Source organism: Malaya genurostris, chromosome 2 (genome assembly GCF_030247185.1).
Source record: "Malaya genurostris strain Urasoe2022 chromosome 2, Malgen_1.1, whole genome shotgun sequence".
Classification (NCBI taxonomy): domain Eukaryota; kingdom Metazoa; phylum Arthropoda; class Insecta; order Diptera; family Culicidae; genus Malaya; species Malaya genurostris.
In genome coordinates, this window is record NC_080571.1 from 250,957,536 (window position 1) to 251,101,714 (window position 144,179).

General features: G+C 37.0%; 3 protein-coding genes across 3 annotated transcripts; 1 reads left to right on the top strand and 2 right to left on the bottom strand.

Moving 5' to 3' along the window:
• Nucleotides 1-1,145: 1,145 nt before the first annotated feature.
• LOC131432879 (uncharacterized) lies at nt 1,146-13,780 on the bottom strand. The gene is made up of 6 exons (XM_058599437.1): nt 13,640-13,780; nt 13,280-13,576; nt 8,513-8,637; nt 8,342-8,454; nt 8,227-8,275; nt 1,146-1,323 (listed from the first exon to the last, which is right to left on the bottom strand). The coding sequence occupies exons 1-6, from the start codon at nt 13,710-13,712 to the stop codon at nt 1,174-1,176; spliced, it is 807 nt and encodes a 268-aa protein (XP_058455420.1). The 5' UTR covers nt 13,713-13,780; the 3' UTR covers nt 1,146-1,173.
• A 7,089-nt stretch (nt 13,781-20,869) lies between these two features.
• LOC131429440 (uncharacterized) lies at nt 20,870-55,878 on the top strand. The gene is made up of 11 exons (XM_058593554.1): nt 20,870-21,168; nt 33,583-34,095; nt 34,874-34,978; nt 40,888-40,975; nt 41,521-41,864; nt 41,931-42,083; nt 42,143-42,229; nt 53,350-53,696; nt 53,766-53,843; nt 53,907-54,219; nt 54,283-55,878. The coding sequence occupies exons 2-11, from the start codon at nt 33,931-33,933 to the stop codon at nt 54,628-54,630; spliced, it is 2,028 nt and encodes a 675-aa protein (XP_058449537.1). The 5' UTR covers nt 20,870-21,168; nt 33,583-33,930; the 3' UTR covers nt 54,631-55,878.
• A 6,554-nt stretch (nt 55,879-62,432) lies between these two features.
• On the bottom strand, nt 62,433-90,005 carry LOC131429441 (thioester-containing protein 1 allele S3-like). The gene is made up of 14 exons (XM_058593555.1): nt 89,861-90,005; nt 89,612-89,792; nt 89,188-89,550; nt 88,792-89,116; nt 88,437-88,726; nt 71,882-71,982; nt 71,574-71,829; nt 71,301-71,513; nt 71,188-71,230; nt 70,687-71,103; nt 68,088-68,381; nt 66,747-68,032; nt 66,533-66,686; nt 62,433-62,619 (listed from the first exon to the last, which is right to left on the bottom strand). The coding sequence occupies exons 1-14, from the start codon at nt 89,935-89,937 to the stop codon at nt 62,531-62,533; spliced, it is 4,089 nt and encodes a 1,362-aa protein (XP_058449538.1). The 5' UTR covers nt 89,938-90,005; the 3' UTR covers nt 62,433-62,530.
• Nucleotides 90,006-144,179: the final 54,174 nt, after the last annotated feature.

Consider the following 144,179-nt stretch of genomic DNA (forward strand, 5'->3'; position numbering starts at 1 on the left):
CCGAAAGTCGGATCCGTATCGGCTTTTCGGGGACTATTTAAAAAAATTCAAGACCTTGATTTGCATTTTAGTTTGTGAAAAAATGCAAGAAAATAATCGGTTAAGATCATAGATTTGCACCTATTGCTTTGTAGTTCCGGAATTGGAAGTTGGGTAAAGATGAAATTCAATAGCAGGCTATGTGATCATTAGATCTTTCGTTTGAATTTAAGTCTATGAGAATCAGATCAGCCATCTCTGAGAAAAGTGAGTGACATTTGTCATATACATATAGACATTAGTCGAATGGTATATGACACTCAGTCCTCGGTTATGTTGTTTATTTATACCCGGCTTCAAACGAGTTGCGGTCGTTTGCCGATTGTAAAATCGGTGTTCCCAGTGATTGCGTAGCCTTTCTATATGAAAAAAACAAAATATTTTCTCAAGATTAAGTAATTTCAAAAAAGCTGCTTCTTCCCATGCTACAGAGCTCGTATGTTTCTTATTTCGGTCATCACCCCGAAAGATACTTCCACATCTCGTTATCACCGAGCCACAAATTGAATCCGATATGGACAATGTTTCTGCTATAATACGAATATATAAAATTCTACCTTCTCTCAAAAACAGGCACGCGACCTTGTTCGTCGCTGCTGTGAAACTGATTTTGCACAGATGAGAGTATCAGTCACACCCCAGACACACCCTAGATCAAATTGCTTTCCGATTCGGTTGGTAAGTTTCGTGATCTGCAAACGAAGCTTGCAAGAAAATAAGTAGCAAACGAGGGACGCCCTGTTTTTGTCAGTTGCAAAAAGAGTGGATTCGAAAACTTATCGCGAAAGTGATTATGTACTACCGCGGCAGGATAAAAAGTACTGTTCAAGCAAATAATTGACAATGCAAGGACAGATTAATCGGGCGATTGCGGTGGAAATAATGACAGCAAAAACCAACATTGGTCAAGAGCATGGCTTATTATAGGTGGAAAAGTAGTTGCGCACTTACGTCGCTAATGATTGTTATTAATGTTGTTGTTCGTTATGTTGCGTTACGACCCTTGCTCTGGGTCGTGACATTGATACAGGCTTGACCCAGAATGGGAAATTATGTTTTTTTTATTAAAAAATATCTTATTTTTATTTATTTTTCCAATCGATGTTTCGATGTTTGTAACGCGAATTCAATGTCTTATGACCGGTTTTGATTGCAGCTCGTTTGGATGCGGACGCTGTGTCTCACGTGCAAGGTTTCGAGTTTCCTGTGCAGGTCTTCTAGACGAAATTTCCTAGCACTATTTGAGCGTCTTTCTATCACTTCTTCTGTAGTGTCATCCGAACACTGAAAAATGGAAAGAAAAACAAATTATAATTCCCTTTCGGTGCAACACTCAACGTTTGATACTGAACTGTCATCAAGAGCAAGCTGTCATCAAGAATCGTTACTGCGTTACTTTTTTGAGAGATACTACCTGTTATTATCAGTCGTCCTAAAGTGCTTCTGTGTTTTGAAAAATTGAAATGGAGTTACAAAAATCATATTTCACATACTTCGATTTGAATGGCTCTTTGCAAATGCTTTCAGTATAGCGAAGCATTTGTTTTACACGGATGAAGATTCGATTCGAGGTTGATTTTTTAAAACCTCTTTTTAATCCACTTAGTGATTTGATTATACCTTTCTCTTGTCATTCAAACAGTCTCATTATAACATAATTTTTTTAATATAACCTCTAAAATCAGTTAGGGTTGATAATTTCTGACAAAAAATCATTCAGAATCAATGGTAAAACTTCATTTTCAGCTCCCAGAATTCATCGTCAATTGAATAACCATACCTAGTCACTTGATATTTTGCTTGCTCAGTTTGTAGTGCCAAGTAGTCTATCTACTTCATTGTCTTCACTGTGGGTAATGAGCAAGTGCGAATGAATAGACATAGACATCGGTAACACAAAACTCTCTCCGACCATAATGATATATAGAGGGTGGCGATTCTCATTTGAGTTTTCAATTATCACCAGCAAGTTAAAATCGATAATTTCGACTGTATGAAATGTATTGAGATGTGTTTTGAAATAATAAAAATGAAAACAGAAAGAGGGAACAATCAATTTATGTTTATTTTGTTATTGATATTTCAGTTATCATGACTGGTTTACCTTTCATTCATTATCTTGAACCAATTCGAATGTTTACATGAACCTCACTCGAAGGCCGCTCTCTCATTCTACTGTAAGATATATTTTGTTACTTCAATAGATGAACTGAGCTTCGGTAGAAAGAGAAACTAATGAAGGACGGGATGATGCCTATTCGGTGCGACTGCGATGGGTGTGTGTTAGAATGTGAAGTTTACTGCAGTAGAGTGCTCGTCAGTGTGTGCACACATTCGAATTCAACTGAATTGAATGAAGTTTCACAGCATTGTTCAGAATGATTCGATTAGTTCACAAAAGCAGACTTCAGTGCATACGTCTTATATTCGCAATATTTTTGAAAGCAAAAGTATTAGCAATAGTACATTTGAACTTTATATTAAAATTGGTTCAGTAATCGGCGAGAATCGAGCGGAGCGAAAATAAATGCGTTTTGTCGGTTACGTCACTTATATCATTATATCTTCGGAGCTTGAAGCGACAGCAAATTCGCCTTCGAACTTGATTTAAGACCTTAAAGTAGAATTCGATTCAACCATCTCCGATAAAATTGAGCTGAGAAAAAAGGTCTTTTTGTTGGTAACGTCACTTATACCAAGCCGCAAGTGACAACCACTTGATCTTCAATCTTGATTCCAAACCCACGAGTAGCTTTCAAACGAGTCTAAGTTGGTTGAAATCGGGTTGATTACAACGTAGCCGGTATGTGAAAAACCCTTCTTAATCCACCTAGTGGTGCGATAGAGCCTTCCTCTTGTCGTTTAAATAGTCTCATTAAAAAAAACATTTGTAAGATTCTATCCTCGGTCATTAGTATTGCGAACACATCAAATAACCTAATAGCAGGTTTCAAATGAGTCTAAGTCTTTTGAAATTGATTTTTTTTTATCTTCGAGAAATTTTGTTGCAGTCATAAATACTGGAATCTGTAGGTTACGTCACATATGACATTTCATCTTTCGAACCGGAAACATTCCCCATAACCCTTCTAAATTGGATTGACATTGTCAGCTTTCAAATAAGTTTATCGAAATTCGTTGAGCCAACTGCGAGAGAATTCAGCCGATGAACAATGTGCGGTTAGTCGGTTACGTCACTTATACTATTATATTTTCAGAAACAGAAGTTTGGTTTTCGAACTTCTTCCACAATTTAATAGAAGCTTTCAAACGAGCCTAGGCTTGTTAAAATCAGTTCTGTCATCTCGGAAGAAATGAAGGGTACAAAAATAACGCGTTTTGCTGGTTATGTCGGTTATCTCCGGAACCGAATGTGACAGCGGATCTTGATCAATAGCCCAACAGTAGCTTTCAAACGAGCCTAACCCAAGTAGCAAACATTGTTCTAGTACTGAATTTATAAACTCTTCTCGCAACGATTATGCGATTGGAAAAGCGCACTTTTCTTGAATTATGTGCAACAAGTTTCTTGTTTTTTAATATGTTTCACAACAGTAATATTTGCTAAGTGGAAACTGGAGTTGAAACCACTCAAATGATTTTGTCGTACAGTTGAAAAACTGGTTTTTGAGTTGGTTTCACAAGCAGTAATATGAATGAATTCTACATCCCTTACAAAAAAGTGTTGAATACAGTGTCTAACATATCTAAAAAAATTACCGATCTGAAGCAATTGTGAAACATACCAATTATAACAAGTTTTAATTGTTACGTGGGAAGGTTGTTGAAATCGGTTAAGCCATCTGTGAGAAAATTGAGTAGTAAAAAAACAACGCGGTTTGTCGGTTACGTCACTTATGCCATTATACCGAAAGTGAAGCGATCTTCGAACTTGAAGCCATTTGATTTTCAAACTTGATCAATGGCCCAATAGTAGCTTTCATACGAGCTTAAGCTTGTTGAAATTGGTTCAGCCATTTCTGAGTAAATTAAGCAATAAGAAACAACGCGTTTTGTCGGTTGCGTCACTTATACCATCATATATCCGGGGCTAGTAATCATAGCCATTTGATCTTCGAACTTGATCATTGGCCCAACAGTAGCTTTCAAACGAGTCTAAGTTTGTTGAAATCGGTTGAACCTTCTCTGATAAAATTGAGCGATAAAAATATCTTCGAAAAGTACAAACATTTTTCTATCACGTCGAACTGAGTCGAATAGTTTATAAAACTATGGGTCTCCGAGTCTTCGAAAGTCGGTTTCTCCAGCAATTCTAATACCTTTCTATAGAGAAAGGCAAAAAGCACATATTAATTTTCGTTTTCTGCACGTTTCGCCATCGGCTCATCAGTTCTTTATGAAGTTTGAATCAAATTTCTATTACCGCCTATCAGTTCTATTTAAACCTCTAAAAAGCAAAGTCTTGGCATTACATTCCTTTTGTGGAATTTGGATTTTATGTTTCAACAGATTTCTCAGCCGATTCTTAGCGTACACAATCATTGCATGGCTAGTACTACGATTCTACTGACACTATGAATCCTTTATACCACTAGACAGACTTAAAGTTTATATTCTTCATGTAACACTTTAATAATGTATTCTTAGCATCTGTTCAGCGGATTTATTTGAACTGTTAGGTGGCACTGGCAGTTCACGTTGAACTGCTTAATCCTCTGATGAGCCAATGACGAAGTGTGATAAAAATGTATAATTAATAGTTTTCGATTTACAACGATTTAAGGGATAAGGCAATCATGCGCGTCAAAATATAGGACACTTTCAGAAACGTTGTGTGAAATAGTGAAATATTTCGAAAATTATTTTTAGTGTTTAATCAAATGTACTTGTTACATAATTCTGATAAAAAAGGCCTCTTCTTGACCAAGTTGCCGCGGCTAGTTTTCCATGAGGTCCAAAACGGGTGAACCGACTGTGTCTTCAAATTAAAAGCAGGAACAAGAACCAAAGTGTTTTATGTATTATAAACTAATATACCACGTAAGGGATTAAGAAAATACTAGTTTTTCGATAAATTATAAGCATATAAGTGAAAAGTTCAGTTTTTTGCATGAAAATTTCGTATTGTATTGTTAATAAAAAAGGTTAACAACGTATCAAGAAAGCCCTATGTGGTATACTAGATAATGTGTTTATAAAAGTCTCTTCAAAATATGGAAACAATCGATAAAAATTTGTAGCTGCTATGAGTTTGCCCGATTTTGATGGTTGGGTTTCGAGAAGAACGCGTTTAAAGTTGTCTCAAGATGCTTTAAACGCGGCGTAAACAACCAGTTCGAGATTCGTTTTGACCACAAAACATTTTTTCTCATTCTAGAGGGTTTGAAGAAAATTGATTTTTTGAAAGTTCCATGGTGGCATCGCTTCTTAAAGAGAAACAGTACAATTCCACTGAAACCTGAGTTCTTCAATTTACATGCCCAAATATCTCGAGAACTACTATGTCTGGAAAAAAGTCATCACGAGCAAATTTATTGCTTTCAATTAAACTCTTGTGTTTAAATGACAATTTTTCATCACATCTTCGAGGTTTTTCAAAAATTGTTTAAACACTCGAAGCGCGCATTACACTAAATGTCACCTTGATTGTTGTTACAATAACGAGCTAAAAATAACTTCTTCCTGGACGTAACTTTTGCACAATTAACGGCTTCCGAGATACAAAGATTTGAAGGGAGTACATGGAAAAAAATGCGTTTTCCCTCTTTTTAAAATCAACCTTGTTTCGAATTATTCTCATTATCCGTGCAAAGTTAATGGTGTCCCATACAGAAGATGTGTACGAAGATTCATCCAAGTCGATTATGATTTTACCACGGCCCTTATTACCGACGTCACGAACATACATGACGTCACGAACTACAGAGGCATTTCTATCCTTAGTTGCCTCCCAAAAGTTTTCGAGCGTATGCTGTTGGATATTATTTACCCGTCAGTAAAGCACATCCTCACAACCGATCAGCACGGCTTTGTCAAAAAACGATCAACTACTACGAATCTAATGAGCTACGTTTCTACTCTGATTGACAAGCTTGAAAAACGACAACAAGTTGATGCGGTGTATTTCGATTTTTCTAAAGCTTTCGATTGTGTTCCTCATGTACTCGCTGTTGAAAAATTGAGACGAAATGGATTCCCTGACTGGATAGCAAACTGGATTCTTTCGTATCTTACAGATCGTAGTGCTTCAGTTCGAGTCGGAACTGTACATTCTGATCCTTTCGATATTACATCAGGTGTTCCACAAGGGAGTCATCTCGGACCACTTCTGTTTGTGCTGTTTGTGAATGATCTTTGCAATGAACTGTCGTCGTTTAAAGTAATGTATGCCGATGATTTAAAAATTTACCGAATCATCACAAGCCTTGTAGATTGTTGTGCGCTACAAATGGACATTGAATGTGTCATAGATTGGTGTAATAGAAACGGCATGAGTGTTAATGTTAATAAATGTAATACCATAACATTTTCACGAGTTCAGTCTCCAATTTTATTTGAATACTCAATGATGGCGAATCCAGTCAAAAGAGTTTCTTCGGTAAAAGATTTAGGCGTAGTTCTCGACCGTAAGTTACGCTTCACCGAACAGCTTTCGATGGTTATTGCTAAAGCTTTTGCCGTCATGGGACTTATCAAACGCAACACTAAAGACCTTAACGACGTTTATTGTCTCAAGGCTGTTTACATTGCTCTAGTGCGCAGTATTTTAGAATACGGAGTTGTAATCTGGGCTCCGTACCACAACGTTCACATCGACCGGATCGAACGAGTGCAGAAATGTTTTGTCCGATTCGCGCTTCGAAGACTTCCTTGGCTTAATCGGCTTCAGCTACCACGTTACGAAGATCGCTGTGTTCTCATCAACTTACCCACGCTGCAAAACCGGCGGATATTTCATCAACGACTTTTCGTTTTTGATTTGCTTAATAATAACATCGACTGCCCCACACTTCTGGCAAGGATTCATATCAATGTTCCGGGAAGATCTTTGCGAAGAATGGACTTCATACGACGATCAGCTCATCGCACACAGTATGGACAAAATAATCCAATGGATGTTTGCTGTAATCAATTCAATAGAGTTTATCATCTGTTTGATTTTACTATGAACAAAGACACATTTAAATCGAAAATATTGTTAAGTTAATGTTTTTAGACTAGATAGATAATAATAAGTCTGTGCGATAGTTTTTACTCTAATCGAAGACAAATAAATAAATAAAAAAATAAATAAATAAACTACGCATAGTGAAGTGATCACTGTAGTGGAAAAAACTAATTTTTTCAACAAAATGTTGATGACGTGATGTTCATAATGACATCTAGTGCATCCAAGTAATTACTTTTGTCTCTGAAGCGACTTCCGTAATAAAGATTTACATTCACTTCACTCGATTTTCACCGTGAAGTGATACTGATAATAAGGGCCCACGTTTTCTGTTGCTAATTTAAGAAATCGCCCAGTTGAGTTAAAAAGTGAGTGCAAGCATTATCTAGTGATAGAAACGTGAAGCGAAATAAAACCTAAAAGAAATCAATTTTATGATTCGTTACTATTCCGAATACATTCAAAAAAAATCTGAACAGCTTTATGATAAACACGAAAACATTTCCAACTATTCGCGCAGACTGGCAAAATATAAACGTTTACTCTTACGTTCGAACTAATTTTTATTTGAAGGTTGACTGATGTCAGCTCAGTGCACCCGCTTAAGAAAGTGTAAAAACAATCCCAAATCAACACATTTTTAAATTAACCGGATGGGGTGGCATGCGATGACGGGGGACAAAAGCTGTTGCTAACAGCAACGCTGTTTGCTGAACAGCTCAAAAATGGTCTCCAGGGTCAAATCTTTCTGTGAGGGATTGGTCGTTGAGTAAATTCGCACATTCTCTGTCGTTGCAGATAGCTAACCAGAGATGACCTTCAAACGGTGGGTTAGGGTCACGCCTATACCGATGACGGTATGCGCTTGGTAGCAAGTTGACCGAACGATGAAACTCTAACAAGTCCGTCCAACCGTTCCTTGGGCCGGCCAGCCGAAAACATTTGGTTGTCCTCTGAAGTGCCACTTATTGGCCTACTGCGACGTGACTAATCAGAGCGTGAGGTCAATCGCAAGAGGGTCTAAACGAATGTCTCATGTCTTTTTGTACATATCTTACCTCTGTCGATGAAGTCACTCTATCGCCGCCCCTCTGGACCGATGACGATCTACCGGACAAAAAAACAAAACGTTGTTCAACACTAGAATTAGCTAAAATGTATAATGGTACTAACTTGTCTGCATCTTTGGCAGGGAATTCGGTTGCAAGGTTCGAACCGCGATAATCGGATCTTAAATTTTTAATTTCTTGTTGCAGCCGCTCATTTTCGTCTTCTAAATAATCTATCTGAATAAAAATGTAGTATCTATACCGGAGAATTCGTCTCATTGTTATATTAACTTACACTTTCTAGTTCGAACTCCAAATCATCAATGATGGCATAGGTACCGGACAAGTCCTTCTCTAACCGATCACATTTGATCTTCAGTTCTTCCCACTCTTTACTTTTACCGATGTCGGAAACTGTCCCTGCAAAAAAGTCATAATTATTCGCATAATGTATTGCAACAAACAGATAAAGATTTATCATCAATCGGTGCTTTTTAAACTCGAGCTATTTGACTGTAATGATACTGATATTGTCGGCGAATATATAATATCCGTTTATGGTGGACTGGAAATGTTGATTACAAGTTGGCCGTTGTGTTGTGTTGACCCGATTTTTATAGTTTGTTTAAGTTTATACATAATCGCATTTATTATCACAAGATATATTTGATGAATTACAGAGGAACGTTGATTCAACACTTTTTCCAGAGTTGATGTGTAAATATGTCTTTCATATATCTTGAATGCATTTTAATCAACTTGCTTCCGCTTAAGTGTAGTACTAAATACTACTGAATCATGACACCAATTTGATGAAGAAAATTTTGGAAAATTCAAACCAAATAGTTCTAATTTAATGTTCTTGGTGTTGATGGTAATAATGGGTCCCTTAGCCCAGAATAATTCATAATCGTAGAATTCGGAAGTTACAAAAATATTGTCCAGAAGACGCCAGATTTGTTTAGAAGGTTAGAAATACGTAAGATCGTATTCCGAGACAAAGATTCCGTTAAGGTGAAACGTAGCTGAGTTCGCGCGTCGCGTTTTTGATCAATTATTCAAAAACTAGACAGAATTTCGAAAAACCAAAAACGCCTAAGTTATCACAACTAAGTATTCTTAGAATTTTAAAATTTTTCATTGACGAGTCGTTATTGGTTTTTGAAATGTATAAACAATTACTGTTTTATTCACGATTTTAGAACTGAAAAATAGTGTTTGAAGTAAAATTTCACAATGAATTTAGAAAGGTAACTCAAAATGATAAAACTTTAACCGGAATACCCGAAATTTGGAAAGTTTTCTAGTGAATTTCATAAACTTTTCATTATATTCTATATTGCATGCGCGCTGCTGTTTCGAATGTTGGTTGTGTGAGAAATGCACCGTGGGGTCGGAGGCGTTATATCGTGAGCCAAAACTATACATAAAAAATGATACGGATGTATGCATTGGATTGTGTGTTGAAATTACAACGAGTTGAATACAATAAAATGGGTATTATAAGAAATCGTTCACTTTTCAAAGTATTGATGTTTAAACTTTAAAATGTAAGTAATATCCAACTCTGTTTAGCTCAATGCATTGATGTTGCTCTGCTGTGTTATATCAAATAATAGATATTACTTCAGATTTAGCAAAACTAAAAATTTAACCTACACAGGCTGGAATGGATACAAGCGAAGTATTATTCGTTGATTTAGAACATTGAAACATATAACATTCATTATTTCAATTACTATTTGGTGCTGATAAAGATCTATGGTTGTTACATTGTTAGCAAGTAAGCAGACCCTGTCAGCTTAGAGCGAAATCAATCTTCAGTTCAGCAACGCCATCGCACGGCATCACATTCAAAATATCATGTTAATTGTATGGGTGTACAGTGTTGCTATTTTGGCGCGCACGAATTTGGCATTTCTTCTCTATACTTCTATGTAGGAGATTCGATGCGGACTCACCTGATGATTTGTTCGGGAAATGTGGAAGCTGGATATCTTGTTAATATGATGTCTTTGATATTAGTGCATACATATCCTCATTATTATCAAATATAAATACTAATGGTTCATAGTTCTAGTGTAGGGGAAAGGTGGTGACTAGTGTGCACCTAAGCTTTGTGGAGTATTACAAACAAAATATTACTTTTTTGAAAATCGTAAACATGTCTACGGAAGCTTGCTTTACAATATCTCAATTGAACGATTACCATTATCATGTTGCTTACTAGCATGGAAGCTATATAATGGTCGTGTTTCATTCCTAAAAGTGCGCAAGGGTGAGGTAATAGTGCGCAGTGATACACAATGAATTTTCCGTAATACTCGAACACTCTTCAATAAGTTTGTTTAGGTAAAAAAAACAGTTACTGAACCAAGAAAAACGTGATGAATTTAACAGAGAAGGTGAAATGTAGCCGAATGAAGCTAATAGGGTTAAATCTCAACGATTATTGCAAGTTAACATTAACAATAAAGATTGAAATGAAATATATTCAAATTATGAAATAATAACAAATCTATTACGAATCAGTAAAAGTCTCTTTTTACAAGCCAACAAAACGTGTGGTAAGCCCACTGCGCTCAATCGCTGAGAATATTGCTGGTTTCTATGTGTCGGTTTAGTCTGTTATGCTTTGTGGGACGATTCGTTCAACGCAAGGGATTAAAATTTAGCGCGCATTTCACCTTTGTTAAGTGCTTTTTTAGACAACTTTTCAGCTTTAAAATATTAAACACTCATATCAAGTCCAATGATCCAATTCGTTTCCATCTTTGTCTTTTTCGATAGAAAGGTAAAAGAATTACAGAAAAAACGAACCTCGGAGATCCATAGTGTTATATACCAATCGTCTCAGCTCGACGAGATCGGAAAATGTCTGTGTGTGTGGGCACATTTTAAAGATATTTTTACCGCTCAATTTTCTCGGTGATGGCTGAACCGAGTTCAGCAAGCTTAAGTTCGCTTGTAAGCCACTATTAGACCATTGATCAATTTTGAAGATTATATGGCTGTCACCTCTGCTTCCGGAGATATTATGGTATAAGTGACGTAAGCGACAAATCGCGTTGCTTTTATCGTGAGTACGACTTACTCTATTATGGGGCGCCTTTCCAAAATTTACCTGTACAAGAATGGATAGAGCTTAATCGTGAATATCGAAATATTAAATATTAAATTGAATATTCAAATTGTTAAGATTTAAGCTAGACCTTCAATCACAGAAGATGACTTTTCAGTCCAATTGTATACATGATTTGGTTATTACTATTGAGACATCATTTGCTTCTGCAATTCTGTGTTTTTTGTGTAGGGAAAATTGTAAACCTACTTGTAATGTGTAATGAGGTAAGTTAAGTTTTATACTAAATTATCAACTAATGCAGAGAGGGAATCGATTAAATTGAAGATTGCATCGATTTTTGTCCGAATATTATCTATCTAATGGTTCTAGATTTGTGAGTCTGTGTAACTCATTTGTACTAAACCAGGGAGAACAATTCAAAATTATTTTCAGAATTTTATTCTGGATCCCGTGGAACGTTTTCTTTCTGGTAGAACATCAACTTGATCAAATTGGTGCTGCATAAATTATGGCAGGTCTGATTTTTTTTATGAAATAATAATTTCTTATTGGGACAGTGCTTAAAATTGCTGTTTATAGAGGATATAAACATTTAATATAGGTATATTTCACTTCGTCTGGATTAATTCTATGTGATTCTGGAAAGTGAGATTTTTATCATACGTTAAATTAAAATATATTACTTGATCAGTTCATGTCAATTCTAAAGCATTCTATGACGTGATTACTGTTTGGTTTAGGAAAAGAAGCTCTGGGCTTATGATCTATGATTTTGCCGCATTTGGTGTAATTTTCAATTCAAATTATGTCAGTTTATAAATTAATAAAAAATTGATAAAAAAATATGAATTGTCAAGTTATTTGCACTTTAATATAATAAGTACTCCATTGTTCATAAAACTTAATTTAAAAAAAATTCTTCATGGGGGGGGTTGAAACCCCCAAAACCCCCCCCCCCCCCCCTGCGCACGGGCCTGCAGGTAATCACTGAAAATATTTAAGCTTCTCGCTCTTAGATTTCTACTTGTGGCCAACAGACTTCTATCGTCACAGAAAAGAAATTCCTGACAGCCAACGGATGGATTTGGAAGTATAGAAGTGGAAATCTTATACAAAATTGAAGCTACGCGTATCTACGAAACACGAACCATTTTTTTGCTCGGGCAGCGAATCATATGTCGCCATGGGTGCCAAATATTTTAGCTACGCCACTGATGAGTAGTTAAATGTTCAAGACGATTTCCAAACTGTTGTGGTTAAAAATCTTATTTATGTGAGACATTATTCTTAATAACATTTTTTTTCGAAAAGTTTACTTATAGAAGAAAGTAAACTAATTGCTTGATAACTGAATATTGCGGCTGGGTTTTAATCGGGTTTCAGAATAAAAATAACTTTAGCGTTATCTATCTCTTAGGGAAGTAAGGTAGTTGTAAAGCCAAATGCTTGTTGAACATTTTAACCTAGAGTCTCATCTATTAATCGGGAAGATTCTTCATAAAAATAGGTTAACGGCTAGAGAAGTCTTCTCAGTTTCAGTAGTCGTTTCATATAAGAGAACTATTAGTTGGAGTGAAATCTGTCTCTGTTTGATATGAAAATATGTGCTTTCCAAACTATTTTTTTTGTGGTATTGATTCTTAGAGCCGAAGAAAAGATATTGTATCCGATGTTATCGCAATTTTTTTATTGAAAACCGACTAATCGGCAAAATAATATGGCGACTCTACTGATGAGATGACTATTGGTATCATAGCCCTAAAAGGAATTCCATCATTACCAGGAGCCTTCGTGATTTTAAGTTTATTAATGATTGACTTAATTTCATCAAAATTCGCTTCAGTCATGTCATTTTTTAATAATACTTGAGTTGAAATATTCAGTGAGACATCGTTTTCAATAGGACTCAAAACGTTCAAATTAAAATGGTGGACACTTACACCTTGCACTCTTATAATAAAATTTGGTTCAACATACCGATAATTTCTACTGGCACGTGCGTAATTCTCCTCGTAGATACAGCCGATTTCAAACTATGTCTCAGAACTTTTGCTTCCTCTGCAGACTGGCTGTACCGATCCAGCAGCATTCGATGTCTTTCCTTGTGCTTCTGGTTGGCCACATACAGCTGTTCCCGTACGGAGGTTTCTTTTTCAAGTTGCATTTTGTATTGCAACGCCAGCTCCGATAGTTTGCGATTGTTGTTTCTGATCTGGTCAGCTTCCATCTTCAGTGCTTGGTTTTCAGTTTCTAGTTCGGCACTGCGAGTTTCCACTGAAGATGATAGCGTACAGTGGAATGGTTATTCGTAATGCATGTTTCATTCTCAGTACTTACGGTAATCGTTTCTCCCAATTAATTGTTTGATTTTCCTATTCAGCCGTAATAGGTCCTCTTCGTGTTGCTGCATTTTTATATACTTATATTTTTAGTAATGAAATTGATATCAAAATCGAAAAAATATATTGGCACTGAAATTGGTTTGTCTCATTATTTTAATGATAAACTTTGTTATCTTTAATAGCTTCGATTAACTGATAAGATGGTACCGTAGGCGCCATCTGCTAGAGAAAAGCGCAAACATACTGTGTGAAAAGTTGCAAGCGACTTTTAATACAACATTGGGTTGAAGTGCTATAGTAATCAACTGACAAGGGCGCAAATGAATGTATTAATCTCTTGTTTAGTTTTGTGATAACTAAGCTGATTCCTTGGTGGAAAAACAAATAGGGAACAGTCGGCAGCCTTGCGAAATTTTTCACTTGACAGTTTTGTTTAAACTGTAAATGAAAGGTATTTAAAAGTTCCACACTCTGGCATTTTACTGTCCCACATTACCTTTCCACCACCACCTGCGGTAACAAGATTCTTTTGTAATTTATACATAAAACTTGAACTTGAAATTATGTTGACATATAATCCAAGGCACCTTCCATGGCGGGTCCCTTGGGTCACAACTATCATAATTGTTTTAATTGATAGAGCTGAATAATATCGTTTTTTGTAAAAAGAAAAATGATTTAGGTGGTATTTGCTCACAAATTCTTATTTTAAGTAGAATTATTATCGTAAATTATGATGTTATGAAGTTATGAAATAAAGATGAAAATAAATCTTTATTTGAAGCGAAATTGATTTCCCCATTTGACGCAATACACTCACTCAACGTTTTTTTTTACTGATTTTATGGTGGTTGAGGACTTCTTTCGTCTTTTGTTAGAAACGCACATTTCAGGGCCGTTGTTAATTTTCTCTGTTCATGAGCAGTGGACCAAGGCACTGGATTGTGAAATCTAGGATTTGTATTAATCGAATATGTTATAAACAGATTTATATGATTTTGGCATAGTACTTGAAAAGCTGGTTTGAAATTTTGGACACTTATCATCATGTAGTTCAAGATCCAAGATGGGGAGTTTTGTATGGGACCATAAGAACTTTCATTTTAACAAAGACATCATATTAACAAGATATCCAGCTCTCACATTTCCCGAACAAATCATTGGCAACATCCTTTTTTTTGCGAGCAATATGTATTCATGACCAGTTTATATAAACATGTGGTAAATAATGTTTCATTAAAAATTCAAATCATGTCTATATTCGAAAATCAACCCATACAAAATGCAGAAAAAAATCAGGTTCAGATTCGGAACCCAGAAATAGGATCCAGGTCCACATTCACGATTCAGGAGTATGCATCGGAACTCTGTCTGGAACTTGTTCAGAATCCTGAATTCAGGTTCAGAATTCAGATCTAGGCTCAAATACAGAATTGAGGTCCAGAATTCTGATTCAGGTCCAGAATCCTGCTTCCCGGTTCAGATCCAAAATTTCTGTCAGGAATTCAGACCCAGAGTCTAGTTCTGGGATTAGAATTTATGTCCAAAACAGGTTCATGTTCAAAATTCAGGGCTCGAAAATCTACGAATTTCTGTCGAAGTTCAGGACCAAAATTCATGCCCAGAATTCGGATACCAATTTTCGCTCAAGAGCTCAGGTTCATGTTCTGAACTTGGTACAGAATTCAGATGAAAAATCAAATTTCTGGATCTAGTTTCAGGTTCAAAAAATCTTTCAGGAGCTGATCTGGGATCAGAATTCTGGCCCAGAACCAAAGTCCAAGTTCAGGTTGAGAATTACTTTCCAGAAACCAGATGATGCAGGCAAAAAAACCTATGCTCCGTATTCAAGTCCATAGATCCACAGTTGAGATCCAGCATCTCGTTCCAGAATCCAGGCTCAAAATCGAAGTACCTAATTTATGTTCAGAATTCAGATCAGTAGGTCATGTTCAGAGGTTAGGTCAAGTTATTCAATTCAAGTCCAGGTTTTACGGACCCGAATAACCAATCGGATAAAATATCCACAATAAAGAAAATCAGGTTCTGATTCGTTTCAGATTATGGTCCGGAATCCAGGTCTTGAATTCAGATCTTGGTTTAGAATTCAGGTCCAGAATCTCTATACAGAATGAAGATCCAAAACTCAAATCCCGAATTCTGGTCTGCTTCAAAATTTTAGCCCAGAATACAAGACCCGAGTTATGTTTCTAAATCCAGGTTCAGGTTCAGAATTCTAAATCAGGATCAGGTTCCTGGTTCACAATTCTGGTGCATTTCAAGCATCTCTGCCAAATTTTTAGAGTAAAAATCTTGTTTGGAATCCTGAATTCAGTTTCAGATCAAACTAAGAAATCAGCTTCAAGACTGGAATGCAAATTCATGCTCAGAATCAGAAACCTTTTCGGGTATCCAAATCCAGGGTCCTGGTTCAGAATCCTGGTCTAGGTTTAGAATCTATGTCAATAACTCAGTTTCAAGTTTAGAATTGAGGAGTTCTCAGGTCCAAAATCCAAACCCGGTTCACAGTCCAAGTACTAAATACTTACACTTTGATCTTAGCCTTTAGGCCGAGAAGCGATAAGTACTAAATACTTGTTTATAATCCAGGTCTAGTATCCAGGCTCAGCTTCAAGACTGGAATGCAATGTGATTTTACATAAATGGAGCGTCGCAGTTCACGCAAATTTACATCGAAGAACATTTAATATTGTGTCTAAAACTCCATGCATGAAATTCGTTGAAATAAAAAAAGAATACTGATAGCAACCGCCGCGACTTGAACCAAGAATCATTGGATCGCAAGTACGTCTGTTAATCGCCTGAGCCACAGAAGCATGCATCTGCTTCGTTGGTAAAAGGTACATTTAAATTCATACAGTCGCACCTGCTAGCAGAATGCAAGTTACAGTCGAAACCAGTAAAATTCAAGCTCATCTATCTATCATTTGACAAATTAGGTCTTTATGAATTACATCGTATGACGGATTAAGTCACCTGTAAAATTTAAATTTTTTCGGAGTGTAGGTTCAAAGTTTAGTTTCAGTAACTATACCAGAAGTTCAGAAAACAGAAAACCATGTCAAAGTTTCCAATTCTGGTCCGGGTTCCAGAATCACGGTTAAGGTATCTGTCAGGAGTTTAGATTCACAATCTAACTCCAGGTCTAGAATCCAGATCCATGTTCCGAATCCAAGTACTGAATTCTGCTTCAAGTTCAGGATCCATATTCGGAAAAAGAATCTCTGTCAAGAATCCAGGTTCAGATTCACTATTCTATATCGCTTAATTACTACTGGGTGAGAGGACTTGTGTTTTTTTCTAATAATTATAGAATCTTCTTCTTCTTATTTCTTTGTATGGTTGGAAAGGTTACAATGACCATACATCCAGCGGTTTCGTTTATAGTTACATGGACTTTGCTGTTTTTCACTACTGATGGTGTCTCGCGGCGTCGCACGACCGAGCCACTTCAACACGAAAAAACTTTCTTCTCGCAAATTACTCGATTTTATAATGTACTATCTGTGAATCAACTGCTTACACGTTGAAAACTCCACAACAGTCTTTATCACCAAAACTTCATTTTTGGCTGAATATTACTTGTGGAAACTCGTCGCTTGTGAGTCGAAAAAAAAAACAGTGTCACCTCAAATAAACTGTTTGATTTAAAATGTTTTCGTTTTTGTCTCTCACACTAGAACTAAAACCAAAACCAGAAATGACTCAAAAATTTACTTTTGAGCAAGCACTCAAAAAACCACAATGTTATCCAAATACGCCACAAGAAAACACACCTAATGCAGAACTTCTCCATTCAGTTCGTGATCGCATCTCATCCGACACAGTCGGAAATCGTTTACGGTCGAAGCAAAAGAAACAAAGACAATACAGTGCAGTGAACAATAGAGTGTACGGAATGGTCAAATACGATTTAACAAAGCCTGAAACTTGGCCTGCAAGACAGAATTCAATTTGTATAGATTTCAAGCGTTGCAAAGCTAGACCAGCAGCAAATGGAATTGAAATCTCACTTAGAGAACGAATGCATCTAGACGCTAATAATGTAAGTGAGATTCAATTCAACAAGGCGTCTAACTGTGCGTAGATTATGTTTAAACGTGAAAGCGATGCAATTGCATTCGCTTCGGTTAACAATGAGGTGCACAGCGTTGAGTGTAAAAACATTAAATACATAATTCCTGTGCACATGGTGGACAATGCCATACAAGTACGCGTGCATGACCTTCCCCCGCAGACCAGCGATCAGTGCGTTCGGGAAATCATGTCGCAGTACGGTGAAGTTCTTTCCATCGAAAGAGAAGTATGGCGAAATTTGTTCAAGGTGGGACACATCCGTGTAAAACGCTGATTACCTATGAAAATCAGCTGGTTACATGTCAGTTTTGTGAACAACCTGCACACTACGGTAAACCTTGCACTGAAACTGCGAAAAGAACATCTTTAACCAAAGACAAGGTCAGCCGTTCAACAACGAAAACTAGTGAGCGTAGTTCTCCTGTTTTACCATCAAACCAACCAACAACTGCAACCAATGTACAACAAGGCGCTTCTACAACAACTAGCAACGAGCTCAAGACTGCTAACAACAAGGAAAACAAACAGAAGACGGAAATCAACAACAAAACCACCGATGCGGCAATGGAGGACGAGACGAGCCACGAACAAAGTGCCCCTCAACCCTCGCAGGAGGGAAATGGAAGCTCTTCTCCACCTAGAAAAAGAGTGACAACGAGATCCACTTCAAAAAGTTCTTTATTTAAAAATTCGGCTAATTCGGCCACGTAAAGCTTGTACGCAAATAGGCCTGAATAAAAATATCTCTTAAATAAAAAAAACTTCTCCATTACCCAACAAAAAATACAGTCTGACAATTTCGACAATTTCACATGCAAAAACCTATCGAACCATGCATGCAAGAACCTTACCAGTCGATCTCAGTGGAATTTTCATATATCTTGAAAAAATGACCATGAAATACATGAAATGTTCGAAATCGAAAAAATAATTTTGATGCCAAAAAGCTTAGAATTGCATGAAACGTCGAGATTTAGTGTCATCTCGAAGAAAATCAAAATAAATATCAAAAAGTTGATTTTTTCAAACAAAATTTTTTTTAGATGATTTTGTGATGTTTCTAAGTCCCAGAAAGTTGATTTTTTCAAAATATATTTTTTTTGAGATGACACTAAATCTCGACTTTTCATGCAGTTTTAAGAGTTTCGGCATTAAAAAAAAATTTCGATTTTGGAAATTTCATGTACTCCCCAAAGCAAAGTCCTGGCATTACATTCCTTTTTGTGGAATTTGGCCTTTCTGTTTCAACAGACTTCGCAGCCGATTCTTAGTGTACAAAATCATTGCATGGCTAGTACTATGGATCCTACTGACACTAAGAATCCTTTCATGTACTCCCCCCTATGATGCTTTTGCAAGATCGAAAATTTTCAAACCTTAACCGCCAGGCAGCACCTCTTACGCATGTCCGATTTAGCTCAAATTTTGCATGAGGACATTTTTCAAGGTGCTTAAACTTTTGAGCGCTAGCGCTTCACGAAATTAGAAGTGATTTCAAAATATTGGCACCCTTATATGTATAAGAGCGGTAAAAATCAACGCGTTTTGTCGGTTACGTCACTTATACCATCATATCTCCGGAACCAAAAGTCACAGCCGTTTGATCTTTGAACTTAATCAATGGCCCAAAAGTAGCTTTCAAACGAGCCAGGGTTTGTTAAAATCGGTTCAGCCATCTCTGAGAAAATTGAGCGCGTTCAAATATCTTCTAAAAGTGCACACACACACACACACACACACACACACACACACACACACACACACACACACACACACACACACACACACACACACACACACACACACACACACATTCACAGACATTTTCCGATCTCGTCGAACTGAGTCGAATGGTATATAACACTATGGGTCTCCGAGGCTCCGTTCAAAAGTCGGTTTTTCCAGCAATTCTAATACCTTTCTATAGAGAAAGGCAAAAACAAAGTAAGCAAAGTGGCGTTTTCGTTTTTGAACCTACATGCGGGCGACTCTAACTCCGAGTAAAACGTACACGTGGTATGCGCTCTAAACAACAACTCACAAAAAAAAAAGAAAAAAAATAAACAAATTCGCATGGATGTCGTGGTGCTACGCGATTGGAGTCTGATCTAGAGCGACCCCAGGTTGCTAAAACAAACAAACATCAAAAGTTTGGGCGACTCTGGGTCAGCTCTCGGGCTGCTCTGATCAATAACCGAAAACGGTATAAGTTTCTATGTCGTTCGTAGTTAGTTCAAATTTGAGATTGTGCTGCCAAATCTGATTACGATTAAAGGTGAAATTTGTCTACAAAAATATATTATATTTTAACATTTTGAGGTTTTAACCTTCATGTCATTCGCCTCTATGACATTTTATTATATTGATTTGGGAAGCTTTATATTTTGATGTATGTTATTTTGTATTACTAGAAGGCGAACTAACAAATTTCATTATTCTTGAAAATTTAGTAGTATGGCATAAACAACAAATCGCTTGAAGGAAACAAGATTATTGTTATTATTTTAGGAATTAGGGTTGATTGATTTAAGTTCTTAGTAAACTAACAGTTACAGAATCACGTGTATCGGCAGTGTATAACTCTCGGATAGCATCCCGTAACAGTGACGAAATGTAATTCATGGCATTTAGTTTTATTCAGAATAAATGATTTTGCTTTATTTATAAGACTGTCCCAAGAGGTATGTGAATCTGATTTAATTTCCAGATTTATTGAAAAATTCCTAACCCAACACATAAAAATACAGAATCTGACATCATTCAGTCTTTTGGAACGATTGAAAACAGTTTCTTGAATCGGTCAATTGACGGTAAACTTGGTCCTGCGCAGTCTGGTCTCACAACGCTGGCTGGTATGTTTTTTTTTTCGGTATCACACCGTCAACAGCGCGCCTTCTGGCCGGCTATTTCGACCAGGCAAAACATAAACATTCCGTCAAACTGTTATCATCGCATCCCGTCTTCGGGCGCAGGGAGTGAGTCCATGAAAATACCAAAACAACTACCGAAACGAGGCATGGCACACCGCCGGGAGTCTGCGCCTTGTGACGTAAACATTCGATTCTTGTCCCGTTCCGGCACTCGGTTCATCTCCGTCTTCGGCCTGTTGGCACAGGATGTGTATCCTTTGCACAAAGGAAGTGTGCTGAGTTATATCATACGCTTCGCACGGGCTAGTCACGTCAAAACATTGTTCTTCTTTCTACAAAAATATGGCCGTCGGTAGTTTTTTACGATTCCGATACTGTTGGTGAAGTGTTTTACGGCTGAAAACTTTTTCGCTTTTGCTAAACAAAACGTTTCGGAGTGTATGGGAATTCTGGTGAGGAGTTTTGCAAAAGAACAGTGATATTCGTGGGAATTGCAGTCAAGTGTTGTGAAAGCAGATTTATCAACGCCCATTTTTCACTGTTCTGTACATTAGTGGTAAGGAAACTGAATATATTTCTATTTCATCTGGAAGCATTAGCGAAAAAGTGATTAATTATTTTGATTACGTTGCTGCCCTGTAAGGATACAAATCGATATTTATTGTCCCGCAAAATAATGAATGATTTCATTAGAAAATAGCATACTAATGTGTGTGTTATATTTAGGAAATAATGAAATTAACTAGAAGGCGAATAAATTACTTAACAGTGGTAAAAAATTAATTACAAGTTAAAGCCCTCTGAGGGCTTCCTGCTGATCGCTTTATCAACTACGGCTCGTATCGTTCGGTAACAAACGATTTTTCAGATTATGTAAACTATTCATAACACGTTCCGGTCGTTGTGTGACTTGTTTCTCTTCTTGAGTGATAACTGATTGTGATGAAAGGGAAAAATTCCATTCAAGAGAAATTGAAATACATTGTTTCTTTTTGCCTTCGAAACAGGACGAAACTTAGCCATGACCTATATTTTGTGCAGCCTCCCATGACTAAATAAAGCGAATAGAATTTTGGATTGCATCACCGAAAAATTCATACACTAGATACTGCCAGACCAGATGGGTTTCTCCTACCTGTGATGTAATAAATATACATGAATGGGAAGTAAGGGATGCAACTCTATTGTAACTCCGGCATACGAACTAACTTTGTTATCAAATTCTGTCTCTGTATATGTTCATAAACATTGTTTAAAGTTTACATTGCTAGTATTTAAATTGGATTATTTGTCTTAGATGCTAAAGGCTTCTTGCTCACATTAGCTTTTGCAGTTCAGTAATTTCGCTATAGAGCAATTGAGCAAGAGCTTGAGCGACCACCCCTAGTTGCAACTCCGTTACTGATAGGGATTAGCTGAAATTGTACAGAGAATTTCTTGATGATCAGACCTGGAACTGGCAAATCTTCCTTCTGGAAACCTTAGAGTTCTTTGATCAGTACCGACAGGCCCGAATGTAGATCGCCTAAGGAATAGGAAGAGATGTTAGTCTAATATTTGTTGTTGCTAGCGGCTCTATAATTTACTGCGCACTCTACAAGTGTCACTGTAGAAGGATATTTGTTAGTATAAATTTCAGAAACGGTAGTACTGGCGCAAAATTTAGTATTTTCCGGTTTCAAGATGCTCGGATGCTTTACAAAACTCACAGACTTCCCGTTCACTTAACAATATCCGTACCAGAGCCTCGGAGAGTCTTGATTCACAATTCTTATTCGTGGAAACTGAAGGTATGATTTACCTTATGATAAAAAAAGAACCGGAATTTTATTAAAAAACGAAAAATTTCAATTTTTAATAAATTTCTTTATTATCGCCTTCATAGTACTCTCCTCCTGCGGCAATACATGCATGCCAACGCTTGATCCAATTTTCCATACAAGTTTTATAGGCCGCCGAAGGTATGGCCTTTAGTTCATGCAGCGAATACTCTTTTATGGTCTTTATGGTCTCAAAACGCGTTCCCCGCAATGGCAATTTGAGTCTGGGAAAGAGAAAAAAGTCATTATCGTGAAATTCAGCATTTTCGGCACCAACCGAGAAGCAGCGCGTTTCAAACCCAAAACATCAGTTAAAATGTGTTCGGCTGATCCATAAGAGATGCCCAACAACACAGCAATCTCTCTAATCGGTACAGAACGATTTTGCAACACGATTTGCTTTGCCGATTCAATGTTTTCTTCAGTAACAGATGTTGTTGGGCGGCCAGGGATCTCATCATGATCCAAGCTTGTACGACCACCTTTGAAGCATTTATACCACTCGTATGCCTATGTTTTTCCTAGACACGATTCACCAAAGGCCTTTTCTAACATTTTCAACGTTTCGGAACACTTAAATCCATTTGCAACACAAAATTTGATGCACGCACGTTGTTCTAATTTTTCATCCATTATAAAAATCGCCACACGAAAATTTTTCAACTTCTTTGTATAGACGCCAAACAAAAACTAATCGTACGATATGCGTCAAAATTTGACAGAATGTGTATAAAAGTGTTGCCAACGTTGAGAGAACAAAAGTTTACCGATTGAACAAGCGCGGGAATTTTAAAATGAAAATTCCGGTTCTTTTTTTATCATAAGGTAAATGCTATCGCGGAACGAACTAAAACTTCCCTGATTATTGCCCGATCTAGGTATGTTATCTCTATAATTAACATTGTAATATTAACGGATCGTCGCGATAGTTGGTTTTTATCATTTAATTTATAATCTTGAAAGACAAGCAAGAACAACATAGAAGAAGAAAACAATCTATATATGTACACCCAAACCTCCATTTACGTAATAATCGGGACTTCGTAAATCGAATTAAATATGACTTAAAAAAGTTTACGTTATTTGGAATTTTCAACGTAAAAAAAGGTTTTCCCTATGTATATATATTATTGGGTATTTGTAATATAATGGATAACTATGGAACAAAAATTAGTAGTATTTGCAGGAAAAGGATGTTCTAGGTCGCATCAATTTTCAAGATGGCGACTTCCGGTTCATCGATATTCGTGACAAACCATCAGAATATGGGAATTTTTGGAACGGGTTTGATGAGTAGATGTCGGAAAACGATGTTTGAGGCGGCTCTGAATTCTAAAATGACGACTTCCGGTTCATGGATAATCCTTGAAAACCCTCACAGTATAGATATTTTCGGAACGGGTTTGATGAATTAATGTTGGAAAACGATGTTTGAGGTAGTTCTGAATTCCTAAATAGCATAGCCATCATCCAGTTTTTTATATCCAGAATTTCACTTTATTATGGCACTTGTTTAGCAGTTACAACAGTCTTGGTAATTTGAAACTGATTTTTTTGGTATTTTAATCTTTTTTCTACTAAAACCAGCTATAATTTAGATCTCCCGCAGATATTAGGTTACTGCTTCAAAAATGTAAGCTCTGAATGAAAACCGTTCCGAAAATATGCATATTGTGAAGGTATTCGAGCAATTCAAGAAATATCGACACAAATTGTTAGGGTTTTCAGGGAATAAATGGAAGCCGCCATTTTGGGTTTCAGAACGACCTCAAACATCGTCTACCTACATCTACTCATCAAACTCGTTTCGAATATACCCATATTGTAAGGGTTTTCAAGGAATATCAATAAACCGGAAGTCGCCATCTTGGAATTCAGAACCACCTCCTCAAACATCGTTTTTCGACATGTACTCATCAAACCTGTTCCGAAAATACCCATATTGTAGTAATTTCCATGGAATATAAATGAGCCGGAAATGATTTTCATTCTATGCAAACACCTCTTTTTAAGAAGTAGGTTCGTAAAAAAAGTTTACGTTATTTGGGATTTTGTTCGTAAAAAGAGTTACGTAAAACGAGGTAACGTAAAAAAAGTTTACGTAAACGGAAGTTTGGGTGTGTATATAGGGTTGTATTAGCAAAGTCCTGGTATTACATTCCTTTTGTGGAATTTGGCCTTTCTGTTTCAACAGACTTCACAGCCGATTCTTTATGTACAGAATCATTGCATTGCTAGTACTATGGATTCCACTGACACTAAGATGTAGTAAGAGCATCTAAAAGGGGAATGTAATGTATATAACGACATAACTCTGAATGTACAGAACGGATTGCCACCAAATTTAGCACAGGTACTTCTTGATCTTCAGAGATTGTTATAAGGGTATTTTATACTGGAGGAAGCGTTGCAAGTGCCTTTAATAGGGCAGGGTCATGACAAAATTTATCTAATTTGACGAGAATCGATATTTTTAAAGATCATAGTTACTTTTTGCACAACATCAATGTTTTTAATTTCGAAAATCGATATTTTCCGACAGGCACAGATATTAGAAACAATTTAAAGATAGTCGAAAGGATATTTGAAAGATAGTAAGTGTCGCTAATGAAGAAGCTGGAAGTTAAATTATTTGTATATATCGGCAAAGTTCCTTAACAACTCAGTAAAGTATCACCAAGTTTGGCACAGGCACTTTTTTGCAATTCAGAGGTGGCCATAAGAGTATTTTTTAATTTATCGAAGTGGAGTTTGTAGCAAATGCCACTAAAAAGGGGTGTTTATTTTAAAATGATCTTATTACATATACATAAATATACAGCAGCTGCTGTCAAATTTTCGGCAATCACCAACACTGGTCTCAAGATCTACTAGCGGAACCAAATGAACCAATAAGTATTGGTCTTAAGTTCTACTAGCGTAACCAAATGAACTATTAAGATTCTTGCTCTTTGCTAGATACACCACATGCAGTTAATAGGCGTATTGGTAATGTCCTTGGGCATCCAAACACTACCTGGAGTTTAGGTTTTAAAATCGATCAGCGTATCCCATGACAAAAGCGGAATTGTGGTATACATTGTAAATATTCTAGGTAACTCAAAAACTACCCGAATTTCTGGCATTCAAATCTGATGATATTCCGTCATTAGTGCTGAAGAAATGCTGCAGAAGTCTCCTTGTACCTTTGACAAACCTTAATCTCTCCAACTTGGATTTTTCCGAATCTTGGAAATACTTTTTCGTTTTCCCGTTTATAATAAAGGCGATAAATCCCATATTTCGAACTATCGAGAAATTACCATATTCATATATCATCCGATCATTACAAGCGCAATACAAAGTTGATGCCATCTGTACGGATTTCTCTGCTGCACTCCACAAGATTAACCATCAAATTACTATTGCAAAGCTCGACAGGCTAGGAATTAGCGGCTGCTTTCTCAATTAGATTGGATCATATCTGACTTAAGTTACTGTATGACCGTGAAAATTGGCGACTGCGTTACTTCATTATTTATCGTGAGATCCGGCGTTCCTCAGGGAAGCCATCTAGGACCGGTAATATTTCTTTTATATTTGAACGATCTGAAATTTTTCATTGCAATGTATGCAGCTATCATTTGCCGATGATTTGAAGCTGTTTAATCTTATCAAAGATTTGAATGTCCTAGATTTCTTGCTGTCACAGTTGGATGTATTTTCTAACTCTCGTAAACAAATCACAATAACGTATGATTACACTATTTTGCAAACGGGAGACATCAGTCAAGGATCTAGAAGATGTTATTGAGTTCCAAACTTAGTTTTAAAGATCATATAGAATATATACTCTCCAAAGCATTCAAGATCTTAAGTTTTATATTTCGAATTAAAAAAATATGCTTGAAATCGTTATTTTGCGTTCTAGCTCGCTCTACACTGGAGTATACTGATGTTGTGTGTCATATACCATTCGACTCAGTTCATCGAGCTGAGCAATGTCTGTGTGTGTGTATGTATGTATGTGTGTGTGTGTGTGTTTGTGTGTGTATTTGTCAAATAATCTCACTATGTTTTCTCGGAGATGGCTGAACCAATTTTGACAAACTAAGATTCAAATGAAAGGTCTTCCGGTCCCATACGGAATTCCTGAATTTCATCCGGATCCGACTTCCGGTTCCGGAGTTAAAGGGCAAAACAAAAAACGTAAATTTTTTTTCTAAACTGGTCTCAAAACTACACAAATCGATAGTCATTATCAGTAGGCATCTAAACAAACCGATTCCGGCTACTCGGTTCTCGGTATCCGGTTCCGGAAGTACCGGAAATAGTGGTCATATATACCAAAACGCATCTCACTCACTTTTCTCAGCGATGGTTTGATCGATTTCCACAAACTTAGATTCAAATGAAAGGTCTTCCGGTCCCATACGGAATTCCTGAATTTCATCCGGATCCGACTTCCGGTTCCGGAGTTAAAGGGCAAAACAAAAAACGTAAATTTTTTTTCTAAACTGGTCTCAAAACTACACAAATCGATAGTCATTATCAGTAAGCAACTAAACAAACCGATTCCGGCTATCCTGGTTCTCGGTATCCGGTTCCGGAAGTACCGGAAATAGTGGTCATATATACCAAAATGGATCTCACTCACTGTTCTCAGCGATAGTTTGACCGATTTTCACAAACTTAGATTCAAATGAAAGGTTTTCCGGTCCCATATAGAATTCCTGAATTTCATCTGGATTCGATTCCCAGTTTCGGAATTATAGGGTAAAGTGTGTTCAATATTGTACACTGTCACTCAAACCGGCGAAACAAAAACCGTAAAAAATGTTATAAACTGGACTCTGAACCGTTATTCTCAATCTTAGGGTCAATTGAAAATTGTTATGGTCCTACCAAATATTACTGCATATTTTCGGATGCAACAAACATTTAAATCATCATTTAGATTTTGTACGTCATGTTAGTTGGTGGTCGTACGAGCCGACTTTGATTATACCGGTTCTCGGGTTCCAGTGCCGGAGGTGCATATAATAGTGAACCCACTTCGTTTTCTTAAGGATGACCTACGCAATCAAAGCACTGTTTTATTCTGTATGTTATACTAGTTAATGCACAAACAATCTCTTGGTTTCTTTCAAAAATCGAAGAGAAAAATTTTGAATAGAATACCACAATATTATATGCACATCAGAAAGGCATCATTACACCACTAGGTGGATTAAAACAGGTTTTTTTTTATTCAAAAGATATTTTTTTATTCAGGCCTATTTGCGTACAAGCTTTACGTGGCCGATTGAGCCGATTTTTTAAATAATTTTTTTTTGAGTTGGATCTCGTTGTCATCCTTTTTCTAGGGGGAGAGGAGCTTCCATTTCCCTCCTGCGAGGATTGAGGGGCACTTCGTTCGTGGTTCGTCTCGTCCTCCATTGCCGCATCGGTGCTATTGTTGTTGATTTCGTTGCTAGTTGCTGTAGATGCGCTTTGCTGTACATTGTTTGCAGTTGCTGGTTGGTTGGATGGTAAGCTGTTAACTGCAGCTGGTGTACTTTGTTCTATAGGGGATACGTTGGATGGTTTCGTTGAAGGGGATGCTTCACTGTTGTTGGTGACTGTTACAGGTGTACTGGGGTTGCTTGGGGTTGGTGTGAAGGAAGCACCGTTGTTCTTTGGTGTAGTTGTCTCCCTGTCCAGTTTATCACATGGCTTACCGTAGTGAACAGCTTTTTGGCAATATTGTCATGTGGCCATCTGATTGTCATAGGTAACAAGTGATTTGCACGGAATTCTTGTATCTTGACCGAAAATCACATAAGAAGGTATAGGCTTCTTCAAGTGTATGCGTAATAAACGTACGCCATTTACCGGGGAAAAAATTCTTCCATTTTTCTTTTTCGATAGAGAGAATCTCTCCGTATTGGGACATAGTTTTGCGAATATAAGAATCGGTGACGCTTGAGTGAAGATCATGCACACGCTCTTCTATAGCACTATCATCCATATATACTGGAATGTTGACCTAATGTTCTCGTGCTCCACATAGTGCACATTGTTATTGTCTTTTGAGAATTGAATTGCATCCAACTCTTTATAAAACTGGATGTAAACAACATTATTCGTCTTATTGCATTCAAGTAAATGCACACGTTTAATGTCAAGCTGCATTTGCTCCTTAAGCAAACTTTTAAGTTCTCGTATCGAAGGTCGAATTTTGCACTGCCTGAAGTCAACAACAATTGTATTCTTTCGTGTCGGCGGTAGCTTTTGTTCGTTTGGTTCACTCATTTCCGAGGTCTATTGTTCACTACACAATACTGTACTTGGTTTCTTCTGTCCCCAACGTAAGCGGTTTTGTTTTATCGACTGACTTGGATGAGATGTAAAACCGAACTGATAACTATAATATGATATGATAAAATTGAACAATTTTTCCCTTCAACATCAACAATGTTCGACTTGAAACAAAATTTTGGTGTAGTCAAATGAAAAAAATATATATTATTTTGGCTGATTCTATTGTTGAAATGAACGATCTATTTATTACATGTCTACCAAAGATGAGTTGATGTTATCGGCAATGTCTATGTTTATTCAATTCTGCTATACCTTTATATCAAGAAAAAATTGGTTCAATTTATTTATGATCTTTTTTGTGTTTAGATACAACAAAGACAGATATTTAAATATACCATATTAAGTTTATGTCTTATAAACCAGAGCAATTTTTTTCCGCGTGTATAAACAGCATTTTTTCTCTCTCTTCTAGAATTTGTGCGCGTTTTGAAAGTAAAATTTGATATGCTTGTGGGTTTTGAACAATCAAATGCTTGGATTGATTTATTTATTATTTGACTGCAAAAATTTTGACCGGACTGATGAAGCACCAAAACATTGGATACTAATTAAAATACCTGGGCTTCATTGTACACTACACTGAATACTAAATACACTAAAAGCTGTTTTAGTCGCGTTTTACTCCAATGTTGATTTCATTGTGCAGATTTCAGATTATGCTTTGAAATTCATCGGTGTAATTTGCGGTTTAATACTTTATCAGAATTCCTAGTGCTAGAACTAGCTATGGATTTTATGAACCATTTGCTAGTATGTGTCGCATATTCAACTCTTGCTCCTAAATAAAAAACAACCTCCTCCTCTCTTGCTCCTAAATAAAAAACAAACAAACAAAGACCTATTTTCACAGAGGCTCTTGAACGACTGAGAATCCCCTAGAAACAGATCAAAACAGACAACTAAGCAATATGCAACTCTATGAATAGCAAACAAAAAATAGACTTTAGCCCTTGTGGGCGCTGCTATGGCATGGTGTAGTCGCTAAGGACAACATTGTGAGTACCGGGGGGTCTCGTATATCGCGGTCCACCGGGGGCGTGAAAAGCGAATCCGCGATAAACGGGACCCAGAGCATATGGGATTTCGACTGATTGGGGCTGTGAACGGTTATCTCGCTTCGGTCGACAGATAGAGCTATACGATCTTCGGCAAACTTATTGTAGATACAATTCGGTGTATTTCGACAGACAATTAGTTGAGAACTGCTCCACCAGGGGCTCTTTGAAAAGATCATGAAATAATTCATAGGTTTACAATAGAAAAAACAGTTTAAACATGAAATATCGCGAGTGTTTTAGCATCTGGAATCTTTAAACAACTTTCGAGAGACTCAAAGTTTATTAACAAATTAAAAGTATATTTCGAAATCACTCCATCAGATGGAATAAGTGTGCTTGCTATGGTACAACTTTCAATATCAAAATTATGCTCTAGTGTGAAAACTGAAAGATTTAGAGTTGAAATTTCTCTCATTGGTAACCCTAGTGTGTAATTCAGGGTTGGAAATAACTGCAGCTCAAGACTCATGTTGACTTATTAAAATGAATTCTTCGAGAGGGTGTTTTAGGGTTTCGATAATCATTAAATGAATGAGTTTTTATTATATCTACAAGGTGGTCTTCTGTAACTAACAATCAGAATTGTTTACGAGAGTGATGTTTTCAATCAGATTTTCAATAAGTTGGTGAAGGATAGACAAATTGAAAACTGTTTTACTAGAAGGTACTAGTGAGCTACTGGAGTATTAGGATGAATATCAACATGAAATCTGAGGAACTTGATAGAGTGAAGCTCTTACTTCATAATAAAGTGACTATTTACATAACAGTTCGGCTGAAAAGTTCGTATCGTTTAATAGAAACACACATTTTTTTGCCAAAATTCGTTTTTATCATTCAACATAATTGCCATCAGAGGCGATACAGCGATTATAGCGATCTTCCAACTTTTTGATACCATTTTTGTAGTACGATTTGTCCTTTGCCTCAAAATAGGCCTCAGTTTCAGCGATTACCTCTTCATTGCTTCTAAATTTTTTACCAGCGAGCATTCTCTTGAGGTCTGAGAACAGGAAAAAGTCACTGGTGGCCAATTCTGAAGAATACGGTGGATGAGGGAGCAATTCGAAGCCCAATTCGTTCAATTTCAGCATGGTTTTCATCGACTTGTGACACGGTGCATTGTCTTGTTGAAACAAAACTTTTTTCTTCTTCAAATGAGGCTAGTGATGGTTTTTCCCTTTTCAAGGTAGTCGATGAAAATTATACCATGCGAATCCCAAAATACAGACGCCATAACCTTACCGGCCGATTGTTGAGTCTTTCCACGCTTTGGGAAAGTCCACTCAGCTGACTGTCGATTGGACTCCGGAGTGAAGTGATGGAGCCATGCTTCGTCCATTGTTATATATCGACGAAAAAAATCGGTTTTATTTCGATATAACAGTTCCATACACTGCTTAGAATCATCAATTCATTGTTGTTTTTGATCGATTGTGAGCTCACGCGGCACCCATTTTGCACAAAGCTTTCTCATATCCAAATATTCGTGAATAATATGTTCCTCTGATATCTTTAGGGTGTCAGCTATCTCGATCAACTCCACTTTACGGTAATTGGAAATCATTTTGTGGATTTTTTTCACGTTTTCATCGATAACAGCCTCTTTTGGACGTCCACTGCGTTCATCGTCTTCGGTGCTCATATGACCAGTACGAAATTTTGCAAACCACTTACGAATTGTTGCTTCGCCCGGTGCAGAGTCTGGATAACACTCATCAAGCCATTTTTTGGTATCGGCGGCACTTTTTTCATCAAAAAGTAGTGTTTCATCAACACACGAAATTCCTTTTTTTCCATTTTTTTCACAATAACAAAAGTAGCTTCACTCAAAATGCAATATCTCTCAAACTAATAATCAGACAGCTGTCAAATTTATACACGTATCTTTTGAAGGTTGGTACTAACTGAAAATGGTATGGATTTAATTCTAGTGGCGCCCTCTCATAGAAACGATACGAACTTTTCAGCCGATATGTTAGTTAGATATAATATTAATGTACATAAATCGTGACATGTATTGTTTATTTTATTTAATTATATTTAAATTTTCATTTTTATTGAAGCATAATGAAGCGAAAATCTCGCTCATCATCAGGCAATAAATCTCTTCATTTTTCATGTCAACGAATTACGATAGCTATAACTGATTACGATAGCTCCTATAATTGAGCCTACCACTTAAGCACTAGAAAGGCTGTTTAAAAAAATTTGGGAACAATGAATAAATAGACGTTACATTTAAAAAAAATCCGTAATCAGATAATGCTGATTGAATTTTGAGGAATGGATGAGATTGAATATAACGAGAGTGAATGTTAAAATTCAGTTGTTTTTAACAAGTGAGGATAATCAGCTCGAGATTGTAACAAAACGGCCTAGGAAACATTTGGGCGAACGGATAAAAATGGCAAGTCGATAAATTTATAACGCTTCTGGTGGCTGGAAAAATTGTATGGATCCCTCTAAAGGAGACTACAAAGAGTGGACCGGAGAAGTTTATTCTGAGTGGCTTCGACGCGTTTGATGTCGAGTTAACAATATGCAGTCCAAACGATAGCACTATTTTCAATAATTGCGCGAATCAGTTCCCAATATATAGCTCCTAAATTATCACACATTTAAGATATGTGGTAATCTACGTTGTATTGAGCACTAGCGCATATGCTATACGGAGAGGACAAATTTCATACTAAAACACCCCCCACTATGCAGTGAAATATTTTCCAAAAAACTCGTGTAAACGAAACGAGTATTCTGATAGATACTGTAAACATTACGGTACGCAAGCTTCAACTGGTAGAGTGATTACTTTTAAATACATTTATGTTTTGTGCATAATTTATGTTTTGCTCAGAAACTGGTTCAGGACCACCACCTTTCCAAATAATCAAAATCGTAATCCAACTTTATGGTATTAAATGCAATATAATTTTTACATGCTTTTTTCAATGCAGTTCTGGTGAGACAGTTCTCAACTAATTTTAATTAAAATATCACTTTTAGTCTTCTCAAAAACAACAAACTCTCCTAAGACAGTACGGCTCTATACTATACTCAATTTATAAGAGTTTTCAAGAAATGTTGATGAATTGGGGGTCGCTATAAAATAAAATTTCAAAAATTTACATTTCAGGTTTTATGTACTTATCATTATATCTAGCAATACTAATAGTCAAAACTTTAACATAAAGGTCGAGTTTCACTCTCTCAAGTACCTCCGATTTCAGATGTCGATAGCTTGTTCACATTAATACTCTAGTAGCTTACTAGAGCATCCGCAACAACAAATACCGGCAAAACAGAATCCGCGTTGTACGAGGCCCCACTGTAGTTGTTGGATTTTGGAACATCTCTCACGGATTTCTATAGTTTAAGAACATATCCAGATAGTCCTAGATACTTTTGGATTTGGACGTTGTTCGTATGTTATTTATAATTAATCAGATGGAATTGAAAAAAGTATTTTTGCGTGAAAATTGTCAAATAACGCTTAACCATGGTAAACACTTTGAGAAGTAGTAGTAGTAGTAGTAGTAGAAAGGATAATATCTACTAGTACTAACATTTACATTGCCATCCAGCGGCATGTTATTAAAATAGTAGTGAATTTATTATTTCTGGCCAGCAGTTTGAAGAAATTAAAAATAAATGACGTTCCTGTTATCACAATCAGCTTCAAATCGCAAATGACAGGCTCCACCTAACAACATATCCTCTACTAATTTTTGCCGTATCTTTTGCTTCCAGAAATCGGAAATTCAACTCACTACGAAATGCTGTTACCGTCGCCACTGTTTCCCTTAGTGCGGTCACGGAGAGTCACGTGCTGCAAGTCTCCCCTGCGATAAGAGGGCCAGCACAGGATAATAAACCGCTACAGCAATAAACCCACCAACCGACTTTCCGGTGGAGACATCCTTCCAGGAAGCGCACCGACTACACCGCCAATACCCTATCGGTCGACGACGCTTCTGTACGGTCTGAAAGGTTAATCTTCGACTACAGGTTCATCCTTCTGCATACAGTGTCGCTCAGAAGCCCACCCGAACCATCGTCCTTCCCGGTGAGGCGTACTCTCGATAAGTGAAAGATACGATGTATGGCAGCGGGAGCCCCCCATCGAAACTAACGGGGGGCTCCATGTCATCTCGGTCGAAACGCGCGAAGAAAACCCCTTGGGGTGCCCGGGAACGGGCCGGCATGAGCTTCCTGATCGTGATAGCGTTTTTCGCCATCTTCGGACTGATTATCCTGACGGAGGTAAGTGTGCGATGATGACGCAGCTGTGCTTGAGCTGTGGTTATTAGAAATAGTTGGGCGGCTCGCTTTCGATGGAACTGTTTAATAAGGGGCTCAAATATTTGCATTGAATTAAGAATTTAATAGCGGTTTCCTTGTTAATTTGTGCACATATGCAGTGGACCAGTTTCGCTGAATGGATTCAGTGTTGATTTTGCTTGATGAAATTTTCGTGGAGAAGATTCGAACTGAAGCTTTTAAATTTGGTTCGGTCTACGAGATATAATTATTAGCCTATCATATGAAATGTGCTGACAATTTTATATTAATTTTACGGGGCGTGAAAAAAATGCGAATCGATGGTTTGATAATCACAAGCACTTTACAGTCCACGTCCACCAGACCAGTTTGCCATTTGTTCATGCCGTCATGAGCTATGAGTGCCAATGACATAAACGTGTCAGAAGCTGAATTCGCTATTGTGTAGGCGGAGGTCCCCATCGAATCGCAATCGGTGGTCTTTATCACATCACGGTTCCATTTTCGATGGAGCTGATATAGTGACGCTGAGCCCCTGATAGGATAGCAGTTCCCCGCTGCGCTAACGTTCGTTACGCGTTCGGACAATTGGTGGGTTGATGAATTTGGGCGAATCTCTTGGCTAGCGCAAAATAATGCGGTATACGTGAGTGGTTGCACTCGAACTGGACCGCATGCTGGCCTGGCGTTTGCTCATTCCATCCGTTTTGTGCGATAAACTGTGCGGTTTCATACACTCGCTAATTTTATTCTCGTTTAGGTGCTGATGATTGATGACCGAGGACGAGGCGGAGGAGTCATCGTTCGCCATGGCAGCAGTGGGGGTCGTTTTGGAGAATCAGTACCCGACTACGATGATGTGAAGGTAGGCCCAAAGCAATGATTCCTAATCATGGTACCGGCAATGAGTTTTTATCCATGTACTATTTACTGACATTTAAAATTAAAGTAGGGTCAAGCTGTGCGTTTAATTCCTCGCTTTCAGATGATTGGAAGTTCTTCGCAATACCATATTAATGGTCGTAATGGACGTTTAATTTGAAATAAATTTTTCATATACGCTAATTGTAACTGGAACTGTTAATGAAGTGTAAAATGAGCGTTCTAATTCGAAATACCATTGAATTCCATTAATATTACATACGTCAACATACGAAGTATAACAGACGTAATAAAGCTTGCTTCATTTAGAATTGGAACAAACTTTTGTTCATATTGCGGCGCTCCTGGTGGACGGATTTGGAAGTTCTTTGCGCCCACGTGTCGGAAATTTTGTCAGCTTCACGTGTGATTTTTGACATTCCTCAAATCGACTGTACTTTGTAAACAATCAACATGGAAGCCGAAAAAATTGTCTGCATCTAGGCTAGCTAAACAGCTGAAATTGACCAGAAATACCGTATGGCGCGTTATCAAACGGTATAAAGAAAATTTAACGACGATTCGGAAGCCTCAAGCTAATCGTCGGAGTGGAACTGTCGATCGGGAACTGCGTGGTAAGATTTTGAAGACGATTAAGAGTAATCCTAATATGTCGGATCGTGATTTGGACAGAAAGTTCGGTACTACCCATAGTACCGTGAGGAGAACTCGACTCCGGGAAGGAATCAAGTCGTATCGAACTAGCAAACAGCCAAATCGGACAATAAAACAGAATAGTGTGGTCAAAATTCGTGCTCGGAAACTATATGACCAGGTGCTGACCAAGTTCGACGGGTGTCTTCTGATGGACGATGGAACCTATGTCAAGGCTGACTTCGGGCAAATCCCAGCTCAAAAATTTTATCTGGCAACGGCTCGGGGCCAAATTTAAATTTGTTTTTGCCGACAAATTTGCAAGATAATTCATGATTTGGCAGGTTCCAGCTGTTCCAAAAAAACGAAAGTTTTCGTTACAAATAAGACAATGACATCGGAACTATACCAAAAAGAGTGTCTCCAAAAACAAATTTTGCCGTTCATTCGATCCCACGACCATCCCGTAATGTTTTGGCCAGATTAGACCAGCTGTCACTGCAGCGAAGTCGTTCAAGAATGATATGCAGAGAAATGGAGTCCAGTTTGTTCCGAAAAACCTTAACCCACCCAACTGCCCCAGTTCCGTCCTATTGAGAAATACTGAGCAAGCATGGAGAGGAGACTCAAGGCAAAGGGAAAGGTTGTCAAAGACATCAATCAGATGACGACCTGGTGGAATAAGATAGCTAAAACGATGGACGAAGAAGGTGTGCGCCGCCTAATAAGCCGTGTTACAGGAAAAATTCGAGAATTTTTTCGAAACCGTGACGAATAATTTTATCCGTATTTTTTCTTAAAAGTATGAAGAAAACGCTACATTTGTATAAAAAATATCTTGAATTCAATAATAAATAACTGAAATACAGGCAATTGTCTTTGTTCCGATTCTATCTGAAGCAAGCTTTAATACAGATAGGTATTTCGGAAGTTAATTACACCTTTCTTCAGTGATATTATTTAGAAGTCATATACGTTTTTGCCTTTCTCTTTAGAAAGGTATTATAATTGCTGGAAAACCCGATTTTCGAGCGGAGCCTCGGAGACCCATAGTGTTATATACCATTCGACTCAGTTCAACGAGATCGGAAAATGTGCGTGTGTGTGTGTGTGTGTATGTGTGTGCACTTTTCGAAGATATTTTTACCGCTCAATTTTCTTAGAGATGGCTGAACCAATTTTAACAAGTCTAGGCCCGTTTGAAAGCAATTGTTAGGCCATTGATCAAGTTCGAAGATCAAATGGCTGTGACTTTTGGTTCCGGAGATATAATGGTATAAGTGACGTGACTGACAAAACGCGTTGTTTTTTTACCGCGCAAGATGTTCGGAGATGGCTGAACCTATTTTAACAAACTTAGGCTCGTTTGAAAGCTACTATCGGACCATTGATCGAGTTTGAAGACCAAATGGGGAGTACATGAAATTTCCGAAAACGAAAATTTCTTTTGATGAAAAAAACCTTGAAATTGCATGAAACGTCGAGATTTAGTGTTATCTCAAGTCCCAGAAAGTCGTTAAAAAAAATTCGAAATGACACTAAGTCTCGACGTTTCGTGCAATTCTAAGACTTTTGGCAACAAAATTTTTTTTGCGATTTCGAAAATTTCATGTATCCAACCCCCGCCCCCCCCCCTCTATCGTGATTTTCCTAGATATAATGAAATTCCACTAAGTGGACTAAGAAGGATTCTCATATAGATAGGCTATACAATCACTGCAAAAACCAACTTTTGAACCGAGGCCCGGAGGGCCGAATGTCATATACCATTCGACTCTGCTCGACGAACTGAGCAAATGTCTGTGTGTGTATGTGTGTGTTTGTGTGTGTGACAAATATTGTCACTCACTTTTCTCGGAGATGGCTTAACCGATTTCACAAACTTAGATTCAAATGAAAGGTCTCATGGTCCCATACAAAGTTCCTGAATTTCATTAGCATCCGACTTCCGGTTCCGGAATTATAGGGTGATATGCACCAAAAAGGGGGACATAATGCATTACAAATGTGAAAAAAAATGTCACTCACTTTTCTCGGAGATGGTAGAATCGATTTTCACAAACTTAGATTCAAATGAAAGGCCCTACGGTTCCATACAAAGTTCCTGAATTCATTTGGATCCGACTTCCGGTACCGGAATTACAGGGTGATATGCACCAAAAATGGGAAAATAATGCATTAAAAATATGAAAATAACGTTACTCACTTTTTTCGGAGATGGCTAAACCGATTTTCTCAAACTCAGATTTGAATGAAATCATTTAGATCCAAATTCTGATTCCGGAAATACAGAGTGATATGCATAAAAAAAATTGAAAGTAATACATCAAAAATGTGATAATAATGTCACTCACATTACTCTGGGATGGTTAAACCGATTTTAACAAACTTAGATTCAAATGAAATATCATGCCAATCCGACTTCTGGTTTAGTAATTACAGGATGATATATACCAGAAATGTGAAAATAATGTCACTCGTTTTTAAGATTAGCATCACTGTTCTCATACAAATAGGCAACACAAATGTCAAGCACTAGGTTGGCAAAATGATGCCGACTGACATAAGCACTGAAGAATGCTTTTGTGAATTACTCTAATCAATCTGAATTAATTGGTGTCAAAATTAGTGTCCAAAATTATTTAATAAAAGTATGAAATATATTTTCATGAGACTGTTATGAAAGAAGAGAAAGGCATTATCACACCACTAGGTGGATTATGAAGGGTTTGGTCTTACTAATATAGAAAGGCTATGCAACTGTGAAAACCGACTTTCAAACCGAGACCTGGAGGGCCAAGTGTCACGTACCATTCGACTCAGTTTGTCGAGTACGCAAAATGCCTGCGTGTGCGTATTTGTGTGTATACGTATGTATGTGTGTATGTAACGTTTCTTTGCACTCACTTTGCTCAGAGATGGCTCAACCGATTTTTACAAAATAAGAGTCACATGAAAGGTCCTATAGAAAACTCCAGAATTTCTTCTTGATCCGACTTCCGGTTCCGGAATTACAAGAAGATTAGTGTAATTAATCCACTTTTAAACTACTTACTCACTTTTATCAGAGATGGCGTGACCGATTTTCACAAACTTAGATTCTTATGATCCCATTAAAAATTTCTAAATTTCATCTGAATCCGACTTACGGTTCCGGAATTGCCGGAATTACACAACACCGCTTCTACGAATGAAGCACGCTATGTGCGATTTCGGACACGCGATAAAGGAAGGTAATGAGAAATGCACCATTACACTAGTCCTGGCATTACATTCCTTTTGTGGAATTTGGCCTTTCTGTTTCAACAGACTTCGCAGCCGATTCTTAGTGTACAGAATCATTGCATGGCTAGTACTATGGATCCTACTGACACTAAGAATCCTTCCAGGTCGGGGCTCGAACATACGACAACTGGCTTGTAAGACCAGCGTCCTATGCATTGAACCGCCAACCCGGGACAACCATTACAGACAACCATTAAAAACCGGTTTTAATCCATCTAGTAGTACCATTACACTACTAGGTGAATTAAAACCGGTTTTTAATTTCAGTTATGTCTTAATCCGACGAAAATGAAAATTTAGTGATGAAAAATAATTCAGCTATAAATAAAAAAAGATTTGTTACTTAAAATATACTATAAATTCTAAATGAAAAATTAGATCGCTGAAAACTAAAATATACAACGCGTACCTTAAGGGATCATTCATAAACCACTTTGACTTATTGGGGGGAGGGAGGTGTTTAGTAAAAATCTACGTTTGTTTACAAAGAGAAGAGGAGAGATTTCGTCTTAAATGGGGCTTCTAGCTTGTGGGGTCGAAATCATGTCATTTCTTTTAGAATGTTTTCTTCAAAATTTTGTATAAGATATGCAATCGAAATTTTGCACAGTTGCTCAAAAAAGTTTCTTCATTATGCGTATGTTTTTTTTTGAAAATCGAATATTATAGAGGGGGTTAGTTTAAGATTGGAGGTTAGAGAAACAGCTTAAGCAAATTTATTCAAACTAGTTTTACACCATAAAGCATCATTTGAAGAATATTTAGTATATTTCCGTAAAAAAATTATATAGAAAAATAAGGCGGTAAAAGAGAATTTACAAGAATTATTTGAAATCAAAAATGTTCTTGAATTTACATAAAGTGCGCAATCTTACGCTAAATTTTCCGTAAATTTTAAGGTGAAAAACTTCCAAATATGAAAATGAAAAAAAAAACAGTCATAGGGGGGAGACATTTTATACCAAGAAAGTATGTTACAAGTTTGAAAAGAATCGCATACGATCGAACGCAAAATCTGCTAGCAAGACGTTTCAAGTCGAAGCATACTGTTGAATCTAAGGTGGGGCACAATGTCCGTACAGTGACTGTTACAGGCGCGTAGCCAGAGAAAATTTTCGGGGTGGGGGGGGGGGGGTGGTGGTTTAGAACATGGTGATAAATCAACACATGTACAATTTATATCACAATGTTTCCCATGGGTTATAATTTTTTGTTTCGGGGGGGGGGGGGGGGGGGGGGGGGTTTGAACCCCTAAAACCCCCCCCTGTGTACGCGCCTGGACTGTTATAAGAAAAATCGTATAACAAAGAGTTGGCTTTGTTTCTCTGGATTTTTATTCTGTAAATAGAGACATAAGCAGTACTACAATTAATTTACTAAGAAGCTACCGAGCATTAGACGTTTTATACGGTTGAAATGCTTGTTTAGTCGAATCAAAACCTTTCATCGAAGGGCTGCCAAATGATATTTTAGGTTTTCTCATTTTTTACCGCACACGACAACTGTCAAACTTGCATAGCAGAAAGAACTTACAAAAAAAAATAGTGTAAGTGATAAAGCTTTTGTGTAGAAAAGTCTTGAATACTTAAAAAAGGAAGGGGGCGGTCTGGCCAGCAGGGGCGCTTTTCCTACCGTCACTAGAAGCTGCGGAGTAAAAAACGTAAAATAATTTCTAAACTCGTCTCACAACTATTCCAATCGGTAGTCATTGTCCTGACGACCTGACAAATAAATTAACGACCGATAGTTGTAGTCATAGACTCAAAATTGGATCTCTTTTCTTCAACCGACTTTGACTGTACCGGTTCCCGGATCCCGGTGTAAAACATATGCATAAAATGTACGAATGTGTCCATGCTTCCTTTATGGAACGAATTACCCTATTAGATACTAGAAAATGTAGTGTATAACGAAAATACTATACACTTTTAGATACGTTTAACTAACGATAAAATTACTATTTCTCCTGTGCAGGACGATTATTTGGACGATACAGGTATATTTGTGCGGGAAACGAAATTCGGCAGTGCAGCAATCAAAAATCTTCTTAAAAACCAGAAAGGTATGAATAAGCATATTCTAGTGTAGAATAATTTTTAACAAGTAGATAATCTATTTCGAATTAATCGTAGTCGTACAGTCGTATTTTTTTTTTCAACAAAACAGTATCTCGTTCTGACTAAAGGAACAAACAGCGGACTTCGAGTTGAAAAAAAAATTGAGCGTCGATTAATTTTTTACCTAAAATTTATGCTGAAATGTTCTAGAGATTGGTATTAAATTTGATCGGTCGAATATCAATATTGATATGATTAAAAGTATTTTAGTCTGACATGATACTGTTACAGCATTATAATCAAATTTGAATGAATAAATGGTTTTAAATAATCACCAAATTCAAACAAAAAAAAGCATACAATTCATAAAAAGCATGTAATATAGCAAGTTACATTTTTAAAGGTTCAAAGTTGAACCAAAAAATGCACTGTATTTACCAAATTCCAACTAGGAAATTCACTCATTCTAGCGTAGAATAGTCATAGTACCTAACTAGAACTTTCCCCCCGAATTTGCTTTCTCTTGATGATGCCATGATGATGATGGTAGACTCTAAATTGTCCATTGGAATAACCGTACAACTAGATCCGGCAGAGCAACGAACCCCGCCCATCATACCGTGGGGTCAGATGTTACCATCGAAGACGGAGCAAAGCTTACCCAAATACCCGGTCGATATGCGTCCCACCGACGGATCCTGGGAAATCGTCAACGGAACCCGGTACAAGTTTTTCGTTTTCTCCGCCTACTACGATCGACGTGACGGAAAGCTGGTGCGTGTGATCGGAGCAACGAAGACTCGTGGTCCGGAGAAGGTGTGGTGCCGATTTTGGTATCAAACAGGACTCAACAGCACCAAGTTCCGATCGGCGTCGGTAATGGCGAGAGTGAAGGTAAGTTTGTCTACTTTCGCAATAATGACCCAAGTAATTTCGGCCTATTTTTGCTTCATTTCACAGATCATTCGAGAAAATTGGAATTTGAAATACAGCGCATGCTTCATTCTGTGCCCGATTCGTGGTCCATTTCCAGAGATTCCGTATGCTGTTAGCGTAGTTAGCAAAATAAGAGCCCCGCCGGGAAATGTTCTGTTGCTTAGAAATACCGATAACGTAAGTGCATTGTCATGAAATTGTAGTGAAACTGCAACTGTTTAGTTGTTCATTTTTAGGATGCAGATTTCAACAATCGAACGTTCAGTAATATTCCGAACAGCATTGGAGTTTGTGTGAAACCTCTGCATTTTAATTATGATCAGGTAAGTGAGGAACTTTCGTTAAATCAGATACCAAATTTTTCTACTGACGGAAGCAGGATTGGTTTTCTTCGAGATTTGTCATGAGGACATTGAATAAAACTATTGATTTTCTATGATTTGTATGATTGATACTTTATACTTTTTACGGATGTTGGTAAAGTTTTACTGATTTTCAAACAGCAGAACATTCAGTAATCAGTTCATGAAAAGTTTCATTTGCGAAATGATCGGTAAAGTTGCATTTAACTTTGATCTGTTATAATTCTAACGTAAAGTATTGTTCATCGTTCAATTCCGACATTCGACGAAACTAACAGAATAATCCTCAAACATATAAACGTCTTAATCTTCGAAGTATTACTGTTTTTATCTTCTTTTTTTTTGGTTTTTGTTGTAGATCTTTAAAAGGGAGGAGCTAACTAAACATTTTTTCAAAATAATTAATCTATTCATGAATGGTTTATACTTGCAATCTTTCTTTTCTTTCGATTGTCATCGTTGGTGTTTCAATTTCAGTAGAATATGATGTCTTCAATCATTTTATTAAAGTGCTGGAATGAAAGGTTGATATAGGCTTACCGTCAGGAATCAGTATGATCTATTTTAGTCTTTCTTTGTTTATTTTTTATCGTTTATTTATAAACGGCTTTAGCCTAGTTGTGGTCGTTCGTCGGTTTTAGTTTTTCTCTTATAGGTAGAAAGGATATGCAATCACTGCACAGTGGTCCGAAATCAGAAATTAACGTGACAAAAATATTTTCACTATTAAATATTAGTTTTTTTGTAGTTAGCGTCTTCACAAAAGTTGTTTATAATCAAATGGCGCTCCTTTTGATAAAAAAAAGTTACTAGGGTGGTCTCCTTAATTAGAATGAAATCTGAAAACTAACTTTCTTAATCGAACTCAAAAATGATTTTGTTGTACAATAAAGTTGTAGAAAATTTTATTTTGAACAACTTTGCTAAAAACACCTCTCTAGCTTTTCATTTGATCGAGTTACATACATTTTCCCGAGTGGGTGGCTCCTGAAAAATCACTTTTTTTGTTTTAACTTTTTTGTGAAACGTTATATGGAGAAGTTGTTTTCAAAAGAGTTGTTGAACTAATTATTGCGCACAATTTGCAGAACCAAGCTTTTTCATATGAGCTACCAGTAAAAAGTTATGATTGTTTTTTCAGCAAAATATAGTCAAGCTTAAAATATCAATATTCATTAGATGTCAGATCGATAAAAATATATCCCTATGCGGTTTCTGAAAGGTCATAATATAAGTAAAAATTCAAGAGAAATTTGGAAGGGTGTTATTTATTTAACTTGTTTCAATTAGTCTTGATAATACCCTAAAAAACTCAAAAACATTGCATAACTGCATAACTCTTTAACGTATCAACATACTTTCTTCAGCAAAATAATAGTATCAAATTAGTTCTACAAGTGTTCCATACACCGTCCATTCGAGAAATGAGACACACAAAAACTATAACCGAAAATAGATAGAAGAACAAATTTTAATTAACTAATTACCAAAATAACTGATTCAATTAATTTTGATTCCGTTATCGCAATAATCGTATCGTTAACATTCAAATTAAAATATAGGACTACAGTTAATGGTGGTTTGGTATGTATTGTATAAATAAAACAATGAGTTATTTTAGTATCTAAAACTAAATTTGCTTGTTAGTGTAAGTCTTCTGAACTTCTCATATTTTGTTTGTTCGACAATGCCAAGATAGGGTCTAAAGTTAACAGCTTGAAGTTTTTGAAGATATTTTTAAGATTAGTTAAAATAAGTTAAAAAAATAATACCCTTCCAATTTTCTCTTAAATTTTTACTTATATTATGACCTTTCAGAAACCGCATAGGATATATTTTTATCGATCTGGCATCTAATGAATATTGATATTTGAAGCTTGACTATATTTTTATGAAAAAACTATCATAACTTTTTACTGGTAGCTCACGTGAAAAAACTTGGTTCTGCAAAACAACTCGTAGATCTTGCACCACGGTATCCCACCGTTACATAATGCCATCGTTATCCGTGAACATTTGGCTATAAAAGAAACGAATACCATTCAGCAACCGCCGAATTCATCTGATTTTTCTCCCTGCGACTTTTTCCTATTCGGGTGACTCAAGAAACTGCTCCGTGGAACGCGTGGAAGCACCCAAGATGAGATTATGGAAAAATCGCAGATGGTTCTGATGGCCATACCGAAATCTGAATATGATAAATGTTTCGAGGATTGGATCAAGCCGTCGACACAACCTGCCACTCACTTTTAAAACTGTATCGTAAATTTAACTACCCCTCAGTAACTCGTAATGTCAAAATGAGATGTTGGGGAATATGTTTGGAACTGGCAACACAGGTTGATAAACTGTTGATTTTAGAATAACGATATCCCCTTGGTTACGTTTGTTGTTCAATTGAAAAATGTGAATAAAACCAAACGAATCAATAAATATTTTACCGCGGTTTTATAGCATGTCGCAAAAGAAGAAGACGAAATTGCAAATATAAATTAAACTGGTTAGCTTATGTTCCATTTAACAGTTTTTGTTAAAAAGGCTGCAAAATCGTCTGCTTATGCGCCTATGATTGGAAATCTAAGTAAGTGGACGACCTTTATGATAGGAAAATCAACAAAAGGAGATGAAATTAGGGCAGTGTGCCTTATTAAACACATCTTTAAATGAAAATAGAGATGAAAAATAAGTTAGCTTGACGAATTCTTCTCTTGAAAAAAGTCCATCTTTGAAGTCTATCAATTCTGTTGAACAATGGAAAAACAATGGAAATAAAAAAAATGTTAAAGCCATCCAATGGAAATAAAAAAATGTTAAAGCCATCCAAATTCAGTCATTGAAATCACGACACTCGAATTTGATACGATCGAATATGGTTAATGATTTCACAAAATAATAACAAAAACTCGTACGAGAGAAATAAGACGAAAAATTAAAACGATCTAGACGACTTAGGTCAACTTAACTAAAATACATTCTTAGTGAAGAAGTATTTTTGATATGACAAGGTCTTTCTTGAGTCATCTCTATATTTCAACGAATAGATTCATAAAACACAAATAATCCAGATGTCCCTCTAATAACCGTAATTCGCCTTTGTGCTCTTGTCTCTTTATTTTTTAATCTAGCCAACATACTTAAACCGGTCTAAATCGTCCTAACGTCGCGGTTAGCATTCTTCATAACATTTTTGAGTCGCAGCATGTAATCGATTGACCGAAAATTTATTTATTCATATTTCTAGGGTACCTTGGTAACTATTTTGTAGCAACCAGAACAGTGTTGCTTAAGAATTTCATATTTATCATTAACAAGGGGTCGCAATATTTGAGGTTACAGGCGGTAAATCGCTCACGGATACCTTTAATCCGATTTTCCTTTGGAGTGTCTTGTATTTTCAATTTTATGAATCAATTCCGGGAACTCTTTGATCAAGGTAGTATTCTTGCACAGGGCGATGTATTCAAATAAAAATGTTTGTTTTGTTTGTTTTATTAGTGGCTTGAACTGCGCGATGAAATGAATTGCAACGCAATAGCTCTAATTAGATGAGCGACTTCCATCTACTTGAACGGACTCACGTGTTTTTAGTTTCCTACATAACTGCTTTCTTAGATTCTGCCCCTTTACACAGAATTCAGGAGCAAGGGACTTATTTTGAAAGCGGGTAACAATTCATCGCCATGCATCAACGAACAGGAGTGTAACATCAGAACGTTTAGCATTCATTGTACAGTATCTGTTTTTGTATTGTTCTTCGTCAAGGCACAAATCTTCGATGAACATGGGAAACGTGCCATCTAAGCCATTATGTTCTGATTACCAAATCACCCAATACCGCATAAGCCTGGCAAAACGTACTTACGAAGCGCACTTGCGTTCGAGTTTTTGGTCTGGAGTTAATATGCGCGGCATGTACGGAACCTCACACTCTTCTTGGCACCGGAAACGATATGTCTGCCAGCGGAAATTTCGCCGTAAACATTCGACTGTCACTGCTCACGATTTCCATGCCGCCAGCATTGCATATCGGAATCTTAACGCTGTCTTATGTTCTTCGGGTCCAATCTGACTTGCGTCGTAACCCTCAAGGATTTTGGAATTTCGGTAATTCTAAATGGAAAACATCAAATATACCTTCTAATGTCTATAATGAAGAAGTGACAGCATCTTGTATAGCGTTGTGAACTGTTCGCAAAGCACTTTACTTCTGCACACTTAAAAAAAATCCCTGTGATTTTACATCTTAAAAGATGCACATAAATAGAGCGTCGCTGTTCACGTGGAAGAACATTTAATATTGTGACATGAAATTCGTTGAAATAAAAAAAAAATACTGATAGCAACCGCCGCGACTTGAACCGAGAATCATTGGATCGCAAGTACGTATGTTAATCGACTGAGCTACATAAGCATACATCTGCTTGGTTGGTAAAAAGTGCATTTAAATTCATACAGTCGCACATGCTAGCAGAATGCAAGTTACAGTCGAAACTAGTAAAATTCAAGCTATTCTAACATTAAGTCATTACAAATGAAATTTTCCGTCATTTGACCAATTAGGTCTTTATGAATTACATCGTATGAGAAATCAAGTCACCTGTAATATTCAAATTTTTTTGGTGTGTGTGTTTACTTCCTGCTCAGCACCCAACTCTGAGTTGACCCCAGCATTAACTACATGTTTCCAGTGTTCAAAATGGAGACATTATTTGAAATTATCGTCAATTAATTAATCCTCCGTCGAATCGCTAGCTGTTTCAACTAACGAGCATGGCAGTTAGTGCTCGCATCTCATCCGACACAGTCAGCGTTGCCAAGTTGCCAGATTTGACTGGCAAATGCCAGATTTTTCTCGCTTTGCCAAACACTCAAACTAACCAGATCTTTTGCCAAGATTTTCCAAATTTTCCCAGATTTTTCAAATTTTCTCAGATTTTCCAAATTTTCCTAGATTTTGTCAGATCTCACTAGATCTTTACGGTTTTGGCCTGTATACGATAGGTGAGGAGACCTTTTTTTGGCTCACTGTAAATGAAGCCCGGCAAAAATTTCATTGTATATAGTAGACCCAGACAAATCCAGATAAATTTTTGAGTATTGACAGATGTTTGAAAAAATAACCTGGCGACTCGGGACACAGTACAAAATCGCTTATAGTCGAGACGATAGAAACAAAGAAGCCAATACAGTGTAGTGAACAATAGAGTGTACGAAATGGACGAATACGATTTAACAAAGCCTGAAACTTGTCCCACAAGACCAAATAAAAATTGTATTGATTTCAAGCGCTGCAAAGTTAGACCAACAACAAACGAAATTGAAATCTTACTTAAAGAACAAATGCATCTAGACGCTAATAATGTAACTGAGATTCAATTCTACAAGGCGTCTAACTGTGTGTACATTATGTTTAAACGTGAAAGAGATGCAATTGCATACGCTTCGGTTACCAACGAGGTGCACAGCGTTGAGTGTGACAACATTAAATACACAATCCCAGTACGGTGAAATTCTTTCCATCGAAAGGAAAGTATGGCGAAATTTTTCCCCCGGCATCCGGAATGGCGTGCGAGTGGCACGTTTGCATTTACGTAAGGCAAATCTATCATACATCATTTGTGGTCAAGATGGGACACAACCGTGTAAAACGCTGATTACCTTTGAAAATCAACAGTGTCAGTCATGTCAGTTTTGTAATCAACCTGCACACTACGGTAAACCTTGCATTGGAACAGTGAAAAGGACAGCTTCAACCGTTAGCTAGTGAACCTAGTACTTCTGCTTCAAAAACGCTTCCAATATCAAACCAGCAATCAACTGCAATCAATGTGCAAGGCACATCTACAGCAACGAGCATAAGACTACGAACAACAGCGAGATAAAAACGGAATCCATCTATAATTGTTCTTGCGAATCATACGCATTTACCAATGGATCAAGAGTGCCACAGGGTAGTAATCTGGGTCCCCTGAATTTCATACTTTTGTAACTAGATTTTCTCTACGAACACCCCTTTGTGGGTGTTGAATATTGTCGCATTAAAGATCCTCTCCCATTAGTCGCAGCTCGATGTGTCGGTAGAGCTATGAGGTTAGGGCAGGTCTGCAACAAAAGTAAGGGAGAGAAACCGGTGAATCTGCGTTCACCCAACAAACGCACGGCGCACCCAAACACTCTTCACGTCTAGGGTGAAGACGCTGATTTGAGTTGTGACAGGTATCAGACTCACCTCCTCCGTCTGCTCTCGTTGGTACAGGACTCGTCGTGATGGATACTGCTCTTAGCACGTGGTTGAGTGCCGACACTTCGACGAAAATATACGCTATTTTCGCCCCACTATCACTTCTTAATGACTGGTACGAACTTCGCGGTCAACGGGCGGTGTACGACCGTCCTTCGTTTGCGATTAAAACACTTCCGGAAAACTAAATGAATAGAGAAAAGACTTTAGACGAGGAATGCTTTTTCTCGATGTTCACTCTCTTACAGTTCACTCTAGAAGATCCGAAGATTCCCAATCTCGGCTTGATCTCCCTGAACCGTATCGCGCGTGATCGATCTGTCAACTGACAGCGGTTGACGTTTATGCCATCGTAGAATCTGAGACAAACCACTAACGGCAGCTGATGATGGGATATGGGGATGCATATACCGCTGACAGACATGTGATTCTCGTACAATGATTTCTGTACAACGCTGTACGCGTACAACGGTGAGGTGACAGACATGTTTTGCGCACAGAATGAATATACAGTGAAACGAAACAACTAGAAACTTAGCTTAATGCTCCGATGATCGATAGAAACCAAAAATTTTTGCGGTTTGATGTGTATTCCTAGTATTTGATTCATGACATATATAATCAATGCCACTCTGAATTATTAAACTAGTTTTATGTGTGAGTGTTCATCGGATGACAGTTTCACTCATATCACATTTTATTGTTTTAATGTACATTTATGACACGGTTGGTTTTGGGATACTGGACTTTTCCTCCATTGTTTAAATGTAATTAGCATTAGGGAAAATTTGATGTCCATAATTTTGATGTTCTACCGTAACATTCACTGACATCAAATAAAAATGGAGGAAACATGAAAGGCTTTTAGAACTAATTTCCGGAACAGTAGCACTATGTTTCATGCAACGAAGTTGAGTTCTTCCAAAAAGGGTATGATTCACCAATTTTTTTTTGTCGACCTTTGCAAAATCCACATAATCATAATTTTCTTTTTCAACTTTTATATAAGAGCGCGTAAACTTTTAACATTGAGCCTCATAATAGTATCTAAATCTATGATAGTTTTAGTTTTTAATTATCAGAAATGGCATGGCACACACATTTTCAAGAAAAATGCTATCAACGTAACAGTTTATTCATTACGAAATTTTCATAAAAAGGATTATGTTTATCATAAAGCTGATTTTAAAACCTTCTTGAATTTAAATCATTCCGAAATAGATATGACATAGGTTTGATGCTTCATTTTTCTTCATATCTAAAAAATAGTCTAGTAGGTTGGAGTATAATCTCATAATGGTTTTATTAGGAGTTTGAGGAGTTTAAAGTTGTTATGCTATATTAATGAAGTAACACTGAAAACTACTACAAGTATTTATTATATTGAATTTGTTACTTGTTACGTGTTCTACTTCAGTTTACCCACACTGAAAGACATGATTCGCTGTTCTCTATTCATACCCGAAATAAGACTCTTTCTAAGTAATTTAATAACAAGTTTTCTTTCTATCCAACGGCATATCGATATAAGACAGAGTAATTAGAAGATTTAGAGTTTCCAGAAGTGAATATATAGGATCAGTATGATAAATGGAATTACATTCAAAATATGAATCATTATGTTTTTAAATTCATTTCAACAAAAATTTTACTTGTTATTGAATAGAAAACAATTATTTAATAGTGCTGATTTTATGTACAAATATGAATATATTGTTTTCCTTATTTGTATTTCAAAACTTCACCAAATTCATGAAGATTTCTTGGTTTTACTGCTTTTTGAAAATATGCTACAACGTTGATAAAGTATATAAGTTTTATGTTGCTTGTTAGCATTTTAAATTTTTTTTTTCAAAATAAAACGAAGGTTGTTTACTGTTCGATACTCAGAAGAACGAAATATTGTTTCGTGAGTTCACCATCGCTCGCCAATGGCGCTGGTAGCAGTAAACAGAGATGTGATTTTGCACAGTACAACGATAAATGACCGGAATCATCGTTGTATCATGATGCTCGCGTGATACCACCGTGATTCAGGGTGATAGATATGTGATTTCATGGCGTACACACGGAACGACCGAAATTAGCTCTGCGCCTAATTCGTATTACTGTTTTTGAATTAGTTGATTTTAACAACAAAATTTCCAAAATAACTATAAAATTAGTTAAAATTTAGAATTTACTGTGCTGAAAAAAATTCTTATTTTTAGAGAAAGTGTTTAGTTGGCGAATATTCTGGACACAAACCAGCAATATTTCAATCCAACACGAAATTCTCATTGACAACTAATTTCGTTATTAAAATCAGAAACTTTGATTCTATTTATCTATCACCGTCATTACTGAAGGACAGCAGTGTCAAAGCAAAACAATCCATTAAAAAGCTAAAAAGGACAGTCTTATTGAAACTGCTTGAAAATTGTTTTGATGTTTTTCGCATGTGTTCGATATATTTTTATTTAAATTTCTAAACCGATATGTAAAAATGTCGTAAACTGTTAGTGGAAATCGTATTTATTCAGAATTAGTGCGCACTTGAAGCGATTGTGCGTAATAATTAGTTTTTACGCGGAACCGTGAAGTGAATTTCGAATGTTTCACTCTAATTGTGATGAAGGTTTTTGTATCTTCAAACCTTCCGAGCTGCGCCGTCCGGTGTACTACTTATATTCGGTTTTTGTTTTCCGAGTGCTCAAAGTTTTCAGTGAGAATGAAAAAAAAACAGTGATTTAGAAGAAAAAAAATTCAAAAAGATGTTTATGTTTCGTTTATGTCTTTTTCTCCAATACAACATCGTATTTATACCTGCTAATATAGAAAAGACAACCGCGTCTGAAATTTTGTCGGCAGTAGTGTGCCATCTAGTGGCTAGTAGTCATTACGGTGTTACCGTTTCGGTGACAGGGCGCCATGTAGCTGCAGATTGCAGAAGCCAATTCAACCATTCATATTGGTTGAAAATAACATTTTATTTCTTTAATTCAACTAAAAAATTAGTTGAATGGAAATAAAATGTGCCTTAGCTAAGAAATGACAGCACGTTTAATTTGTGAATTCAACTAAAAAAAATAGTCATTCCAACAAATATTTTATTATTATTAAGGTAATGAGAATAAAAAATCTAAATTAGCAAAAGTAAGATTTTTTTAGTTGTCTCAAAAAATAACTAACTAAAATCAGCACATCAACTAAATTTTTCGCGAAAATGCTGATTTCGGTCGTTCCGTGCAGTGATCCCGATATCACATGTCATAAGCATAAGATCGATTGGATGGGAATAGGATCGTGAGTTTACGGTTTTGGCTTGTCCTTGCCTGCCAGTCACCTCCTCGTTGAATCCACCGAAAGGAGATTCAAGTGCCTGAATGCACCAGGCAGCACCGAGCGCTGAGCTAATGATAAACTCGTCGATCTCCTCACTCAGAATAACTACACTTTTTTTGATGATGTAGCTGGAGACTGGATGTAAACTCACATTTGATGACGATCTCAAACTTTATTTAATTGAATAGCTTCGTGGAATGATGTCGCACAAATCAGCTAATCATTAGCATCGGTAAATACGCTGTAATGACATTTCACAGGAAGAGCGATCCGATCATCTTCAGCTACAGCATTGATTGATTTAGATTACCTTTAGCTCCCATAGACGAAGTAAAAATATTAAGAAATTTAAGCAGTGAACCTGATGTGGACCCTTACTTTAGAGTTCATATTTAAGATGTGTCTACAGGGTCCGGCACTCGAAGTGTAACCAATTAAAAAGGCCATAAATTCAGTTTGGAAAATTACTTTTACTTAATTCAAAGTACAAAATGTGTAAAAATAATACAAAATTCAGAATCAATTCACTTTTGCTCGATATGACCACCTTTTGTCTGACTTGATGACTTGAGAGAGCGAAGGAGTTCCTTCGTTTGGCCGAATGTGACTTGCAGGTCTTTTGGCCCACTCGCGGACAATAACTTCTTTCAGCGCCTCGAGACTGGTGTATCTTTTAGTTCGGACTTTGCTCTCCAAAATGGCCTAAAGAGAATAATCCATTGGATTCGCATCTGGTGAATTCGAGAGCCATTGTGTGGACGTGATGAAGTTCGGAACGTTGTTTTTCAGCCATTCTTGGTTCACTCGAGCTTTGTGAGACGGTGCCGAGTCCTGCTGAAACGTCCATGGTCTGCCACCGAAATGTTTGTCTGCCCACGGCTTCAAAGCAACCTCCAGAATACTTTCCCGATAATATGTCGCATTTACCTTGACGCCATGCTCGATGAAAACGATTGGAGAGCGCCCATCTGCGGTTACAGCGGCCCAAACCATTATCTGTTGCGGGTGCTGCCTCCTGGTGGCCAATCGATGACTCAAATTCTCGTATGAACTGTCGGTCAAGTACACCCTATCGTTTTGAGAGTTTACGAATTGCTCAATTGGAAAAATTTTCTCGTCAGAAAATACAATGTTCGGAAATTGACCGCTTTCGGCCAAACGAAGCAACTCCTTCGCTCTCTCAAGTCATCAAGTCAAGGCAAAAGGTGGTCATATCGAGCAAAAGTGAATTGATTCTGAATTTTGTATTATTTCTACACATTTTGTACTTTGAATTAAGTAAAAGTAATTTTCCAAACTGAATTTATGGCCTTTTTAATTGGTTACACTTCGAGTGCCGGACCCTGTAAAGATTGAAAAAAATAATGCAATTTCATAGATAAGTGCTAGTTAGATTTCACCAATACTATTTTTGCAGGAGCTCGCAATACTAGACATATTAAAGTTATTGAAGTATTAAATAGTTTAATTTAGTCAAAATAATCAACTTGGTAATTGTTTTGTTTTTCCTTTGCAGGCCATTTATTTACTAGAGTTCCTGGAGCTGAACAATCTGCTAGGGGTGTCGCATTTCACATTCTATAACCACACGATTGGGCCAAAGGCTAGCTGCATTCTGCGGCACTACATCAGTGGCGATTTGCCGCCACTGATCTTTCCACAATCTAACACAAAAAGTCACCCTTTGAGTACCGACCCTAGCAGCAGGAATGAGGTGCTGCAGAACGACAATACAGCGTACCAGAAGCCGAAGATGACTGTAAATATTTTGCCATGGAATTTGCGAATGCGATCTCAGAAGGAGATCCGTACCGAAGGGTTGTTTGCATCATTGAACGATTGCCTATACAGGAGCATGTACAGGTACTTGAGCGCAAAGATCCGGATGGTAATGAATTGTAAACTAATAATTTCCTCTTCCTTTCTTTCCAGATACTCACACGTTGCACTAATTGATTTAGATGAATTTATTATACCACACCACAACGACACTTTAATCGACTTAATCAAGTAAGTCCCGTTGCCGTTGATGTTTTGCAGGGGTTTAACCTTCAGTTTCTTTTTTTCTCCTAGCTGGCTTTCCAAGCGAATCAATAGCAGGAACACGGGAGCTTATTCGTTTCAGAATGCTTTTTTCTATTTACAATTCGCTGACGATAATCTCGTTTTCGAGGATAATTCCGAGCAGGCCAACCTACGGGCTGCACTTACAACGCAACGAAAGACGAGACGCCGCTCGAAGCTTCATCCTCAGAAACAACGCTCAAAGTACATCTGTCGCCCGGAAGCAGTGATTGAGGCGGGCAATCATTTTGTATGGGAGTTTTGTCCCGGTCGAGGATCGCTCAATGTCCCTGCCGATGCAGCGATTCTGCATCATTACCGAGTATGGCTTTTGATGTCAATGCTGAAAAGTGATACTACTTCATCGGTTTTCCATTTTTTTCAGGTATGCGAATTCGGTGGCGATGACTGCATCAAATCACCTTCGGTAGTTGACCGAACAGCTCATCGTTACTCCAAACGATTGCTGGACCGGGTCGGAACTGTTTACAACTATCTTAAGGATTCATGCGATCTTCCAGAAATCCCAAGAGCTCCCACGAAACCACCACCGACACGAAAAAAACAGCTCAAAGTACGAGTACCAATCCGGCCGGAATCGCTTGCAAGCTCTAAAGCTGGCAACACTGTAGATAGCACTAAACTGAATGCCAGCAGCTACCACAGCAGCAGTAGCAATAGGAGCACTTTCGCCGGCTCCTTAATAAAGGTGATATCGAACCGTCGTGTTTAATGGACAATTTCGCGAGCAATGAAGACGATGTTTTTATACACAATGGCATAGACGAAAGAACAACTCAAGAAACTGGATTGTTTGTTCGAATACTTTTATTGGAATATCCAGTAAAACTGTTGCCGTGGTTTTATTAGTAGCGTATAGCTTGGGGGAAAAATATTACGAAACATAACGAATGGTAACGACACAATCTTTAATTTTATAACGAAGCAGAAACATAAAATACGACAAATATTATTAGCTTCTAGCCAACGGGTAGAACGCCTCTTCAGCCTACTGCGATTATAGGCACAATGCTCACTTGTAGAACATTCCTAGGGCGGTTGTATGCAATTAATGGCCTACTATTATATTGCTTATTTGATCACTTGTTACACACACTTGATGTAACGTACTCTTTATTCCAAACCATTTATGTAATGAAGCAAAATCAAAAATCAACTGTTATCACATTGTGTTCAACGATTACGTACCATCTTTGTAAGAGGATCGATGATGTTTGAGAATTTGAACACGGAAGATTTTTGCAATAAAATCGAAGATCTCGATGTAGAAATGAGCTCCACTTGCTTGTCTATTGAAACCATAACCATATTCAAGAATACTACAGCTAAATAGAGGAGAAATAGAACACGGCATATCACTACATTTATGTTTTAGCTTTAGTTATGTTGTGTGCAACTCGCGTTTCCGAGCTGCAAGGGGCTGGAAAATCGATAGAAGACCACAAACACTTCTTATCAAATCAAAGCAAGCATCTGGGGAAGATGGGGCAAAACATAACATTTGGCCAAAACGAGGATTTCAATTTTCAGCTGTAGAATACTAAGCAGTTTTTTGATAATGTGTTGGTGCATAACAAAATGTTTGGTAAAGAGGAATATTTTTTTATGTTTTAAATAGATTATACGCGAATTTCTTTGTAATTAACTGAAGATATTGGTTAAAAGCAATAATAAAAAAAATAGCTCTTACGATTCTGTAGTTATGGGACGGAGATAGTTTTTGTTTATCAGTGTGTGTTGCCGCCATTTTCCCTACATGCATAATACATAGCTCAAAACAGATACTATAACAGAATAGTTTATGGAAAACACGAATTAAACGGGAATGGTCGCATGTCAAATATGTTGCATAGCATGAATTGATGCAATTAAGGTGCAAAATGCATATGGCTAGTGGGCTATTGGAATGTACAAGGAAATATACGATGAACATTTTTAGAGGAAGAAATCATAACTGGTTCGATTCATTCTAGGATATCACAAATTTCCTAACGAATACGATTGCGCCGCAATGAAGGTGCCTTAAAATATATTTGTATGTAATAAAAGTAGATGGGTTATGTCAGAGACATAGCTGAATGACGTAAATACGAATAAAGTTAACACGTATTTCCACACTTCCGAATATCTAAAATCGAATATTGAATACCGAAAAGTTCTTCATTAATTAATTTTCTGATATTAAAAGTCAACTTCGCAGACTAGAATGGATGAAACGTGTTCATTTTTACATTGTATAGGTATTCGAACCCTGTTGGTAACGCGAAAATGAGTTTTTCTCTTTGTTACTAGTTGATACTAAACATTTTAGCAAAACTACAATTTATTTTATTATTTGTGGTTATTTTATCCTACTGAAAATGTTATCACAAATTGCGGATAATATTTCCGATAGCATGGAGAAAAAATTATGTTGTAGGGTTAAGTACCATAAGAGATTTTCACGATTGAGTTCTACCCATTTTTGTGTGGGGTAAATTTTGAAAAAGCGCCCATAGTAAAGTAAGTTGTATTCAAGACAAAACTGCACACTTGGTTTCATCGAAGATGGTTGAACCAATTTCCGAAAATAGCAAACCAATTTAAACACTAACTGTCAAAGCGTTTGTTTGAAGCCAGCCCTAAACCTACTATGGATCCTACTGACACTACGAATCCTTCCAGGTTGGGGGTCGAACATATGACAGTTGGTTGGTTTGGAAGACCAGTGCATTATGCATTGAGCCGCCAACCCGGGTCTTAAGCAGGCGCGTACCCAGAGAAAGTTTCCGGGGGTGGTTTTCATAATATAGGGGAGACCGGGGCTTAATTGGACACTTTTTAGAAATTTGAAAAAAAGAGCAGCCATTAAAATTAGGTTCTTAATCAAGTCATCTCTACCGCATCATCTTTAAGCGTATTATTTAAATCAATCCATATATCGAATTAATTGCAGAATAAGATATTTATGCAATCTGGTTTAACCACGTGTCCGGTCTAGCCCCTGTCTCCCCTAATAGTTTCTTGAGCTTTGGGGGAGGGGTTTGAACCCCGTAAATACCCCCTCCCCCTGTATACGCGCCTTGTCTTAAGTATGATAAACCTTTTGTTTTGCATAGTTTGAGTGACCAATTTGACTGCATACTGATTTTTTAACATGGTGAATATATTTTTTGGAAGCATATATTTTCAAATCGGTGCAACGCAAAAACTGTTCACCGAAAAATCTGATGCCCAAAAAGAAGTCATCGGAGACCAATTTGGTACTCTAAAATATATACCTTGAAATTAAAGTTGAATACTTTAATACCCATCACATGTTGTTAATTTTATTAGTGTTCTGTCAAAAATGAAGAAGCTACTGCTAAAACGGTTAGGAGGTCTTGCATCTGAACGACTTCACTTTCAAAATACCTTTTCTGTAAGTTTCCATTTACCTACTCGTTTTTACACTCTGTTGAATAGGTACTGAGCTACTGAAAAAAAATCAATTTGAAGGTATTTGAAAAATTTTAAGTTGTTGATGAAAAATCGTCATTGGAACACTAGAATATGTTTCTACCTTTAGAAGTTGCTCATTGTGACGTTTCTGGTGATATTCAAAGAACTCAAGTTATGTTGAATTGCGTAATTTGTTTTTAAATTGTTGTAGCTCAAATCCGATAGAGTTAGAGCGCGTCGTGAGTGAAAAATTTTCAATCCGTCAAAATTTTATCAATAAAAATTGTTTCCGTCGGTTATTGAAACATCTAAAAAAGTGAATCGGTAGGCTCAAATTTACACGTTTTTCGGTTTTCGAGGTGTTTGATTTTAGTCCGAACTACTGACAGGATGTCGTTTTGCGTGTTTACAGCGGTGAAACGGATTTCAATTACGCGTTTTATTTGATACAACACAATATTTTGGTTGGTTTTTGCATATTGAAAATAATTTTAATAATTATACACATACAAATCAATCCAACATGCTTCGAGGAATTGAATATTGTGAAATAAACATTACTCAATTATTTAGTTTCAGAGAATCAAAATAAGAGCGTGGGCATACAAGAATTCTCTGGAAAACAGATATTGTACGTAATCACTGAACAGGTGACTTTTGTATGACTATTGAGCGCCGTATGCACTCGTAATACTACAACTTGCTCATCCAAAACTTCCCCGGAACAGGCCTTAAGGTCTACCAACGTTACCGATTACCGATGAGAGTTTCTTGATTATAGTCCATACTCGTTGTGTCTCGATGAATAGATGGAATCATTGTGATGAATTATGAAGAGATGCTGGCTCATCCAAAACTACCTGGAGTGTGAAATAGTGAAATAACAAGATTTTTGTACACGATCCATATTCGTGATATCACACGTAAATTATAGTCTTATTGCGAATGTTCTAAGCCATCCAAAAACTTCCTGGAGGTCAGGCCTTAAAATCTACAATCTCTAACAAAGTGCATTAACGAACTTATCGTTCTCGTTCCATGTTCGTGATACCACATGCAATTAAAAGGATTATTGTGTTTACTCCAGACCATACAAAAACTACCAGGAGATCAGGCTTAAGGGCTGAGGCCAGTAGGTCGCGTAAAACCACGTGGCTTGCTGTGCGTATTACATTTCTCTCCATGCTCTCTCGCAAATGTGCAAAATGACTCTCGATGTGGTCGGGTTGCCAAGAAAGTGAGCGTGAAAATAGCCCTCTAAAATGCCCTAAAAATCGCTGGTCTTAAGATCTACTAGCGTAGCCGTAGACAAAAATTCGATTCTCTGGCGATAGCAGTATGAACAGCATTGAAAAAATATACATAAACTGCTGGATGCTCATGTAAATCTTAAGACCTGTTTTCACGGAAGTTCTCAAATGACTGAGCACATTCCTGGAACGTACATATCAAAATAGACAAGTACGAAATGTATTGCTCTGACAGTATGAACAGCAAACATAAAACAACTCAGGACAATAATCTAAGTAAAGCTTGCTTCAGATAGAATTGGAACAAAGACAATTGCCTATATTTCAGTTATTTTTTATCGAATTCAAGATCTTTTTTTTATACAAATGTAGCGTTTTCTTCATACTTTTAAGAAAAAATACGGATAAAATTATTCATCACGGTTTCGAAGGAATTCTCGAATTTTTCCTATAAAACGGCTCATTAGTTTGCGCACACCTTCTTCGTCCATCGTTTTAGCTATCTTATTCCACCAGGTCTTCATCTGATTGATGTCTTTGACAACCTTTCCCTTTGCCTTGAGTCTCCTCTTCATGATTGTCCAGTATTTCTCAATAGGGCGGAACTGGGGGTAGTTGAGTGGGTTATGGTTTTTCGGAACAAACTGGACCCCTTTCTCTGCATACCATTCTTGAACGACTTCGCTGCAATGACAGCTTGCCAAAACATTACGGGATGGTCATGGGATCTAATGAACGGCAAAATTCGTTTTTGGAGACACTCTTTTTGGTATAGTTCCGATTTCATTGTCTTATTTATAACGAAAACTTTCGTTTTTTTGAAGCAGCTGCAAATGCCCTGTCAAATCATAAATTTTCTTGCAAATTTGTCGCAAAAACAAATTTAAATTTGGCTGGAATATCCCCCCGAGCCGTTGGAAAGTATTATTTTTGACCTGGGATTTGCCCTAAGTCAGCCTTGACATAGGTTTCATCGTCAATCAGAAGACACCCGTCGAACTTGGTCAGCACCTGGTTATATAGTTTCCGAGCACGAATTTTGACCATACTATTCTGTTTTATGGTCTGATTTGGCTGATAGCTTGCTCGATACGACTGGATTCCTTCCCGGAGTCGAGTTCTCCTCACGGTACTATGGGCAGCACCGAATTTTCTGGCCAAATCACGGTCCGACAGATTAGGATTCCTCTTAATCGTCTGCAAAAGTTTTCAAATATGCTTATACCGTACGATATCGCGCCATACGGTATTTCTGGGCAATTTCAGCTGTTTAGCTAGCCTAGATGCAGACCACAATGAATTTTCCAAATAACTGTGCACAATTTTTTCCCTTCTTTCGGCTTCCATGTTGATTGTTTACAAAGTACAGTCGATTTGCGGAATGTCAAAAATCATACGTGAAGCTGATAAAATTCCCGACACGTGGGCGCCAAGAACTTCCAAATCCGTCCACCAGGAGCGCCACAATATGAACAAAAGTTTGTTCCAATTCTGAATGAAGCAAGCTTTAGTTCTTGAATCGTGGATACTCAGATGGTCCTAGATACCTTAGCGCAAGGACGTAGTAAGATTTTTTATGTTATTTATTCTAAAATCAAATTAAATTTTTCGCAAAAAATACCACATACTTAATTTAAGTCCTCCGACTCTGCTCGTAAATTGAGGTTTCAGTGTATATATCCACAATCTAAATTTTAATATACACAGCAAAAAAATATGGTGACGCAAATCCACATATGACACAGTTTATTGTAACGTAATCCTTGAAACGACTGAATTGAACAAGAAAGACGTGTAACGACTGAATTTAACAAAAAAGCAAACGTGTAAATTTACATATTTAGCGCTTAACAATATGTCAGAATGCATTGAATATAAGTCGGTCTCAGAAGACGTAAATTTACACGATTTTTTCCTAAACTCCTTAACTACCCATATATTTACTTCGCGACCCCTATGAAAGAGAATGATGAGTCGTCGTCCTTTCGGAAAGCAGTAGAAACATCAACAGTTCCTCTCTTTCTTACCTTTTATCCTTCCCTGTGAACGATGAAGAATGGGGATGGTAGGCAATGGTGGCTATCATGGTTTTGAAATGTTCAATTTGAGTTGAAATGGTATCAATTTCCAAAATGATTTCCTAAGCAACTCTTGTTGGTCAATCGGCAGAAAACAGACGCAAAGTTCACACAATTAATGTGACACTTTAAGGATATTTCTATAGTGGTTCAAATTGAACTGTTAGGCGTAGATGGCGGTTCAATTTAAACTGCCTTAAGCATTGAAGAGGCGATGGCGGAACGCGAAGCGATCGAAACGAAATAAGTACTTTTTGTACACACCAAAAAAGCCCTAAATGGTTTTAAGTCATCTGCGTAGGCTTATTTACATTATGATAAAAAAAAAATAAAAAGAAAAAAATAAAAATCATTTTAAAATTCCCGCGCTTGTCCAATCGGTAAACTTTTATTTTCTAAACGTTGGCAACACTTTTATACACATTCTGTCAAATTTTGAGGCATATCGTACTATTAGTTTTTGTTTGGCGTCTATACAAAGAAGTTGAAAATTTTTCGTGCGGCGATTTTTATAATGGATGAAAATGTAGAACAACGTGCGTGCATCAAATTTTGTGTTGCAAATGAGTTTAAGTGTTCCGAAACGTTCAAAATGTTAGAAAAGGCCTTTGGTGAATCGTGTCTAGGAAAAACACAGGCATACGAGTGGTATAAACGCTTCAAAGGTGGTCGTACAAGCTTGGATTATGATGAGATCCCTGGCCGCTCAACAACATCTGTTACTGAAGAAAACATTGAATCGGCGAAGCAAATCGTGTTGCAAAATCGTTCTGTACCGATTAGAGAGATTGCTGTGTTGTTGGGCATATCTTATGGATCAGCCGAACACATTTTAACTGATGTTTTGGGTTTGAAACGCGTCGCTTCTCGGCTGGTGCCAAAAAAGCTGAATTTCATTCAAAAACAGCGTCGTGTTGATGTGACCCCTCATTCATCGAATGCATCATAACTGGTGATGAGGTGTGGATCTATGAATATGACGTCGAAACCGCACAACAATCGACCGAATGGCGTTTCGAAGGGGAGCCGTTGTTCTAAATTTTCATCCATAATAAAAATCGCCACACGAAAATTTTTCAACTTCTTTGTATAGACGCCAAACAAAAACTAATCGTACGATATGCGTCAAAATTTGACAGAATGTGTATAAAAGTGTTGCCAACGTTGAGAGAATAAAAGTTTACCGATTGGACAAGCGCGGGAATTTTAAAATGAAAAATCCGGTTCTTTTTTTATCATAAGGTACATCCAGCTCTCAGAAGCAACGCCACTTCGTTGAAGAATAATACCAATAGCAAGGGCCCTAAATTACTATCTTGTGGGTCCCGGGTTGGCGGTTCAATGCATAGGGCACTGGTTTTACAAACCAGCTGTCGTATGTTCGAGCCCCGACCTGGAAGGATTCGTAGCGTCAGTTGAATCGTAGCTGGTTCTGTACAGCTACTGTATAGCTACAGCTAGCTACACACTGGAATGTGAAAGCCAACAAACTCGTTGTAACTGATCTCTTGGTCCAGAATAGAACCACTCACAATTATCTCGAATAATGTCGACGACGCTGAAAGGCTGGATATTCCGCGACGTCGATCATCACTTTTATAAATGATAAACGGCTGTTTCCATATGCAAGGGAACCTAGCTTGCTTAAACAATTGATTGAAAATGATAGTCAATGGTTTTGGTATCTCTGTTATCTCAAACACTGAGGAGCGTTCTAGAAATCCAACGTTATAAAAATAACAGTTTAAAATGAGTAGACGATGGGAAGAGTTTTTCAAGAAATTTATTTCTTTTAATATAGTATATATAGTAGTATACTTCTTTACCTGCAATTCCGTGTACACCCAAAAATAGTGTTATATTGTTAACATTGCAAACTAAGGCAATCCTCATCCTCACAAATATCACACAGTTGCATGACTTTTCCTTCGTACGGCTTGATGCCAAAGCGCTCTGTAAATCAATTAAAAACATTTGTGATTTTTTTTTCATAATTTTCGAATGGATGGTTTTATCTGAAAAATTCTAACAGATGAATTCGTGCAAGAGCACTGTGAACTAATAGATAATTGATGTATTGTAGGTGAACGTAAATATTATGTTTATCAGAATTATTTTGAAAGATGTGCTCAATGAAAATGACGTTCAGAAAAACGTTTGAACCGTATTAGTAAAAACATCTATTAAATTTCAAAGTACCTCATACAGTTCCAGTCAGAAATTGTCCGTGAGAAAAAGTGTAGAAGCTTGGAATTTCTTATACAGTGTATCCTGTGTAATAAGAGTTCTCGAAGGGAAAAAGGAAGGGAACTGTCGTAAAAGTGGTTCGATGGGCAGTAAAATAGCCTGGAAAATGTTGCAAAAGTTCCAGAACCGTCCCAACATGTTGATTCAAGATGCCGCTAAAAAGTCCAAAGTTTAGTGTAGGACTTACGTCACATTCGTTTATTTTGTTTTCAAGTATAAGTTTCATGTACAGAACTTTAATAGAAATTGTCGAAAAATGTCAGAATCAGCTGATTAGGAATTTTCATCAATGTTATTGGTGTTACAAAGGAAAAGGGTGCACTTTAGAAACAAAACTTGTATTTTATGATATTTTGAAAAACCTTAAAAAAAAAGAAAAACCGGTTGAAAGGTATTAAGATCCCATAAAACTTTTAGTTTTCTAACTAGATCCGACTTCCGGATCAGGAGCTACAGGAGAATTGTGATAGTCGATGAATTGGTAAATTTTATCCGATTACGACTTCCGATTGTGGAATTACAGGGTGATAAGTTTAACAAATTCAAACAGTCTTAGAATATGACGATACCAAAAAAATCTTCAAAGTTGGGATTCGAACTGTTCCAATTAATTCGTCATACGAATCGTTTTGGGTTATGCTGGTCTCTGAATACCGGTTCTGGAAGTAACAACTAAAAACTCTAAAGTGGAACTCACTTCGTCATCTCATCGACATGCTGAATCGATTGGCACACGTTTAGATTCAAAGGAGTAATTTAATGGTTCCGTACAGTTTCTTTTTTCGATCCGACTTGCAGTTCCGCTGTTACAGTGTAATGGGTGATTGAAATTTCAAACAGTGCAAAAGTCTTAAAAATTTGTTTAAAATTGAGCTGTTTCAATTATATGTATTAATTTATAGTTGAACGAACAGAATTTTGTTATGCCGGTTTCAGTTTCCGGTTCCAGAAGTCCTGAAAACAGCAGTCTCTGTTACGGTTCTGCAAAATATTTTTTTTTGATTTCGTTTCCTAAACCTTTTTAATTTGCACGTATAGCTTTTAGCACGGAACTTGGCAGCTCAATTGTTCGACTAGTATGCAATATCGTGGCATTTAGGAAAGATAACATAATATAATGTACAGTTGTATAATTAAATCGATTTCAACTGTTTTAAACTACAATCACTGTTTTTGCAATGACTGAGTGGAAACATATATTGGAGAAGTTAAACGAATGAAAAACCTACAGAGAAGAAGATTTTTTGGAGAAAGATACGCTCAGAGACAGGACTCGAACCTGCGTACAAGTGCCATAATAAAGTGAAATTTTGAATATAAAAAACTGGAAGAGATGGCTATGCCATCTTGGAATTCAGAACCACCTCAAACATCGTTTTCCGACATCTACTCATCAAACCCGTTCCAAAAATACCCATACTGTAAGGTTTTTCAAGGAATATCAATAAACCGGAAGTCGCCATCTTGGAATTCAAAACCACCTCGAACATCGTTTCCTGACATGGACTCATCAAATCCGTTCCAAAAATACCCATATTGTAGTAATTGCCATGGAATATAAATGAGCGGGAAATGATTTTCAATGTATGCAAAAACCTCTTTTTCGAAGTAATTTCGTAAAAAAAGTATTCGGGTAATTTCGTAAAAAGAATATTCAGGCGAAAAGCACATGCGGCTTTATAAAAAAGTATCATCTCACTGCTAGGTGGATTAAGCACGTTTTTATTGACAATATTTTTTGACGAGTTTAGAACAGCCCAACATTCTCATTCTACTGATTAGCAGCATACTTTATGATCAAAAAAGAACCGGAATTTTATTAAAAAACGCAAAATTTCAATGTTTAATAAATTTCTTTATTATCGCCTTCAAAGTACTCTCCTCCTGCGGCAATACATGCATGCCAACGCTTGATCCAATTTTCCATACAAGTTTTATAGGCCGCCGAAGGTATGGCCTTTAGTTCACGCAGCGAATTCTCTTTTATGGTCTCTATGGTCTCAAAACGCGTTCCCCGCAATGGCAATTTGAGTCTGGGGAAGAGGAAAAAGTCACACGGGGCCATATCTGGAGAGTACGGTGCTTGGTTGATGATATTGGTTGAGATTTTGGCCAAAAACTGCGGAGAAGCGACGCGTTTCAAACCCAAAACATCAGTTAAAATGTGTTCGGCTGATCCATAAGAGATGCCCAACAACACAGCAATCTCTCTAATCGGTACAGAACGATTTTGCAACACGATTTGCTTCGCCGATTCAATGTTTTCTCAGTAACAGATGTTCTTGGGCGGCCAGTGATCTCATCATGATCCAAGCTTGTACGCGTTTATACCACTCGTATGCCTGTGTTTTTCCTAGACACTGACATTTTCAACGTTTCGGAACACTTAAATCCATTTGCAGCACAAAATTTGATGCATGCACGTTGTTCTAAATTTTCATCCATTATAAAAATCGCCACACGAAAATTTTTCAACTTTTTTGTATAGACGCCAAACAAAAACTAATCGTACGATATGCGTCAAAATTTGACAGAATGTGTATAAAAGTGTTGCCAACGTTGATAGAATAAAAGTTTACCGATTGGACAAGCGCGGGAATTTTAAAATGAAAATTCCGGTTCTTTTTTTATCATAAGGTATATAAGTCGGATCCGGTTAAAATTGCACAATAGCTTTTGAAATAAATTTAAACCAAGATTTGAGAAAATTTTGAGAAACGTTCAACTATTGCTGAGAAATCGGAGTGAGTTCCGTTTTTGAAGTTTTTCTTCAGTATTATTGGTGCGTTTGGAAGGGGAAACTGGAGACTAGTAGCCCCGAAGTAACTAACAAGATCTGCTAACTAGAAGAATTTACTATTCAGTTTCATGAAAATTTATACTTATTTCCGTCATGAATTGTTGAAAAGTGCTCACGAAATTGAAATCATGTAGTTCCGGAACCGGAAGTCGGATCGGAATAATAGCAGTTTATGACACCATGAGACCTTTTATTTCAATCTAAGTTTTTGAAAATCGGTTGAGCCATAATTGAGTGATATTATTTGCACGTGCACACAGACACACACACCCACATACGTTTGCTCAGATTGTCGAGCTGAATCGAATGTTTTATGATATATGATATATGATTTAAATTTTTTGAATCGTTATAACTCGGAAACGATATTGAATGTTGTCCAAGACGAAGTTGACGAAAATCAATCGACCTTTCTAAAAAATTTGAATGCGTTTTCAGTGGTGTGAAAACTATTTTTTCCAATGTTTATTTTTAGGTGTGACCGACCGATTTCCAATAATTTTTCTTTTGACACCATTTTTGTACAATTAGGTAATAGCTTTTCGAGTGACAACAAGTTGAAGAAATCGCATTCAAAATACTTTTACACTTGAAAACCAGTTTTGAGTCGTATAGGTAGCTTTATTCGCGCAAAATATATGACTTATAATACTGAAAACGGGTTCAAAGTTTCATTAAAGTCTGTTGACTTCTCAAGTTGTTCTTTTGCACTATTTGAGTTTATAGTATGTTCAATATTTGGATGTAGATTAACGATAAATATGATTTTTTCTAGGACACACAGCAAAAACGAAGAATATTGTCAAAATGGGATCGTACCTTGGTCATAGTAATCATACACAACGACGTGAGCCGGTCTGTGCATAGCCACTTTCAATCGTCTGTAAGCTGTGACAGTGAAGCAACTCGGAGTGTTTTCTAATTTATTGTAGTAAACTGCTACGCAGGTGGCATCGTACAATAGATCGATTCGCTAAAAGGATAAATAAACTACTTAGTAGTGAAAATGTTTCTGCGCTAATTTTAGGTTTACCTGGATTTTGCTGTAAGGAGTTAGGTTTGTCACGGCGTCAACATCCGCGTTGAATCCACTGGGAAAATAGACCTCGACCAGAGCCATGTTGGTCTCTCTGAGACTTCCTCGTTGTATGAAATTGACGCACACTTTCAAGTGCTGCACGAAATGTGTAGTAGTATCAAGCAATTGCACGTTTAGATTAAAACTTGGCTTAGCTTGTACTAGATTGACATGGTACTGATAGGCCACCTGAAGCACCCCATTGCCTATACCTTCGCATCTAATGTCCAGCGATCGAATGTTATCTGGAAGAATAGTTTCCTGCGGTAACATTGATGTTTCGCTGTTGACATCGAAAGTTAACAATCGCGCATTCCTGTTTTGACTTGGATTTACTACCATCACTCGGTAGTTGTTTCTATGCGTGGTCATTCTAGCGGCAAATTTTGCTAATGCCTTTAGTCCGACGAAAGTATCCTGTGTTCCTCGGAATCCACCCTGACCGAAACGTTGCTCATTCAACCAGCGCATTATTGGAGTTGCATCCGCGTAAAAGCCTTGTTGCATGTAAGCGAGAAGAGCATAGCCAGTCACTTCGATACTGATCGGCTTTCTGTCCCAATACCGTGTCCTAGAATTTCCATCGAAAATAGAGACCTCCACAAGTTTGTCCATGAAAAGGGAGGTTTTTGCATGATTGTTAAGTGCGAGTGCGTATGTCGCTAATGCCACATCGTAAATGTCGGTAATACTATCGAAATTTTTGACCAAATACGTTAAGGTTTTATCGATGGTTGTTTTGTACTTTTCGGAAATATCTTCGTTTTCAAGAAAAGCAATCAGTACATAAGCAGAGATGGAAAAATTATTACTGGCCAGCCCTCCTTGAATATCTTTACTGAAAACGGTTCCAACTTCAACAAATTGCCCATCCGGTTCTTGAATGGCCGCCAACCATTGGAAAGCTTTTTCAACAATCGCCTTATCGATCGTAATATGCTTATCGGCTATTTTGAACGATTTCGCTACGAACGCTGTCAGAAAGGTACTACCGCCGTCATCGCTTGCTCCCCAAACGCTGAAAGAACCATCGGAACGTTTGTACTTTAATTGATTCTGGTAGCCACTTTGCAGATAGTTGATGGCGCTGGTCTTCAAATCTTCCGCCACCGTCCCACTCTCCACTAGGTAGTCCAATATGACAACATTTGGAACAAAATTTATCATGTTTTGTTCGCCACAACCCGTCGGTAATCGAATCAGTGAGTGCAGATTGTTGATTAATGGACCCAGTAAATTACCTGAAATCAGCGGTATTAGATGTTATATCCTGCTGCTAGAACCGGTGAAGCATACCTGACACCGAGAACACTATTTGCACGGATCCGGGAACGGCCTTTTTCGGAATATTCAACGTGATTGGGAAATGTTTTGATTCATGATTGTTGAGTTCGATAAATCTGGCCTCGTTGTCTTCGTACAGGTGACTTTCCGGTACGACTCGCAACATACGCTCCACCGCATCAGTAGCCTGTGGACTAACGGCTTCAATCTTGATTGCAATCTCTCCGATCTTTTTGGCTTTGATCATGAATGAAATCGGTTTTCCGTTATTCGTTGGAACGGAGATCGTCTTACGGCGTCGAGTGTCTGTAAATGAGTTCATATAATTGGAATATTATTATATTGCTTTGTGATGTCGGATTCATCGAATTATTCGATTATTAAAAATCAATTATTCAATTTTGAAAACAAACACAACAACAACAACAACAACAACAACAACAACAACAACAACAACAACAACAACAACAACAACAACAACAACAACAACAACAACAACAACAACAAAAACAACAACAACAACAACAACAACAACAACAACAACAACAACAACAACAACAACAACAACAACAACAACAACAACAACAACAACAACAACAACAACAACAACAACAACAACAACAACAACAACAACAACAACAACAACAACAACAACAACAACAACAACAACAACAACAACAACAACAACAACAACAACAACAACAACAACAACAACAACAACAACAACAACAACAACAACAACAACAACAACAACAACAACAACAACAACAACAACAACAACAACAACAACAACAACAACAACAACAACAACAACAACAACAACAACAACAACAACAACAACAACAACAACAACAACAACAACAACAACAACAACAACAACAACAACAACAACAACAACAACAACAACAACAACAACAACAACAACAACAACAACAACAACAACAACAACAACAACAACAACAACAACAACAACAACAACAACAACAACAACAACAACAACAACAACAACAACAACAACAACAACAACAACAACAACAACAACAACAACAACAACAACAACAACAACAACAACAACAACAACAACAACAACAACAACAACAACAACAACAACAACAACAACAACAACAACAACAACAACAACAACAACAACAACAACAACAACAACAACAACAACAACAACAACAACAACAACAACAACAACAACAACAACAACAACAACAACAACAACAACAACAACAACAACAACAACAACAACAACAACAACAACAACAACAACAACAACAACAACAACAACAACAACAACAACAACAACAACAACAACAACAACAACAACAACCGACGACGACGACGACTAGTATGTCTGTGAAAAGATCTTGCGTTTCTTTCGCATGTGCTCAATGAAGTCTAGTCTTTCTTAAGTGTTTGTGGTCTGGACTTAAGGATGCCATGTAAATCGCTTGTCACCTACAATCATCAACTAATCACATACCACCGTTTCCAAAATCATTTCACAACAACTGGACAAGAAGTTATTTGCACTCCAGGATAACGATTCAACGCCCAGCCCCAAGAACCCAAATATGCTATGGGTCAGGGTCATTTAGCCGAAAGCCATTTCACCAAAACCCCTTTTGCCGAAAGTCATTTCGCCGAAAGGGTGATTTCGTCGAAAGAGTAATTTTGCCAAATTTGCATTTCGCCGAATCTTTCAATTACCTTAAAATCGTTATTCGAATTGATTAAAAATGGTTTCAAATAATGAATTCGTTAGTTGATGTCTAATAATGGAAGGATTAACAAATCTAATTCGGGACTACTATTGAGAAAATATTCAGCAAAAAAATAACCGTCTCCCCAGAAAATATCAACCGGCTGTCGGTGATTCCGAATTCGGGATTTGTACGATACGAAATGAAATATGATACTATCGAAGTCTTAGAACTTATTACACACACACACACGTCTGTGTCTGTGAAAAGATCTTGCGTTTCTTTCGCATGTGCTCAATAAAGTCTAGTCTTTCTTAAGTGTTTGGGGTCTGGACTTAAGGATGCCATGTAATTCGCTTGTCACCTACAATCATCAACTAGTCACATACCAGCATTTCCAAAATCATTGCACAACAACTGGACAAGAAGTTATTCGCACTCCAGGACAACGATTCCACACCCAGCCTTAAGAACCCAAATATGCTATGGGTCAGGGTCATTTAGCCGAAAGCCATGTCACCAAAACCCCTTTCGCCGAAAGGGTGATTTCGTCGAAAGACTAATTTCGCCGAATTTGCGATTTCGCCGAATCTTTTAATTACCTTAATATCGTAATTCGAATTGATTAAAAATGGTTTCAAATAATGAATTCGTTAGTTGATGTCTAATAATGAAGGTATTAACAAGTCTAATTCGGGACTACTATTGAGAAAATAATCAGCAAAAAAATATCCGTCTCCCCAGAAAATATCAACCGAAAAAAAAATTCCGAATTCGGGATTTGTACGATACGGAATGAAATATGATACTACCGAAGTCTTAGAAAAAATATTCGATTACTTCGATTAACTTAACGAAACTTATCCTTAATTTTGCTGCCGAATAGAAGCCATTATGCTTACGATCATCGGAGGAGCTTTCGACGAACTCCATCTGGTCATGCCTGTTGTACAGTGCTGTCATGGTGTCACTGAGGAAGTTGAATACCGTCGCCTGTATGAGTGCCACCTCACCTCGTTTGATGGAATAAGGAATGTTTACAATAATGTAGAATGACTGTTTGACGACGAACGACTGCGGTTCGTTCATCAGCCCCAGTCCGAGTGTTGGACTTAAGGCAAACCCGGTCATGGTCCACGAGGTGATTGTGTCCGGAACTGTATCCTGAAAAGTGAATGCGGAATGCCTTGAGTTCATGGTAAAGTTTCTCCACATCCATGTTTCCGGAAATTCTGTCCGTATGTGAACAGCTTTTTGGGCTCGCCTTGAAGATAAAGGAAAATTACTCCCGAATCTGTTGAATTGGCTGCGAGCGGAGGCTGGAAGAAGAAATAAAAAAAAAAAACATTATATAAGTAATGTAGTTCTTTGGTGAATAAGTATGAGTATTTCAAAAAACTTACGAAAATCAACCTCGGATGTAGTTCTTAGGAACAATCCCATAGTCTGTTGAAGTCATTTTTCACTCATGTTTAAATATACTCGACTAATGAAATACGAATCACATCATACATACATGGAAAGGATCAAACTCGTTAGGCTCTGTAGCACCGTACAGAGCGAGTTCCCGCAGCACATCACTTTTGTCGAAACCATTGCCAGCTCGCCCCATCAGAAGTACGCTTTGATCGATCCCCGCAAATGCGACGTACGAATCGTTACTTCCTTCGGCTTCTATAGTGATGTCCTCGCCGGGCCGGTATTCTTTTTTGTCCAGAAAAAACTTAAACTTTATTTGAAAACAAAAATCACAATTCAACCGAAGTCTGTTACATGTTATTCCACTCACATTGTTGGTGAATACATCAAACTCTAGCTCCAAATCATCGTAAATCAAAAATTTGATACTAATGTATGAAACGATCAGCTTAGCCTTCGGTGCCATTGGTGGCGTAAGTTTCAATCGGAATGTGTGCTTTTTTCGATTTCGGATCGTTTCATGACCATGAGTTACAACTTTACCTCTCGAGATGACGATGTACGACAGATGATTCATACTTTCCGTACAAGTTACATCTATTGCAATCTCTTTGTTGACACGGACCCTGGAATTGATCGGTTTCTATTTACATTCTACCGTCGAATTATTTTACTTACGCAGATCTGGGCTTCAACGCAATTCGAATGTAATGATTGCTTTGTGATTGAACACCATCAAATGCTTCGATTGCTCCATAGTCGACCGTGTCGTAGTTTACCTGTTTGCAAAAATGTGAGAAACGGGATCTGAACTATATTTCAATGTTTTATTTGGATAGACTAAGACTAAGTAGATCGTTAAACGATGAGATAACAGTCGCAGTACGGAAATTTGTTTTCATCGAACAATATCGAAAACGAAAATGAAACAGCAACCACCCCAGCAGTACGATTGACAACAACAACAACACTGATGATGAACCGATGGATGAAAAGACGAGCCGCAAACAAAGTGCCCCTCAACCCACGCTGGATGAAGATGGCTCCTCTTCCCAAAGCAAAAGGGTGACAACAGTCATGCCAGAATAAAAAAAATATTAAATATAAAAAAAACCTGTTTTAATCCACCTAGTGGTGTAATGATGCCTTTTTCATATCTCACATATTCTCATATATACCATACGGTCAAATGTTAACAATTTTCTGTTGTTTCGCATATATTTTTGGGATTTCGTTATAGTTATTGTGAATCTTTGACAATGCTTACTTTTCCTCGGTCATTTGTGTGGACTATACAAGGGTAAAGCCCTATTTTAATTCTCCTAATGGTGTGATGGTGTCTTTCTCATTAATCTTGCCGGAACCGAAAATTCTTGCTTGTGTTTTTAACCCCGAGCTTTGGTGTCGGTTTTTGTTTCCTTTATAGTGTGTACGAAATCGAACCCAACACACTGTGTGCTTTGTTCGTAGTGGCGGTGTTGTGTTTTCATCTTCCGTACCAGCGCATGTGCGGTTTATTTGACACTCATAATCCTGTAATTTCGGAACCGGAAGTCGGACAGGTATGAAATTCTAGAATTCTTCGAGAAATTCAAGAATACGGCATAAGGCCTTTCATTTGAAACTGATTTAGCAATCATGGAAATTTATGTTCAAAAACCGTGTTCAATTAAAACTGTTTGTAGAGCACTTCATGAATTTTTTGTTGCACATAATCGTCCTTCTGAGACCACCATAAAGAACGTAATTACCAAATTTCGATCTACATTTGGATGCCAAGCCATCGACAAGAACGAGAAGAGTGCATATGAGAAGAAAATATTGCTGTCGTTCAGGCCAGAGTCGAAGAAAACGAAGATTCATCGATTAATCGTCGTGCGCAAGAAATTGGACTTCCATCGATATTATGGAAAATTTTTCGTTAAGATTTGTGTTTGGTGCCATACAAAATTGAAGCCACACGACCATCGTATGCGTCGTGTATTCGCCGTAATCCACTTTTTTACGGCAGAATTCTTTTCAGTGATGAGGCGCATTTTTTGGTTGAATGGATACGTCAACAAGCAAAATTACTGTATTTGGAGCAAAATAATCCATACGCCGTTCAAGTATTACCCATGCATAAATGATGTTGTTTGGTGAATCATCGGTCCTTATTTCTTTGAAAATGAGGAAGAATGACGCGTTACCGTGAATGGGAATCGATACGAAACCATAATCATTGAACTTTTATTGCCAAATCTTCAACACACGGACGTGAACGAAATGTGGTTTCAACAGGATGGTGCCACTTGTCATACTGCGGCCGAAACAATCGACTTATTGAGATAACATTTCAACGATAACATTATTTAGAGAAATGGACCGGTGAAGTGGCCACCGTGTTCGTGTGATTCGACGCCGCTCGATTATTTTTGTGGGGATACGTTTATGTGGATAAACCGGCAACGATTAATGCTTTGAAAACCAATGTTCAAGTGTTATTGCTGCAATACGTCCTCAAATGCTTGAAATAGTGGTCGAAAATTGGACCTCCAGAATGACATTTGTTAAAAATAGTCGTGGCGGCTATATGGCCGAAATCACATTTAAATGTTAAATGTCAAAACCGTTTCATTATTTGACATGTGTTTTATTTAAATTTCAAATCAGCAAGCTCTTAAAAACATCCTTTACATGATAGTAGTACTTCATGGTCGACATACAACCTCAACTGACTTAGAACATGAAATGTGTAACAACGTAGATGACCACTCCCATGCAAGTCACAGTAGGAAACAGAGATGCCAGATTTCGTACATAACACATGGATCAATAAGTCCCGAGACTAACAATGGAAACAACATTTTTTTTTGCAAAATTTTTTTTTATTCATCAACATAATCACCTTTTAGGGTGATACAATGGTTCCAACGTTTTTCCAATTTTTCAATACCATGTTTATAAAAAAAATTATCTTTCGCTTCAAAATAAGCTTCAGTTTCAGCGATGACCTCCTCATTTGAGCCAAATCTTTTTCCCTGAAACATTTTTTTAAGATCAGCAAAGAGCCAGTAGTCACTGGGGGCTAAATCTGGCGAGTATGGGGGGTGGGGAAGCAGATCAAAGCCTAATTCGTTCAATTTCGCCATTGTTTTCATCGACTTGTGGCAGGGTGCATTGCAGCAATCGCGGCACCCACTTGGAAAAACACTTGGAAAAAACCTTTTTCATGCTCAATTTTTCATGAAGGTTAGTAAATACACTTCCATATGATATGTGTGTCATCTCAGCAATCTCACGGAGCTTCACTTTACGATCTTTCATTATAATTTTTGTCACTTCACTCACATTTTCCGGTGTAACGGCTTCCACAGGTCTACCCCAGCGTTCCGCGTCATTTGTGTCGGTACGATCACGTTTAAACTCGGCGAACCATCGACAAATCGTTGCTTTTGATGGACAAGAGTCCGGATAACATTTTTCAATCCATTGTTTCGCTTGCACGGTGTTTTTACCCATTAAAAACAATGTTTTATCAAAACACGAAACTCGGTTTTTTCCATTTTTTAAACAAACTACAAAACGACTTTACTCTAACCTGGATAACTCAGCTGTTTCTGGTCGGATCAACATAAAATTTTGACCCGTTTCAAGCAAAGGTTTGTACTCTAGAAAGACGTGGTTACTGGTTTACTACGAGCGCCATCTCTGCTTTAGTCTGGGGACTTATTGATCCATGTGTTAGTGCTGCAGACATTTTTTGTTGTGCAGACTTTTGCAGACTTTTGAAAATCGAGTATATCGCAGACTTTCGTCAAAATTTGCAGACTTTTGAAATTGTCGCGACTTTTTTTTTTTGCTCGCCAAGTCAGTTTAGCGTATCATACTTTATAGAGAAATTGTTGCCAGCAAGACATACTTGCTAACTGCAGATTTATTTTCGGATTTTTTGCAACCCTGTCTAAAGATATTTGAATTTTTTACCTGGCATCTCTAGTAGGAAGGGATGGAAACACTTTTTCCTACTAGCGTCCGAGGAACTTTCTGCCGAAAAAAATCAGCATTTATCGCTCATGTGTAGCCGATCATGAATAAAACGATATATAAATTATCAAAACACAGAGGAGTCTAATTCCACGATATTTATATTTTTCCAATACACCCAAACCTCCGTTTACGTAAACTTTTTTTACGTTACCTCTTTTTACGTAACTCTTTTTACGACATAAATTCCAAATAACGTAATCTTTTTTTACGTTGAAAATACTTCGTAAAAAGAGGTTTTTGCATACAATGAAAATCGTTTCCGGATCATTTATATTCCATGGAAATTAGTACAATATAGGTATTTTCGGAACGGGTTTGATGAGTAGTTGTCGGAAAACGATGATTCTGAATTCCAAGATGGCGACTTCCGGTTTATTGATGTTCCTTGAAAACCCTTACAATATGGGTATTTTCGGAACGGGTTTGATGAGCACATGTCGGAAAACGATGTTTGAGGTGGTTTTGGATACCAAGATGGCGACTTCCGGTTTATTGATATTCCTTGAAAACCCTTACAATATGGGTATTTTCGGAACGGGTTTGATAAGTAGATGTCGGAAAACGATGTTTGAGGTGGTTCTGAATTCCAAGATGGCGACTTCCGGTTTATTGATATTTCTTGAAACCCCTTACAATATGGGTATTTTCGGAACGGGTTTAATAAGTAGATGTCGGAAAACGATGTTTGAGGTGGTTCTGAATTCCAAGATGGCGACTTCCGGTTTATTGATGTTTTTTGAAAACCCTTACAATATGGGTATTTTCGGAACGGGTTTAATAAGTAGATGTCGGAAAACGATGTTTGAGGTGGTTCTGAATTCCAAGATGGCGACTTCCGGTTTATTGATATTCCTTGAAAACCCTTACAATATGCGTATTTTCGGAACGGGTTTGATGAGTAGATGACGGAAAACGATGTTTGAGGTAGTTCTGAATTCCAAGATGGCGACTTCCGGTTTATTGATGTTTTTTGAAAACCCTTACAATATGGGTATTTTCGGAACGGGTTTAATAAGTAGATGTCGGAAAACGATGTTTGAGGTGGTTCTGAATTCCAAGATGGCGACTTCCGGTTTATTGATATTCCTTGAAAACCCTTACAATATGCGTATTTTCGGAACGGGTTTGATGAGTAGATGACGGAAAACGATGTTTGAGGTAGTTCTGAATTCCAAGATGGCGACTTCCGGTTTATTGATGTTTTTTGAAAACCCTTACAATATGGGTATTTTCGGAACGGGTTTGATGAGTAGATGGCGGAAAACGATGTTTGAGGTGGTTCTGAATTCCAAGATGGCGACTTCCGGTTTATTGATATTCCTTGAAAACCCTTATAATATGGGTATTTTCGAACGGGTTTAATTAGTAGATGGCGGAAAACGATGTTTGAGGTGGTTCTGAATTCCAAGATGGCGACTTCCGGTTTATTGATATTCCTTGAAAACCCTTACAATATGCGTATTTTCGGAACGGGTTTGATGAGTAGATGACGGAAAACGATGTTTGAGGTGGTTCTGAATTCCAAGATGGCGACTTCCGGTTTATTGATATTTCTCGAAAACCCTTACAATATGGGTATTTTCGGAACGGGTTTGATGAGTAGTTGTCGGAAAACGATGTTTGAGGTGATTCTGAATTCCAAGATGGCGACTTCCGGTTTATTGATGTTCCTTGAAAACCCTTACAATATGGGTATTTTCGGAACGGGTTTGATGAGCACATGTCGGAAAACGATGTTTGAGGTGGTTTTGGATACCAAGATGGCGACTTCCGGTTTATTGATATTTCTTGAAACCCCTTACAATATGGGTATTTTCGGAACGGGTTTAATAAGTAGATGTCGGAAAACGATGTTTGAGGTGGTTCTGAATTCCAAGATGGCGACTTCCGGTTTATTGATGTTTTTTGAAAACCCTTACAATATGGGTATTTTCGGAACGGGTTTGATGAGTAGATGGCGGAAAACGATGTTTGAGGTGGTTCTGAATTCCAAGATGGCGACTTCCGGTTTATTGATGTTTTTTGAAAACCCTTACAATATGGGTATTTTCGGAACGGGTTTGATGAGTAGATGGCGGAAAACGATGTTTGAGGTGGTTCTGAATTCCAAGATGGCGACTTCCGGTTTATTGATATTCCTTGAAAACCCTTATAATATGGGTATTTTCGAACGGGTTTAATGAGTAGATGGCGGAAAACGATGTTTGAGGTGGTTCTGAATTCCAAGATGGCGACTTCCGGTTTATTGATATTCCTTGAAAACCCTTACAATATGCGTATTTTCGGAACGGGTTTGATGAGTAGATGACGGAAAACGATGTTTGAGGTAGTTCTGAATTCCAAGATGGCGACTTCCGGTTTATTGATATTTCTCGAAAACCCTTACAATATGGGTATTTTCGGAACGGGTTTGATAAGTAGATGCCGGAAAACGATGTTTGAGGTGGTTCTGAATTCCAAAATGGCGACTTCCGGTTTATTGATATTCCTTGAAAACCCTTACAATATGGGTATTTTCGGAACGGGTTTGATGAGCACATGTCGGAAAACGATGTTTGAGGTGGTTTTGGATACCAAGATGGCGACTTCCGGTTTATTGATATTCCTTGAAAACCCTTACAATATGGGTATTTTCGGAACGGGTTTGATAAGTAGATGTCGGAAAACGATGTTTGAGGTGGTTCTGAATTCCAAGATGGCGACTTCCGGTTTATTGATATTTCTTGAAACCCCTTACAATATGGGTTTTTCTGGAGCTGGTTTAGTGCATATTACGTAGAAAATAATGTTTGAATATTAGTGGATTGCTGATCGTATCCTATATTGTTATAATATTTTCGAAATGGGAAGAGTCGCTTAAAACAAACTATGTTGTGCCTCTAAAAATCACGTGATATACTGTGAGTCCAAGTGTTTCACTATGTACTCCAGTACTTTCACACTTGATGAATAAAAAATTTATTGTAATCCGTTCAATGAAATGTAAAATTATATTGGCTATATTTTGCAAATATTATTTAATTTAATTCTCAATTTATTGAATAGCTAAGGTTTTTTATTGATTAAGTCATAGTCCTCCATTGATACCTTCCACTATCTATATATGTAAGACATGGTGACTGGTAATAGGTTTTACACCCGAAAAGAGGTCATAGTAAACCTTTTATATAGCCAAAATTTGTTTAGAAAGGTAGGTCCGAAAATCATCCTCAATGAGTTTTTGCCAAAATCAATTTAATTATTGTGTTTACTCTCTAATACGGTCGTCGACGTTTCAAACATATACCGAACGCTTTTGGATGGAAAACTGTGGTTATTTAAAAATAGAACTAAAATGTCTTAGTTCTTCATTAATCGAGCTGAGTTGAATGATATATAACGATAAGTGTCTCCGAGCTTTAAACAAATTTTTATTTTCATTCAAATCTATATTCTTTCTATAGAGAAATGCAAAAATAATGGAACGTACACGACTCAACAGTGATCAAAATCGAAATAGATGTTGAATATGGTTGACAGTGCCAAACCATATGATGTACGTTTTCTTAAATCGGTCAGTCTAAACCGGAGCTTTATTGTTTAAGTGTAGTAAATGTACTTGTGAGATTTCCGACGTCTACTCATCAAACCCGTACCGAAAACACCCATATTGTAAGGGTTTTCAAGGAATATAAATAAACCAGAAGTCGCCATCTTGGAATTTAGAACCACCTCAAACATCATTTTCCGACACCTATTCATCAAATACGTTCCGAAAATACTCATATTGTAAGGGTTTTCAAGGAATATCAATAAACTGGAAGTCGTCATCTTGGAATTCAGAGCCACCTCAATCATCATTTTCTGACATCTACTCATCAAACCCGCACCGAAAATACCCATATTTTAAGGGGTTTCAAAGAATATCAATAAACCGGAAGTCACCATTTTGGAATTCAGAACCACCTTAAACATCATTTTCCGACATCTACTCATCAAACCCGTACCGAAAATACCCATATTGTAAGGGTTTTCAAGGAATATCAATAAACCGGAAGTCGCCATTTTGGAATTCAGAACCACCTCAATCATCATTTTCTGACAACTACTCATCAAACCCGCACCGAAAATACCCATATTGTAAGGGGTTTCAAAGAATATCAATAAACCGGAAGTCGCCATTTTGGAATTCAGAACCACCTTAAACATCATTTTCCGACATCTACTCATCAAACCCGTTCCGAAAATACCCATATTGTAAGGGTTTTCAAGGAATATCAATAAACCGGAAGTAGCCATCTTGGAAATTTATGCTGCCTAGAACATCCTTTTCCTGTAAATACTCGTAATTTTTGTTCCATAACTATCCAATATATTATACATATCTAATAATACATATACATAAGGTAAACTTTTTTTACGTCGAAAATTCCAAATAACGTAAACTTTTTTTACGTCATAATTCTATTTACGTAGTCCCGATTATTACGTAAATGGAGGTTCGGGTGTATTACATTTTCATTTATAAATAGGAGAGGCCGGGGCAGAAATGGTCACTTTGAGTGTAGTACAAAAAATAGTTCGGTTCATATTTTTTAGTAAAGATCAAAATTTAAACGTATAAAAAACTTATGAGTGAATAAGTTGATTAACAGTCTGGCTCCGGTTAGCAGTTCGCGGTATGTGAAAATGCTGTCACTTGACCACACAATCCGTGTGAGCTGATGAAATCAGTAAGTTTTTGAAAAACTATAAGTTTACGACTCAGTCCGAGTCTAGTGAACTTATAGTACAAAATCTAACTTTTAGAATGATAAATCTCACTTTCACATTGAAGAAATCCAGACGAAGTGTAATAAATATATTAAATGGTTATATCCTCGTAGGGTTAAGCGGGGTGAGATACTGCTCTGGGAGTGTTGGCACATTTTCGTGTTTTTTTTTTTTTTCCATAAATACGTTTATTTCTTAAGGCAGTTTACATAAGTTTTTTTTCGCCGTAGCATCACTTTTACATAATATTCTTATCCTAATTTAATTCTAACATAGTCACAACGTTTTGAATTTATTAAAACATATTCTCTTATAGCTTAAATATCATCTTAGGTAACTCGTCATTAATTATGAAATCTACTCGGAAATATTATTTGAACCAAACGATTAACTTCTATATATTATAAAATAAGCTGTTATTTTCAGACATTTTGTTGATAATTTCATAAACTGTTTCGAGTTTGTTTGTATCATTACATAATTTTTATTCTAATTTAGCTATTGGTTGAACTCATGGACGCAGCTGGGATCAGAACTAAGTCTTAAAAGGGGCCTTTATTAAATTGAAACTCCAATTTTCTTTATGAAATGATAAATAAGTTTCATGTATGAAAGGTCACGACAAGCAAGAATGTCTCGAACTGGGATATTGGATAGTTTACCTTGGGTACGCAAAGAATTTATTAGTTGAGATCTGACATCACGATACTCCACGCATGTCCAAACGACATGATCAATATCCCGATAACCTTCTCCGCAAGCACAATGATTAGTCTCGGAGAGCCCAATTCGAAGGAGATGTGCATCTAACGTGTAGTGATTGGACATGAGTCTGGACATCACACGAATGAAATCCCTACTCACATCCAGTCCCCTGAACCATGCCTTTGTCGATATTTTCGGAATAATTGAGTGCATCCACCGACCCAGATCATCTCTATCCCAAGATGCTTGCCAGCTGGCAAGTGTTCTTTGGCGAGACGAACTATAGAATTCGTTGAAAGCAATCGGTCGCTCATAAATTTCACCCTCAATAGCACCACGTTTGGCTAAATTATCGGCTCTTTCATTGCCTGGAATGGAGCAATGAGCCGGGACCCAGACTATAGTAATTAGATAATTATTATTCAATATGTCGTTCAGACACTGTTTTATTTTACCCAAGAAAAACGGTTCTTTTTTGCCAGCAGCGATTGAGCGAATGGCTTCAATTGCACTCAGACTATCTGTGAAGAGGAAATAATGGTTTGGAGATAATGTGACGATTACACTCAAACTATAATGAACTGCTGCTAGCTCTGCTATATAAACAGATGCAGGTTCTTGAAGCCTAAATGAGGCCGAAACATTATTGTTGAACATACCAAACCCTGTCGCTTCTTCAATTCGCGATCCGTCTGTGTAAAACATTTTCTCAGAGTCTGAGCTTACTTGAAAATATTTTTGGAATTTCCGTCGAGCGTAGATGATCCGGGATTCCACGCACTTCACGCTGCATGGATGTATCGAAAAATAAAGTTGAGTCAGGGGCACTTAGGATGCTGACACGGATAGGAATATATCTTGAAGGGTTGATTTCCTGTGACATATGGTTAAAATATACTGTCATAAATTTTGTTTGAGATCGAAGCTCGACTAGTCGTTCGAAATTATTAATTACCATGGGATTCAGCACCTCACATCTTATTAGCAGGCGTGATGAAAGCTCCCAAAATCGATCTTTTAATGGAAGAACTCCCGCCAGAACTTCAAGACTCATTGTATGTGTCGAGTGCATGCAGCCTAAGGCAATTCGCAAACAACGGTACTGAATTCGCTCAAGTTTGATAAAATGAGAGTTTGCAGCGGCACGAAAACAAACGCATCCATATTCCATCACTGAAAGTATCGTTGTTTGATACAATTTTATTAGATCTTGCGGATGAGAACCCCACCAAGATCCTGTTATTGTTCGAAGAAAATTTACTCTTTGTTGGCATTTCGTTATCAGATACCTAATGTGTCCTCCCCACGTGCATTTGGAATCGAACCACACCCCGAGGTATTCAAAAGTCAAAACCTGTTGGATCATTCTTCCCATCATATGAAGCTGAAGTTGCGCGGGATCATGCTTTCTTGAAAAGACGACCAGCTCTGTTTTCTCCGCAGAGAATTCGATACCCAGATGAACAGCCCAAACGGACAATTTATCTAAGGTATCTTGCAATGGTTTTTGCAGATCAATAGCTTTGGATCCAGTAACTGAAACCACGCCATCATCTGCCAATTGCCTTAGTGTACATGGGGTTATGAGACAGCTGTCAATGTCGTTTACATAGAAATTATACAGGAGCGGACTGAGGCATGAGCCTTGCGGGAGACCCATGTAGCTAATTCTGAATGTTGCCAAATCGTCATGTGAAAAATACATGCACTTCTCTGACAAAAGGTTGTGCAAATAATTATTTATAACCGCTGGAAGTCCATGTTGGTGGAGCTTGTCTGAAAAAACATCAATGGAAACTGAATCAAATGCTCCTTTAATGTCTAAAAATACAGATGCCATTTGTTGCTTTTGAGCGAAGGCAATTTGGATGTCAGACGAAAGTAATGCAAGGCAATCATTCGTCCCTTTATTTCTACGGAAGCCAAACTGAGTATCTGACAACAAACCGTTCGTCTCGACCCAAGTGTCGAGACGTCGTAGAATAATTTTTTCGAACAATTTTCTGATGCAGGACAACATCGCAATGGGTCTATATGAGTTGTGATTGGAAGCTGGTTTCCCCGGCTTTTGAATGGCGATAACTTTCACTTGTCTCCAGTCAGGCGGAACAATATTTTGCTCAAGAAACTTGTTGAACAATTCCAACAAACGTCTTTTTGCGAGGTCGGGCAGATTCTTCACCAAGTTGAATTTAATTCTGTCCAACCCAGGGGCGTTATTGTTACAAGACAAGAGTGCTATAGAAAATTCCATCATTGAAAATGGGTTATTAATAAAACCATTATTTGGAGGAGATTCCCGTATAATGCTTTGCGTAGGAACAGAATCTGGGCAAACTTTCCTAGCAAAGTCAAATATCCATCGGTTCGAGTATTCATCACTCTCATTGCCCACGTTACGATTCCTCATTCGTCTGGCCGTATTCCAAAGAGTGCTCATTGAGGTTTCTCTTGACAAACCTTCGACAAAATGTCTCCAATAGCTACATTTTTTGGCTCGAAGTATGCTCTTGTACTTGGTTTCTAAAACCATAAGTTTTTCAAAATTCTGAGGAGTTCCTCCTCCCCGTTTTAGAAACGTCTTGCAAGCATTTTGTTTTGCGAGTTTAGCCTCTGAGCACTCTTTGTCCCACCAGGGGTTGGGAGGCCTTCTGTTAGTCGTTGGCCCAGGAAAGCGTTTAGTTTGGGATTGTTCTGCTGCCTCCAAAATCGAACAAATGAGGAAGTCATATTCTTCAAGTGGAGGGAGCTCTTCCATTGAATTCAAAATACTAGAGATTCTACTTTGGTATTTAATCCAGTCGATATTTTTTGTCAAATCATATGGAATACTAGCTGAATTAGCAATACATTTGTTACAGCTAATTGGAATGATGATTGGTAAATGATCGCTACCGTGTAAATCAGGCAATATTTTCCAGGTGCAATCTAGTCGAATTGATGTTGAGCAAAGAGATAGATCTAATGCACTTGGGCGTGCAGGAGGTCTTGGGATCCGTGTCATGCTACCCATATTTAATACCGTCATGCTAAAATTGTCACAAATGTTTTGTATTAAAGATGATCTGCTATCATTGTAAACGGAACCCCACATCATTCCGTGCGAATTTAAATCCCCCAGAATCAATCGTGGAGCAGGAAGGGCTTCAACCATTTCATTAAGCTGTCGCTGTCCAACTTGTGCTTTTGGAGGAATATAAACCGAAGCTATGCAAATATCTTTGCCTTTAATGTTTATTTGGCAAGCAACAACTTCTATACTAGAAGTTGAAGGGATGTTTAATCTATAAAAGGAACAGCATTTCTTAATTCCCAAAAGCACTCCACCATACGGAGAGTCTCTATCGAGACGTATAATGTTAAAATCATTGAAATTTAAAGCTATGTTTGAAGTAAGCCATGTTTCGCATAAAGCAAATACATCACATTTTTGACTATGCAATAAAATTTTAAATGAATCAAGTTTTGGCATGATGCTTCGACAATTCCACTGCAGGACAGTGATTGTATCATTTGCGGCGGGTGATAAATTATCCATCAAAAGATACAAAACCTGAGACAATTGGCCATTGAGCTGATAACTGCTTCAAAAAATTTCTAGCTATTGGAAGGAATGCCATTATGAGAGTCTTTAAGGGTTCAGATATATTGAATGCTGAGAAAATCCATTCAACAATTTCCGAAAACTTCAGTAATCCTGTTGGTGGCTGTGAAATGGAGCCCACAGGATTATTACCTTTTTCTGTGCTAGATCCTGGATTGATTTGTGAATTTGACAAACCAGGAGGTACAGTCTTTGGTTTTGACTTTTTTTGTTTAACACGGGGATCTTTTTTTGAAGATGAAACTTTAGGTGTCTTTTTTGGTAATTTGGAAGAAGACTTCTTTCTCTTAACTGACGCTTGGGTAGTGATAAACGAATTACCTTCACTATTTTCGTCAGAGTCAGAGTCCTCTGTTTCCTCTAGATTTGAAAACCCGTTTTCGGTTTCCAAAGGGGGGACATCAATGACCGTTTTAAGCATTTCTGCATATGTGCGCTTAGACCGTGCTTTTAAAGAAAGCTTAATTTTGTCTTTGTGCACTTTAAATGCAGTGCATACTGAAATATCCTCATGAGGACTTTCCCCACAATAAATACATTTTTCAATTTCCTTGTTGCAATCATTATCTTTATGAGGTCCTTCACACTTAATACATTTTGGTTTATTGCTACAGTAAGTAGCTGTGTGTCCGAATTTTTTGCAGTTCGTACAATTCATTACATTTGGAACAAAAAGCCGAACAGGGAGGCGAATTTTATCGACATAGACATGGGACGGCAACGCAGATCCGGCAAATGTCACTCGAAACGAGTCTGATGGGCGATAAACTTTTTTTCCCTCTTCATAAACTACTGAGTACAGTTGTTTGCACTCCAGTATTTTCACACCCTCAAGCATAGAGTTCTTGAAACGACCAACACCATGCTTGAATAAATCATCTACCGAAAGACTCGCTTCGGTAACAACACCGTCAATTTCGACATCTTTGGAGGGTATGTAAACTTTATACTCTTTAATGAAATGTTCCGAAGAGACAATATCATTCGCGTGTTTCAAATTATTTACCACAACACGAATTTTATCGCTATTTACTTTTATGATCTCTTTGATTGAAGAGTATCGTGATGTCAAACCTTTAGAAATTTGGTAAATGTTTAATGGCTTTGATATACGTCTAAAAAAGACTATCCAAGGCCCAGAAGAGCTCTCCTGATATTTTTTCGTTCGTGGGGGTATAGGATTCATGCTAGGATTTACGTCCATGGATTCATCCATCACATTAAAATTTTTAATTAAACTTTAAAATAAAAAATGAAACCAACACTACACAGTACTCAATCAAAAGGAAGAGAAAAAACTTCTACCTTGAAATTGTTGTCTATCTCCGTTGCACTGCCGTGTAGATCCTCGTTGCTCTAGATGTTCTTGTTGGATGCTGATTGTTGGATGTGATGCTACTGCTACCTGACATCCAGCACCACTCGATTTCCGATTTACTTTTGTCTTCGCCAGCTGCAACCAGCGCAGGTCACCGGTGTATACCTGCGTGTTGTATGGCAGTGGAAAGACCGAATTGTCTTGTCTCCTTCTTCCTTGTGCTCCGCACCGAAATGCTTCTGCACCGAAGTGCCTTCGCACCGGTGTGCCTTTGCACTCTCCTGCTTCTATGTGCCTTTGCACTCTCCTTCTTCGATGTGCCTTTGCACTCTCCTGCTCAGCACTTGTGGCTGTATATTGTGGCCTGGGTAGAGCTTGGGAAACGCCCTTTGTTGTTTCCTTCACCAGCTTGGCCCAGCACTAGGACTCTCTTATGCAGCACGATTTTACGTTTTAACGGCTGCTGCCTACAGGTCTCTACCTGTAGTTCAACCGTTGTCGTATTTAACGCGTGTAAACCAACCAGCGTTATTAAACTGTACGCTTCTATACACAACCTTCTCGGTTGAACGGCTATTACTGAATGACATTTTCGTGTTAGTAGTTAGAGAAGTGCTCTAAAGTTATGGGCGTCAGTGTGAATTCTCCGTGTAAGACAGGTGAATAAAAGTAGCGAATTATATTTTATCATGTAAATATTTATAATCGATAGTGTATTGCAGTGATCGAAATATTTATTTCGCGCCACGTAAACGATGGTATTTCATGCGAATGCCATGTTAAGATAAAGACATAACTTTTTTCCGTGACAAATAGAACGTTCTCGAAGATATTTTTCAATCACGAGGAAAGGTTTTTCGACGTGAATACGTCTTACTTTACTATGGGGCGCCTTTTCAAAATGTAGCATATGGGTGAGTGATAATTTTTTCATATCGTTTATTTCATTTCCTGACCTGACATTGCAGTTTCTCGTCCAAAATCCAAGGCTAGAATTGAGATCCAGAAGCCTGGAAATGAAACAGAATTTCAGAACTTAGTTATAATCTTGGATATTGTAACCGAAATCTGGGACTGAGGCCAGGATCTTGATTCTAGAACTTAAAACTAAATTTCGGAAAAGAATTCTGGACTTGGATCCGAATTTTGACACTGAATTCTAAAACTGAAATTGAAGTTCAGACCAGATTTCAGTTTCAAAATTACTGTCCGAATCTCGGTATTCATATTTAAAATTGAGTTTTAAGTCTGTAGTTCCGACCGAAATTCAGGACCAGAAATGCATTTAACAATCCAGTTTCAGAATGCAGATTTAGAATTGGGATCCGAAATTCAGTATCACAAAGTGGAACTTAATTCAGGAATCAAATTCTGAAGATTTTTAAGCTGAATTCTGGATCTGGATTCTAGAACTGAATTTCGGGACTGAAATCTGTATCGAAATTTGAAAACCGAATTATGGATCATTTTGTAACAAAAATTTCAGAGTTCAATGCTAGGATTCAGGCTCAGAATTTATTGCAGAATTCAGAACTCAGTTCCAAAATTCTGTTCCAGAGCACAGGTTCAGCATTAAATTCCACAATCCCAATTCAGACGTCATTTCTAGAGTTCAGTTCCCAAGTTCAGGTTAGAAATCAGTTAAAATTCCTGAATTCCTCGAACAGTATTCAATTTTTTTTACTATCAAAGTAACCATATATTTTATTCGTATTCACGTCTTCCGGCTATGTCACTGACATTACCCACTTGCTTTTTTATCGTCATTTGGACCAACAAATCGATAGAGACGCCGCACAAAAACTATGAAAGAGATGCCGCCTTTTCAATATGTCCAGTACTCAAAAAATCGATCGAAGAATGTTTTGTTTCAGATTTATAGTATGCAAAATATAAAAAGAAGGCTAGTGTGATGCGAAATCAATGGTCACCCGAAAATTTGGATTTGCAGCAACGAAAAGTATCAAAGAAGGACAGTAGACATTTTCAATTTTTCTTCTTTTCAATTTTTGATGTTACATTCTGTGAAAATGGTTAACGAATAACAAAAATTTATTCACAACCGCTTTTTCTTCAATCAAGACCGAGTACTTCTTTTTTGCCTTACCCATCTAAAGTTTATCCACAAGTAGCATCTCACCCTAAAAAGCGGAATGTCTCAAAAAAAAAAAGTTTTTGTGGCTAATAATTGTTCTCCGAATAAATATATTGAATTAATAGATGATGTTCAAAATTTCAGTGCAACCATGTTCTATGCTGTACCAATTTGGTCAAGATGTTATACCACTAGGAAGAAAACGTTCTACGGGACTCACAATAAAATTCTGAAAATGATCTTGGAGCGTTCTCCCCGGTTTAATGAGTAGCACAAATATCAAAAATCTAGAATCATTCGATGTAATGTCATGTAGTATTCTATTCAAATAATGTCGCTGTTTCTATTATTGAAGTTGAAGTTTGTAAGTTCTCTACATCCTCTCACATTACAAATTATGCAAATTATGTCCTAATGGTAATAACCAAACCATGTATGTAATAGAGCTGAAAAGTCACCCCTTGTGACTGGACACCCTTCTTAAATCTTAACAGTGTAACATTGATTCATACTCCAACAGTGAATATTAAAAAAAAAGATTTCGACGTTGAATTAGAAAAGTGATTGAGCTTTGAATCGAATCAACACCAAAAGAGATGAGTTAAAGCTAGTGGTACTGAAAAGAAGTTTCATTTTCAGAAGAAGAAAATACGGTGAAATGGTTTTCCTGTGCAGAAAACGACTGACACTGAAATGTGCAGGTTTGTTATAGATAAATACGGGCACATACCGAAATTTCCAAACGGTCCGATCTTTCCGGTGGCTGCAAAACTAACGCCGCTTTACCTCGTCCGTTGAGGCTCTCCACAAGCGTTTGATCTTCACTGTATCCCTCACCCTCGTATGCGACATGAACTTCAATATTTTTTTCTTCAGCAACCGGTTGACCGTAGTGATCTGCAACCACTATTTGAACGAGAAATGGAACCCCTGGTCGGAACTGAGGAGTGGATGCAACTGCGGATATGTTGTACGGGTACAGGAAAACGGGTATTGACTGTGTTATGTTCATGGTGTGATCTGCAACATAAAACATATCATCACTCTTAGTAGCATATGTTGTGTAATCGTGATTTTGAACTCACTGGTAAAAGTCTCCGTAACTTCAACTTTAACAATTACATCTCGAAAGCTCTGCGAGCTGTCTTCGGTTTCCAGTTCTTTTTTCAGGTTGAACTTAACAGTGCTAGTTCCAGTTATCGTTGCGGTTTCCGAATAATCTGGTTTATCATCGTCTTCGATGTATAAGTGAACATGAACTATTCCGTCAACTGGACTTCCGAACGTATAATATGATTGAACGGACACTATAATTTGTTTTCTTTCTATCAGTAGAATTTCTGCTGGGAAAACCTTGACAAAAAACTTTGGAAGCACGTACTCGCGGACTTCGATTTGCCTCTTGACCGTCTACAAGAAATAAAAAGGGGAAATCGATTCAATATCTGAGCGCATCCCGTTAAGGATATTCGTTCTCTTACGCTTTCTTGTGTGTTTACCGTCAGCGTCCAATTACCCAGCACTGGTGAAGGTGCTAGTAGCACCTCAGATTCAAATACTCCACGCCAAAGCTGGGCGTATGGCCACTGTCTAATGGAGTTATCGTTTGAATCTATCAGACCAATTCGCACACTTTTGATGTTGGTTACAGGTCTAGTATCGGCATCCACAACCACAACCCGGAAGTGCATCGTATCTCCCGGTTTATACACCGGTTTGTCTGTTTGTATAAAAACGGATATTGTTTTCTGCTCGTACACCAGATCTACCTCCTTGTTGAAGTTGAAATCTTGATCAATACTTCCAATTGACAACCTATAATCACCCTCAACAATGTTTCCAACCTGCGTAACGAATACGAACGAGTCTGAGAGTGGAGAATAATTCAGTCAGTGCCAAACAAACCTGAAACGTGCCCAACTTTCCGGATCTTCTATTGATTGCAACTGTCGTTCGCTGAAACACCCCAGAATTGCCTGGTCCTTGTAGTGCCATGGCCAGGCGAATGTTACGGGTTAAGGAATTGCTGAACACCACCGAATATGTTTGGTTAGGTCTTATCATTTTTGGACCGATCACCGAAAGCCTGTAAATTTCAATGTATTCGTCGTGAGTATTTACAGCATCCTTGAGAAACTTACCGAACCAACGAACCCCTGAGCACTGCATAATTTTAGCCACAATCCGTAGCCAAGTATGAAATGGAAAACCCATAAGTAACGAAACGTCATTCTAGAGACACTGATTATTTGTTTTCACTTGAATGGAGTGTTTTTTAATACGCGTCTAAATGCAGAGAGAATCAGCGTTCAACTGATCTCTGAACGTTCGAACGAAATACGAGAAACATGCTTATCAAGTTGAACGCTCAATGAATGTGTTCATGCATTACTGGGTTAGGTTCAGGAATGGTTTGTTAGATTCATTCTAGTAGCTCTTCTCCGAATAGATGGAACAAAATATTTGAAAAATAAACCATTATATCCAGGTGAACATGATTGACAAGTAGAGAAACGCAGCAGTAATTGTTGGTGAACAGTACTTCCTTTGGGGTTTTTCCAATGTACATACTGTTCAAGACAAGTGAATCCGCTTATCGTTTATTCTAGTAACAACAGAAAGCTGCGGGTAAGGCAATGTCCTAATAATATTCAAACAACTGAAGGATTTCAGAAATGGAACAGGGTATCGATTTGACAAACATTTATATGTGTTGCTTACTGGCGAAAAACGATCATAATTTCATGTTGCTCAAATTGGCAACCTGTTAATTTATTTCAAAGTGCTTACGTGTTACTGCTAGGGTTATTTCCCGACAAAATGAAACGTCCTTCAATCCGCGTACATTTTATACCCGATCATCAAGCCCCGACAAGTTTACAACGAAAAGCTGTTTTAGTAGCATGCGCTTATATAAGTCTGGTCTCGTTAGTAGTTAAAATATCAAAATTTCCCAACAAGTATCAACAAGAGAAACATTTTAGATACGATATGTTGATCGGATATTCAGTAAATTTTAAAATGATAAAACCTGAAATGAGTCACATGAGAAGTTGATTATTTACAGAGTTTTTAATCGGCTGAACTTGCTACTGTAGACACTTTGAACGAGACTTTCTATAAAACACTATGAATCTCAACTAATGAATAAGTGATGATTTCTGTGATTGACAGTGGTGAAGATTTAGATTGGTTGGATGTGGAGTGGATGTAAGCTGTCAACTTTAAAATTATCTCTGATGCTGCTGCATACTTAATATAATTTGAGCCACGAATTTAGGTTGATTTGTTATCAAAAATTCATTCAGATTTTTCCAATTAGTTCAGAAAAGCGTGATTCAATGCTCACGCCAACTCAATAGTTGCTTTGAAGTCTAGGCTGGTTAAAATCGGTTTAGCCATCTCTGAGAGAATTGAGCGGTAAAAATAACGCACTTTGTCGGTTACGTCACTTACACCATTATATCTCCGGAACCGGAAGTGACAGTCAATTGATATTCAAACTCAATTCACAACCTAATAGAAGCTTTCGAATGAGCTAAAGCTTGTTGGAATCGAGAAAATTTAGCGTATAGAATAAATTTTCGAAAGATGCACACCCATGCACAGACATTTGTCGATTTCGTGTTACAAGTAGCACATGTAACTTGTTCTTAAAAAACGTGCTTAATCCACATAGCAGTGATATGATACCTTTTATATCAATTCGCATGTGTTTTTTTAATGAATATTCTTCGGTGTTTTAGTTTTCATGACATTATTTTAATCGAAAATCGGTGTAGCCGAAGTCAGTTAAATGTACCTGAGTAGCTTTGTTTCAAAATGTTTGAAAATCAGTGTAGACATCTTTGAGAAATCGTAGTGCGAATCAAATTTTTGGGTACCTTCCGCATCGAAAACTGAATATCACTAAATCTGAAATTAGTTTATTTGGTTATCGACTATCCAAATCTGCTAACTCGATAAACCTGATTAATTTATGTGAAATAGACATTTTTATACCAATCACCCTGTATCCCCGACCGAATGTTATATCTGACTGAAAAGCAAGATGTTTTACAGAAGCTTAAAACTTTTCATTTGAATCTTAGATGATTCTTAGATTTCAATTGAATCTTAGATCGGTTCAGCCATCTACGAGAAAAATGAGCTACGCAATTTTAATTTCGTTTTACATATCATCCTGTAGTTCCGGAACCAGAAGTCGGATCCAAACATAATTCAGGGGCCTTGTTTAGGAGCATACGACTTTTCATATGAATTTGAGTTTGTAGAAAACGGTTGAGTCATCTCCGAAACAAAATGAGTGAAAATATTGGTCACACACGCATTTGCTGATCTCGACGAACTGATTCGAATGGTATGTTTGTGTTATGTTCATCCAACAACTAGTTTAAATCAATATAATTATGGAATTGCTTTCAACTCGAAAATTCTGCCATCATCTGGTTCACATATGTCATATTCGAACGACTGTGTTGCCAAAAACGAACCGTGCTAAAATCGATGTACACAGTCTTTTTGGTACTTAGAAACAATTGTATGTAAAAGTCTAAAAAAAACTCGTGTTTCACGTTGCTCCCAAACATTGCTTTGTCATACAGCGCTCAAAACTCCTACTGCTGGAATAGGAAGTCGCTTACACAAAAATGACAATATTTCCGTTGAAAATGAACGGATTTAAACAATCTATAGCTTGTTGGATAGCTATTATTGTGCGGAATCTAAGACTGGAAACATATTCTGTATACAAGGTCAAGTGTGACAGATACTGTCAAAAAACTGAAAATTTTGACATAAAACTTCGTATAACTCAAAAAGTAAACATCCGATCTCAAAACCATTCAACAGCGTTCAGGGTGACGAGGAGACCTTTCATTTGCGACTAGTTTGATCAAAATCGGTCCAGCCATCTCTGAAATCTCGATCTCTTAGTTGACAACAAACACACACACACGGACATTTGCTCAGTTCGTCGAGCTGAATCGATTGGTATATGACACTCGGCCCTACGGGCTCCGGAATTTTTTTCTGAAAGTTTGAGCGAATTCTATACCTATTTTCTATATATATATATATATATATATATATATATATATATATATATATATATATATATATATATATATATATATAAAAGCTAAAAATAAAACAAAACAGAAGCTGCATAATGGTCGCATGACAAACACAACGAAACAAGTAGTATTATGATGGTGACAATGGAGTCAAAATAAAGTTAGGAATTGACATCTCATCATACTAAGTTACAATAAGTTCCAACGTAACTTTTCGGTAATTTAACTCTTTACGACGTGCTCGCATTGACTGTTTTAGTCGCCAACTGGTCACCGTAAAAAAAATATGACAATGAAAAAGTGACACACTACAAGACAAAGTTAAGTAATGATTTCATATCAGTATTTTGAATACGGTATTCGTTGTGATGCAACAAAGAAATACAAATACAGTATCGGTTGAAACCTTCGGTACATCATCCCGGACAATAATATTGAATGAATAAGAAGAATAAGTAGACAATTATTTCGGTTTAAAAAAAAATGGCTTTAGTTAAATTTGCGCTTACACGCAAATTTTTTGCCGGTACATGTGCGAAGCAAACTTGGGAAGTACATTCTCTCAACCAGAGAGATTATTTCTATTCTTTGTCACGGTAGTGTATGCATGGAAAAACTTTTGCAAATGACTACAATTATGCCCAGGGAATGAAATATTCAGCAAATTAAAAAAAAATGCTATTTTTATATATTGCGATGGGTCAACTGTTTAAACTTGGGTATATGAAAAACTAATATTAATCACAAAAACCTGTTTTAATCCATCTTGTGGTGTAATGATGCCTTTCTCATATCAATCATACTATCATATATAATACTGTGGCATTCTTCAAAATAATTTTCTTCGATTCTTAAAAGAATAATCGAAATCGGTTTGTTTGGCCGTCTACTATTATAAACTATTAATTCGAGAATATTTGAGGTCGATTTAAATTTTTTTTTTTACGGTTTTCCGCCCTTTTCAGTGATGGTAAAAAATGTTTAACACGCTTTACCCTATATTTCCGGATCATTTGAATTCTAAGTTTGTGAAAATCGGCTCAGCCATCTCCGAAAAAAGTTGGTGAACTTATTTTCACATTATTTTGCACATGTTACCCCAAGTCGGATCCAAATACTATTCAGGAATTTTGTATGGGACCACAAGACTTTTCATTTGAATCTAAGCTTGTAAAAATCGGTTCAGCCATCTCCGAGACAAATGAGTGTACAAAAATGTTACTTACACACATACACACAGACATTTTGAGTACTCGACGAACCGAGTCGAATGATATATGACAATCGGCCACTCTGTTTTCACAGTGATAGCATATGTTAGCCTTCATATATGTTATATGAGAATGATTAAAATAAAGATAGTAGATATGAAGTACAAGATGTTTAGGCATTGTTTACAATCAATTGCGTGAGCGGCTCAAAAGTTTACATTTATATTTTTTGCATAATTCATCTTTTCGAATTTATCAAGATGGAAGATCGAGAATTATTCGATGGATCGACGAAATTCATAGACAAGTATTTTAGGGACGAATTCGTACAACAACTCAACCAACGAGATTGTCACGTATTTTCTATGAAAGAATTTAATCTAACAGTCTCATCTTCGTATTTTACTCTCTCATTTGTAAATAAACAGTGAAAAGAGTTAAAATTTCTCATCTCTCGCTTCAGCAAAAGAGAGTGTCAATGTCAACGTCTCTCGTTTTTCATACGACAAGACGAAACCAAAATATCATTTGCATGAACATTTAGTCGAATTTCAATTGCCATTTTATAAAAAAGAGTTTAAAATATGATAAATCAAAGTTATTCTACTATAGAACCTCTTTGACAACCAAAACAACTGTAGATACGAGTACTAACCGGCAGGGCCGTTGAGAGAAATTTTCGGTTCGGGGAGACTGCTATTCTAAAAATTAATTTAACAAAAAAATTCGCATGTCAAATGTCATTCGCATGTGTCAAATAGTGTTGTTTTACTATGAAGAAATAACAACAATCTTAAATTTTCGAATTACTCACTCTCGGTACGTGAAAATCATTATGTATCGTTTTCTGTTCTAATCAATTCTCGAAGGTACGGCTGAATATCTATACTGCACAGTATACGATTTTCACTGAAAACCAAAAATGACCGAAAAAGTAAATGAAAGAAAGAACACAATTTTGAAACTACTATTCGGTTTTTGCTGTAGGCTGGACCTGGGTCTAGTCCTCAAAATTTGCAAGTCGAGCTGAAAGTGAAATTTATTTTTCGTCATTTTCGTTTACTTTGAGTCAATGAAAATTATTTTTATTAGCTGTGGAATTGATGTTCCAACCAGTGTTTTTTTGTGTTACACTTGCTAAAACAAGGTGACAGCAATGTTTATTGATAACATAGTTCGTTACTTATAGTTATTTATATTTCCAATCATCACACCTTTTTGTCATTTTGAACTAATCATTTATAAGTTATATATCATAACACAATTTTTGCGAATTTTTTTAGAGTTTTACATCATTCTAACAAACATTTTGAAATGTTTTCGTGGAAATGTATTAAAAAAAAAGTCAGTGACGAAGTATTTTCGAGGACACGTTTTAGAAATCGGTGATTTTTCGGTTTTACTGTATCTCAGCGCGAAATTATCAGAAGTCAAAAAATCCAAGTAACATTATTGTAGTAGATGTTTTTCTAGACCCCTAATTTTATATTTGTATTTTTTGATTTTTTTTTAGCTTTTGAGTGAAGTATAAAATCAAAACTCCGATTTTTCATGAAACAACCATCCGTCAGTGTTGGACAGAGAGGTCATCTTTAACACGGCTTGCTGGTGGCGTGGGAAAGGAATCCGACAATAAGGAACTTAAAACATATGGCATCTCGACCGATTGGGGCTGTGAAAAAGAAAAAAGTATTTTGACAACTTCCGGATGAGGAACATAATTTTCTATGACTCCAATAGAATAGATGAGAATTGATTGATATAAACACATTTTCCAAAACGGCCACATTCTTAGTTTTTTTCGCTCGCCTCAGACATAATGCCCCAGCAGCCGTAAAATATGTCTCACAACAAATCAGTGGCATGACACACAACAAAAGACATGTTATCCCACAACAATGATGCATTATGCTTCTTGAAATATCCATAAAGTTACTGTTTTGAGATTCTTTGGCGGATAAAACATCTATTTAGTCGAAGCAAAACTTTTCATCGAAAAGCTGCCAAATGAAATTTTTAGTTTTTTCATACTTTCCTGCATACGACAACCACCACACTTGCATAGCAGAAAGATCCTACGTAAAGATAGTGTTAGTGATAAAACTTTGGTTCAGAAAAGTCTTCAATGCTTAAGAAAGGAAAGGGGGCATTTTGGCTTGTAGGGACGTTTTATAAGACTTTCCCCTAGTAGAAAATGCCACCAAGCGGCGATCAAAAAGGTCCCATACAGTAGGAAAATGTTAGCAGGGTTGTGCTTTACTGACAATTATGCGGCCCCCTGTCACGACGCCATCTTGATGAGATCAAAATCGAAACTTCAAAATCAGCTGATTGCAACGTAATACTATGTTCACACCTGCAGAAAATAACATGTTTTAACGATAGTAATATGAAGTTAAAACCGCACTGTTCACACTAAGATTATGTTATACGCATGACATATTACTTGGTATTGAGTTTGTTTATAAACAAACTGCAAAAATGCCTACGTCGCAGGTAGGAAAGAAAAAAAGTATTTTGACAATATCCGAAAAATAAGAAATAAGTCATGTACTTCTCCTAGCTATGAAGAATATTATCGTTTCACGCTTATTGCCAACGTTTTGAATATTTTTGAGCAGCAAATGATCAAAAAAGTCATCTTTTAATTCAAAAACTAAAGTGGTTGTACCAGTCTGCGTTGCCAGGTCGTTTTTCCAAAAATCTGTATTCGGCGCAAAAATCTATCTGAACCATATCGGTATCAGAGTCTCTTCTACATAAGTAGTAGAAAATGTCACCAAGAAATGAACAAAAAAAAGGTCCCACGACAACCTTTTCTCATGTGTATTTAAGCTAAAAACCAAAATCGGTACTTATCTGTATGATTCGTGAGTTATCGGTATTTCTGGAGTACATATCTGTATTGCGGTATAGAGGTCAAAAATCTGTATAAATACCGAGAAATCGGTATACCTGGCAACGTTGGTACCAGTTTCCAGTTTTGTTTTATTATGATTACATGGCTACTTTGGTGGAAAACTGCTGTTGTTGAACAGCTTGTCAATTGACATAGTCGTAAAGTGACGGAAAATGCTAGCAGGGTTGTGCTTTACTGACAATTATATCACGAAAATTAGTGAATTTTGTGTCGACTCTCTCACAATACCTTGTCGGTTTACCTAAAATACAGCAGGCAGTGTTTTAGGACATTGAGTGGAGATAATTTTCAAAATTTGAGAGTCGCGATGAGTATCAAAACATCGCAGTGTTTGGGGCTCGAAACGCGAGGGGCTCAACGTAATCGGTATACTTTCAAATGGCTGGTGCTCACATACCGGTGTCAGATGGCTGAAATTATATCATGTTATTTCGGGAAAACATGTTTTAATGTGACGTTTCTGAATATGACATAACACAAAAGTAGAACATGTTATTTTGCTTAAAAAATGAAATCAGAGTTAAAACGCGTTTTAACTCATAGTGTGAACATAGTATTAATGTTTAAAAAAGTAGCATAATAAAATTATAATTATTATTATCTAACTTCTGTCAACATATAAATAATTGATAGATTCAACAAAAATTTTGTAGTTGCCTAGGGCCATTTGACATAAATTTAGTTCGGTATACTCCCCCGTGGGCGCATTGAAATGTGCATTCAATAATCGCATGTAATAGATAATATAATGGATTAAACAATGGTACTTTATGGACAGCTAATTCATGCGATTTGAACAAGTTTAAGCTAAGAATGCGATTTTAACAAGTTTCTTATACTCTCAACTAAAATTCTGTCAAAGAGTGAAAATATTTATTCGAAAACACTCTAACAAATGGAGCTAGTGCGCTTAAACATATATCTGAAATATCAAACTCATGATTTGTTCAGAGTTTTTAGAGCGATTTTTTTCTCTTGAAAGTATATCTTGATGAATGAATGAAGAACATATCAAGAATACCTCTGATCTACACTGTACAGCTTTTAAGTAGCGATAAAATTCACATGGAACACGTTCTGAACTTCCATATTGCCAAAAGATCGTCGTGCACGTTTAAGCGTCAGTTTTTTCATGACTGTTACACTTGTCCCAAGCCACTTGTGCAGCTTTTTATTTCTATCCATTAGTTTATACTAAAATGCGCAGAACATGGTCTAAATAAGGATTGTACTCGAAAAAAAGGGTAACAGAAAAAAACGACCACCAAAAATTCATTTTAGGTGGGATATTTATGAAACTCTTAGCTATACCGTTTTTGAAAAAAATTCTTCTAAATTGATACACTGATGATGAGTGCAAACAGCATTGGAAATACTAGTATCTGTCTGTCACTATTACCATAGTACACGGGCAAAATTCCGACTTAAGAAATGAGCAAAACGAGTGATGATTTGGGGAAAATAGTATATTCTCATGTTATAATAATACACCATGAATAAAAGTTCTCGGATCATGATCCATTTGGACTGAATTCGTTGAAATTTAGCGTAACGCATTTGACGTTGTTGGGTATAACTTCAGGCGTGTTTCTGCTACGATGGTAATCTTTGCAACATAAATCCAGGCGTTATGTTTTAAAATATAAAGATTTCAAATATGAATGAAATGGAATGATGTGAAAGAGTATGGCGTATTGTTTACACGATTTCAACTAATGTCTCAAATAATGTACATTTGAATAGCAAAACAGTGAAAAGCACAACGAATTTCTTTTAATCTAAAACATCAACAATTTAAATATGTTTTTGAACAACCACGACACCTGAAATAACGTGTTTACTTGCGTTCATTGCTCCAGTTTTGATTTTTTGTTTCAGAATTTGAAACACATAAACACATCAAACCTCTTAAAAAGAAACTCTATGTCGAATTCTTGCAAATACCACGGATCGATTTTTCCTTTTTTTGTTTTCAAAACATCGTTTGCAAAACGTCTTATTTGAAATATTTAGGGGAATCAATACAGCTTGTGTTCTTATATCTATGAAACAAATTAATCAAACTGGTTGAACAAAAAAATTCGTTAGATGGTGCTCCTAATTTACAGTCCAATTCATTTTTCGGTTTACGCTAGCACTCGGAATATTATTTTAACAACAACAGTCACATCGAATATGTAAGAATACATTCAGATATATTCATACAAAATGTAAAACTTTTCATAAGTTTTCACAATTATAAAATGAATATTCCTCAGGATCAAGTAAAAATTTTCAGTAGTTATTGCTTTTCAATGTCTGCTGCTTGTCTATTAAACAACCCATTACATCACTTGAGGCAGAAGGTTCAAAGTGATGTCTGGATAAAAAATATGGAGTTACGAGCTTTGAAATAAATACATTTCTCAAGTAACGCATTTTCGGACCATGATTAATTTTCATGGGAGAAGACTTTTTGCTCATGGTTTCATGAGAAGTTAAAATGATTGGTTTCATGATTTTCTAATCATGACTGCAGTAACGGATTTCTTTCCGTGTATTATAACGAAATAGTCATCATTTTTCATAGTGGAAACTCTTAGATATGTGTTTGCAAAGTTTGTTTAATTACTTTTTTCTCTTAGGTTAAATAATCTTGTTTTGAACTTAACATTTGACAATTTGACTTAACCCATTAAATTATGTACAACACTCCATCCATACATAACTCTCGTATCCGTACTGTAATTTACAGTATTGTACTGTATTTTTGACCCAAATACTGCGTACTGTTTTTTACCCTCAAATGTACTGTATTTTAACTTGTACTGTGTTTATACATTGAAATGTACTATACTTTTCACACTTAAAATTCATACAGAATTTTAAATCTTTAACGCATCGAATTTTGATTTGTGGCAGCACAAAATATCAGAAATAACAGTGGCAACACGTAGCGAGTGCGAGTGTTAGTGCAAGTAAACAACATTTCTTTCATTAATCTGAGTTACAGTTGTACAGAGCGCGTCACAACAATTTTGCGAAACTTTGATGATTAAAAAAAAGAAAAATGTCTTAACCAAAAAGAAAATATACACTATATAAAAATCATCATCAAAAATATCCGCTGTTCAAACAATGTTGGTTGAATAACTTGGAATTTTTTTGCTATTGTCGAACTTTAAAATGCCCTAAAAAGGAATTAAAAAAAATTTAGAATATACAAATAAATCATGTGTTAATTGTTTGGTTGCAACAATTTGTTTAGTCTTGTCAAGACGTAGAGCCGTATTGAGCTAGTTTAGTCTGTTTCTTTGAGTGTTTCACATGCAGGATAATTTAATTGGGAAAACGATTTACCCAGATAGGAGCTAACTGCGGGTTCGAGTCCCGTCTCCGCTGTGGCTTTTTCGCGGTTTTCATTACATAGTTGTATTCGCATGTCATTTTATCAATTTGTTTATCTCATGAGATGTTGATCAAATTTATTTGATTTTGTTTTTTATTCACTGTTTTCAGAAAAATGTGTACTGTTAAATGGACTGTTTTTACCTATTTTTATATATATAAAAAATAGGTATAGAATTCGCTCAAACTTTCGAAAATTTTTCCGAGGCCCGGAGGGCCGAATGACATATACCAATCGATTCAGCTCGACGAACTGAGCAAATGTCTGTGTGTGTGTGTGGGTGTATGTGTGTGTGTCCGTATGTGTGTTGTCAACTAAGAGGTCGAGATCTCAGAGATGGCTGGACCGATTTTCATCAAACTAGTCGCAAATGAAAGGTCTCCCCGTCACCCAAAACGCTATTGAATGGTTTTGAGATCGGATGTTTACTTTTTGAGTTATACAAAGTTTTATGTCAAAATTTTCAGTTTTTTGACAGTATCTGTCACAATTGACCTTGAAAACAGAATATGTTTTCAGACTTAGATTCCGCACGGTAATACCTATCCAACAAGCCATAGATTGTTAAAATCCGTCCATTTTTAACGGAGATATCGAAATTTTTCTGTAAGCGACTTTTCCCCCTATTCCAGCAGTAGGAGTTTTGAGCGCTGTATGACAAAGAAATGCTTGGGAGCAACGGAAAACACGATTTTTTATACTGTTACATACAATTGTTTCTAAGAACCAAAAGGATTGTGTACAGCATTCTTTTTCATGACATTTAGCCTCGGACCGATTTTGGCACGGCTCGTTTTTGGCAACATAATCGTTCGAATATGACATATATAAACCAGATGATGGCAGATTTTTTTTTAATTATTTTGTTTTAAACTACTTACAGCAATAAATGCTGGAACAACATAACATCCATATACCATTCGAATCAGTTCGTCGAGATCAGCAAATGCGTGTGTGACAAATAACTTCAATTAATTTTCTCGGAAAATTTCTTTTCTACAAATTCAGATTCATACGAAAAGTCGTATGCTCCCAAACAAAGTTCCTGCATTATGTTTGGTTCCGACCTCTGGTTTCGGAACTACAGGATGATATGTGAAACGAAATCAAAATTGTGTAACTCATTTTTCTTGAAGATGGCTGAACCGATCTAAGATGCAAATGAAATCTAAGAATCATCTAAGATTCAAATAAAAAGTTTCAAAGTTCTATAAAACATCTTGCTTTTCAGTCAGATCCAACTTCCGGTTTCGGGGATTGTATAAAAATGTCTATTCCACATAATTTAATCAGGTTTATCGGGTTAGCAGATTTGGATAGTCGATAAAAAAATTAACTGTTTTCAGTTTTAGTGGTATTCAGTTGTCGATCAGAAGGCACCTAAAAATTTAATTCGTGCTATGATCTCTCAAAGATGTCTTAACTGATTTTCAAATGTTTTGAAACAAATGTAAAGTGTACAGCTACTCAGGTGAATTTATCTGACTTCGGCCATACCGCTTTTAGAATTCCGGTTCCAGTATAAAATCGTTTCTCAAAGCTCAATCGTTTTCTCAAAAAAAGCCTAATCAAATTTCAGAAACAAAAATTTTAATTAAAACAAACTTATATACAAAAATTAATTATTTTATCCAATTATGACTTCCGGTTCTCGAATTACATGATGATGAATTTTTAAAATTCAAACCGATATAGAAGATGACAATCCCGAAAAGCTTCAAAGTTGAACTCAAAACTGTTGTAATTTATTCGTCATATGGCCATACGAATCGGTTTGGGTTATGCTGGTTCCTGAATACCGGCTCTGGAAGTACCTTAAATTACCGTAAACTCTAAAGTGGAACTTACATATCATGGCATGTTTAATCGATTATCACACTTCTAGATTCAAATTCGATCCGATTTGCAGTTTCGACATTACAGAGTAATGAGTGATTAAAATCTCAAATTGTCGCTTAAAACGAGGGTCATTAAAATAATGTCATGAAAACTTAAACACCGCAGAATATTCATGCAAAAAACACATGCGGATTGATAAAAATAGGTATCATCTCACTGTTAGGTGGATTAAACACGTTTTTTAAAGTAGATGTACTGTATTTTTTTGATTTTTATGCCAAATGTACTGGTTTTCGTAAGAAAAAATATACGAGCCTTATCCATACACAATTTCATACACTGTTTTCTCAAATTCGTGTAATTTTTGAAAACTTTTCGTTCATAATCGACTAGAGTTTTCCAATTGGGCGAATCTCTGGCGAATTTGACGAATTGGCCACCTTTGGTACAAGAACATCTACGTTGGCTTCGTACCACTCCATCGCCGGTTTCGTGTAAAGGGACAAAGTACAGTTCCGGCTGAAACAGAGTGCCAGAGAGTGTCGTTATGTACGGTTTGTTGAGCTTTCTTCACCCACTGATCGCCTGCCGCATCAAGTACTTCTTAGCGAATCATTGAACCTTCTTCCTCCGGAACTACTCCGCAACATCCAGGTAGAAGACAAACTCCAGGTCGAGGATTTGCTCGGTATCCGCTTCAATGTACGTCTCGTCGTTCATTACGATACATTTCTCAATCGAATAATATCAGAGTAAAATGAAATTTATGGCCACTGACCGTCAGCGTATCGATACAAATTCATAAAACTTTTGCTGCCATTTTCAAGTGAAGCCCCCAGAATTCATCGTCACTTGAATAATCGTACCTAGTCATTTGAAGTTTTGCTTGCTTAGTTTCAAGTGCCAAGTAGTCTAACTGCTTCATTGTCTTTGCTGTTGGTAGAGAGCAATTTCGAATTACAAATGGAGTAAAGTAGTAAAAATGAAAACTGAATTAGGTAACTATCAATTTATGTGTATTCATTAATTGATATTTCAGCTACCTGGTTTGTCTTTCATCTATTATCTTGAACCAATTCGAATGTTTACATGAACCTCATTTGAAGACCGCTCTCACACAACTGAAAGAGATATTTTGTTACTTCAAGAGATCAACTGACGGTGGTTAAACTGAGCTACGTCAGCGAACGTTGTGTGTATCAGAGTGTGAAGTTTACTGCAGTAGAGAGATCGTCAGTGTGTTTCACTGCACTGCTCGTGATGTAGCTTTCTGATGCAGGATTTGGCTATAATATTCTGTTTATATATTCGGCTGGACCCCTCCGTTACCTTGAACATACAAACTTTTGCCCGCTTCATTGTCTGTTGGATGAACCAGACGGACGAATAGACCTTTTTGGCATCCTTTCGAATCCAAAAGTTCGGATTGTGCTTGAAGAAATCTCTCATTTTCCCTGTGTTCACAGGGTTAATTTCTTCGCTTTCGATTTGCTATCAGTTCATCGCTGGATTGTCTGGTTTCGATGAATGGTTTAACCACACGGGACCCGGTTGTATTGTCGATTCGCAACTATTTCACGATCCAACTTTGAGACTTGCTTGGATTTCCCATAACGTTATCGAAACGCTTCGCAAATCGCGTTCTCTTGGAAAGCAACCTTAGTTTGGAAAAGATTGAAAAATAAAAAACGTGAAACCTTGTCGCAAAAATTGAGAGACAAACATTAGCAAAAAAGAGCCCAAGCTAGCCAACAATCACTATAAAATTTACTTACAGACTTGGAAACATCAACTCACTGTAGTAATAAAGCTTGCTTCAGATAGAATTGGAACAAAGACTATTGCCTGTATTTCAGTTATTTATTATTAAATTGAAGATCTTTTTTATACAAATGTAGCGTTTTTTTTTAAATTTTAAGAAAAAATACGGATAAAATTATTCGTCACGATTTCGAAGGAATTCTCGAATTTTTCGTGAAACACGGCTCATTAGGCGGCGCACACCTTCTTCGTCCATCGTTTTAGCTATCTTATTCCACCAGGTCGTAATCTGATTGATGTCTTTGAGAACCTTTCCCTTTGCTTTGAGTCTCCTCTTCATGATTGCCCAGTATTTCTCAATAGGGCGGAACTGGGGGCAGTTGGGTAGGTTAAGGTGTCTCGGGACAAACTGGACCCCTTTCTCTGCATACCATTCTTGAACGACTTTGCTGTAATGACAGCTTGCCAAATCTGGCCAAAACATTACGGGATGGTCGTGGGATCGAATGAACGGCAAAATTCGTTTTTGGAGACACTCTTTTTGGTATAGTTCCGATGTCATTGTCTTTTTTGGAACAGCTGTAAATGCCCTGCCAAATCATAAATTTTCTTGCAAATTTGTCGGCAACAACAAATTTAAATTTGGCTAGAACATTCCCCCGAGCCGTTGCCAAGTAAAATTTTTGACCTAGGATTTGCCCGAAGTCAGCCTTGACATAGGTTCCATCGTCCATTCCGAGCACGAATTTTGACCACACTATTCTGTTTTATGGTCCGATTTGGCTGTTTGCTAGCTCGATACGACTTGATTACTTCTCGGAGTCGAGTTCTCCTCACGGTAATATGGGCAGCACCGAATTTTCTGGCCAAATCACGGTCCGACGGATTAGGATTTCTCTTAATCGTCTTCAAAATCTTACCACGCAGATTCCGGTCGACAGTTCCACTCCGACGATTGGCTTGAGGCTTCCGAATCGTCGTCAATGTTTCCGTATACCGTTTGATAACGCGCCATACAGTATTTCTGGGCAATTTCAGTGGTTTAGCTAGCCGACTAGCAGACCACAATGGATTTTCCAAAAAATTGTGCACAATTTTTTCCCTTCTTTCGGCTTCCATGTTGATTGTTTACAAAGTACAGTCGTGAAGCTTACAAAATTCCCGACACGTGGGCCCCAAGAACTTCCAAATCCGTCCACCAGGAGCGCCACAATATGAGCAAATTTTTGTTCCAATTTTTTTCAATGTTCCTCCGAGCATGTTTACCACAAAAACTAAACTGTCGTATCTGAATTATCTCCGTCCGAGCTTAGCTGTTCCATTATATTCATAACAAATAAATATTGTAACACTTTGTACCAGTCTTACACCGCTTGACCCGGTAGGAGGAAAAGTTTCCGAAGAAGGTGTCGAGCTCCTCGTCCGTTCTCTCACACACCCGAAGCAGCTGCTGCACAAATTAATAGACTTTGGTATAAGCAGTTTAATTTTCTCACTTCGGCTTTATTACTGTTTCACTAACTTTTATTAGCAAGTCAAGGTGCAGAGACAGAAGCATAAAATGTGGACCAAAAAAGGAGTATCCTGGTGAAGTCATCTTCCGTTCCTCTGTGTTCGGTAGAATGGGAATGAATATACTGAAAGGGGGGTTTGCTGGAAAGTTATAGTTACGGCGAACAGTTTCGATTTCAAGTTTTCACCGGGGAGTGGTTGATAGAGCAAAAGCAACGAACCACTTAGCGCTTTGATCGTAAGTGGTAGTTTTAGCTGAATTTCGAATTCATAGCATGTAGTCTTGAGATGTACGTTTCGAGTGAGAAGACTGTGTAATCTTCGGTGAAATCGGTAGGTCAGCATTATTTCTCATTCGAGACGAGGAATTCAGTGTTTGAATCAGTTTTGCTTTGAATACTCCAGGGATTGAAAGAAACGTTCTCGAATTGACGGAATTTACATGTGAAACTTTGCACATGACAGTTTAAAATAAGTTCCTAGCAAAAACTGTGCCACGGAATCTACTCACCCACTATGTAACGAATGAGGTTTGAGCACTATTCAGTTAGCAGAAGAAAAAAAACTTGCTCTTTGCCACCATCTAAATCACACTCTCGACAGGTAGAAGGTAATACGAGGCAAACGTTTTCCAGCAAACTTTTTCTTCTGCATTCAGCGAATGCTGCTGGTTGGTAGAAAATGGTTACGGTCGACTTGCCGGATGGTATGTCGATGCTGTGGGAGCATTCTGAGGTGTTCTTGCTTCAGTAGCACAAGCGTTTGTGTTTCCGCCAGAGTCCACCAACCACGAACCGGGCATCGTGCTCAAAGATACTCCGTATGTTAAACTATCTAACTCAACTGTTCCTTACCGTAGGTACTGCTGCTGTGCAACAGAATGTTCCGCTGGTATGACACGGTAAGCTGGTAAAATTTTATGTCCCTGAAAAGGTGCTTCTTGCCACTTGAACGTGACTGCACTTTCACTTTACGTTCTTCGGTTCGGTTCATGGTTAGTAATCGTGAAGCAAAACTTCGTCTTTCTGAAAACACGGACTAACCTTAAGAGTTTTTTGGCTTGTAATTACAAAAATTGAACAGATATGATCGGATAATTCATTAGCTACAGTCAAACTAGCTAGCCGTCGTGTATTATCATCTTTTGGAAACGGGCTTAGTTTAGCATTTACCAGTAGAATAACTTAATTCAGTAGAGAAATTCCAGAAATGATCAGAATTAACATTCTCCGATTCGGATGAAACTAGGCCTATTTGCGTACATTTTATTTTTGTTGCTAGTTGCTGTAGAGGGTTGGAGGGTAAGTTGTTAACTGCAGCTGGTATACTTTGTTCTATAGGGGATGATGATGGATTCGTTGAAGGGGATGCTTCATTGTTGTTGGTGGCTGTCACAGGTGTACTGGGGTTGCTTGGGGTTGGTGTGAAGGAAGCACCGTTATCCTTTGGTGTGGTTGTCTCCTTGTCCAGTTTATCACATGGCTTACCGTAGTGAACAGCTTTTTGGCAATATTGACATGTGGCCATTTGATTGTCATAGGTAACAAGTGATTTGCACGGAATTTTTGTATCTTGACCGAAAATCACATAAGAAGGTGTAGCCTTCTTCAAGTGTATGCGTAATAAACGTACGCCATTTAGAATACCGGGGAAAAAATTCTTCCACTTTTCTTTTTCGATAGAGAGAATCTCTTCGTATTGGGACATAGTTTTGCGAATATAAGGATCGATGACGCTTGAGGGAAGATCATGCACGCGCACTTCTATAGCACTATCTTCCATATATACTGGAATGTTGTACTTAATGTTCTCGTGCTCCAAATAGTGCACATTGTTATTGTCTTTTGCGAATTCAGTTGCATCCAACTCTTTATAAAACTGGATGTAAACAACATTATTGGTCTTATTGCATTGAAGTAAATGCACACGTTTAATGTCAAGATGCATTTGCTCCTTAAGCAAACCTTCAAGTTCTCGTATCGAAGGTCGAATTTTGCACTACCTGAAGTCAACAACAGTTGTATTCTTTCGTATCGGCGGTAGCTTTTGTTCGTTTGATTTACTCATTTCGAGGTCGTTCATTGTTCACATTGTTCACTACACTACTGTACTTGGTTTCTTCTGTCCCGAACGTAAGTGGTTTTGTTATATCGACTGACTTGGATGAGATGTGAAAGCGAACTGTAATAGTTACATGACGTGAACATCATTTTGTGCATTGAAAATTCAACTCAGTGTGAAATGAAAAACTTATGCATTGTTGATATATTTATTTAGAAGATAAATTATTTAGAATTGACGTCGTTGCGAATTGGATGCGGGAGAAGAAGCTGGTGCTGGCACATGAAAAGACTGAAATGGTCATCATCAGCAATCGAAAGGCGGTGCAACATGCGAGCATCTCGGTCGGCGAGTGCATCATCAATTCGAAGCGTGAGGTCAAGCACCTGGGCGCGATACTGGACGATCGACTGAACTTTAACAGTCACGTTGACTACATATGCAAGAAGGCAATGAAGGTGATATATGCGTTATCTCGGGTTATGACTAATAATTCAGCGATTGTTTGCAAGTTTGCAGAGATTGTCTAATTCCTCTCCACGCACTGACAACATCAACGAGAGCTCTTCTCTTTCACACATATACACCACTGTTATATAAAGTGACAATTAGGCTCTTCGTCAATTCTAAATAATTTATCTTCTAAATAAATATATCAACAATGCATAAGTTTTTCATTTCACACTGAGTTGAATTTCTAATGCACAATCACGTTCGTTCACGTGATGTAACTATTACAGTTCGCTTTCACATCTCATCCAAGTTAGTCGATAAAACAAAACCAATTACGTTCGGGACAGAAGAAACCAAGTACAGTATTGTGTAGTGAACAATAGAACGACCTTGAAATGAGTGAACCAAACCAACAAATGCTACCGCCGACACGAAAGAATACAATTGTTGTTGACTTCAGGTAGTACAAAATTCGACCTTCGATACGAGAACTTGAAGGTTTGCTTAAGGAGCAAATGCATCTTGACATTAAACGTGTGCATTTACTTCAATGCAATAAGACCAATAATGTTGTTTACATCCAGTTTTATGAACAGTTGGATGCAATTGAATTCGCAAAAGACAATAACAATGTGCACTATTTGGAGCACGAGAACATTAAGTACAACATTCCAGTATATATGGAAGATAGTGCTACAAAAGTGCGCGTGCATGATCTTCCCTCAAGCGTCATCGATCCTTATATTCGCAAAACTATGTCCCAATACGAAGAGATTCTCTCTATCGAAAATGAAAAGTGGAAGAATTTTTCCCCCGGTATTCCAAATGGCGTACGTTTATTACGCATACACTTGAAGAAGGCTACACCTTCTTATGTGATTTTCGGTCAAGATACCAGAATTCCGTGCAAATCACTTGTTACCTATGACAATCAGATGGCCACATGTCAATATTGCCAAAAAGCTGTTCACTATGGTAAGTCATGTGATAAACTGGACAAGGAGACAACTACACCAAAGGACAACGGTGCTTCCTTCACACAAACCCCAAGCAACCCCAGAACAACTGTGACAGCCACCAACAACAATGAAGCATATCACGGTACTGTTAGCTATCGTTCACTCCAATTATTTACCGATAATAATAACTAAAGCTATCATATTTGAATCTGCACTGAAGAAATTACCGAAAAAAGCAGGAATGTTTCGCAATAATCGAAAGAGAAAGTAAACAAAGAAAACCTCTCATTGTTACATTCGTCGTTTTGAACATTTTATACAGATTTTACCCCACAACGTTGATGCATTACGCTTCTTGAAATGTCAAAAAAGGGACTGTTTTGAGATAATCAGTATGTCCAAAAAATGGAGGATAAAACGCTTATTTCGTCGAAGCAAAACCTTACATCGAAAAGCTGCCAAATGAAATTTTCAGTTTTTTTCGTACTTTTCAGCAAACGATAACTACCATACTTTCATAATCCAAGGTAGACTATCCAATATCCCAGTTCGAGACATTCTTGCTTGTCGTGACCTTCCATACATGAAACTTATTTATCATTTCATAAAGAAAACTGGAGTTTCAATTTAATAAAGGCCCCTTTCAAGACTTAGTTCTGATCCCAGCTGCGTCCATGAGTTCAACCAATAGCTAAATTAGAATAAAAATAATGTAATGATACAAACAAACTCGAAACAGTTTATGAAATTATTAACAAAATGTCTGAAAATAACAGCTTATTTTATAATTTATAGAAGTTAATCGTTTGGTTCAAATAATATTTCCGAGTAGATTTCATAATTAATGACGAGTTACCTAAGATGATATTTAAGTAATAAGAGAATATGTTTTAATAAATGCAAAACGTTGTGACTATGTTAGAATTAAATTAGGATAAGAATATTATGTAAAAGTGATGCTACGGCGAAGAAAAACTTATGCAAACTGCCTTAAGAAATAAACGTATTTATGAAAAAAAAAAAAATACTTTCATAACCGAAAGATCCTACGAAAAGAGAGTGTTAGTGGTAAAACTTTGGTCTTAAATGCTTAAGAAAGGAAGGCGGGCAGTTTGGCTAGCAGGGGCTCTTTATAAGACTTTCCCCTACTAAGATAGCTTTGAGCAGAAATCAGTTGAATACTTTTCGAGATATCATGGCAGCAGTTTTGACGTGTTTTAGAGCTATCGTTGCATAATACTAAGCATCATTCGAATAATATTTCGTAAATTTTTTTCTTGGGAAAATATTGAAATTAGCCGGTGAAGCAGTATTTCAACGCAGACTAATCAGAAGTCAACAAATCGAAGCAGAATAATTATAGTAGATCTTTTTCTAGGACGTTTTTGTTAATTTATTTTTATTCTTTGAGTTTTTGATGGTTGCATTTTACGATTTTCACAAAAAATCCGCCATTTTGTTGTTGTAAAACCTCTTCAAACTTTCAAAAAACGGAAAGGAAAACCTTGAGGTCTGGTATTTTACATGTAGAAAGTGTATTTTGGTGAAGTAGTTTTCGAATGACAATCGATATGCACTTCCGAAACCTGCTTTCGAGAAAAACTCATTTAAACTTGAAAATGAAGGAAATAATTTTTTTTTCTGGGTGGCGCGAAGGGTGAATTTACTCCAGCCAACTTAGCGTGCTTTGCAACTGGTTTAACTGCTTTTGTCTAAGATTGTAGTTGTAGTTGTAGCTTGTTGGTTATATTAAGAGAGCTCTCTTTTCACGAGAGCCCAATACCGTTGGATAGGTCGAAAATCCGGCAGTTAAGTGGGTTCGTCTTTTTCGGTACAACATGGACCTCATTCACGTTACATCATTCCAAAACATTTTTGGCGTAGTGACCAGATGTCAAACCTGTTCTTTCCACAGTACGTACTGAAAGATCTGGTCTTTTCTGCAATATTTGCTTTACCTTCGCGTCCTTCTGGTGGTAACTGAGGCAAGTTTTTTTATTGACAGATCGGGATTTTTATTGCAAAGCAAAGTCCTGGCATTACATTCCTTTTGTGGAATTTGGCCTTTCTGTTTCAACAGACTTCGCAGCCGATTCTTAGTGTACAGAATCATTGCATGGCTAGTAATATGGATCCTACTGACACTAAGAATCCTTCCAGATCGGGGCTCGAACATACGACAACTGGCTTGTAAGACCAGCGTCCTATGCATTGAACCGCCAACCCGGGACGATTGGCGGGATTTTTATTGCGACTACACACAATTACCTTAGCACTTGCTCTTTATTCGACGCCATCTTCGATCTAAAAGCTTGTAGTATCACCAGATGTTGAGTTTGCACAATGATCATCAGCCTACGAAATATTTCACGCGTTGATGAAGTATTTCCGGAGATATATGTATTTAGGGGTATCCAGATTTTGTCACGAACAAATAGTCTTGAATGTGAAGAACGAACAAAGCTTCTAAGTTACTACGTATAAAAAATATAGCAAAATGAGCTATCGATAATATAAGAGTAAATGATTTACAACAGAATTAGAAATGATACACTGAAGAAGGTTACAAATAGTACATCGAAATACTAGTATTTAGTGACATTAGTGACGAAATAGTGAAGATGTTGGAATTAAATGGAATTTATTTTCTTTTACAGCGAGCTAGTATTTGTCAGTAATTATTGGAAATAATCGTGATTATTTAGGGGAAGGTGTTCGGTTGCCGGCACCGCACCGTAACTTTTGACAGAAAGCAGATAGCGTCAATCCGACAAATGTCATGTGTGTGTAATACTTCAATATAGTCAACTATACTTTTTGCTGCGTTCTAAATAACTTTCAAATAGGGCAACGGCTCCCTATTTCATCTGAGCTCCTATTTCCATCTCATCCCTTCACCTCATTACTTTGAACATGAATAATATTCTAAAACCTACCTGAACCAAACTGTGAAATGTTTTAAAATGATTATGAAAGCTGTTGTCACACTTTCCTATTGAAAGAAATGGTTTTAAGTTCTTCGTGTATCGTTTTTTTCATTTAAAATAAACTCATTTTTCAATTTAGGACACATTTTTGTCTCAAGATTTACAGTTCGTCATGTTTCTGATTATCTACTAATCGATTCGTCTAAAAACATGATCACTTTTTCGCACAATTACACTACCATTGAATGCTGGATGACTTCATAATTAGTAATGTTCACTTGTCACTTGTTTAATTAACGATTTAAAACTTCAAGAATTACCCGACAAACAATAAAAGTCTTTAAAAATATGAGATGAAAGTTTTTCACTTAGTTCACTTGATTGCGCTTTGTTTTCATCTCATTTGGTTTCGCAAAGTTGCCAAGTTATCTCATATTGTTACAAAAAATAAATTGTTTTTCTTCTTCAAATTATTACCAAAAAGTATGTTTTTGGTATCCGTGACATTAGTTTAATTATATTATTGATATTAATATTTAAATAAAACTGTTTTGGCTTCGAATATTACCAGAAAGAGCGTGTTAAATACTAATGAAATAACCATTGGGGCAAATCTAGTAGCACTGGTTTCATTCCGCTATACGTCAACATAACGCTGTGAAGTGTGTGTGTGTGTTTCATCGGCTGTATACAGAGATGCCATGTATTTTCATAGAAAATAAGTATTACTTTGCATAGAAAGTCTATATCTGTTCTATCTGTTTTCACTAATAAAATGATGTTAAAAGATAGTTCTTTAGATCTCCGTAAGTCATTGCCCCATTAATTAGATAATTCAACGAGTAAATTTTTTTACCAATAATAATAATGTGGAAAAATCCTGGTGGGTACGGTTGTATCGTTTGAGTTGTATATCTGGCAGCGGTAAGGCAGTCGGTCACCAGAATGTCTGCAAGCCATATTTTTCCAGCTGGCCGCGTTTAGTCAGCCATCTGGCAGTCATGCGAATGCGGGTGAGAGTGTAATAGTGGAATATTTTGTTTTGATTGCTGTCGCCATTGCTAATTTATAGGACGAATAAAAGATCAACGATAGGATGAATAAAAATCCATTGAGATGAAATTAGGAGCAGAGTAGTGAAAACATCATTAGTGTTTTTAGCTGTTTTATAAATATTAGTTCAATTTGTGAATCAATTTTCAACGTGGAGCAAGGCGAATGAAGCAGTAATATGAAATAGTTACAGTGATTTTAGTGGCTAAATCGGGGTTTGAAGGCGACGTCCTTACAAATGAGATGAAATAGGGAGCCCTTACCCTACGTGAATATCAACACAAAAGACTTTTTTTAGAGTATCATGAATTGAAGAGCATCAATCAGAAAGGTGAGTGGATTGAATATTTATGAGATGAAATAGATCTATTTCGTGATTTAATACCGGATGCTTTCAAAATTTTCGCAACCAAAGATTTTTTTTGGAATTTTTAAAATGTCTACCAATTTCGGTTACTGGCACCCCATGCTGTTCGATTACCGCCACCCCATTATTTTTGACAAATCGTGAAAAATTGTCAGTAATATGCAGGCTGCTGTCGAGACAAACATCTAGCTGTTCATACAGCAGATGCTCCGGCTAAGAAAAAACGTTGAAGATCGGCCAAATTACTACCAAGGGCGCCACCATCCAAATATTCGACCAAGAGAGCCAAGGCGAAGTCACAATCAGACAATGAAGACTTTTTTCAAAAACGCTTCCAAAAAAAAATAAATTCTGTTCTTTCTTCGAATAGCTGCAGTCTTTACTTATATTTTTCCATTTTTAGCGAAATTTCTTGGGGTGCCGGTAACCGAACACCTTTTTTAAAATGGCCAAAATTTATCGCTTTACTAAACTAATAACAATTTTTAATGTGGAACACATCTTTATTTTCTATATAGGAGTGCAAATCAGAAATTCAAGGAAAAATAAACGTAGAAATGTGGTCAAGTTTTAAGGACTTTCAGCTCAGTCTATTTTGTATCAATTATTAATATTATTGCATCATTTGATTTGAAATATTCCTAAGATTCGATTTGAATGTATGAAGCCACGTATTTTCAATTATATATGATTGAAATTTTGATTAGTGGCGAGCAGTGTCGTATTTTGTCTGCTAAAAATCTCCGACATACCGGATTTCCCTGTCATAGACGACGGTTTTGAAGGAGTAAGCGTTATATCAAAGGGAAAGCATCGCCCTGATTGGTCAATCGATGCAAAAGCGAAGCTGTTGGAAGCGCGCGAATCTATAAATATAAGCGAAATTTTAGCTAACGTTTCAGTTTTACGTGTAGCATGCCAGAGGTAGGTTGTTGTTAGACAGCAAGGCAATAGGTGCCATAAAACGATTTGAAGCTTTAAGGCCATCGTCCAAGTACCATGCGCGCGGGTGGTTTTAGGAAATTTTCGATGGAAATTTCGAAAAATTTGACAAAACCAAAAACATACACACCTTCGAAATACTTTTATCTATCTACAGGGTGAAAATGACTGGAGAATTCGGAGGATTTTACGAGTCTTATCAAAAATAGCGCTGAAAAACTGAGCTTTTTTTTCTAATTTTTCACAATTATTTGAAAAAATAATTCGATGGAATGAAATTTTTTTCAAAAAAAAACCTCATGCTGGCAACAAGGATCACATTCGAAAACATTTTTGGAAAACCTTTTCACGCTTTTCATGGAAAATCAACGAATTTCATATAACCGATTTCGTGAAAATTTTTGAAATTCGTGGATTTTCTATGAAAAGCGTGAAAAGGTTTTCCAAAAATGTGTCCGAATGTAATCTGTGTATCCATAATAAAGTTTATTTGATAAAAAAAGTTTATGTCATCGCTTTATTTTTCCAGATAATTGTGAAAGATCACAAAAACACTCATTTTTCAGAGCTATTTTTGATAAGACTCGAAAAATCCTCCGAATTTTCCAGCCATTTTCACCCTGTAGATAGATAAACGTATTTCAAAGGTCTGTATGTTTTTGGTTTTGGCAATTTTTTCAAAATTTCCATCGAAAATTTCCTAAAACCACCCGCGCGCATGGTACTTGGACGATGGCCTTAAGTGGTATGCTCTGATCTTGTGTCATTCAAGCTAGGATGAAATTCCATGTTATGTCGTTATGCCTCAAAAATTGACAACTACCCGAAAGTTAATTTAGAGTGCTTAAGATTAATTTCTAATTTATATAAGATGAACTCGATTGATAATGAGAAAAAGTTAATTGCTTAAACCGAAATCGCATAATGGTAGAAAAACTTAACGCTATAAAAGTAACTTCTTGCATACAAAACTTGAACACAAGCTTGGCGAAGAAAAGCTTAAATATCGAAATCCGTATCGCAAGTATGTACAAATCTATAATTACATACATTCGGGATATTGATGTAATTTCGGTCGGCTACAAAAGAAATACAAATCTAAAAAAAAACAGAGCCTATATTCTGAGTTGAAGAGTTCGGTGTTGGTTCCTAATAAAAATCAATATAAGCAGACTCTCGGGCAATTGCGGATTCGAAAGTATGACGATTGATTGAACACTTTTTCTATCATTTTGTGAGCAACGGTTACAGAAGGAAGACACACACGAGAGTAACATCGCACAGTGATGCCTCTCCATACAAAAGTTGGCAAAAACCATAAATACGTCGATAAACGTCAGCTGGATGATTTTTTATTAATAATTTGAAGTCTCTGCGTATATTTCCATCTTGATAATATATGAAAAAATATTCGATCCACCTAAAAGTGACGAAAATGACGACTCTTTTTAATAAATTAACTTGGGTATTTTTATTTATTTCGTGATTGATTAGGAGATTTCACTAATGTTTCAAAAAATTATAAAACCTGTGTGGAGAATGTATACACTGTGAAAAAAAAGCTTTTTCCTTATATCTTGAAAACATCAATTTTCTCCAGAAGGGCTTATCTTAATATAATCTTAATATTCTAATATGTTGTAACTTACAATTGATGAAGTTTATTGCACTATGAGTAAAAATGACAGAGTAACAAGTGTTTGTTTTTGTTTTTCACAAAAATATTAATATTTGGAAAATGCTCTGCATTTTACATTTTTTTAGGTTTGTCGACTTTATGAAAGAACACAAGTAAAAAATGAAATTTGGTTGAAGACTACCGCTCTACTAATAATAGTGGATTTTTATTATGTTAAGGTATTTTATTAAACTATGTAAAATGAAAAATGACAAAAAAATGACGCAGAGCAAACATGCATTAAGTGGTTTTCGTGGTTCGAATTTGGGAATTTTTATATGGACTACAAGTAAGTTCCGGAGAACAGAAAAAGTGTATGTGGTGGGATCAACTGGGCGCTATTTATTATGAGCTACTCAAATGCGTTTGAACGGAGCATTGCATGAAAAGCGGACGCAATATGAAGATCTTCATGGCATAGTATTTTTGCTTCATGACAATGCAAAACTCCATGCTTCGAAAGTTGTAAAAGCTTATTTTTATAATCGCTGCAATGAAAAGTTCTGCCCAAGCCGCCATTTTTTCCAGGCATTGTTCCATACGGTTGCCATTTGCTCCAATCTATGGCGCATAACTTGTCAGGTCAGTTTCAAAAACTACGACACGACCAAAAATTGGATCGATTCATTTGTCGAATCTGAGGAAAAGGAATTTTTCAAACGTGGTATCCGAGTCTTAGAGGTGGTATATAACGATGAATTGTACTTTGAAAAACGGTACTGCAATGATACTCTTACAAAGAATCATGGAACTTCAGTAATTTATTCCAACGCCTGGTATATTATAAATAGATTTTATAACGACATTTATATAGGTGTTTTATGTTATGTATGTTATGAATACTTTGATTTTATTTATCACAAAGCCGTTTATTTAAATTTTACTGACACCGACTTCAGTTACAAAAGTCTGGACCTTGTTTATGTGATTTTTATTGTCGACCCCGCAAACTATTGAAATTAACCGTTAAGGTGCAGAAATGTGCAGGATCGCCTAATGGTTTCTGAAAAGTAGAGAAAAAATACTATAAAATCAAATACTATTGAACAGTGGCAGCCCTTTCCTACCTATATAGAACTCTAATCGCAAAACATCGTCATATACATATATTTTGTATGGAAGGATGAAAAGAAAGTTTACAATACCCTATCTTTGAGAGGATAGGGAGAGATTATTTCTAATAAAAAAATTTTTATACTTTAAACTGTAATCCTTCACTTATCTGAGAATTCAAAAAAATTAATACAGTGCTGGAAAAAAATAAATTTATTTTTTGGATTTCTGCCACCTTGGCATCACTGTGCATCGGGCCGGCCACACAGTGAAACCACGCCAAAAGCCTGTCAGCTGAAGTCATCAGTGTACACGCAAAAAACCATCTCGGTTTTAAATGCAGATCCTGTTTGTCGTGACAATTCAAAGCACTTTTCAGTGCTACAGATCATCATAAAGAATTAATTGATTTATCTCTTTCTTACCTAAAGCCTCAGATTTATCAAAATGGAAGTGGACAAAGCTTGCACCGTCATTAACACATTCAATTACGACTCACGCAATGCGAAAATGAAAGTAATGATGTAGAACACATCTTTATACTAGTATGGTTCTCGTTTGGAAATATACCGTGAAAACTGGGTTGCCAAGTATACAGATTAGTCTGTATTTGTATTATAAAGAACTATACTGGTCATTTCATAATATATAATTATATTTCAGAATGTTTAATGTAACTAATCTGAACTTTAGTTTAGGGGCATCGTTTCAAATTCTAGTAGTGAAAAAGGGGAATGCTTGCACAATTCATACACTTGATTAACTAATTGATATTCGGAAGTGTTAAGGAACATGCCAGTTGTTTTCGTTTCCACGACATTCAGTTATGTCTCTGACATTACCCACCCGCCTTTTTTTCAATCAAATGAATTAACTTAGTTTCTTAATCAGTTGTTAGTCAGGGACTTTAGCTTTCCATTGATATATAGATGTCCGCATAATGTGCACTAAGTTAGAAGTTATGATCAAAAAAGAAAAGGGTGCCGGTAACCGAGCACTCTCTTTTACGTATTATTCTCTTTTGCAAAGATTTACCACTTTATCTTCTACATGAAAGCAATAAAAAGCAGAGGGTGCTTGTGCTTTATTCTATTACCTTTCATAAAACTGTGTTTCAAAAGTAAATTGAAATTATACATGTTTGAAATTAGGTCGTTTGACTATTCTGAATTCCAGATTGCTCGAAATAATTTCATCCAGAAACAAGTTTTGAGTGGAGGAGCGTTCGCCCGGCATGCTAGTAATCGTATATTTAACTTAAAATGGCTTTCAATAAGTGCTGACTAAAATACTCAATCGTGGTATTACTTGTCATAATGTTTTTGAGTTATCAAATTGGTGAACTACATCCAAGTATGTAATTTATATAACCGATCAGCGCCAACCAATTAGTTTTACAAATACTTCACCTACCACTTCTAGTTCAGCCATTCACTTGTTATGCACAATTAAAAACTTTCAACCCTCGGGAAATGAAGCATATGTTGGAGGAAACGCAAAACAACACGTGCTTCTTAACGACACTCAAACATGTTTGAATTCAATACATTGGCAATAACTTACAAGTATTTGTGAAATGTGCAACCAATACAGAAACACTTCGTGGAAAGTTTCTTCTCGTGAAAGCTGTCTCTAGCAGTATCATGCGCACAATGACGAAAGCTCTGAGTTTCAAAAGTACATCGGTGACATAAGTACACCGCCATACTTTATTATTTCAGTCGATGTTTAGGGAGCATCTCAGCCAGTCGCACAGGACATGTAGTTGGAGGTGAAACTGATATCAACAGTCTACACTGAGCAGTCTCTAGCACGGACCAAGAGAATGTTCAGCTTCACTCCTCAGCGGCATAACGAGCCGAAGAGCAAATTTTACATACATATCCTTTCGTTTTTTTGGGAAGGAATACTTTGTGGCAAGCTATCTTCTTCGCTCGTCTGTTGGCTTCCTGACCTCGTTGCTAACTGGCGGAAGGTGGGCTGACAGTGGGAGGGTGGGTGGTCTGGGTGGGTTGGCATCGTGTAGGATTCCTCGGTTGAATGTGGGAAGACGGTTGATACGAGACGACGCAGGCTGCGATCTGTGCCGGATTGCTAGAAGCAAGAGTAAAGTTGAAGCAAAAACCAGCCGTCATATAACTGATACAGCTAAGAAGCAGCAGCGGGTCTACTTTATACACAGTATTCTTATCACGGTCTAGCGCGTCCCACAAGCAACATTATTGACTCTTGAGGAAGGGATAAAGAAGACCCACATTGCTGCTGCACATCTTGGCTTGGGGCAGGGTTAACTCCCATGTTGATTGCACGGTGAGTATCTATCAAGTTTGTTGCGTCGTCGAAGTTCATGTGCCGCTGCGATTTGCTGAGGTAGCATCGGGAAGCGGGGTGTTGAGTCGTCCTAAGCGGGAATATGAAATAACGTAGCGACGTTTGTTCACTGAGTAATGATGGATGGGTCTTATGGGCTGATTATTATATCTGCTCTTTACCGCAAATTGTAATGGTTTCATTAAACATGTTATATGATTTTAATCATAAAGATTGTACTCAAAAATATGCAACAGAATTGATTTTAAACGAGGGTATAAATAAACTCATATTATCGCAGCAATGTTTTAGCAGCTTGGATTAATCCCTACCAATCAAATCCTATGCAACACTTGCGCAATCTCTAATATATACTCTCATGTACTCTTTCTTTTAATCTTTGTCTCTTTTGAAAGTTTTCCATATTTTCCAGAGTATCAGAATTCCCCAAATTTTTCTGTTAGGCCATCGTCGCCAAAACAACATCGCTGGCTTCGTACCACTCCATCACAAAATAACACGACAAAACCAGAGTCTCACACCTTCGTGGGACCTAAGGAAGGGCAGCCAACGCTTCTGAATGCATTCTTCTTTATATATCTGATCGTTGATGTTGCCGCTCGTTATACGCGGCTTGCTGAATTTGCCGCATCTACATATTGCCTGCCATTACCAAGCACTTCTTGGATAATTATTCGATCTTCTAGTTCTTCTAGTACGCCAGCGAAACCTGGGGTATACCAGCAGAAAGCACGCAAAAGCTGCAGGTGTTTATCAACCGATGTACCTTATGATCAAAAAAGAACCGGAATTTTCATTTTAAATTCCCGCGCTTGTCCAATCGGTAAACTTTTATCCTCTCAACGTTGGCAACACTTTTATACACATTCTGTCAAATTTTGACGCATATCGTACGATTAGTTTTTGTTTGGCGTCTATACAAAGAAGTTGAAAAAATTTCGTGTGGCGATTTTTATAATGGATGAAAATTTAGAACAATGTGCGTACAATCAATTTTGTGTTGCAAATGGATCGAGTGTCATAAATGACTCATTTTTACAGTTGATCATTCTTGTAAAATTCAGTGAGACACACCCGGATTGACGTGACGAATAATATTGACTTACTGAAACTCAAACTGTGTCCTTATTAGGCATGATTTCAACTCCGGCGAACGGCAAATACAGATTAAAGTTGGGGCTAAATAAACGCTGTATAATAATCCAATATCAACTATTTGTTATAATGGTACGAAAATATAGGAAATAACAGAAACATTTCTTCATAATAACGCATGGGCTATTCAAAATAACAAGCGTTTAAACTGGAGATGTTTTGCAAACAATAATTATTGTATCTTGAACCTAGAATCGTAACCCCTACCGTTAATATAATTTCGTTAATGCACAGATAGCAGATATACAGACTGGAACAAAATTTTCATAATGCATTGTAAATTTTAAATTTGCTATAAATTGGAAATGAGGCCCTCTACTCGACTATTGGCCGCGAGCTTTCAAAACGATACACTACGTTCTGGAGCGATAGTAATTATAGAAATATCTACAACAATTAGAACACTTCTCACATAGTTTCCTAAAATGTAGATATATGTAGATAGATAATATTATTTCCATGTCGTTTTAATCGCACGTGAATACAATCGAAGTAAAACAAAAATAAACTTTTCAATTTCATCAACAGTAAGACAGAAATTTTGCGTAAAGCGAATGTAGCATCCAAAATAGTGTCGATCGTGGTGACATCTGCAAGTATTCGTCACGCTTGGCCTGATGAGCACAGAATCGTTTTTTTTAAATTTTTTTAAGAGGCTCATTTTAAATAGTCGTATTCATGCTATACGAATTCAATTCAATTATTTTATTTACGTGACTTTAAAATTGAATTCATTCGCCACGCCATGCTATACGAAATGCGAAGTGATCTCAAGTATACGAAAGAAATGGTCGTCTCTGTGAGGGGAAGCTATGAGAGCAGTTTAGTAAACTGGGATAATTATAGGGTAACAGTTCCCTATTTCATCTGAGCTCTTTTTTCCGTCTCGTCCCTTCAACTCATTACTTTGAACATGAATAATATCTTACAACGTACCTGAACAAAACTGTGAAATGATTTAAAATGATTATTCAAGCTATTGTCACACTTTCCCATTGGAAAAAAATGGTTTTGAATTCTTCGGAGATCGTTTTTGCCTTTCTCATATAGAAAGGCTATGCAATCACTGTAAAAATCGACTTTTTAACCGAGGCCATATATACCATTCGATTCAGCTCGACGAACTGAGCAAATCTCTCTCTCTCTCTCCCTCTATCTCCCTCTATCTCTCTCTCTCTCTCTCTCTCTCTCTCTCTCTCTCTGTGTATGCGTGTGTGTGCGCGTGTGTGTGCGCGTGTGTGTATGTGTGTGTGTATGTAACAAAAATATGCACTCACTTTTCTCAGAGATGGCTAAATCGATTTTCAAAACCAAAGATTCAAATGAAAGGTCTTATAATCCCATAGCCTGCTATTGAATTTCATTCCGATCCGACTTCCGGTTCCGGAGATATAGGATGATATGTACCAAACGAATGAAAAAAATATGCAATCACTTTTTTCAGAGATGGCTGAACCGATTTTCACAAACTAAGATTCAAATAAAAGGTATTATGGTCCCATAAATTGCTATTGAATTTCCTTTGAATGTGACTGCAGGTTCCGGAGTTATATAGTAATATGTAAAAATTTGAGAAAAAATTAACACTCAATTATCTCTGGAACAACTCAACCGAGATTCAAATGAAAGCTCTTATGATATCCTAAAAATTTGTAGAACATTTTATCTGGATCCGACTTCCAGTTCCGGAACTAAATTCTTAATTCGGCACTACTGGTCCCCTCTTTTCCTGTTCCGAGAGCACAAAAAGTGGAGAAGAAAAACTCCTTAAACTAAATTCACTTCGATTTCTCTGCGATGTTTGAACCGATTTTCACAAATCTTGATTTGAATTAAGGTACATACTGTTTTTAAAGATACTGTGAAATTTCATCCGGATCCGAAATAACTATATATTGGAGAAGCCAAGTGAAAAAAAAAACTAACAGAAAAGATGAATTTTTGGAAAAAGATACGCTCAGAGACAGGACTCGAACCTTGTTTTAGCCACTTCAAAACTCGAAACAGACATAGTAGCAACGTACATCGAACATGGTCTACATCCTGGCCGTCACCCGACCGATACCTTACATCCTAATTAAGCTTAAGCTAATGCCTAAATTATAACAATTCCTTGTTGTGTTTTTTTTCAAATTTACCAAATTAATTGCACGACCCAAAAATTTCAAAACGTCGAAATGATTCAAAACTGGTTCTAAAACTATCGTGTGTTGTCTTATAGTTGGCATTAGGCCCCTTTTTAAGAAGAATTCTGATATCTTGAACCTGAGAGTGTAATAGTGCTATGTCTTTTGTGATTTCTGTCGCCATTGCTAATTGATAGGACGAATAAAGGAACAACAATAGGATGAATAAAAATCCTTTGGGATGAAATTAGGACCAGAGTAGTGAACATATAAAAGCAAAGCCTTGGTATTACATTCCTGTAGTGGAATTTGACCTTCTGTTTCAACAGACTTCGCAGCCAATTCAGAGTGTACAGAACCAGTGCATGGCTGGTGCTACGATTCAACTGACACTACAAATCCTTCCAGGTTGGAGCTCGAACATACGACAACTGGTTTGTAAGGCCAGCGCTCTATGCATTGAACCGCCAACCCGGGAAAATTAGAAGTGTTTTTAGATGATTTTTTGAAATATTATTTTGATTTCGAGGTAATATTAATCAATTCTCAATATGGAGCAAGGCGAATTAAGTAGATATATGAAAAATCCGTAGTGATTTTAGTGGCTAAATCGGATTTTTAAGATAACGTTCGTACAAATGAGATGAAATAGGGAGCCCTTACTCTACATTGTTCGTTATTAATTGAAGTTTTGACCACCAATTATTTCAATTATCTACTCAAATCGACATGGATATTGTTTTTACGGTTCCTTTTCCGTATTCTGGATTCGCATTTCCATATAGGAATCCAAGACGTAGTCCTACGTCAAAATGTGCGATATCATTGCAGTGAGTACAGAATTCTACGCACACACCGGTTTTAATAAATTTAGATCTCTCAATGGCAAATTTTGGGAATGACAATCTCTCTCAGAGAGTGGAAGAGGAACCTTATCAATGAGTAAATAAATCAGGCGAAATGTCCTTTTCCAACACTAAAGTTTTAAAATGCAGATTGTAGGGGATGCACAAATTTGTAGAGTTTTAAGCTTACGGAAAATCTTATTTTTGCTTTTTAAGTATTTCGCAGGTTTGCTCTCTAAGAATTCACTCTTTGGTAGGTTCAAGTGTTCATCTACAACCGAAAAGAGGGAACCCTTTGCTCGTGAAAAGCAATTGTTCCGGTAAACAATTGCACGACTTGAACAATTCTGTCACAGCCTCTTTTATAGTTGATCAATTAGAATCATGCTGTCACGGAAACTGTTTTTAATCACTGTGTCCCCCGATGAAACTGGATCGATGCAATCAGACCTGAAACATGAGTCGTAGTAACGTTGATATCTGGAAGTCGCCAGGTTCTTTTTCGTCCAAGATCAAAATTTTTAACTGTATCTAGATCTCGCAAAATCGGTGCAGCAGTGGTGTTTTGGCAAGCTAAGCTTTTTTAGTGTACTACTTGGATAAAAATCCATAGATTTTTCCCTTTTTGTCACAAACTCTAAACGATTGGAGTTCACCTTTATTCGTAATGTATTTATTCAAAATCGTTATTTCAAAGTTTTCTGCAAATTCCCGTATGGGAGGCCGGCATTAAACTGGACAATTTAAGAAAATTTTTAAAAACACCTATTACTACTAGGTTTTATCCAAGTTATCAATATCGTTGTATAGCTTCAGCCTTCAGCTACAATTGCCAATTTATGATTTGGAAAAAATATGGATTAGTTTTCGTACTAAGTCGCGATGGAGTGACTCACCCAAAATCCAAATTTTAGTAATAGCGCGGTTGAGCCGGACTATAAAATTACACAAAAAAAATAATAAAAACCGTATACAGTAGGGCGCTAAATCTCACGACACCATTAAAATGAACACGGTATAGAAGCTAGTTGCGGAAAAATTTAGAAAAAAAAGGTTTAGAAAAGATTCATTATAACCTGCAACAAGCATTCGCATGCCGCAACTTTAATAACAATTTTATATCCACAGACAGACGTATTGTCGACAGACGGGTTGTCGACCTGTATCTACAGGTTAAAGGTACCTCAACAAAAAAAAAAAAATATATATATATATAAGTAAACATAAAAACCTCTCGATTAATGGAAAAGTACACGAGACAACATATAGACAAATAAATATATCGCAGAAACACTTAATGAAGAAAAAAATATAGATTCAACTGATAGAAAGAAGAAATATGATAATGGAAAAAAAAATTTACGATGTACAAAGTTATGATAACGAAAAAATATAAGAGAATATGATGCACAATGCGATTATTAAGAGAAAAAAATACACATATATACAAATAATAACAATCACAGAATAGACAATAGATCACGTAAGACGTTTATAAAAATAATAACAAGCATAGAATAGAAAAATGTTTACACTAAAAGCACAGAATCATACAAAACGAATAAAAGTTTTTTTTGAGTCCCAAACTGTGTGTGTGTGCGAAAATAGTCGTCGCAGAAGGAAGGATGTCAGTAGCATAGCCAAGCTACCTAAGAGAACGAGAGGGTGTGATCGGATGCGGTGGCAAGTTGAAGACAAGGGGAACCGGGGAATCACCAAGACGTCAGAAGGAAGAACAGCAGAGCTGAAAAATCGAGGCCAAAAAAAAAAATTGCGGAAAAATTTAACATGGAAGACGTAATAACAAATCAAAATAATGGCAACGCTACAAATTGCTACATCAACAAGTACAACTGATAACAAAACAAGAAGGAAGTAAATGCAGTCAACACAGTTAAAGATGACTTGCGTGGGTATGCCACAACGTTACAAACTGCTACCCTATAATTTATTCAGTGAGCATCGTCAAAGCTCAGCTGAATACCATAAACCAATATATGAAAATCAAGGTTTATTAATACGTGAAAATTTAAACAATTGGTTGTTTAAAAATACACTACGAAGAAAGTAACCACGAAATCAAATGAAATGCATAAAAGCTGCTAGGAGCCGCAACACATTGTACCCAACGAGAAGCAACAATACAGAATACCAATACCTGACTAATCAACGAAAAAGCTTCATCACATATGTTTTTACGGAACTAATATTAGTACTGGCAGTAATCTCAATGAGGCCCAAAACGCAAAAGAATCAATGATCAATTTTCAACTATGCCCAACGAAACAAGTACATAAACAACGAGAAGCCCTAATACGTATCACCAACACAGAAGAACGAGCTATTAGGGACGAAAACGACACGGAACCCAGAGTCCGAGACTAGCAACCGTTCGATCACTCCCACAGATAAAGCAACAATAGAAGCATACCATGGAAAAGGATGGCGTCAGAGGAGAACACACACACGCGGACCACCGTAAGGTTAGGAAATTTAATTTGCGTATAGCCAAAATGAAAAAAAAATATAATTATAAATACGGAAAATTGTGATCCAGCTATAAACCTCAATGTTATAAGCCGGCGCATTCGACTTGATGTCTACCCTTCAGGTAACATCAAGCTCAGTAAGTAAGGGGGCATGCAGCGCCCTTAGCAAATTTTCCTTCGAATTTGCTAGTATTGTAGAAAAAGTAGGAAATTGTGAAGGAAACTCTCATATCAGCGTAGCTGCAACCTTCAGGTATAAACTTTGTTATTGAAGCGTGCACATTTGCGAGCATTAGTCATCGCAACGATGTTTAAAAAACTTTGTTATAATACCATAGACAGTTTCGAGCATTAGTCAGCGCAGCAATGTTGTAAAAACAAAGTTATATTTTTTTACGGACACTGCCTCTGGCCTAGCGACAGTGGTCTCGACTTTCGGTAGAACTTCGGGAGAAAGTCGGATGAACTTTCTACTTGAAATCACAAGCTCGGCTTGTACTAAAATCTTCGGGCTTCACCCGAAGGAAAATGTTAGAAGCTTAAAAACCCATAGTTGGGAAGAGTTATCAGTCAGTTCGGTCTCAGAGTGCGCGGAAAATATCCGTTAGTCTCGGGCGTCGGCCCGTAGACAAGTTAGAGGTAGTTCAGTTTTACAAAGTGCGGTAACTAGGCGTCAGTCTCGGGAGTCGACCCGTAGACAAATTAAGTAGTTTTGCTTCGAGTATTCGGGTTAGTTCAGTTCGGAGCATAATACAGTAGCCGTAGGAACATGTGTGCATTGTGAGACTTGAGTATCAAGTGACCTCAAAATCAAGTAAGAAATATTGTTTATAATGGGATATAATAGATTTCGGAAGGCACCTAAAGAATTGAGTGAAAGATTGCTGTAATGAGCAAAGATTTAAAAGTTTCATGTGCAGGTTTGATATTCACATGCAAAAGAAAAATAGTTAGACACAACCATTGTTCGTGTTAGGGTAGTGTTGATAATATACGACAACAAAAGTACGTGTTGAAGAATAACTTCTTTTATTAATGTAAACAAGTAAATGTGGAGACATATATCCGACGAGTTCACCATGAAGTGTTGTGAATAGTTGAAACTCAAAAAAGGTGAATTTCGTGATATTAATCTCAAATACGTGGATGAATCAATACAATGACATAAAAGAGAAACCGAATTGGAGAGTGTTACTCCGTATAGAACTGAAAGAAACATCCTCTTCTTTATTCCTCTTCCGCCACCGCTCGGCCGGAAGCTATGCACCTGAATGAAATAAAACCATGCTCGAATGGATTCTCTGTAGCTTTCAACCTTTCGTGAGACATAGTTCTGCGAGCCGAAAATATAGGTACTGTTTTGATTTTTGACGCCTTACTATACCAAAATAACTAAGAATTTTGAAAAAATGATTTTATTTTTGATTTTTTTCAGTGTGTATTTTAATTGATTGCCTACAGCTTCTTCTTAGACCAAATTTTCGTAGAAGCTACAGACCTCGAGTTCTAATTATTAAAAAAAAACGTTTCTTCAAACACATACGCTCTTTCCAAAAATAATCTTGAGTGACAAAATTTCTAGACTAGTGAAAAATACTTTATTTATCATACCGATCACACATGCAAATCGAATGGTGTTGTGGCAGAGTTTTGTCATTTCCAGAGGATTTGGCGCAGAATTGCCATTAGCATTAATCATTTATATACGAGATTTCTTCGTTGTAAACCTGTGTCTAGTGTCTGGTGAAACGAGAGATTTCCCATTCAAGTGTTCGTATGGAAATGTCGTTTCGACTTTCTTGCACAATGCGTCCCATTCTTTGCCCAAAATTTAAGTACAACTTGTGATGTCGGCTGGTTGAACACGAGTTTACATCTGTTGAAGTGAAAAAGCGAATGCATTGAAGCACTGAAATTGATGGAACCATGATAAGAAGTGAATTTTTCATTTCTCTACATCGTATCGACGTTGAACTCGGTGACACCGAAAGTCAATCGTATTCGTTAATCGTAATCCATAGAACAGACATGGCTCGTATCGCACGGACAGTTGTTAAAGTGTAATACAATTTATAGAATCTAACGGAAACGCTGAGATGAAAAATAGTGATCAAACCAAGTCAGTTCGAATCAGTCGTAGCATGAAGTCACAAGTTTCATTGGTTTACCGTTTGTGCAACATGAAACCTGTCTGTATTTTGTGGATCTCAACCCGGTGCAATGCCACTGCTGGCTTCCGGATGGATAGAAGTGCAAATTTGTGGGAAAAGCGATGCAATTCAGTTAAATTGCAGCTACTTCCTTCCGCTTCGGTCGGTGGAAATGCGGGTGGCGCTTTAAAACCACATTTACAAGGTTCCGAGTTGCTGACGGGCGAAAATGCAATGCAATGATTCTGGCGATGACACAATTATTGCTGTAAATTGTTGCATTCATTTATCATCGGCATTCTGTCGAAGCATATTCGAATCCAGCCGTGAGGGAGACGTTCTTTCTGGATTGCTTTTAACATCATCGCACGATCGGATTGGGTTTTTCGCTTGTGGAACAAAAAGTGAGGTACATTTTGTTCTGTTGTACTTACACTAATTATTAATGGATTACATCAAATATACGCTTGTAGTTGTTTGCGTGTGATATCCCTCTGATAGAAGATAAACACTTTAACGACCAACAGCCTGCGGTGTTGTCGGCCTTTTGTCATGGTGATGTATTTTTCACTAGGTTAATCATCGATTAGTGGCACGAATGCTAATCGAGCTATTCGAATAATAGGTATGAATTTATCTAAAGTTGAATAATTGAAATTGTTGGATAATGACAGAAGATGGTTCCACTTACCCTCTGATAGGGAGTTTAAATGTATCAGTTCAAACTATTCCTGTTTAGAATCAGTCAGTTTTTTTGCATTCCGATTGGAATTTTAGTTGTAACGAACTTACGTATTTTTCAATCCGTGGAACTGTTTCTTCTGTAACGAAAAACTGCAGTCAGTTCAGTGTTTGAATTGGAAAGGCAACAGGCATGTTCGAATGCAACCAAGCAGCAGCCAATGTTGCGCCTTTGATAAGGTGTATGACCTGGAATTAGCTAAAAAAAATGTGCTAGACCTCGATAACGCACACGAGACAGAGATAGATGGTAAAACCTACAAAAAATAATTGATATTGCTTGCTGTTCACATCTGGAAAAGTTTTAGTTTATATGGTTTGATTCAGAAAATAAGTGAAAAATTATGGTCGAAATCGAATATATTTGTCAGCTTGTACATGTTGTATCATCCAAATAAAATTTGTATGTGTCCAAACAATATAAAATTTTATCCTAAATTTTCAAATATATTAAGCAGTTTTGAATCATACACGCAGATAAGTAGACCACATTAAATTCTAATGTATTGAGTCTTTAAGTCAATTTCAAACAATTGTTTGAATCAAAAAAATCTGATTTTGAATTAGAAATTTGTGTGGTAATGCATATTAGATACAAATATATTGAGATATGGGTTCAAATTTCCTAATTTCGTTGTATAAAATAAAAATTTATTTGATTCAAATGCTTGTTACAGTACATTAAATATATTTGAATCAAATATGTCGTTTGATAGATTCAAATAAAAAATTATGTTGACTCTTGAATTAAACTGAATCAAATATACTGCTAAGACTCAGTATATTTGATTCTTGGATGTTGATTAAAATTTTTTGTCCTTGAATCAAATACCAGAGATTATTGATTCTAAAAATTTAAACACAACTTTTGCTACGATTTCATTTTGTTACATCATTCAAACGGATAACGTCGTTCGAGGAAGTAATAAATTTCGAAGCATTTGACGAATTGAAACTATCTGCACTATTGAAATAGTTTTAATTGTGCTTTCATCGGATAGGTAGGTTATGAATGATGTATGTACAGGAAATCTACACAGAAAGAAATAATGAAATTTACACGAGATGTAAATCTAAGTAACATGGAATAGACATGGGTTGAATCGAAATTTTGATTGAAAACCTTCATCGATGCAAAACTAAATTGAATTGCATAGAATTTTCAATGAATATAACTATATCTTTCAATTAACGCTTATTTTGCGATTAAATTGTATTGAAACGTACAGAATTGTAAAGTAATTTTATGTTTAATTACCTGCTCCAAATATGTGCATGAAAATAGATGTAAATTCACAAAATATTTTTATCTGTGTACATTTGTATTTATTTCATAGAACTGTTTCACAGCAGAGCTTTTGGAATTATTGAACTATAGGAAGTAGCGGGGTCAATACCGCAACCGTACTTTGCTGAGCGCACAAAATAATAAATATATAAAAATCTAATACACATTATTTAATGAAAAAATCCTTTTAAATCAGAATTTATTGAATTGAAAAAAAATCCATCATTGAATCTATTGAAATTTCCGAAATCGAAAAATTTTTCTTGATGCTAAAAAGGCTTGGAATTGCATGAAACGTCGAGATTTAATGTCATCCCGAAAAAAAAATTTTTTTAAATCGAATGTTTGGGACTTAGTGAAAATATCAAAATTTTTCTAAGAACCAGAAAGTTGATTTTTTTGAGATGACACTAAAACTCGAAGTTTCATGCAGTTTTGAGACTTTTGGCATCAATGGTGCTTTTTCAAAATCGAAAATTGTCCAACCTTTACCACCGGGAAGCACCTCTTACGCATGTCCGATTTAGCTCAAATTTTGCATGAGGGCTTTTTTCGAGGTGCTTAGACTTTTGAGCACTAGAGCTTTACGAAAATAGAGGTGATCCCAGGTCTTCGAACTTGATCAATGGTCCGATAGTAGCTTTCAAACGAGCTTAAATTTGTTAAAATCGGTTCAGCCATTTCTGAGAAAATTGAGCGGTAAAAATAGCTTCGAAAAGTGCACACACATACACACATACAGACATTTTCCGATCTCGTCGAACTGAGTCGAATGGTATATAACACTATGGGTCTCCGAGGCTCCGTTCGAAAGTTGGTTTTTCCAGCAATTCTAATACCGTTCTATAGAGAAAGGCAAAAATGTGTGTGTGTACGTGTGTGTGTATGTGTGTATGTAACAAAAATGTGCACTCGATTTTCTCGGAGATGGCTAAACCGATTTTCACAAACTTAGATTCAAATGAAAGGTCTTTTGGTCCCATAGGGTGCTATTGAGTTTTACCCGGATCGCACTTCCGGTTCGAGAGTAACGGGGTAAAATATGCAAAAAAAATGTGAAAAAAAGTGCACTCGCTTCTTTTAGAGATCACTCAACCAATTTTCTTCAACTGAGAACCAAATTGAAGGCCTTGTAGTATCATAGGTTGCAATTAAATTTCATCTGGATCTGACTTCCGGTTCGGGAGTTATGGTGTAATATGTGTAAAATGAACTAAAAACGTGCAATCGATTTTCTCAGAGGCCGCTCATCCAAGTTTTATAAACTTAAATTCAAATGAAAGGTCTCATGGTGCCATACGAAATTCCTGAATTTCATCCGGATTCGACTTCCGGTTCCGGAGTTATAGGGTAAATTGTGTTGAATATTGTACACCGTCACTTAAACCGATGGAACAAAATGCGCAAAATAAAATCTAAACTGGTCTCAAAACTACACAAATCGATAGCCATTATCGGTGGGCAGCTAAACAAACCGATTTTGATTCTCCTGGTTCCCGGTTTTCGATTAACGACGGGAGAATATAGTTTTATGCTCAAAAGTGGATGTAACTCACATTTCTCAGAGTTTGCAGAACCGATGTTTCCAATCTTAGGGTCCAATGAAAGGTTAGGTCTTATGGTCCTGCCAAAAATTACTGCATATTTTCGGATTCAACACAAATTTAAACCGTCATTTAGAGTACGATGGCAAAATCGTAGAAAAACATCTAAATTTGAATACTAACTAGTATAATTTGTACGTCATATTTGTTGGTGGCCGTACGAACCGACTTCGATTATACTGGTTCTCGGGTTCCGGTGCTGGACTTACATATAATAGTGAACCCACTCCGTTTTCTTTACAAAGCACTGTTTCATTCTGTATGTTATACTAGTTAATGCACAAGCAATCCCTTGGATTCTTTCAAACATCGAAGAGAAACCTTTTTTAAAAGAATGCCACAGTATTATATATAAGAGAAAGGCATCATTACACCACTAGAAGGATTAAAACAGTTTTTTTTAATTGTAATTTCAAAATTTCATCTATAAACTTCCTCGTCGATGTAGAATCTTTTCCTTTCGAGCCTTTTTTGGCATGCAGGCAGGTAGTATTCTAGTTATTTTTCTAACGCATCAAATGGACCAATGTAACGCTCATTGTTGATAGTCTGCCTTTTTTTCTTCAAGGTAGTCGATGAGCAACATTCCATGACCATCCCAAAATACTGAGGCCATAGCCGGTTTACATTTTCGTTTGAAATCGCTTTGAACTGCTGTTTACTTGGCTGGCCACCCCTTTGACTCTGAAGTGTATTGATGGATCCATGTTTCGTCCATTGTCACATATCGACACTGAAAATCCGGCTCAATTTGGCAAAACATCTCAAAATGGTGTTGTCGTTTTTCATCCAACGTGAGCAAACGCGGCATCCACTTTAACCAAAAGGTTTCCTCATACACAAATGTTCGTGTCAAATAGGATACAACACACAAACATTTTTCGATCTCGTCGAGTTTATTTATGTCAATTGGTATATAACAATATGGGTAACTTAGTATTTGCTCAAAAGTCGATTTTTTCCAGAAATTCTGTATCCTTTCTTATACCAGTTTACGATAAATTCCGCAGACCAATACAATGTCGGCAAAACAATTCATCCATATCCAATCAAATAGGTTGTTTATTTACAGTTAATTATGATGTTAACAATCCCGAAATTACGATGATGAAAATACGATGAAATACTTTTTGTACGTATATTTTTGAGTTCCCAAATTTGCGAGCAACATTTCGCACTGAAAGATTGTTTTTTTTTCACAGTAAAAACTATCATCTTCTTGTGTATTTGTCGAGAGCATACTTTTCGATGTGTCCAACTTGCAACCTTCCGATCTTTAGTCAAGCGCAGGTCAAATGACTGGCAAACACTAAACATAGTACTTTTCGGTAGTTTCAATTCATGGCAAGATTTCGCCTTTCTATCCGAATCCATAAGGTTTGTCAAGACGTCAGAATCGTCAGTTCTTTGAGTATTTACTCAAAATTTCTTCATTTCATGTTAATTCTTCATTCGTTCATTACGGACCAGTAATGTTTTTTTAGTTCCGGAGTGTTTGGGTAGGTTCAGATCTATGTGCACGAAATCAACATCATTCATCTTATACTCTTATAGGATTCAGATCGTTTGCGTAGTGGCATGATGCCAATTCGTACCAGAAGCATTCAGGAGTGGAAGAAGCCACTTTTGGAGACACTCTTTCAGATACACCTGTCCAATAATGGTGCGTGGAATAACTAAAGGTTTATTCCACTTTTAGAAAGCACTAGTCGCTTGCCAATTTAAGAATTCCTTGGCGAACTTGAACATGTTCTCGGGAGAATCGAACTTATCCTTGGGAGTGAAACATAACAGATCGACTGAAAAGTTCGTATCGTTTCTATGAGAGGGCGCCACTAGAATTAAATCCATACCATTTTCAGTTAGTACCAACCTTCAAAAGATACGTGTATAAATTTGACAGCTGTCTGATTATTAGTTTGTGAGATATTGCATTTTGAGTGAAGCTACTTTTGTTATTGTGAAAAAAAAAAAATGGAAAAAAAGGAATTTCGTGTGTTGATGAAACACTACTTTTTGATGAAAAATAGTGCCGCCGATACCAAAAAATGGCTTGATGAGTGTTATCCAGACTCTGCACCGGGCGAAGCAACAATTCGAAAGTGGTTTGCAAAATTTCGTACTGGTCATATGAGCACCGAAGACGATGAACGCAGTGGACGTCCAAAAGAGGCTGTTACCGATGAAAACGTGAAAAAAATCCACAAAATGATTTTCAATGACCGTAAAGTGAAGTTGATCGAGATAGCTGACACCCTAAAGATATCAAAGGAACGTTTTGGACCTATTATTCACGAATATTTGGAATATTTTGAGAAAGCTTTGTGCAAAATGAATGCCGCGTGAGCTCACAATCGATCAAAAACAACAACGAATTTATGATTCTGAGCAGTGTTTGGAGCTGTTGTATTGAAATAAAACCGATATATAACAATGGACGAAACATGGCTCCATCATTTCACTCCGGAGTCCAATCGACAGTGAGCTGAGTGGACTGCACGCGATGAACCGAACCCAAAGCGTGGAAAGACTCAACAATCGGCCGGTAAGGTTATGGCGTCTGTATTTTGGGATTCGCATGGTATAATTTTCATCGACTACCTTGAAAAGGGAAAAACTATCAACAGTGACCATTATATAGCGTTATTAGAGCGTTTGAAGGACGAAATTTTAAAAAAACGGCCTCATTTGAAGAAGAAAAAAGTTTTGTTTCATCAAGACAATGCACCATGTCACAAGCCGATGAAAACCATGCTGAAATTGAACGAATTGGACTTCGAATTGCTCCCTCATCCACCGTATTCTGAATGCTCGCTGGTAAAAAAATTAGAAGCAATGAAGAGGTAATCGCTGAAACTGAGGCCTATTTTGAGGCAAAGGACAAATCGTACTACAAAAATGGTATCGAAAAGTTGGAAGATCGCTATAATCGCTGTATCGCCTCTGATGGCAATTATGTTGAATAATAAAAACGAATTTTGGCAAAAAATGTGTGTTTCTATTAAACGATATGAACTTTTCAGCCGAACTGTTAATTCGGTCCGCGATTTTGCGGTCGAAAATTCATTTATTTCAAAATGAAACGAATTTAAAGATTAGTCAACGTCCATCGCTAGTTACTGCTTTTTCCACGTCTCAGGCAATTTTCGAATTCCTTCTCGAAAAAATGTCTCGTCTTTTGGGGTAATCCGAGTTTGAAGCTAATTTTTGATTTCCGTAACTTGCTAGATCGTGCTGTATCCGTCGGAACAACCAATAATCAGATGGAGCAATGTCCGGAGAATACGGCGAGTGCGGCAAAATGTGTTCACTTTATCTCGGTTTCAGTTTACAAGGCACCCAATAGTCATGCTTTTGAGCCATTCTCATGAATTTTAATCGTACAGAAACTGCTTGTTGAATCACTTCGAAAGAGTCTGCAAGCTTCTCTTGCGTTTGACTCGGATCTTTATCGGATAATGCCTTCAACTGTTTATCTTCGATTTTTTTTTGTTTGTCCAGAGCCTGCCCTGCCTTCAACACTGAAATCGCCATTCTTGAAACGTCGAAACCATTCCCTAGATAGTTTATCAGTTGGAGCATTATTAGCATGAACATCCACAAGCATTTGATGCGCTTCAGCTGCACTTTTCTTCCGATTGAAATCGAAAGCTCAAACTTCTCACAAATGCTTCTTGGTTAACACTAAACTACTAATATTCAATACGGTGAAAAACAAGGTTTTTAAAAAAATCGACGTAATATGATCTGAAACTATGGACAGCAGCTGTTACTGTTCAATATATATAACAACCAGAGCCATCTTTTGAAAGCGGACCGAACTAATTTGTACTACCAAAAAATAGATTTCCTGGAATCTGGTTGAAGTCCGCCTGCACATGATTCGTTTATTTCTGGTCGTACAATTTCTGGGCACAGCTTATTACGACCGTATTCTGTTTTTTGCGTAACGGCTAGTAGATTTCCGAACCTTTAACGTACATTGTACGAAGCAGATATAGAAGATTGAAGATCTAATCGTTTTCTGAAAAACCGTAAAAGTCCTAAAGCTCAAGATGGAGTGGGGAAAACTGCCGAAGCTGAATAACTCCAATTATTCAGCATGGTCGTTCTCTGTACCAGCTTTATTGAGAAGAGAGCAGATTTGGAAGTTCATCGATCCAGGAGTTCCCCCGAATCCATTGACTGCTGCTTGGACAGAAGGTGATGAAAAGGCGCTGGCGACAATTCAATTAACAGTGGATGAGAGCCAATACGCTATTATTCGGAACAAACCGACAGCCAAGACGACGTGGGATGCATTAAAAACTTCATCACAATAAAACTAGTTTGGGACAAACAGTTACGCTGCTCAGGCTTATTACCAACCAGAATTACCGGATTGGAGGCAACATGGAGTTATACCTAGCTGATATAGAAAAACAGTACGCTAGACTCGAGAACTCCGGATTTGAAATGAAGGAGTGTATAAAGGTGGCACTTATACTACGTGGACTTCCAGATTCTTTCAACCCTTTGACGACAGCATTGGAAGCTCGGGACGAGGATGAATTGACTCTCGAAATGGTGAAAATCAAGCTCATGGACGAGGCCGAGAAACAAGCAAAGCAAAGAGGTGGTGGTATGGAAGAGCTGGCTCTGAAGATTAGTAACAATCAGAAGGTTCTTAGCTGCTATTTTTGTGGAAAACTGGGGCATCGGAAGTGAGAATATAAGCTGTTTTTGGCGGAAAGAAATTCTGCAGGAAAAAATGAAAAGAAAAAAAACCAAAAGAAAAGGTTAAAACAGTGCGCGAAAACGACTAAAAGGAGTCGTTCACGTTTTTAGTATGTTCAAATCAACCAAAGTGCACGACCAGTTATCTCGTCGGCGGATGGTAGAGTTTTACGAACGGAAGGTATCTGTGTGATTGAGTGCTTAATAACTAGCGAAGAAAAAGTGACCATCACTTTAACAGGCGTTATTTTTGCTCCTGAGCTCGAGACTAACCTAATATCAGTCGCAAAATTGGTAGAAAAAGGTGTTAAAGCTGATTTCAATTCGAAGGGCTGTAAATTAATTTATAATAAAAAGGTGATTGCAACTGCTGATCGAATTGGTGGTCTCTACTGATTGAATGTCGCAGACGGACGTTCTCTCGTCGTGAACAACAAACAACACAATGCCGATTGTCAGCACGTATGGCACCGACGACTTGGCCATCGCGATCCAAATGTTCTAGATGTCATTGAATGGAAGGGATTGGCGTCCGGTATTAATGTATCAAACTGTAGACTTCGAATTACGTGCAAATGCTGTATCAAAGGAAAAATGTCCCGTCCATCATTTCCTCAAGTAGCCGAGAAGACATCAAGAGAAATTCTTGACATAATTCATAGCGACGTTTGCGGACCAATGACGGAGACTTCTGTAGGTTGTAGGTATTATATGACCATGATAGATGACCATAGCAGATACACGGTGGTTTATTTTTTGAGAGAAAAATGCGAAGTTGAACAAAGAATTATAGATTACGTACGATTTACAAAAACCCAATTCGGAAAGAAACGAAAAATTATTCGTTCGGACAGAGGTGGTGCGTACAGCAGTAAAAGTTTGCGCGAATTTTACAAGGAAGAAGGAATTAAACCTGAATATACCGCTGGATACTCTCCTCAGCAGAACGGAGTAGCTGAAAGAATAAATAGATCTTTGAACGAGATGAGACAGTGTATGTTATTGGATGCTGGTCTACCCAGACGATTTTGGGCAGAAGCAATAAATACATCAACTTATTTGCAAAACAGATTACCTTCTACAGCTACTACGACAACGCCATTCGAGATATGGTTTGGCAAAAAGATTGACTTGAAACATTTGCGGATTTTTAATTGTGAAGCGTTTGTTTGGATACCAGCTCAAAAACGTAAAAAGTTTGATATAAAAGCGATAAAAATTACCTTTGTTGGCTCCTCATCAGAGAACAAAGCGTACAGATTGCTTGATACGAAGACTGGAAATATCGTTATCAGTCGTGATGTACGGTTCTTGGAACTTGAAGGCGACAAATCATGTAGCGAAACAACTGGAGATGTGGAAATTGAGGCGGTAGTTGACTCAGAAGTAGCTGTTCAGTTGGAAGATCGATTAGTCACCGAACAGGGAGAAAATGACAATCATCAATCAGAAGTTGTGGATGACCACGAACATTTACCTGAGATTACGCGACGATCCAGTAGACCAAGCTTCGGTATTCCACCACAGAGATTCGGTACCATTGGATTGGCCCTATCACACGTAAAGCCTAAAACTTTTGCCGAGGCTATCGTAAGTCCTGACCGTGACAAATGGAAGCTGGCAATGGAAGAAGAAATGGCTTCACATCGAGAAAACGTATCGTGGGAATTCACCAAGCTACCCCCCGACCGTGAAGCTATCGGATGTAAGTGGGTCTACAAATGTGAGGAGGACAAAACTGGGAAGATAGTACGATTTAAAGCCAGATTAGTTGGTCAAGGTTTTTCCCAGAAGTATGGAAGTGACTATGATCAGGTGTTTGCTCCAGTAGTAAAACAAGCAACCTTTCGGACAGTGCTAGTGTTGGCCAGTAGAAAACATATGTGTGTATTTATATGGAGAGCTTAAGGAGGAGATTTATAAGAAGCAGCCTCCAGGATACGGTTGCAATGATCAAGAGACTGTTTGTCGGCTAAAACGGAGTTTATATGGTCTAAAGCAGGGCACTCGTGTCTGGAATCAGCATATAGATAATGAACTACAGGATATTGGTTTCCAACGGTCGAATGCAGATCCCTGTCTCTACACGCGACAAATTGAACGACGCCATACATACATGTTAATTTACGTCGACGATATAATTGTGGTATGTCATCACGAGGATGAATATAAAGCGTTAGTAGGAGTTCTAAGAAGAAAACTCAGAATTGTGGATCTAGGAGAATTAAAGTTTTTCCTGGGGATTCACGTAAGAAAACATGTAGATCAGAGGTGGCATTATGTATCTCGATTCGACTAAAATTTTATCGAATCGACCACGTTTCGTATTATGGTTCTCGATTCGAAGACGATCATCGAGCTTCGATCGACTTCACTCGAAGAAGTATTAGATTATCGAGAAGTTTTGGCATTATGGAACCAAAACAATCAAGCTCGTAAACGACTGAACTCGATAAGAAATGGTCGAAAGCCTTATTACTATCGACCAAGAGTTTTCGAATACGTTTTTGCCTTTCTCTATAGAAAGGTATTAGAATTGCTGGAAAAACCGACTTTCCAACGAAGTCTCGGAGACCCATAGTGTTATATACCATTCGACTCAGTTCGACGAGATTGGAAAATGTCTGTGTGTATGTGTGTGTGTGTGTGTGTGTGTGTGTGTGTGTGTGTGTGTGTGTGTGTGTGTGTGTGTGTGTGTGTGTGTGTGCATTTTTAGAAGATATTTGAACGCGCTCAATTTTCTCAGAGATGGCTGAACCGATTTTAACAAACTTGGGCTCGTTTGAAAGCTACTATCGGGCCATTGATCAAGTTCGAAGATCAAATGGCTGTGACTTTTGGTTTCGGAGATATGATTGTATAAGTGACGTAACCGACAAAAAGCGTTGAATTTGAACGCGCTCAATTTTCTCAGAGATAGCTGAACCGATTTTAACAAACTTGGGCTCTTTTGAAAGCAACTATCGGGCCATTGATCAAGTTCGAAGATCAAATGGCTGTGATATTTGGTTTCGGAGATATGATTGTATAAGTGACGTAACCGACAAAAAGCGTTGAATTTGAACGCGCTCAATTTTCTCAGAGATGGCTGAACCGATTTTAACAAACTTGGGCTCGTTTGAAAGCTACTATCGAGCCATTGATCAAGTTCGAAGATCAAATGGCTGTGACTTTTGGTTCCGGAGATATGATTGAATAAGTGACGTAACCGACAAAAAGCGTTGAATTTGAACGCGCTCAATTTTCTCAGAGATAGCTGAACCGATTTTAACAAACTTGGGCTCTTTTGAAAGCAACTATCGGGCTATTGATCAAGTTCGAAGATCAAATGGCTGTGATATTTGGTTTCGGAGATATGATTGTATAAGTGACGTAACCGACAAAAAGCGTTGAATTTGAACGCGCTCAATTTTCTCAGAGATGGCTGAACCGATTTTAACAAACTTGGGCTCGTTTGAAAGCTACTATCGGGCCATTGATCAAGTTCGAAGATCAAATGGCTGTGACTTTTGGTTTCGGAGATATGATTGTATAAGTGACGTAACCGACAAAAAGCGTTGAATTTGAACGCGCTCAATTTTCTCAGAGATAGCTGAACCGATTTTAACAAACTTGGGCTCTTTTGAAAGCAACTATCGGGCCATTGATCAAGTTCGAAGATCAAATGGCTGTGATATTTGGTTTCGGAGATATGATTGTATAAGTGACGTAACCGACAAAAAGCGTTGAATTTGAACGCGCTCAATTTTCTCAGAGATGGCTGAACCGATTTTAACAAACTTGGGCTCGTTTGAAAGCTACTGTCGGGCCATTGATCAAGTTCGAAGATCAAATGGTTGTGACTTTTGGTTCCAGATATATGATGGTATAAGTGACGTAACCGACAAAACACATTGATTTTTACCGCTCTTATATATATATATATATATATATATATATATATATATATATATATATATATATATATATATATATATATATATATATATATATATATATATATATATATATATATATATATATATATATATATATATATATATATATATATATATATATATATATATATATATATATATATATATATATATATATATATATATATATATATATATATATATATATATATATATATATATATATATATATATACATATAGGGGTGCTGCCCGGTGGTAAAGGTTTGACAATTTTCGACCTTGAAAAAGCACCATAGGGGGGAATACATGAAATTTCCAAAATCGAAATTTTTTTTGATGCCGAAACTCTTAAAACTGCATGAAATATCGAAATTTAGTGTCATCTCAAAAAAATTTTTTTTTGAAAAAATCAACTTTCTGGGACTTCTAAGTCTCAAAAAGTCGACTTTTTCAATCAAATTTTTTTTTTCGATTGCGAAAATTTCATGTACTCCCCCCTATGGTGATTTTTCAAGATATATGAAAATTCCACTAAGTGGACTAAGAAGGCTTTTTTTAGATTTTTTAGATTAGCATCACTGTTCTCATACAAATAGGCAACGCAAATGTCAAGCACTGGTTTGGAAAAATGATGCTGACTGTGTGACATAAACACTGAAGCATGCTTTTGTGAACTACTCGAATCAATCTGAATCAATTGGTGTCAAAATTAGTATCCAAAATTATTTAATAAAAGTATGAAACATATTTTCATGAGACTGTTATGAAAGAAGAGAAAGGCATTATCACACCACTAGGTGGATTAAGAAGGGTTTTTTTATTTAAAGGTAGTTATCGAAAACATCATAGATTTTCATAAACATATTAGTATTGATAATTTTTATTCTAATGCATTGTTTTGTATATCATTATATATTTTGTGTGTTTGGCATATTATGTAGAAGTTCAACTGTTTAAAAAGCATATTAATTGAAAGCTGCGTGGTATTTATTTAAAATAACAAAAGTAAGTCGAAACTAACCTATGCAAAGTAACTGTAGTTTGTAATTAAATTTTCTAAACCTTTTGTACAGAAAACGTCGCTCAAACGGATTGTGGGAAAAAGCTTATTCGCTTGATAACAATGAGCGAATAATGTTTTTACCCATATATCTAACTCAAGTAAATTGTCCAAACACCTTCAAAGTATATGGAATATGACAAAAGCATCACAATCTCGTGCTATTAGGGTGTATTTAACTCTTCAATAGTACCTAAATAGATTATGAATACTACAAAGAAGGGGTTGCTCCTGGTATCTTAAAGCTAACACAATATCTTCTAATAAATATGAGAAAATACTACTTTGAAAGCTGCAGAATCTAAAAGTCTTTGATTAAAACTACACATATGGATGACGTAAATTTAAACATTAATCTTGCACATAATTTTTTGTATTATAATTTCAAAAGTTCATCTATACATTGTGTACAAGAACACGCTTGAAAAAATTCTGAAATTTACTTTTTCAAATGGAGTGGAAACGAATCTGCTTCTTGATTTAAATATCAGAAATGTGTTCATATTAATTTCGTGGCAACTTAAAACCGCAGTATTACAAACATTTTACTTCTTTTCAGTACTTGAACCGAATTAATGTAATCGAAAATACCCAAACAATAATTCACAGTTTCGTTATTTTTCATGATTGCAATGTATATGGGTTTGTTTACCTATGTTTGTTATGACAATTCGAGCAGCGTCAGTCGAAATCTAGTACCACATTGCTAGGATCTCGATCACGTGGTCGAAAGTGATACGTAATGCCACAGTTCAGTCGAATCGACTTCAAAAGTAATCGTTTCGAGTAACTCGTTTCGAGATGCATAATGTCAGCCCAGTATATGCTAAGTCAGTCGTCTTACATTTCGAAACTTTTCGTGCGATTCAAAATGGAGAAATGCAAAATATCTAAAGTTCCAATGGCTTTATATAACAAAAAGAGGAGGATAGCGACACTTTTTCGGAGAAGGATGTGTATCAAAGTCTTATTGGAGCTTTGTTGTATATAGCCATAAACACACGTCCGGATATTTCTATAGCAACTTCGATTCTTGGAAGACGTGTATCAAACCCAACAGTAGCAGATTGGAATGAGGCTAAAAAGGTGCTTCGCTATCTCAAAGGCACAATTAATCACGGGCCAAATCTAGGAGACAGTAGGCAGCTAGAAGTAAAATGTTTCGTTGATGCTGACTGGGCCGGTGAAGTAGGAGATCATAAATCAAACACTGGTTACATTTTAAAGTTTGGTGATGGTCTTGTGAGTTGGGGATGCAGGAAGCAGAATAGTGTTGCACTTTCAAGCATAGAGGCAAAATATATTGATTTGGCGGAATGTATGCAGGAACTACAATGGCTTCGTAAATTGATGGACGATTTGAAAATAGAATTAAGGTTACCAATACAAGTGAATGAGGACAACCAAAGTTGCATCGCACTCACAGTTGCAGATAGGATATCTCGAAAATCGAAGCATATTGCCATCAAATATTGTTTTGTAAAGAACTAAGTCGAAAATAGAATTGTTCAAATGCGTTATTGTTCCACGAAGCATATGGAAGCAGATATTTTGACTAAACCGCTAGGAGCAATTAAATTACGTCAGTTTCGTGAAGCTATTGGAATCCATTCGACCGATGTTGAGGAGGAGTGTTGAAGCACGTTACCACGATCAACTCTAGAAGAGCAACGACAACAACATGCCATGGAAACTAATGGAGTCGTTGCAATATGTTAGTTATTAGTAACAAATGAAAATTTTCTCATTAGATGTCTGAAGCTCGTTCAAGAATTTTCTTTCTGATCCGATATTTCTGACTGAGTACTCGAACATTCAAACGATTCAATCAGTGTCATCATAGAGAGACGGATATCATATCACCAACAAAAAACCGGCATGGTTCATAGAACGGACACCAGTGCGAGAGCGAATTTCTCTCCATAACCCGTCTGAGCATAACGGGCTAGCACGCTGCTGTGGGGATTCGCTCTGAAGCAACAAACGATAGCTCAATCTCGTTTTGCGATCCGATTCTATACGGGCAGTGGATAATTGCGATAGAATCATTTTACTATTGTCGCTTATTTTAAATATGTGCATAAAACCTTTGTATAAGTTGTGTCTATGAAAATGTATGTGAATACTTCACACAAGGATTTTGAAATATTGTAACCTAGTATAAGAATCATCAAGTCGAATCATCGCTTCGATTTCTGAGATAATTGTTAACTTGCGATTCTCTCTTGGTAAATTCCACACAGCGCTGATCATTGCCAAACTGTATGTATTTTTGTAAGGGCCGTGAAATACTCAGAGTATGAGGTGGAGCGAAGCGATGTAGAAAAATTCTCTCGTGGTTCATGCATTGAGAGGCAGCGAGTTCTTGTAGCATCATCTACCAGTTCGACGTTGTTGTATACAATGCAGAGAAATATCGAGCCGATTTCTGCCAAATTATCGGCAATCACCAACATTGCGCGCATCTGATCAACCCAACTGATAAAAATTTGAGTGTGTGTGAGTGTGTGCAAATCCGGTCACTTCATCTGCCAAAAACGACGAAAATCTTATTAATCTCTATTAAACAAATCCCGGAATGCATGTTCTCGGAAAAGAAAGTCTCGGCAAATTATCTGTCAGATTTAAAAAAATCGAAAATTTCGGCTGTCCTTAAGTTTGCTGAGTACTTGGCTGTTTGAATCCCAGTCAAGTTTTTGCCGCGATTCGGACTAAAAATGTAAGTGTGCATGAACCAACTTCAACACATGATTCAACCAAACTGCTTTCAATTGCACTACACTGAAAAGTATATCCAGTTTCGCCGAGAACGAGGCAGCACCATTGAACAAGATGATTCATTGTGATGCA

Excerpts from the sequence above, each read along its gene's own strand:
- LOC131432879 (XM_058599437.1), bottom strand. The coding sequence starts at position 13,712 with ATGCAGCAACACGAAGAGGACCTATTACGGCTGAATAGGAAAATCAAA. Across the intron at positions 13,577-13,639 it reads AATTGGGAGAAACGATTACC|TGGAAACTCGCAGTGCCGAA; the intron begins GTAAGTACTGAG and ends TATCATCTTCAG. Across the intron at positions 8,455-8,512 it reads TGGAGTTCGAACTAGAAAGT|ATAGATTATTTAGAAGACGA; the intron begins GTAAGTTAATAT and ends ATTTTTATTCAG.
- LOC131429441 (XM_058593555.1), bottom strand. The coding sequence starts at position 89,937 with ATGACGTTTCGTTACTTATGGGTTTTCCATTTCATACTTGGCTACGGA. Across the intron at positions 71,231-71,300 it reads ACGAGTTTGATCCTTTCCAT|ACTATGGGATTGTTCCTAAG; the intron begins GTATGTATGATG and ends TGACTTCAACAG. Across the intron at positions 71,104-71,187 it reads TACATCCGAGGTTGATTTTC|CCTCCGCTCGCAGCCAATTC; the intron begins GTAAGTTTTTTG and ends TTCTTCTTCCAG.
- LOC131429440 (XM_058593554.1), top strand. The coding sequence starts at position 33,931 with ATGTATGGCAGCGGGAGCCCCCCATCGAAACTAACGGGGGGCTCCATG. Across the intron at positions 42,230-53,349 it reads TGCATTTTAATTATGATCAG|GCCATTTATTTACTAGAGTT; the intron begins GTAAGTGAGGAA and ends TTTCCTTTGCAG. Across the intron at positions 53,844-53,906 it reads ACTTTAATCGACTTAATCAA|CTGGCTTTCCAAGCGAATCA; the intron begins GTAAGTCCCGTT and ends TTTTTCTCCTAG.